The 128,088-nt window shown below is 36.5% G+C and overlaps 2 protein-coding genes across 7 annotated transcripts; one reads left to right on the top strand and one right to left on the bottom strand.

Annotated features, from left to right (window-relative positions):
• The first annotated feature begins 11,944 nt into the window (after positions 1-11,944).
• Positions 11,945-97,028, top strand: LOC149065459 (uncharacterized). 4 transcript variants are annotated; one of them, XM_089253563.1, is made up of 7 exons: positions 11,945-12,207; positions 40,947-41,163; positions 76,379-76,563; positions 85,732-85,794; positions 90,803-90,977; positions 93,205-93,380; positions 93,533-97,028. In XM_089253563.1, the coding sequence occupies exons 2-7, from the start codon at positions 40,977-40,979 to the stop codon at positions 95,645-95,647; spliced, it is 2,901 nt and encodes a 966-aa protein (XP_089109689.1). In that variant the 5' UTR covers positions 11,945-12,207; positions 40,947-40,976; the 3' UTR covers positions 95,648-97,028. The 4 variants fall into 4 exon arrangements, with proteins under 4 accessions (XP_089109689.1, XP_089109687.1, XP_089109688.1 ...); XM_089253561.1 differs by lacking the exon at positions 11,945-12,207 and adding an exon at positions 30,366-30,519 and having other exon boundaries at positions 93,533-95,796; XM_089253562.1 differs by lacking the exon at positions 11,945-12,207 and adding an exon at positions 36,440-36,578 and having other exon boundaries at positions 93,533-95,796.
• A 13,375-nt stretch (positions 97,029-110,403) lies between these two features.
• LOC149065458 (uncharacterized) lies at positions 110,404-121,015 on the bottom strand. Of its 3 annotated transcripts, none has more exons than XM_089253640.1 (5): positions 120,898-121,015; positions 120,667-120,721; positions 117,087-117,306; positions 116,551-116,878; positions 110,404-113,064 (listed from the first exon to the last, which is right to left on the bottom strand). In XM_089253640.1, the coding sequence occupies exons 3-5, from the start codon at positions 117,173-117,175 to the stop codon at positions 113,029-113,031; spliced, it is 453 nt and encodes a 150-aa protein (XP_089109766.1). In that variant the 5' UTR covers positions 117,176-117,306; positions 120,667-120,721; positions 120,898-121,015; the 3' UTR covers positions 110,404-113,028. The 3 variants fall into 3 exon arrangements, with proteins under 3 accessions (XP_089109766.1, XP_089109767.1, XP_089109768.1); XM_089253641.1 differs by having other exon boundaries at positions 120,858-121,002; XM_089253642.1 differs by lacking the exons at positions 120,667-120,721; positions 120,898-121,015 and adding an exon at positions 118,889-119,018.
• Between the last annotated feature and the right edge of the window lie 7,073 nt (positions 121,016-128,088).

Genomic DNA, 128,088 nt, shown 5'->3' with positions numbered 1-128,088 from the left:
TATTTTCCACGTATTTTAGAGAAGCAATCGAAATTCAAAAATACAATAACTGCTTCAACAGAAAGGAAGAGAGGATGAAAATCAAGTGCTTGGTTTCCCATTTTAAAAATGATGAGATTGAAACCCAAGCATTATCTAGAGCCCTTAGGAACAACTTCGGCCAATGGGGAAAACAGACTGGCTCAACAGACCAATCCCGACGAAGCAGGGAGAAGGCGTAAATAGTAGCCTTTTGCCCGCCGTTACGTAATGATTTCTTGAAAATGTTCGTCACTCGAGAGAACGAAACGTCGAAAGACGAAAACTACTTCACGTCGGCCAAAAAACCCTAAAACTTTTAAGCCTAATTGTAATTTACACGATGGCCACGAAAGCCTTTTTTGTTTCATTAAAGTTCCTTTTGTTTGTTATTCTATAGTAATTGTACGCAATGTTATTTTTGTGAATTATCCATCGTAAGCGGGTCTATCTAAAGACCGCTATACACTACTGTGACGTAATAGCCTTTAGACTTTACTGCAATGGTTCTCAAAGTGTGCGCCGTGGCTCTTAGGGGCGTCGCTTTGCGCTGGTGATATGCATGTGTGCTTTTTCGGTGCGTTGGAGGGTTCCTTGTTCGAGTTATTTTGGGGAGCCGCAGATGATACAAGTTCGAGAACTACTGCTTCATTGTGTTAAAATAAACGAGTGGTACAAAACATCCTCGTATAACAAAGGTTTCGTTTCGAAGTTTCACCTTCTGTTTTAAATGATATTACCGTTTTTCAATAGGAGTTCTCTGCAATTATCGTCTTTAAGACACGACTACTAACAATGTGATACTGTTGCTGTAAGAGATGGAGCGGCAAAGAGCCAATAGGTCGTCAGAAATGCGAAGGTACGCTTCAACATCGTCGCTGTGACGAGAGACAGCATTTCGTGGTACGAAAAATATTACTAATCTCTATCCAGTTTAAACACCTTCATCGGATTTAATGATCTCCCTGTCATGGGAGTATGAGCAAAAATTACGAGACTGGTCAATTCGAATTACTCGTTTCCTATCGCCCAGTTTTTTGCCCACCTTCCCTAGTAATCCGCTCTTGATATCCATCGCATGCAGTTCTCATGTTTGCAAAATTTTTCTGATATTGGTACATCGACGTCTCAACATTTGACAGTTCTATGTTGAGGTGGAATTTACAGTCTGCATCAAGAAACAGCGGTACTTCATTGTTACAACGGCCTTTTACGATAATAGGAAAGTGAATTCGGCTGCTTAGCAGAATCCATAAGTTATACAAAAACTGCAAAGGGTCAAACTTCCAGTTGCCTTACTTATTGGGGGGGGGGGGTGCTCTAAAGCAGTGTTTCTTAACCTTTTTCAGCTCATGGCCCCCTATGGATCACATGTTTTTCTCGTGGCCCCCTGTCTACCCTCATCCAAGAGTGAGATACGTTCTATTTTTTTTTTTTGAATGAAAATTTAATAAATCAGATCAATCTCTGGAATCCTGACTAGGCGCGGATTCAAATGGTGGATTATCATCTCTCTCAGGAGTCAAATTATATTGTAAAAACGGTCTGTGTGAAATACGGGACGATCCAACTAACATGCACGATAACCTCCCAACACATCAACCGTTGCTCTGGCGGCCCTCCATACTTAGCTGGAAGTAACAGCTTACATATGAAAATCATAGTGCAGTCCCCATCCCTTCATTATAGACATGAAGACCCGGGTCATGCCCACATTGACCCAAGGGTTAAGATGCCCCTGGTTCTATGGACGGATCTGATGAATTCTGAAAGTAGTAATATTTTTCAACCATGTTTCACTTTTAAAGCTTTTCTCTTCACAGCTCTCTATGACTCCTTTCACCACCTGTCGTGGATCACCTTTCTTCTGATTTTCTCCCGTGGCCCCCTAGAATATCCCAGGACCACAAGGGGGGGGGGGTCATATGACCCAAGTACGAACTGTATCAACGAAGTGCCGAAAAAACCTCTGGACCGAAAAGAGTTAAAAAATAATTTTTGCCTGGTTTGAAACGTAATGGAGGTCCCTGTTGGTGAAAATCGTTTTCGGCCAGTTAACGTCGACGATTTTTAGTTGACTGTGAACTATAAAATTTGTAAACTCGTTGTACATTACGCTTCGACACACTAATAAATTGATCGGCTTCATTCACTTTATGCCCTTGGGTCATATTTTTTGCCACTCCGTACGTCTGTCCTACGAGACAGCCCTAATTCAACACGTACGGCTGCTCTTCCACCATTTAAGCAGACGAAAATGATCCTGTAGACTACGCTCATGCTAATTATCTCTCAACAATGTGATTAAAGGTCCCTCTATGCAAACAGACTACTTCGCCGGTTATAAGAAAGATTTTTTTTTTTTTGTCTCTGCTGTGGTTAATAATACACACAACTGGCATTAGATAACGAAACCGCATGGTGAATTTAATTTTTATGAATTTTTTTTGTAGTGATATATGTGTTTAACTCTTATAGAGCGGCAATGACGAGGTATCTCGTGTAACTTGATTCGCTTTATTTCGGTAATCCTGAAATATCTCTGGTTCTTAAAACTGTCTCATTTCTGAGAGCCCGGCAACTGCGTTGAAGTTGTTTTTATTGTCAAAGATGTTTTCTATCCCCCATAATTTGTCAATCAACTGCCAGTGGGTGTAGTAAGCTTTTGTTCAAAGTCTGATAACAGAAGGAGAGATGTTTTACCTTTCCCGTCGAGGTAGTATACGACTATGTACTACATACAGTATAAATAGCAGAAAACAATAGTTTTTCCTTCATTCTTTTTTATTATTATTTTCGGTGTTGAGGGGAAGTATTGATCAGCTCAGCAATCAGAAAAAAAATATTCTCATTGGAAATAGGTGGCAATTTTTTTTCTAGAAGGTTTAATGATTTCCACTGTGGCAGTTATAATGCGGATCAGGAAAATTTCAAAAACCGCTTGAAGGGTTAAGGATATTCTGACATCTATGGCCCAAGCCATCACAAGTTTGTGTGCAATTTTCTGCTAAATTAAATAATCTGGTTGATAAACCTGTGGGGAGGGAGACGTTAATTGGTAAACGTCCCTTGATTATTTCTGAAAAAATCATCAAGTTAGACTAGCATAAGTGCCAATTTACCAGGAAGCATTATTGAAATCTTCCGGTCGGAAACTAGATTCTTCCGATTTTTCCTCTATCTTCATGAAAAATCCTCAAATTGTGCTTGGCAAAAATGAAAAATCCCTCCGTCCTTGCATTCCTACGCTGACTATGTTTCCTTGCGAAAACTATGGAAAATTGGGATTCTAAATAAGGAAAATTAAAAAATAGGGGAATGTCTCAGAAAAACAGGTCATTTGATCATACTATGCAATCCATCAAAACAATCCCTAATTTCTCCTTCTGTTTGTATGACATGTTTTCTTCTCCAGCGAAGTGCGTTGTCACCACTGAGCCAGAAGGAAACTGGGAGCGAGACGACTTCCTATACGATAACAAGAAAAGACGTGATCCACCGTGGTGGAATAGAAAAGTGGAAATACAAAAAACAGCATTAAACTAACGGAAAATGTTTTCCCCCTTATTTATGCTCTTTCCCTCCCCAATTTTTCTCCACGTTTTTTTTAATTCAAATATCTAGCGAATTTTGCACTTAGGAATGTGGAATTTATTTTGTTGGCCTCAGGAGAAACAACTTTCTAATTGGGTTTTCGAGCACAGGGTGTTCGTATAAAAGGTTATTTTTTTTTATTTTAATAACCAAACAACCCCTTGCAATATGAATGATGTATCCGAGGTCTACATGTTATTTGGAAACTTTTTTTAATTGGAAGTATGCCTCTCTAGGATCAACGTTTCGCAGGTAATTTGCGGTTCGACGAGTTTGCTATGCACCCTGTACAGGCTGTCTTAAATTGTTTAAACAGCTGATATCTCTGTAACCGTTGACTGTAAAAACATACTTTCAATTACAAAAAGTTTTCAAATGACGTGCAGTTACTTTAAATCTGAAAATTTATTTTAGTGGTCTTACACATAAGAAAATGAAGGAATTAAGTTCATACAGTCTCCGTGTGCTCTAAAACCCAATTAGAAAGTTGTTGCCCTATCTCTCCTGATGCCAACCAAACAAAATCCACGTTTCTAAGTGCAATATTTACTGAAATATTTGAATTCGAAAAACGGAGGAAAGAAGGGAAAAAACAGCGTTAAATGCGGATAAAACAGTTTTTCCACATTTAATAAGTTTTTTCCCAACCTTCCTCCGTTTTTGAATTTTAATATCTCAGCGAATATTGCTCCTAGAAACGTGGAATTTTTTGTTGTTGGCATCAGGAGAGACAGGGCAACAACTTTCTAATTGGGTTTTTGGGCACAAGGGGATTCTATAAAAATTATAATAATTTTTTATTTTAATAACTATACAATCAGTTGAAACATGAAATTTTTCTCCTTTTTTTTGGATTCAAATACACTGCTCAAAACAATTAGGGGAACAAGCAAAAAAGTGAAGAAAACCGTGCGAGACAGCCACGTATTGGCATACAATGGATAGTACACGCGTATCAATGCGCAATACAGAAAAAAGACGTAAAAAATTTGGAATTAAGCTTTAATTCTTTGAAAATATGGAAAAAACATGAAAAGATGATTTAGGGCAACAATTTTGTTACATGTAAACGATAAAAAAAAGTACTGTTTAGACATGATGCATGAGTTTTAATAGGGCGTGTGGTCTCCTCGAACAGCTAAGACTGCTGCACACCTGTTTGCCATGGATGCGATGAGGTTATCGATCAGACTTTGGGGAATACTGTTCCACTCCTCAAGAAGTGCAATCTGCAAGTGTCGGACAGTAACAGGCGGCCTTGGTCGCGCAGCAATGCGTCAGGTCCTAAGAGCACGCTGGCCATTCCATACGCTGTATTGTTTCAGCTTCAAGCATGTTCTCCACCAGACGAGCTCTATGCGGTCGGGCATTATCATCCTGGAAAACAAAGGAATCTCCAATGGCTCCAGCGTAAGGGATGACATGAGGTCGCAGTATCTCGTCTGCATACCTTCGGGCCGTCAAAGTGCCATTCCGAATGATATGCAGGTCCGTACGTCCGCCTATGCTGTACCATCCAACCAGCTCGTCTGTATTGTGACCTTTCACGAACGAATGCGGGGTTATTTCGAGTGCCCCTGTCCCTCCATACCAGAACACGTCGGGTGTCACACTCCAGACTGAATCGGGACTCGTCTGTAAACAGCACTTGGCTCCAATCATGTTGCTCCCAATCTCGATGTTCAGCAGCCCATCTTCTTCGGGCCGCACGGTGGCGTGGGGTCAACGGAATGCAGACCATTGGCCTACGTGCATAGAGCCCTCCCTCATGAAGCCGATTACGTACTGTTTGGCTGGACACCCTTCGTCCTGTTGCCAAGAGCAACCGTCTTTGCAGCTGCGTAGCATTCTCTGTTCTTTTTCGACGGGCTGTTAACCGTATATACCGGTCATCAGTTGCTGTAGTGGCGCGTGGCCGACCTTGCCCTGGTCGAAGTCTAACATTTCCTGTTTCTTGGAATCGATTCCACAGCCTTGCAACAACACTTCTGGCGACTCCAACAGCGTCCGCGACACTACGTTGTGTTTGCCCGGATTACAGTCTGCCTATAACACGCCATGCAATGGATTCCGGTAAATCACGTTGTTGAGACATCCTCAAGTCACCTTGTCTCAAAAAAAAAATACTGCGCAATCGAATTTCACAGTTACGGCAGTAAAACAGACGTTTCTGCAACATCCCGATTTCTGCCCTTATCTCCTTTTTCTAGTTTTTGACGTCATTAACTTTGATTTGCATATGAAGTTTTCTTCTTCCGTTTCGTGCTAGGCTTTAAATTATGGATGATTCATTTTATGTTACTTATCGGTATACATCTTTGCGTAATTTCGTTAAAACCATGTGCTCCCCTAATTGTTTTGAGCAGTGTATTTCTTTCACTTAGAAATATAGAATTTCTTTTGTTGGCCCCAGAAGAGACAGGGCAACCACGCTCCAATTGGTTTTTTGACCAGAGAGTGTTCGTATAAAAAGTTAATTTTTTTATTTCAATAACTATAAAAACCCTTTCACTATGAATGACGTATCTGAGGCTCAGGTCATATCTGAGGTTGGTTATCAAATAATAATATTATAATAATAATATTCCTTAAGCATAATTTCATTATGTGAGTGAATAACGAATTATGTGCGTGAATAATCCCGTTATACTGCCATACAGCAATTAGCACCGTTTCAAGGCCAGAGTTTTGCGTCGTAATCTTACAGCTTTGAAGTAGGCATATTTATATGTGGATACAGTCAAAACTCTCTATCTCGAAACTGACGGCACCGAAAAATTTTTGAAATATAGTCGTTTCCCGTTTGCACCCATACCATTTTCAACGAGTTCCAGCATTGAATGAAGAAGATTTTTCTCGTCGCGTAGACTTCGCCCGCTGGCTCCTACAGCAGAGTGTAGCACGCCCAGATTTTGCGGCAACTGTTCTTTTCTCCGATGAATGGACTTTTGCACGAGATGGTGCATTTTATACCCACAATAAAGATGTCTGGGCGTCTGTAAATCTACATGCATCAGCGACGCTTCTCCATCAATGTTTGGGCAGGAATCATCGGCGACCACCTAATAGGACCGTATCTTCTGCCGAAACGCCTTGACGAGGGCAAATACCGGACGTTTGTGCAAGAGGTGCTGCCAGACTTACTGGAGGATGTTCCAACTGCCCTCTGCCGGCGTATGTGGTTCGAGTACGATGGAGCTCTAGCCTATTTTGAGCGAGAGGTGCGGCACTATCTGGACGTCACTTTTCCAAACCAATGGATAGGGTGAGGTGGTCCTGTAGCTTGGCCACCACAATCGCCCTATCTGTCTCGTGTCTTGATTTCTTTTTGTGGGGACAGCTGAAGAGTCTGGTTATGAGATTCTTCTTGATTATGACGAGGACCTAATCGCAAGACTTTCGGCTTCTGCTGGGGAGGTTCACGATATGCCTGAAATATTTCAGAGCATTCGCCAATCTTTCCTTCGTCGCTGTTCTTCTTGCATCACTGTTGGCGGTCGCTCTTTTGAGCAATTATTATAAATTATTCATTAAAATTGTTTTTTTAACGTATACGTTATTCTTGTGTTTTCTCCTCGTATCTTCGGTTTTACAATGTTGTGCCCTATAGCACGTTTGCATTTCATTTTGGACTATGCATTCTTTGATGAAAATTGTTTGTTTTTGTGTGTGTTACCACCTGTTATAGTTTTTTCCATATCTTCTGATCACCCTGTATATGTAGCAAAAGTTGCAAATATTTCGGGCCGTATCTTCTCAGTTTGCTCCAGAAAATGGCACAGCATTTTTGCAGCATGTGTTTAGCTTTTTTCCACACTGTTACTTTTTTCTAATTCCTGAGCATCTTTTACAGTAGTTTTATCACTTGAGTGGGTCTTACATTCAGTAATAATTCCGGTATCAGTCAAGGTGCTGCAATTTTGTAGCGAACTTGGGGTCCGTTTCCACCAAATCAGAAAATGAAATTTATAGCTTTTTTTAGTAATGCCCAAATGTTTCAAACTTTTATCTTCAACATTGTTCTGAGAATCGTTGAAAAATTCTAGTGAACTACCAGATCTGATCCCTCATCACTGAGATGACCGGTTCCAAACCCGACTCTTTCTCGAAGCAATTTTAAATTGTCTGTTGGTTGACTTTTGATCGGAAGGGCACCGAATTCGATATTTACGTTCTTTAAACCGCTCACTCAACACCATCAGCAGAAATGCATGACCAAGCACATTTTAATATCAAATTTTGACTCTTAGTAGAAAGACTCTTGTCAGGTCTAAAACGCTGTGGAGTTCTCTTTTGAATAATTTTACATTTTCCCGCATTTTTACATCTTTTCTCGAAAAAATAAGAAACATCACTGAAGTTTTTTTTATATCTATTCCATAGATCTTAAGATTCGAAAGATATAAGAAAAAAAAAGAATTTCATAATGTATTATTTCACCGGTTTTTTGGTAATTCAAAAGTTTCGGGATTTTACTAAAAAAAAGTTACACACAATAATCTGCAAAAAAAGAGGATTATAAATGTTTTTATTCTTCGAGTTCATTTCATGATATTCTTTGGATCTTGTTCATATTTCATCTTACGTATAAAAGTCATGAGCATAAATACGGAACATATTATACTACGTTTTTAAAGTTCTTATTTAATATAATAGTTACACTGAGATGTCATTATACACTGAAGAAAAAAGAAAACATTGCAAAACCTTGAAGAAGGAATTTGCATTACTGCACCACATTATTATGAGCATGTGATATGTATTTTGGAACTTTTATATGCATAGAAAGCCCGAATGTACAGGATGATCATCAGTAAATAAGGGGATACAGGCGTTCAGCTAAATGTGGTGTTGAGTGACTAAGTAGTGCTAACCAGGGCTGTGTAACTAGGATTTTTGCCCCCTCCCTAACTTTGAAATTCGATAATTTTAAAACGGTGTTCTTTGTCTCCACCTAAAACTTCCGCCTCCCAAATTTTGCCACCCGGGGCAGTTGTTCCTCCCTTCCCCCATCTAGTTCCGGCCCTGGTGTTAACAATATTTCACAATTTGCCCTAATTTTACAGGCAAGAAAGAACATTTATTCGTGTCCAATTGTATCCTACAGGTTCTGGATTTGAGTGAGGTACAAGAATCGTGCTGTCCAAGAAAGTGTCTGGATACCTCGCAGAGCATGCCAGCTGATGTTTGTTGCATTTGGCATTATCTATTCGAAAAGAACTCTTCCGTAGGTGCGTCAAATGGTGCGATAGACTGTAGTGCGTCATCAATGTACAGACGTGCTGTCGTCGTAAACGTTATTTACAGCATACCAAAAGTGATCGACTTATGCTGCTAATGGCACCCCAAATCATATAATGCTACGTTCACGAGCTATATATCGTCTAACAATTGCACCCTCAATGATCAGCTCTATTCTCTCGATAAGAAGTTGTATGAGGTCAGAGGTACCCGGTACGGTAAGTGTACGCAAAACTCGATTCTGTGATAACAACAATAATAATCATCGATTTGAAGTACGTATGGAGACGAAGAGGAGTTTTAGCTGATTCTGGTGCTATTGCTGAAAGTTATACATCTCGTCAACGTTTTTTATGGTCTGGGGTTGCCATCAACATCAATACCCGGATAATTTCGGTACGAATAACGTATACAACGACAGCACGCCACTCCGGTACGTTGATGGCAAGCCATAGCTTGTCACACTACTCTATCTGAAGAGCGTACTTAAGGATGTATTAGACAAAAAAAAAAATGCGTACCACTGTGTCAAACATCACAAGGTAGAGGTACACAACGCAAGGTTCCAGACACTCCCCACAACTATCTCCGATCGAGAATCTCCGGGTTTTCTGAACCTGGAATCTCTGGAATACAATTAGACATCAAGTGGTCTTATCTGTCAAGAAAATGAGGATGAAATGGGGAATCTCGTTGACACTATTGTTGTGCTCGTTGTCATTATCTCAACATGCATTGCAAAGAGCTCATCAGTGCCACGCAAAGTAGCGGAATACACAGTAACTTATCCCTCATTAACTGATCGTGAAAAGGTTTCCTAATAAAGATCACATGGTAAAGCCATGCCCACACTCATATACAAAGTCGCGCAACAAATCACTCGATTTGGCATGCGACAAGTCGCAGAACACGTGTTGCACGATTTTGTATACGAGTGTGGAAGTGTTCTGCGATTGTTGCAGACAATTGCCGCGGAATCGCGGAACACGTGTTCTGAGACTTTGTATATGAGCGCGGACATGGCATTAGGGAACATGATATAGTGTGTTCCGGTGTTTTTGAAATTACATTTTATGTACCTCCTGCAGTACTTTAAAAATTTGGAATTTCGTTTTTCTCTCGGTATAGTTTGAAATCGAAACAATATGTACGGCACTGTTTTCTCTAAGCTGCACATGCGCCACAGCGCACAGTGAAATGATATTGCTCAAGCAAACTTACGAAATAAACCTCAGATATGAGTGGGCAGCTCCAGCTTACCTGCCACTCGAGTGGAATAAAAAAATGCCAAATTCAGTGGAAATATGTAAATTTTTTTTTAGACGGTTATAAGAGAACTTGCGCTCCTAATACACAATCAGTTCACCGTTGTAAACCGTGTATATGGACCTGCTCTGCCGTTGCTGGATTTGTGACTCACGTGCAATGTGTTATCCCCTGTGGTGGTGGTAGTGGTCATGTGGAACACATACTGCGGTAATAATGGATTTGGAGGCATTCTGTTCGTTATTTGCGTATCTTTTCTTTGACTTGTGTACGTCAACTGCACCTATCGGCTGTTTTTTTGAGTTTTTTTTCCCTGTCTTAAAAAAATTCCAGTGACCTAGCGATGCTAACCCTGCAAACCGTTTTTTATTTCGGTTATTTTTCCGGTTTTTTATGAATTTTTAAAGTTTCTACGGACTTTTTGCCCGCCCTGTATTTTAGCGTCCCACTCTCAGTACTTTTGAAAGAACAAAGAGTATACTGTCAAATCTCAATAAGTCGAATGTGCAGCGGCCGACAAAAAACTTCGAGTTATCGTTAGTTTGACTTATCGAAAAATCCGATTTCAGAGTAGGAGAAAGAAAGATGCATAAAAATAACAGCGCTATTTACGAATATCGTATTAGTAAAAACATGTCAAACTGCTGGAGATGAAGAAATTCGAAAAAGTAAGTTATTCTAATTTGATCATGTTTAATTATTGAGTGAGAATATTTAGAAATAATCTAGACGCATATATGTATACGGTATTATGAAAACGGACGCATACACGATACTTGTACAAATGAAAAGAATTATAAATAAACTGTATAAAAGATTATTTTCTGTCAAAAGATGCAGTAATCTTTTACTCTTTTTTTTGTCTTTTTTTCGAGAGAGTCATTCACTTTTTGCAAGTAGACGAATGAATACACTAAATAAATCTGCCAAATTGTGTTGCTAAATATACTAATGCTAATTCAATGCTGTCAAATGCTGAATTCTATTGCTAGATACTAAATTGTGTTGCTAAATGCTGAGTTCTGATACTGAATTGTGTTGCTAAATGCTGAGTTCTGATACTGAATTGTGTTGCTAAATGCTGAGTTCTGATACTGAATTGTGTTGCTAAATGCTGAGTTCTGATACTAAATTGTGTTGCTAAATGCTGAATTCTATTGCTAAATACTAAATTGTGTTGCGTTAAATGCTGAATTCTAATACTAAATTGTGTTGCGCTAAATGCTGAATTCTAATACTAAATTGTGTCGTTAATGCTGAAATGTAATTCTAAATTTTTTTTTGTGTTGCTAAATGCCAAATTCTATATTACTCTAACTGCTATTTTTTAAATTTCTATCATTCCCGAAAACTTCGACTTAAAGGAATAAAACTTCAAGTTAAGAGAAAATTTTAACACTAAAATACAGATAAAGTTCTGGGGTTGAGTGAAAACTAAACTTTGACTTGAACAGATATTCGAGTTATCGGAGTTCGACTTATCGCGAATTGACTGTATTTAGTGCCCTTCCCGGTCCAGCGCCCAGGGTACCAACCCCCACACCCTCCCTGGATATCAGCGGGTATGGGTATGAACGCTTTTGTGGTGTATGAGAAAGAATACTATCGTCGAATTCAGTCATCGTGGTTCTGTCTCAATTTGATGATCGTATACGATCTTTAAAAAAGAAATTTCATTTCCGTGACCCGTTAACCTTAAAAAAATAATAAATAAATAAAAAATAATAGCGACTTTTAGTTAAAGACTTTTCTAATAGATGGCGCGACAAACGGTTCAATTGTAGCGGACGAGGAGAGGAAAAAGGATTCTAGTAGTAGAGTAGGGGTGAAGTGTAAAAGAGAGAGGAAAGCGAGTGTGTGTGTTTTGTATAGATCTCAGTGAGCTCCAGAAAGCGGACATTTGCTCTTCAGGTGTCCTCGTGTTTTTGGTTGGCGCAGGATCGAACTCACAACCGTCTATCGTCGTTTATATACACACACTGTATATGCATCGTTACTCTTTCCAGTAGTATCAACGTTTGTTGTGTGAGAACTGTATCTTTTCTTCGTTTTTTTTGTAAGATAACGGGCTCAACAGGATTTTCCGAGGTAAGTTGTGGAACCGTCTCTTCATCATATGGTGTTTGTTTATGCAGTTCGCGTTCTTGCATTTGCAATGGATAGCCAACCTATGTGGGTGTGTATGCATGCATGCGGTGCGAAAGACCGTTTAAATCTGTTTGACAACAAACCACCTTTTTTTTTTCTCCTTTACCGTTCTTTGAACGAGTCTTGCCTATTTATGGTCTAAATTGGTTTTTATTGCAAAGATCCATTCACAATTCGAACAAAAGGTTTAAAATAATGTATTTTGAATTTGATTTTCATATATATCTGAAGCTATTAGTTGATGATTGTCCACGTGATTAAAATATTGATATTAATTTAACATACTCAAAATTTATCGATTTATAATTGTTTATTGCATGCGAAATCCATTAACGCTGCAAGTGTTGTTGTTATCGAAGAAGAATCTCCAAAAACCGATCAATTCGATTCCGCACTGGAATCGACTGATTCATTGTATTTTGCTGATTTTTAGTTGTGTTTGGTTGACAGTTGATGGAAAAAGAAGCGCGGTTGTTGTTGCTCGATTAATGGTGATCAATCCGTTGTAGGTAGATAACGGAGCGATTTTATTTTTTGGACTGGGTTCAGTTTTTGGTTTTAGAGAAAACGAAAGTTAACCCCCCTACATACCCTTCAGAGTCACTGCACAGGGCAATTCTTTTGTGGTTATATTTTTGGATGTCAAATTTTTCACGTAAGTGTTTATTTATCATTTTTCTTTTGTTTCGTGTCACGAAGTTTCTCCATTTTTATGTTCACAAAAAACACGTCGATTTTACTGACGTGGTTTTTTTTTCAAGTAAGTATGCAGATGGTTATGAAAACTCAAATTTATAGGGTAATGCTTGCCATAAACTCGCTGATGTATCGAGTTGCTGTACGGGGTTTTTGAGGTTAAAGGTTTCATTGGCCTTTTCTTCGACATAATCATGGCGATGTGGTTTGAACATCGAGGTATAGTTACATCTTCTAAGAAATGGAGGGTTTCAAGGTGTTTTTCTCATCTTATGGATTATGGATAACGGTTCGTATGTTTAGTTTTTTTTCCCGAATATGGAGTATCAGCAGTGATGGAATTCTCAACATATAAAGCTGAATAATTTATAGCTTAAATGCCGCAATATTATACCGCAATATGATACCGAATGTTTTCCCATTGCCAACAAAATAAATAGTTTGCCTACGCCAAAGGGTCTTCAACCTTCTCAAAGTCGTGAGCACCATTTATGCTCAGAAGAGTACTCATGACATTACATGGGCAACTCAGGCCCATACAATGTCTGAATTATTTACCGTAGCTCAGATGTGGTGGTTTAGTTCGGAATTGATAAATACATGGTGTTTGATGAAGGCATCAGGAGTACGAAATTGAGCCCAAGCATCGAACACTCCTTATTGCTTTAGGAGAAGCACCATGATCCTTGTGAGTAATAGGTTGAAGATGCCTGGTCTATGCAATGGGAGCCGTCACCATCAACTGTAGTATCAGAGCCTCCAAAGGGCCACATCTCCTTCATCGCTGGGATCAGAAGGATCTTATAAAACATATTTCATTTTTGGCTCTTTTTAAATTTAATAAAGTGTTCGCTGACCACAAATCATTAGAATTCTTAGTATCCGCATCTTTTATGCCAGGGGTGGGCAACATAACCCACTATTGAGCTACTTCATTGCCTTTTCGCTGATCAAACATCGACTCTGAAATAATATCAGAACTCTGCTGTTTCGTGTTCTTCATTACAGTATTATTGAAATTATTGTTACAACTATTCTCTAATCTCTACTCTTTCAACTGTCTCTAAATCTATCCAAAAACTACTTGGTATTTTAACTTTTGTGGGATGTTTGAAAATTCATTTTCAAAATGTCTTCATAGTGTGCTTGTTTTCATACAGAATCGGTATGTTTTTCCGAAGAAAAATTCTCAAAAAATGGGGTCTTGTGATCGACGGGTTGCCGACCTCTGGCTCCATGGTATTTTAGTTCACTGAATGATTGTAATCAGCTAGGTAGTTGGTTGGACAAATGATAATAGACGTGAAAAATTAATGTCAAACGTAAAGAGTTGAATCTGGACCAGAAAAATATTGTTATTTTTTGTCTGGTGCACTAAAAACCGGTATCGGCCAAACTGATCTTTAACAATCCCCAAGAGCTTTTAACATTCTGGGTCTTTCATAAATTCTTTTGGTCATTGGTCTTTTCACAGTGTTTCCATCAACTTAAACATTCTACAGAATGCTTCTTCAAATCTACATTTTTTCAAACTTTCTTCTCGAATGAATACAACACACGAAGAACTACATAAAACGAGGTAATATAAGTGTTTCCCAAAGTGTGGTCCGTGAGTTCTTTGTAAGGGGTTAGCGGGATAAAATTTTCATTTACTACCATTAACAATGAATGACACATTTTGTACTTTGGGAAATTTTAATCTATTCAATTTTTATGTTCTGCAAATTGTTAGTATATCTATATATATATATATTGCATTTTATGGGTGGGTGGTGTCGAAATTGACCTGACGCTACAGGGGGTTCGCGATATCAAAATGGTTGGGAAACATTGTAATATAGGAAGCTAGACACAATCAAGAGAACATCTTTCTCTCCGTTTCGTATCTCTGTGATCAAACTGTTCCTTAAGAACATTTCTTCGCTGAGAGAGAAAGCGGGAACATCGGAATTCAGATGGTGGAAGACGATATACGCATTCCTGTCATCCCATAAACCAAGTAAGAGGCTAATGATTGATCGTTAACCACTTCCAGCAAATTGAAGTTGTTGGTATGGCATAGTATTCCGTAGTGATCCGATCTCATTCCCTAAATTCTCACAATCACTTTCTTCTACGTTCCGGCAGAGGCAAAAAAAAAAAGTATAGAACTTTCGTCACTTTCTTTTGGTCTTTTACATCAGAATGGCCGTCATTATCTTACCGATAAGTTACGACAACTAACAAGGGAGGAAAAAAAAAGCCGCTACTGTCATGGCTCACGTTGTTAAACGAGCACTTACTTTTCTGGCAGAATCCATTACATATTCATGCGCGCGGGTTAATAATCGCAGAGGCGTGTGTGTGTGGTTGTGTATGTGCTATCGCCGCATAATTGGTGGTTTATCTTTATTGGCTCTTCTTATAATCGAAATCCATTTTGGTGCCGCTAAGATGTGACCTCGAGCGTATTAATTAACTTATACTGTGGGCGTTGTCCTCTGCTATGGTCAGTGTGTTTCTTTTTATTGTTTGAGTGCTTCTATCCCTTCAAAGAAAGAAATGTCCGGCTTTATTTTGGGCCGGTTGTTAAATTTCGAACAAATCCTCGAAAAAATCTCGTTTCTTATTTAAGGATAAAAATGGGTTTTTATTTTTGGTTGTGTAACGTTACTTATTTTTATCACAAAGCCCATAAAAGGTTTACTTTTCCTCTGTGGTATACAAGCATAAAGAGAAATAGACTAGTTCTTACGGGAAAAGAAATTCTTTGAAAATGTACGCTAATGTATCTACTGTAGAAAGAAGAGCATCTACGACCAGCACTTGACCTTACGGTCAATATCAGTTTTACCTTTGTATTATTATAGCCTCAGCTTCTGTCAGCTGGAGTTAAAGAAATTCGTATTTAGAGTGAGCCACCAACAGCAATCAACAAGAAAAAATTAATTACACGGTAAATTAAGCAGAAATTGATACTTTTTGGACCGTTTAATCTGGTTTAAACAGCCGTATTAAATACCATAGCATGCTTGAAAGCGATAATTAAAGAAATTTAGGACAAAGGTTACAGGAACAAGAATATAGTTTAGGTTAGTATTACTCCTAAGATATGTATTTATTATTATTATTTTTTTTTGCTTCTGGACCAATCGCGTAAACTTCACGATATGCAACGATTGTGAATTGATGCATTAATAACTGAAAGATTAATTTGAGAGAGAGAACGCTTATGAATCTCTCATGAAAACGGATGGTGGTTGGTTTCCTCGGTATGTGATGGTTCATTTCAATTTGCGTGCCAGCTAAGGAAAGAGGCATCACTCTTGATCTGATGTTTATGTATTTCGTATTGAAGTCTTTTCAGTGTATGTGTATTGCTACAGACACATTGCTCATTACTCCTCTTAAAACAGACGCATTCATGTTTGTGCTTACCATCTCCTTATGGTAAAAAGATATTGATTTTCCATTTGGGTGCAGTGACATAGCTTTATATGCGCACTCGTGTGTGTTGTGATTTATGAATAAATTCATTTTGATAAACCATGGACGACTCAAAGAAAATATTACGTAAGAGGAAACATCATTCATCATACACAAAAAAAAGTTCGTTCCTCTCTAAAAATATACACATAAGCTTCCATAGATAGATCGAATATTTTTTATGCTTAACAGTAGCTAGAGAAATCCAGATACTGTATATGTATGCGGAATTAGTTTCTTTTTCCGCCGCTTGTAAATTGATTCCAAATGTATATTTGGTACCACGAAATGAGGTACTTTTGTTTTTCCTGTAACAGCACGAGAGACTCTTAAATCACGCAGAATGAGTGATCCAAGGTCACTTACCTGAAAATTCTGCGATCAATGTCTGCCGCCTGACCGGAGTAGGACCCTTGTCGGCCTCGTTATACGTCGATATTGATTCTTCTGGGACAGGAGCCATGAAGAAAATTTTTATGGCTTGTTGAACCGATTGATTTCGCACAAAGAGAGTGGTATTGTTTTTAGATCCGATCGTAATTAAAATTAATGATTAATTTTTCGGAAGGCAAACGAGCGTGTATTTAGCATCAAATCGATATCGATTAGCGTATGATTCTTTCAATAGTTAGGAAAAAGAAGCTTAGATTTAATCCCACGAGGACCCCGAATATCCGATACGCATAGTTTTTGAAAAGTATCGCATTAATCTTCCTTGCCCTTGGGTCAGTGGGCTGCTAAGCTGACGCCGTTTAGAATCAGTACATCATCTTGCGAGTCGGTGTTTGTGTTTTTTTTTTTCCTGTTACCTTGCTGGAGGCTAAAGGTTGTACCATCATCCTCAACCCGTTGTTTGAGATGATCTCTTATGGAATACTGATTCGTTGTTCCATGTTTACTATTATCGGTGGTCCAATTTTACACTCCTACCGATAATAAACATGATGATGTTTGTTGTTTTTGTTTATTAACCCACTGAACTCGTTCAAGATCCAAAGAAAAATGAGGTTAAAATTTTCCGTTATAGCAAAATCTTAATCAATTATTTCCGTTAAACTTGTTTGTTTCTGCGTGTAAATCTTAATGTTATCCGCCATTAGTGTATGTATGATGCGTCTTTTTTTTCTGGAACGGATTAGTCTTTAGTTCACGCAAAAAAAAAAACAACTAATCTTTAGAATGTTAAATACATTCATGGGAATTGCTGATATTACACTAGAGGTCATAGGGGGAATGTGAGATAGTAGGAAGGACAAATATTGAGTAAGGCTTCATCAATGGCACGCTTTTTTCGATCCTTGTTATTTTTTGACTAAATGCAAATTTTTATTTAAAATTTAGAGTGATTCATTTCGAAAAATTCCATTATGAAGTGGAATCATATCGAGTGTGAATGGTTACCTCCGATGTGCGAGTCGTTAATGGATTCTCTCTTCACAAAATGCTTCCGAATTCTTCGACGACTATAAAATGCATAGTAAAAATGGCTTAGGAAACCTAATGTAGATTTTATTAGAACTTTTCTCGCCGATGGAATCGACTTTTATTACTGTTTGCATATCACGTTCCGTATACTTTTCCTCCATCGCAGGCTGATGCTTTCGACATCATCTCGCGCATTGAAAATTCACTGCCTAACATGATTGGAGTGGTTTGCTAGTACAGATAGTATTACACACTTTACTGGTTCGATTTCAGTGATCGTATCGATATTCTCTATGTATATAAAAAAAACCGGATGGGTGACTTATATATATAATATTGCCCGCAATAACCATGTACATTTGCTATATCGAGAATGATGTAAAAAGACCAAACTTTTATATAGTTGAGTAGTTTTGTGAAGGCCGATTTTCTACGGGAGGGTAGTTTCCCAAATTCTATAGTCTTCGTATATATTTCCGAGTTACAATTCTAACTTCTCGCTAAATTTAATGTTTTTTGACACATACAGGCGATGCCTCTAGCTTTTGGGAAAGGATACATCTACCAGTGCAGTTCAAAGTTCTAGTCTCAGTTTTGTTTTCCTTAGCACGAATTCACGAAATCGCAGTTAAAACCGATCAGATTATAGAATCTTTTCCCCACGACATAACGCCACATAAAAACTTTCAATTTTGTTATCTGTTATCTATCACCTTCAGCTGCAAACGAAGCGCATCGAACTTATTGATGCTTACTCCCATTCACGAATCTATCGGGATATATAGCGCCAAGAGACAAATACTCATGAATTGAAATTTCGATCTCGATATTATTTAAAAATTAATGGAAAATATATTGATAAATATTGAAATGAGATTCCAATTAAATTCGAGATTTTTTTCCTTTTTAAAAATCTTTTTCGAAACCTTCTGTGAAATCTCACAATAGAAAATACATAGTCATATACGAGTATACAAAATAAAATAAAAGAAGTCGAAGGCTCGTAATAATTCATGAGAGTTATCTCCTAAATTAATCTCATAGAAATGGCAGAAGGATAAAGCACATTTCAAAAGGAAATTAAACAAAAGCTTTGGAGAAAGAATAAATTTCCTTAGAAAATAAATCAAATGAGCACCAGAGAATATTTTTGACTCTAAATCTCAAATCTCATCTATTCCATTTCGCTTTTGTATATAAATTCCTTTTATCCATTATATATATAGATATATTAAAAAAAAAACTACGTTTAATTGTTTTCGTTTCTGAATATCGATTTATTTTACTAATTATAATTCATTTTGTTTCCTGGTCTCTTATTTTTTCCTTGTTTGATCAAGTATGGTCTTTAACTATTGATGAATTAAGCACTAGACCATGCTTTTTTTTTGTTTTGTTTTTGAAATACTTATAAGAGTTTGATAATCACAAAAATGCTCACATGTGCCAACCACAATAGTAGAAATGATTTCTCCACGTACTTAGTTGGAGAAAGATGGGAAAAAAGTATTGGCTTGGTTCCATCAGGAAGCCATAGAGTGGAAGCTGCATTATTATGGCATTAGGCTCTTTTGCTTTCACATAATTAATTTTTCTTTTTTAAATCTCAATAAGTAACGCAATGATGTGTGGTTTTGTGTTGTTTGAATATTTTATATCGCTGTGGATACTGTTTTTCCCCGATTTCCTCAGTTGTTCCCAACGGAAATAACGGTGGTATGGAAACTTTGTGTGATGTACCGGAATATACATATATAAACTAGAAGTATTAAGTTCGATTGGGCGAATTTGATCATGTGGTATGTTTCACGGAATAAATGCGCGCGTTTGTTTTGGTACATCTGCTAGATTTCATTCAACGGTTCGTCAAGTTATGCTTTGAGAGCGTGAAAATCCTTTCATCTTTGTTGTTTCGTAACAATATCAGGTATGACTTTCGTTGAAAGAGATCTATAAAATCTATCGATATAGAGAGTCTCACGAGAAACAGTTTAAATATTGGCGAAGATGAAATTCAGAGTGATATATCTCAAAATAATATCTTTGCTCACGTCTCAGTAGCACCAATCATGGGTGCCACGATTTGGGTTACTGAGATGAGCGAAACCTATCACATCTAGATATCTCAAGATACGATACTCTAAATTAGCCTACTGTTTGTCTTTACTGTTTCTCATCGAGGTTTCATCGATCAATGATTATGAATGAATGGATGGCGAAGAAACGGAAACTATCTATGATTGCGCAGGAGGAACAATTATAATAGTGTCGTAACATGAATATGGTGGTGGGTGTATTGTCTCGGCAACTGATTCAAGGTTCTCTGAAACATTGGTCAACAACGGAGATTGCCTCCGTATCTTGTTGATTTAAAAGACAATGGTATAAATGAAGGAATACGACATCCATCAAAAACGTTTACCGGTTGCGCTGAGTTGGGTTGATCAAGGCCTTGTACCGGTAGCACGGACAGTCGTGTAGCATTGTTCTCGTCATCAAACATTACAGTATCAATTGTTCGTTATTTTTTCTAAGTCCATTTTTTAGCTGATGATTTATTTTGATTACATAATTAATTGTTAACAACATTGATCATTATTTAATGCGAAGTGTATGATTGAAAAAAAAAACCGAAGTGCTTGTTTTGTTTCTTGACAGATATCCATACAGTATATCAGAAGTAAGCTTTTTTTTTTTTTAATTTTTTCTTTTCGCACGTGGCATTAGATTTTTTAACGTGTGAAAAGCTTTGAAAGGGGCCTCTTATCCTAGATCGAAGAATGTTTTCGGCACTTCATTTCGAAAAGAACATGTAAGACAAGTGTGATCTAGTTTTCTACGCGAGATTGATCAAGCTAAACGGTGATAGTTGACCGATCACGATTAGTAAAGTTACCTTCCTATTATGAAAGTTTTTATTGATTTCGCGTTAATAACTGTTAAAATATTTTCCCAACCAACTTTCTTTATATTTATTATTCTAGGTTGTCAGAGAAGACACATTAAAAAAAAAGGACTTGATATTTCCGTTTATAGCACTAAAAAAATCAAACCTAAATTCCTAGTATTGATGAAATGCATTTTTTGTTATTAGCGATTATATCTTGATCATTCTTATTTTTGTCCCCCCTTTTGTATAAAAATGAGATTTTTCCGGAGAACAAGCTCGCTGGTAGCTCATACTTGGATTTCAGGACTCATGTGGTACCTAGTTTAAAAGGACAGTTGATCATTTTTGTCGCTCCACGGTAATTTTCTGCATACTGACCAGGACATACAATTTATTGCCGATTCCGAACGGCAGCTTTTTATATACTCACCCAGAGATTGGTGTGTTAATTCCTCTGTGTGGGACTTCCTGCGTCAGGAAAGTTTCTGACAAAGGCAGTCCCCGGGTATCGAACTCGCGGCATCTCTAAACATCTCTTGTTACTTTAGGCGAGTATCTTATCGACCTGGGCTACCGCGCGCCCTCAAAAGTGCAGTAAAGTTTGGATTCATTGTGTGTGAATGATAATTCTTTCATTCCTTCACTCTTTTTATATGTATAGTTCTCGATCCTTCTTTTCCACGAACTGTATCAGTTGCGGGTGATGGGAAGATTCTATATAGAATCCGTTGTACGATCATTCTTTTACATGAGAAATACTTTTTCTTCATTTCTACATTCTCCGATATCGAATAAGTTTTCACTTTTTCCTGTTGAAATGTCTTTGGTATCAGTTTGAAGCTTTTGTTTTTAACAGTACCGTGATGAGACTATCGCGTGATCAGAAACCATTGTTTCAATCAGCAGATGGAATGATAATAACGATTCGTGTTCTTTGCTGATCGCTTCGTTTCCTGTACAGGAATGGCTGCTAGCGTGGAAATTATTTGCGATTACTCTGCTGCCCTATTTGCTATTTTTTTTATACATTGTTGTATCTAGAGTGAAAACTCTTTCTTCTGAATTCCTCCGTTAATGCTTGTTGTTATCAGGATTTTCCGATTATGTTAGAAGCAAATCTTTCGTTAGACTTCTGTGAAACGCACCATCTTCTTGTGTCGTGATCAATAAATTGTGCGCTCATGGTGGAATTTTTCGTTAAGAATATCTCATCTGAGACAACTTGGCTTTCAAAGAGAGAATAATATTGTATTGTCATGCGATTTTCAATTATTTACTTATTTGTTTGATGGCCATCTTTTATTTTTCATCTGCACAGGGTATGCTTTGACTCTCTCTCTTTCATCCGTACTTATATAAAATTAAATAAGATGATGTAGAAGGTAGGCGGTACTGGAAACATATTAGTCCATTAACTGAAATTGTTTCGGTTAAGTTTTTTTTTTGATGAATGGTGCTGAATTTTGTTTTTCAATTTTTATTTTTTGTATTCCACAGGGACTCTAATTTTTGTATTTGATTTGTTGTCAACTGGTTCTCTGTTTCGTTTGCATCTAATTTGGTCTTTTCCTATACGGGTTTCTGCTTTTTTGTAGGATTTCTTGTCGACATTAATGGTTTTGTTTTGCTTGAATTTATTTTTTTATCTAGGGGCCTCCGTTATGTACGTTGTGCCAATATCAACTAGACTTTCGTTTTTTATTCGATTTGGTCCCGTGAACTGATGGTGGGGGGGGGGGGGTCTCTATTGTATTTGTGTTCTTACGGCTTCAGCAAGGATTTCTAGGATTTCTACGTACTCTGGGCAAAATGATACATCAAAATCCCTACCAACTTACAATGTAAATGGTATGTAATCATGAGTGACTAGGGGCGCTCCCAATGCACCCCTAGATACCTCAGATACCTCAGATACCTCAGATGGAGTGAGCAACAGGCTTCCAAATTTTTTTATGGTCATTATATGCACACAACGGCTAATTAGACCGAGACCGTTTGTGGCCTATTAAAAACGGTTTCTTCTCTACGTCTCACACCAAGAGTGAGGAATTTTTAGGTAACTATATATATTTTTGGACGGTGCCATCTTTCTTCCACAAGCAGTTTTTTTTCCGCGTAAAATTATTCAATCGTTTGCAAAATAATTTGAATGAACATGTATGAAATATAACTGGTGTGTAATTGCAGAAAACAAATCGTTTCTATTCTTTTTGGGTGACATTCCTTTGGGAAAGAAAGAAAGAATAACACATCAGCGAAGATCCCAGTAGCTTTATAAGCCAGCGAACACAGTCAAAAATAATTGTTGAGTTTGGTTGCTGAGAAGATGTCGAAATTTCCGTCGATGTCTTAAATAATTACAAAATATAGTAAACGGTTCTTAAAAGACGGAAGGAAAGTGTAGGGCATGGGTCACGTGGTTTCTTGAATATCCAATCAGATAGCTAATGCATGCAGATAAAAAAACCCTGAAAGAAACCTGTGGCATTGCCTTTTCAAATAAAGTCGCGGTTATGAAATTTTAATTTATTCACCTGATGTGCACGACACAATAAGGTCATCGAAAAATTTCTGTAATCGAGTGGAACTTTTTCGAAAAAAAAATAACATATTGCCTGCGGAACTTTCTGAAGATATCTTCTTGTAAAAGACGAAAATTTCCCAATTTTTATTATTATCATTATTTATTCTTAAGATGCAGCTGTTCTTTTTTCGTGACTTGATGGCGGTGCATATGAAAGTTACTTCACGTCCGCTCATAGCCTTTTAATACAAAATATTAAAAAAATTTAATTTAATTTTTTCTGACGAATGACGCACATGGTAGAAACATAAGACCTTCCAATTTTTGTTTCTTGTTGTCTATCCTCTTTAACACCAACAGTATAAACACACTTCACTTTTATCTTCTCATTTTCCCATTCCGGGACTTACCACTTTTTTTTAACATCGTTTCTCGGGTCATAAAATTTTCATTCCTATCCCTTTTAAGACAACATGCCCTTAAATTTCTTCTGGAAATAAAATCCATCTACTTTATGGCTTAATTATGCTCATGGGTAAAACAAGAAAATTGAATTTCTTGTTACAACAAAGTAACCGAGATCTTTTCCTATGGTTTAACAGAGTTATTCTTCTGTTTGTGACAGTAATTGAGTGTGTAATAAAAATGGTGATGATTTTTTTGTTGTTCGGAATTGGATCCAAATCTTATGTTAATTGGAAAATCGACTGTAAAGCTTTTACTTTTTGTCACTTTCGGTGAATGTGTCGAGTCATAAAATGAGACGAAATAAGATTGTCTCGATGAAGGTTTCCAGACTTGGAGATGAGGTAATCAAAAGATGGTGCAGTGTGGTATTGTTTGTGCCGCAAAATTTTCATTGTTTATGCTGCAAGATCGGACGAAATCACGCGTCCATCATTTATTACAGCGAATGTACCATAACTTACCGTTGAGAAATAAAACGTGTTTTGGATCGTTAGGTGGTGTTTTTTTTTTCACCACTTTTGGTCAGGTCTGGTATTGTGTTATTGTATTTATTCTTGCACTGCCATCGGGTTTCGCGTGTCTTATGACTGTTGTAGCATTTCTAGAGACCGTTATGCTCTTCCCTTATTCATGTTAGGAATATATCTCGTTCTCGTTGGTCGCCGTAAATTTTTATGAGGTTCGTTACTCGTGGGTACTCATTTCTTATTTTTTCTTGGTTACATACTCGTGCAGTTGCTGTTGCGAAAGTTATGTATTTGAAGTTGCATTTTATATATTTTTTTTTCGAAATTTTCCATCGTTTTATGATGGCGGGAATCTTAGTTCTTACGATGTCAACTCAGTTTATCCTCTTTATTAGTCAAGGAGGATCCAAAATATACTCGAAAACATGGTTTTGATATCCCGAATCTACTTTAGATGCTCGATATGAGGTCAAAGATCCATTGACTGAGGCTGGAACGTAGATTATCACCCAGAGAAATCTCATTTTTTGGGGATCTTTTCTCTCATTTTCGACGGGATGAAAAATACGTGAACCAACTGAAAAGGTTGTATTCAATATTTAAGAGTTTCTTTTAATTTGACACGAGATTCTCTTGTAAATGTGGTACATGTATGAAAGCGTGGTATAAGTAACTAGGCGTTATTTTTTCAGAGCAACTGTTTCCTTAGAAAAGAGTTTATTTTTCGGCAGGACTTCCTATATCCGTTTGTACGTCCGCAAGTTCTCTTGTTCATTTTGTTGCGGAGTTTGACCAACTGTTTGAGGAGGATATCTGTATTTCTGACGCGATGGTGTGTTTCTGGTAAAAGGAGGGAGGGTTAGATTTCTGTCACCGTCAGGCCTTTACTTTGAGCGCCCGTTGCCTTCCGGTGCTCATTACTATTCCGTATGTTTACCTACTTTTCCCATATACTCGCTTGTTTTGGATCCTTTCGTTTGTCCGTTTCGGCATTCGATATTGATGTTTTCGACGCTGCTTCTGCCGGACTTTTCTTCTTGTTCATCTTCTTCTCCACCTCATGAATATGATAGCGATGCAGCTTTCGTCGTGGGAACATGACAGTCGAAAAGCCGTGAGTAAGAGTGAGGGATTGGTTGAGAAGAGAAGGTGGAGACTCTTTTCGTGAAAGCTGTTGTCGTGGCTCTCCTGTAGGGCAGAGTATGCATGCATGCATGCATGTATGTATGCATGCAAGTGTTGTTTTCTGCATCGGAGCTGTCCACCGTGGAAGAGCGAAAAAGGTGGTGGTGTTGTGCGAGGCTCCTCTTTGCTGACATGTGCTTAAAACTTTGCACAGTGGGACAGTATTAATATTTGTGTTGCGTGCTGCATTTCGTATGACGTCGTCCGTGAAGAAGAATATTTGACTGGTCTGGTGTACCTTATGTACGCCACACACTGTTTTCCTACCCTTCCTCTCTACCAAGTCTCGAACCATTTATCCAATTCAAAACAGATGACGCAGATTGGCGTTGCGGAAACGTTGGAAAGAGTTATTATGTAACTTGATGTACGTTTGACGTTTTTTCTGATGTTGCATGTAACATTAACAATGAGTTTCTGTGTGGAATCATTAAAATCAGTCCAATATTTTTGAAGTAGTGTATAGCAACGGGAATTCTGTTGCTTTGGTATTCGTTGCCAGTCGGGAGAATAGCATGTAACAGCTTTTTGAGGTTCCCATTTTTCATTCAACTTTTCCTTTACGTCCCTAACTGCATGAGTGAACTGTTTTTGACACTATGCCAACCAGGGAATTAATGTCAATGGTTGATCAACATATTTGTAATTCAGTTTTATGCTATTACTTTACATTATCCGGAGGAACATCAGAGATACCAGGCATTTCTTGCCTTTTGTGTGAAACATCTAAAACATTTCCGCCATATACAGCCATATAACAACGCAGTTATTCTCCATAACTTAATATTGAAATTGTGAGAGAGATTTTTCATCTCTCCTTTGCTATTACATTAATATTCTGTACATAGACACAACAAATGCCATTAGTATACGTACAATATAACATCAGACATTGCAAAAAACATTTACGTTTTCTTCGAAGTCTCTTTCTCGTATGTACTCTTCGTTCAATTCCGTTTGTGTTTGGTGAAAAGTGCCGCGTCTGCGATATCAAATTTGACGAAGAATAATTTTAAGCATATCACACCAACTGGTGATTATTTTGATAATTCAATCTAAATAAACAAGAAATTCGTTGATGGAGAACGACAATCAACACGTCTGAGCGGTGAAAATGTCTTGGAAGCTATATATCCAGTGATTTAATTTGTTGTTCGACTTTAACTTCGGTAACATTCCGGACCACCGGATAACATTTCAATAACCTCTAATCTCATTTATGATATCGGAATCATTATTAACGTAATGAACGTTACTTCGTGAACATATGCCCAAATGTATTGAACGGATCTTTATTTCAAGTATAATTTGAAAACCATAAACAAATAACTGCTTGTATTCACTAAAAATACCAGAATTACTTGAAAATTCAATGAACTGCGGTAACATCTTCATTGATTCCTTGTCTAAACAAAGCTTTCACTCTATCTGACTCTGCTTTTCGTGATAGGTACCGTAAATATGCAAATAACACAGGTTTGCCAATTTCAAGTAATCAAAAAGTATCTGGAATTTATTAACTGTTCCTGATGTATTTTTTGCCACTAATATCCAAATATAATTTTCATTTTCCTTTAATACGCAAATAGTTCTCCCAACAAATTGGTCTAAATATTACAGAAAATAGCTTAAAAATGAATTATTTTAACCCTTTGAATACTGAAAAATACTGATTTTCATACAATGTTCGATTCATTGGATATCTTTTGGCAAAAAATTGACGTCGAGAAAAGATAAATTAATTTTTATAGCGATTTTAGCTCGATTTTTATCGGTACCTAGACAGTAACTAATTTTTTGAATCATTAAAAAAATTATGTATGACTATATACAGTACATTCACATTATATTCATATTCTATATAGTATATTCGCATTAGATTCACGTCCTATATTCACATCCTATATTCACATTCTATATTCACATTCTATATTCACATTATTTGATGGCATATTATTAATGAACGTGGAGAACGTAAATAATAAAACTTACCCAACTTCCAACATATTCTCGTGCTGCGTAATTGTTATATTCTTCATATATTCAAAATATTCTTCAACTAAACATGTGTAGCCTTGTGGTGATTTGTGAATCGATGTGGCAATTTCGCAGTCATTTAGCATTGTTTTTGGCGGCAATTGGCAATATCTGGAATTTTCCCGTATTTCTGAACCTCAGAGGAATTTTTTCTGGATTTTTTAATTTTTCCTTGCATCCCAATCACTACCTTCATATCGAATTTCGTGTTTCTAGGGCTGCTTGAAGTGCCTGGGATTTTTGATGATCGGTGAGTGAGTCAGTGTCAAAATAACGAAACTTTGAATTCAAATTTCTTATTTCTGATGATAGAAATGTGAGAGAGAGAGAGAGAGAGAGAAATACAGAAAATTAATAAAGTTTATAGAAAGCTTTAGACATATGCTAAGTTTTAGATACCTGAATAATTCCAGTACGGAATTATAGGGGTCTCAAAGGTACCTCGAGTTGCTTCCAGAAAAGGATGTTACTGCCGTGCTTGTTTAGCTCGACTTGGCGGCGGCGATGCAAAATTGTCCAGAGGCATTTTTAGAATGGAAGTGATCAAAATATATTTAAATTATGATATTTTAAGAGTTATATGTAATGTATACGGATGGATATATATAAATATATCTGTATACATTACATATAACTCTTAAAATATCATAATTTAAATATATTTTGATCACTTCCATTCCTATATATATATATTATTGTTGCACTTTTTCTTGTTTTGTTTCTGCAAATCAAAAAAAAGTTATCACTTGCACGTTTATCTTCATTTTGGAGTCAGCATAAGCTATCTTGCGTTGTGTCTCGGGACAGTCTCATTGGTCATCTTATATATATATTTATCTCTCTCTAGCCCTCCCTTTCGTTCTTGAGAAAGAGAAATTTCGCAAGTATTTACTTTTTTGTTATAATAATGCATTTACACAACTAATTGGCTATAAATAATAGCGAATAAAAATAAATACCGATGTTCTCAATTTTTAAGTTGGCCTAGACAATATAAACGGGAGAGATAAAGCTAAAGATTAAAAACAAAAACCAGTGGGTGACGGAATTTTTTTAATGGTTTTGATCCTGGCCTCGCAGTACCCAAAAATCAACAGCAAAGCTTGATAAATTGGAAAACAATTTAGGCGTCCACCAGATTTTTTTAGGAGAAAAAAGCGTGGTTTTTTTCCCCCAAGAAAACTGTCTTGGATATTGTTTATTCGACTTTCCCGAGACTTATGATCCTTTCTATGCTGGAAGACAGACTGCCATAAGACTTGACTTTTACGTCTAGACAACTTTTTTTCATCACAGTCCAGTGCAATCAGTCCACGGCAGCTTGAAATTACCATGGTACGACAAAATGGACATAAATCACGTGCGAAATGATAGACATGACTTAGATCACCTTGACATGGTCTCCAAAAGTAAGGCTCAACTGGCAAAAAGCCTTCATTACTTTTGACAAGAGTCGTTGATACCGCCATCTTTTACCGACTTTTTTTGTAAAACTATTTTCTATAGTGTATTACTATTGGCCCGAGAATTGGGAATGCAAGATGACCTAGGCAGAGTTCGCGTGAGATCTACCATATGTAATAAATGTATTACACGTGATCTACTCATTTTCCATTGACCATTGACCATTTTTCTTTAAAAAGAGGATTTATTCCCAAACTTTCCCTTCTCATACATGCACTTTCACAACTACACATACATCACTCACTTGTCTGTCCCTTCACCGGGGGTCCCCAAGGGGCCCCAGCCTTTAAGATGGCTAATGGCCCGTTTTAAGGGCCAGTCACCACCGTAAAATTTTGAGTCTGGTCTGGTGATCTACTCATTCCTAAAAAATATAAGTACTATTCTTTTTATATCCGCGCTGGAAAATGTCACCATAATTTCGAAAAGCTCAGCGTTTTTGAGCCGTTGTCGTCTAGGCTTCGCTGTGTTTTTTCCTTGTCATTGATTGTTTCAGTGTTTTTGAACAGACTTGACTATATCTTGGAGATGTATTTCAAATGCAGATCGTGGTAATCTGGAATTATTTGTGGTTTGGAAGATAAACATCGTAGTCAGAATTTTGATGGGAACAAACTGTGGTCGCTTTCGAAATGAATGTTCTTTATTCTTATCGTATATACATTTTTTGAATAATTCATAGCCGTAAATGTATTTTTTTCCTCGTTTTTGTTGACCATCAGCGCAAAAGTAATCACTGGGTTATATGGACAGTGTTATGGTCGAAATTGAATATTCTACAAATAAAACAGCTGTAAATTAAGCCACTTGTCATACGAGAGACTTCACCCGAATATGCCAGATTACTAGAGGCTTGTTCAGGCTTGAAAATCTACAAGACAAAGATCGACAGCCACAGAAGAAACAACCTCTTTCATCTGTTTAACAGAGCAGCACGTTATGGAGATTGGAATCAGTGTTATCATCTATTGGATTCACTTTCGTGTGCCTTTTCTTTTCTATGCTTTATTGCCGTAATTTTTTATTTTTCCTTTTTTCGTTGATATACATTGCCCCTTAGCTATTTTCCAATTTTCAAACTAAAATTGGATGCTTGCATTATTTCCTTTTATTTCATAATTTGCCATTTTGGAAATTTCGGTTTTCTATTTTTCTCTTTATGTTTTCGAGTTTCCTTTTCCTTTTAAGCTTAATATCTGGTACCACTAGATCTCTCAGGTAAAAAGTTTTCTCTTTTCTTTACAACTTGAAAGCTATTTTTGGCATGCTTTTAGCTCCGGAAGATGGTGATATATTGCGTTGTCGTCATTATTATGTTTCCATGTCTTCAGTTTTGGAGGCGGAGTTGAAAATCTATTTTCTCTGTGTCAGTTGTTACTTCACTTTCTTCGGAATCTTTTGGGTCTCTCGATTTTTATGTCTTAACGGATTGAAAAATGTTCCAATCTGTTGCTCTTTGATGCAGTGCAGTGTTTGTCTCGTTATTTTCTTTGCGGGCATTAGTCGTCAATAGTGAACAGAGTGTGGTCAAACGGATTTTCGATAAAGTCATGCCTTCTGAATTCACAGCATATCGGCTTAGAGCTGTGAGACCTTTCAACGTTGCACAATTTCGTGCAAGACGACCACATGTGAGTAAAAATGACAATTTGTTCTGAGTTATTCATTTTATAAACAGGTCATATGTTATTTTGTTGATAATTTTGCGCACGTGATTGCGTACCATGTTTATAGATCTGGATGAAATAAGATTATTTTGTGAGGAATGTATCAAGTTGCACTGAACGTTGAAGCGATTAAAACGTTAAAAACTACCAATGTTGCGCTCAAAAAACATTTCGTAGCAACTCTTGGTCGATTAATTAATTATTATTTCTAATTTTTCACTTTTCGCTCGGTTGATTTTTTTTTAGATTTCTGTAGCAGTGACGTTGAATGAAATTTCAAACACAGTAACTTTAACAGGGGTGTCGGAATTGTTTTAGACTCGTGGGTGCTCTGCACACTCCACTTCGACGCCACTGAATTATACCTGACAGCATCGTCATCAATAGCCAACAAAGTTTTAAAAGAAGGTCCAGCCAATTCGCTTCCACTTACTACATACAACCAGGGCCGTCTTAAGAGGATCACGGGCCCCCTGGGCCAAGTGGTTTTTTTGAGGGAATACCAGGTAAGGTCTAGAACATTTCAATCAAATCTCAGTTTTGTGTGCCCCCTCTTTTCTTTAGGCCCCGGGCTATGCCCGAGTGGGCCCATGCGTTAAGACGACACTGTATACAACTTCACATGAATGTGAATACCAACGAACTTTGTGTGAATTCCTTTGAGTAAATAATACAGAGATCACCAAAGCAGTTTCCTTCTGGTCTTTGATTCAATCAGCCCACGTGCATGTCCCTATTGAAGGCAGGCAAAGGACGCATGGAGCATAGAATCTATCAGCAAGGTATCCTCTGAGATAAATAATGCTAATTTGGTTAAGGGAAGCGTGGTCCAAGTGATAGGGAAGAAGGGCCCTCTTCGACAATGAGGGAGAATTAGGCTGTCATTTAACCCGATAACGAGATTTGCCGGTTTCGGTAATTGTTGCCACATCGACGAAGGGAAGATGTTTCCTTTCTTCCACAAAGCAGTTAATCAAAGAGCTCTCGTCGTATATTTGCTGTTACATTTAAATATTCATTTGGTGCTACGGTAGTAAGGGAGTATAATTACTGGTAGGATACTACGCGAATTCCTTTTCCTTTGTCCTTTGTTTAGACTTTGGTCACTTTATTCTCTGCTTGGTAACCTCCCTCTAGACTACATTCTTTCTACAGAACCGCCGCACAAGTTAGAACAGCTGAACGATTTAAGAATACGAAAATGGATCATTCTGGAAGATGGATATTTGTTCGAAAAGTAAAACGTGAAAAAAAAGAGCAAAATGTTGCAGTTCACTTTCCAATGGGAAATACGGAATGTATAAAATGACGCACCATGAGAATATCAATCGATTTCACAATCAGAACTGCTCGCCAAAGAGAACATGACCGTACACTTGACTGCGAAGAAGATAAATTCATCCGTTATTTTTAGAATTTATTGCTACCTTTTTTTCATTTCCGAAATTGTTTATGACGACGGAATACGTTGGTTCCCTTGGTACGTAACCGAGCTTTTCCTGGTTCGAACTATTTTCTTCCAAAGTTATTAGAAGTTTGTAAGCGCACTTATCTTCTTCCTTCTCTCTCAGTGTTGCAATTGTCAATATCTGCTGCTTGGAAATCGATGTTTTAAACAAACCTGTTCTAAATGGGCAATTCAGAAGAATTATTGATAAAAGTTTTACAATTAAAAACTCCTGTGTGGGACATTCGAAACATCTTAAATGAAGTTCCAATTCAGACGATTACATTTTCAATAATAATTTTGTTCTGACAGTATCTGCAGGGAACTTCATTCTATATTACCTGAAAAGAGAACATTTCACAGTGCAATGCAATGTGGATAATGAAATATCGAGTTTATCATGGCTTTATACTCCATGCATTCAGATTCCAAGCATAAACAAAAGCAAGGAGTGAAAAGAAACAGATTGTAGTATAACTACAAAGTCTATGCATTAATTTCACTTTCACTGGATGACACAAGTGTTCTCAACTGAAGACAGCAAAATATGACGACATATTTGAATAAAAAAATTGAAGTGAAACGGAATTAAATTGTGTTAGAGTTATTCACATGAAACTGTAATCTCAATAATCAATTACAAAAGAATCCCTTGCATGAAATTAATATAACATGTCGGTAATATAAGGTGTAAAACAAAAGTATCCACGAGATAACAAAATACACCAAATTCAAGACTTCATTTCTAAACCAGAATGGCTTCTCGATCATTTTTTTTATGCCAATCTCTGATTAGAGTTGTCATCTATGCGTGCTATAATATACATCAAGCTGCAAGTCTAGATGTTGCTGGCATATTATACAAAGCCAAATCCTCGCTGTACTCAAAAGAGTAAATGAGAGCAGCGGGTAAAATGGGTTAAATGGGATTATGGAACATAAAAAAATTTTGAAACAATAGTTAATTTTTCATGAAATCCGTAGTATAAACGATATTTCTCTCCTTATGTGTGTATTTAATCACGAGTATATTCTAATACTGTACAGTGTTTCTTCAACCTTCCGGAAAACAAGTATCAGTAAAATGTGTGAAACAATTTGACGGACCACTTATGTCCTGTATTACGGGACATTTCTGTAATTTTCGTTGTTCCGATATTTCTCTTTCTCTCTCTCTCTCTGTCTCTGTCTGTCTCTCGCGTATTTTACGGATTATTAAAAACCCCAGTTTACCGAATTTTATTTTTCTCAATGAAAAATACGGTCATCAGAACATTTCAATATTTTTTTTCATGAAATACTGTGATTTGTAACAGCCATTTATTCCCCCACCATTCAGCAGTTTTAGCAGGGATTAGCAAATTGCATTTAAAGCAGTAAATTGAAGTTTTAGGCAAAATTTAGTGATATCCCGTATTTAGGGTCGCAATTTCCTGTGTTTTCCTCGATGATGTATGGCGAACCTAAGTATGTAGGTGTATAATTTTATTTCAACCGGATATTACAAAGGATTTTACTTATAAGAATATTACAACGGATGAATGATAACAATCAAGTCTGCCTGTGGACCACCTATGCAGAGCCGCTGTTAGGAGTGTGCGACAGTTAGGGGTCGTACCGGGCCCCGCACTTACGGTAAAAAAAATTTCTTTCATAAATTCTGAATTTTCATCAATTCTGGAAATCTGCATTTTCATCCAGAAAGAAATAATTCTGAAATTCTGCATTTTCATGTAAAAAGAAATAATTCTCTCTCTCTCTCTCTCTTTCTCTCTGGAATTATTGCTTTCATAAATTTCTACCATATCTGGAATTATTTTTTTCATAAATTTCCACCATATCTGGAATTATTTTTTTCATAAATTCTGAAAATATTTCTTTCATCCCTTCTGGAATTCTGTTAATTTTCATGAATTGTGAAACTATTTCTTTTATTTATTCTGAATTTTCCCAGATTCTGGATATGCGTGAATTTTCATCAATTCGAAAATTATCGCTATCATATATTCTGAGTTTCCATGGGAACTGGAATTATTTCTTGCATTCATTCTGAATTTACATGATTTTCATTTCCTGAATTTTAGATTCCCCTCTCTCACAGAAAAAGAGAAATCAAGGCTAAGGGCCCCCCGAAATGCTATTTTATTTCAAGACGCCTCTGTCCCCGCTATTATTTTCGTACCGGGACCCGCGTCTGGTAAGGTCGGCCCTGCGCCTATTCCATCTTCGCGGACCACCTCTGGTCCGGACCATAGGTTGAGAAACGCTGTCCTAATATATTCTATCAACTCCGTAGTTCCTCTCCATCCGCGAGCGAAAATATCAGAACGTGCTCAGAATAAAAGAGAAGTAAATCACGCGCTCAAAATAAACATGGCCGCTATTCCGTTATTTTACGGTCCATTTGGAAATATCATTTGATTTATACTTATATGCAAATTACCTTTTTTATTTTCTGCGTTCAGTAGGCAAGGAGAGAGCGAAGGAAAATATATATATTTTTCTTTATCATTGAATAAATTGCCATTCATATCATCAGACTTTAATGTATTCAAATTAGGAGAAATCTTAGTTTCTCGTTACCCCTATTTTATTCAAGGTAATGCTATACAATAGTCAGTATCAGAATGGACTTTGATGAGCGAAAATTTGGGAAACTTGGAGAGTCATTTGAAGACATTAAAATTGCGTTGCCGAGAGTCAAAGTCGGAATTTCTTTGCGGATTTTCTAGTCGGAATTCCGTTTTTTCTTTTACGCTCGGGTCCCCGGATGTTTCAGCGACGAGAGTTGTTTGCCGGTTGATTTCTTTGCTACAGTTGTTACAGATAATCACTCGTTGAGTTGTCTGTGAAATAGTATAAGTATCTAATTTTCCGCCTTTTCCCATCTAACGGTTAGTATTCGTCGTTAGTGATTGAAGAATAAGCAGTTTTCCTGTTACCGGAGGTCTTGAAAATTGCCTCAATTATTTCACCAGAAATGATTTATTACCGATGCCTCGGAGCGTCGTCGCTTCTCTTCTCGATCTAATTTAGCCATCCTCTCTGTAAAAGTTTTCCCGTTCGGAAATAACCTCTCCGCGGATAAAGAATTCCGTTCGGCACTAACGATTCTAATTATTACAAAAGACGTGAAAAGCTGTTCTTTTATTTAATTCTAATCATCTACCCAATCAGTGGAATGCTACATTGTAACGCATCGAGGGAATTCCATTCACACAAAAGCATAACATACATCATTCAGAAACTGAACCTGATTAAAAATAACTGCATGATGTTGACTTGGTATACACATGCTGTACTTCGATAACTCCCTGAAATGGAAGCGATGTTTTGTTTCTTATTTTTTCATCATATCGCTCAGTTAACAGCTAAAGAATGAATAACTTTCATTATTGGACATTCATAAACAACACAAAATATTTATTGGTATTAACAATCAAAGTTAAATCTGTTTTTTTTTAAATTTTTAATCACGATTTTTCAGTATTTTGAGAATACGATACAAAAAATATTTCAGATAGCCTAACTGTGAATTCAAAAGCCACGAAATCTTTCTTTGTGACACTTTCATAATGGATTCAAGATTAAACAGGTAGGAATTTTATGAATGAGTACAACTTTCAGTTCAAAAGATGGGTCTAATTTAGTTTCGAAGGATTTCAAGTGTTAATACTGATTATAAACAGCCCGGAAATTGCTAAACACGACGTTAAATTCAGAATTCCGCCATAACTTTACGCATGAACCATTATTCTTACGGTGTGTCATTGAGGTTTTTCTCGTCTATTATTTTCCATGCCACTAGATTAAGTTTTTTTGAAACCCTAATTCTATATTCCATTTATTGTTTAACCGTTGTTGTGAGGAGGGAGAAATAAAGAGTTTGTTCATGCGCACTGAGGCAGTTCGGCAACACTAATGTTGTGCCTGTCTGAAAGGCGTGTTGCAATCTATAATCGTTCAGTTATTTGGAGATAACGCACCTAAGCTGAATAAACGGTGCGTAAAATGGTCTTGGGATTTGATACAGTTTGCTTTTGTGTTGGTGCGGGGGAAGAGCAACCAACCCTCAGACGAAATGAATAGAGAAATTTTACGAGAACAATTTATATATGAAGGGAATGATGCTGTTCTGTTGTTATTGTTGTTACTATGTATCGTGACCTAGAGTTCTAGAATGGAATTAAGGCACTTCACCTTATGAATCCATGTCTTGTGAAGCTGTTTACTCATCCTGCAGCTGATGTCTTTCGATATAACAAGTGGATGGACTTGTTCACCTGTCCTCGTTCAGGGCAATTAGTTTTTTAGAGGATACGTAAGTGCTGTTATAGAAATGTCAGGAAAACTCGACAATGGAATCGGAAATGTGAATTATTGGCTTTTTACTGAAACAATCAATTGCCCGTCATTATTGGCGTCATCTAAGTCATTCAGAGGAAGTTAGTCTCCTTTGTTGTGCGAAAAATGTTCGTATTATTTTTCACGGTTGTTTGTCATTTTCCTCAAATACAATTGGATTAATAATATTTGGTGGAATTAAAAAAGATTATCTCGTTTCTGGCGAATGCAGGTAAGATAATATTATTTTCTTGTTTGACATTAATCATTTTAATTTGTGGTGATTATAAGAGGAAAATGTGATAAACACATCTATGTCACTTGAAATGGTTTTGAATTATGCTACTGTATTTACATATTTGATTCGAAAATTAACGGCATGCCACAGAGATATTTCTTTCTTTTTCAAATTGGGTCAGGGTCTATAAAGAATGTGAAACACCTACTTCACAACGTTTATTATTTATCTTATACCACTGAAAATTTCGTAACTCAATCTATAGGGAATCATCTCTGCCGTGAAATATATGTATTGATACTCTATAGTAATGTTTCCATGTGTTGTGAATACTGTAAAATAATCAACCTTTTCTTACAAATTATGTCACCCGCGTTGAAGTTACTTGATCAAATTTTCGTTGAAATGAAAAACACACACACGCGGTTAATATTTTGTATAGCTAGCTTGTGCGCAAATTTTGTTTTATAATTGGCATTTTTGCAAATCTGTATATTTCAGTAGTCATGTTTGAGAAACATTATTTCCCAATACCAATCTCGGATAGAAGTCTTTTATTATTCATAGTTGATGCAGTGTCATTCTGAAAACGATACTGATTCTATTTCAAAGCGCTTCTAAACAACAAATGAAAATGACCATGGCAATCAGCGGTTGCACAGAATACTCTGAAAGTAATATGAAAAGGGTTTATTGTATTACTATGAACGTGTACCATTATATTTGTATTCAAGCACAAGTTTCAGAATCTTTGAATAGCAATTCCCGATATCATCTTTGAGAAAAATATTTCTAAGCTCATACCATTGAAAAATTCCTCTCGAATTCGGCCGTGCTTTTGATACGGTTTCAAGCTGGATTGCCTACTCTATCCGTTTCAGTTCTGTCGAATGTGCAATTCAAGTGTTATCAATTGATGTATCTAAGAAATATATCAAGTAATATTCATATTTAATTTTCAAGTGTAAAATAACTTTCGAATTAATGTTGAAATTATCCGTAGTATGCCTCTGAGGTTCCACAGCTCGGCTGTAAATCTATAACTCGTTACATTTTCTGGGCTGAATCCATTCAAAAGCTATACTTGTGGTACTGATACCCAAGGACGGCTTTAAGGCTCTGCGACCCGTGTGGCTGTACGGGGTGCCGAAAAGAGAAAATAAATGCAGAAAAAATTTGGGAGAAAAAATGTTTTTGTCTGTAAAATTCAGACTACAAATATATAAGGTTTTTTGTAGACCATATCTAAGGAGAGACATGGACTTGGTTGAGGGGGTGAATAGGAGAGCTACGCGTGGAACATAAGGCTTGAGCTATAAAGAAAGGCTCAAGCGCGCGTATTAATTCAACTTCGTTTTGGTTTGCCAGCTATTAGACTAAGAGATAAATATTTCATAGATTAACCTCTCAAAATATGCAGTTTTTGTAATCTACGTAGAAGTGAAACTTGGGAGCATGTACTTTTCGAATGCCCAACTTACAGAACTTTTCGGGACAATTATTTGCTCAGGAATAGCATTTACAATTTCAAACTAGTATCAAGTGCGAGTAACTCCAAAATCAAACATATTTATTTTTTTATTAACTACTGTTTATTACAGGAAAAAAAGTAAACCCCCCAGAAGGAAAAAAAATCTGAAACCCCCACTCGAGAAAATTCTGCGTACGCCTATGTATACAAGTATATATCTCTCTATCACTATGTTCCGATTTGCTATGCCAAACTTGGGATACCGAATGAATTCGGAATCAGGTTTAATGGACAGTTGGTGGAGGTGGGAAGAAACCAGTTCTCTCTCTGGTTTTAATCGCAGAACAAACTCATACCGAAATTGTCTTTTCTCGCCTCCTCCGCCATTGTGCTATCATTCAAAACCCTATCATCATCTCTTCAAATGGGAATCATAAGAAGAAACTGAAAGACGAGAGACCTAAGAAGAGTCTCGTAGACAATACAGAGACCGGGATAAATTACGCCAAACTTGCGAGGTGAGTAACTTCATAATGGTACAGTGACCCAGTTCTTTAGTAGGCCTGGTCTGCTTATCATTGCGGAAGTGGTTTGGCAAGTGCCTTCTTTCTCTTACTTCCCCGTCGGGTTTTTTGCGAGTAACATGCCTCTCTTTTCTACCCATGGAAAGAAAGCTCTTTTACAGATTTAGTTCTTGTTTGGTATCGGCAACGGGGGAGAGAAACTAACTCATTATGTTAAAGCTGGCGTAACACGAAGTTTATCAGCTGCTAAAGGACAAAGAAAGAAAGAAAAAAAAAGTATTACTCTTGACTTTGAAAGTTTTATTCAGATACTATTTTACCAACCTCCTATTCTTACTACATCGAAAAGGAAAGTTAAAGCCGAAGGCTTGCGGTTCCATTGTTCTCTTTCTCTGTGAATTTATTACATAAGCTTGGATTACGTAAATCATTTCTAATGCCACCATTATATACGGGCATAACATGCGATTGCTTTTTCTGTGATTTTGGCGCTAGTAGATACATTGTACGGCTACGATCAAATGAAGTGAAGCCAGAAAATGATCGAATCGGCTTGATTCACACAGTATTATAAAAACAACCAATTGGACATTTCTCTGGCTTCGATGTGTTCGGTTGTGATGACGTAATCCTGACGTAATTATATAATACATGTCCGTTGATGACAAAAACGGCCGCTTTGAGTAACCGTTGTTTCTAACCAGTAACAGCACAGTGGTGGTTGATTTGACCGTTACGAAGAAAACATATCGCGAGAATACTTTTTTTCTACCTTTGTTTCTACGAAATACACTTTGGTAATTAAAAATTAGGAAGTCGGTTTTTGCTGTTCTCTTTCTCACTGATTATGTATATAATGAAGCTGGTATCAGACACGGATTGCTCCACCCCGCGGTTCAGAGGTAAGAAGTATGGAATCACTATGAACATAATGAAATCTTCATTTCCTAAAGACGAGGTTCCGTATAGTACCACGGTTCTCTCTTTCTCTCTCTTTTCCCACTTGAATTGGTGATGTCGGTTCGCTTCACCACCAGCACGCAGTAATTCACGTTATTTCTTCTCACTGTTTAGCATCATTTGTGGACCTTATTTTTAAAAGGGAACATTTCCACTCTTATTCAGAATGACCTTTTCTACGGTTTCCGAATGTTAGGGATGAGCTTTGTCGGATTATCTAGCATGGTTTATTCGAACGGGAATATTTTCGGTCGAAATTACAATGTAAAGTTAGTCGTTTCTATCAAAAGGGAACATATCCACCTTGTTCATTCATTTCAGTATTTTTCATTCAGAAAGGAACATAACAAAGTGGTTGTCCATGGGTGAAGATACGGGGGGGGGGGGGGGCCCAGCGTCAAAGCTGGAGTCGACTGATCTAATGTATATATGTATATATAAATTGACATCATCATCATCGTGCCCCCCCCCAGCAATAATGACCGTGCCCCTCTCAGACTTCAATGTCTATCACCGCCTATGCGGTTGTCCTATTGGCGTTAAGGGATTTTTTTCAAAACTGCACGTATTTCAGAAGCACTGTCAAAGTCGCATTCTACAGTAGAACCTCTCGATAACGGACCACCATGGGATCGAAGATTTTGTCCGCTAACGAGGAATGCCAATTAAATGATAGTAAAATACATTGAGTCCCGTCGACGTAATTCAAAAAACTGTCCGTTGGTGAAGGTGTCCGTTATGAGAGGTTCCACTGTAGAGTTATTGTGTTTTTTATGTTATTCTCTCTCTCTCTCTCTGACGAGAGAGAAGCATTGGCGTACGCAAAGGCAGGAGGGGGGTTGGGGTTCTAACCCCCTCTCAAGCCGCGATTATAATGTTATTTTACAGGAAAAAACGTAAATCCCGCGTACGCTTATGGAGAGAAATAAGGGTACCTGACTTGGCTAGGTAAAACCTTCTGAAAGGGTGGCGTAGAAATTTTTAATTTTTCAAACTTAACCAGCTCCAATTTTGATCATTTACACTAATATTCTTTCAAAACGGAACATTTCCAAAATTTGAATGTATATGTAGATAACTGCCCTGAATGTTGATCAAGAAACATAATATTTAAATATTCTTATACCACTGTCTTATGCTACCTGTTTAGCCGTTTTCTACTTTTGTAAAACAGTTCATTCTAGAGGAAAAGGGTGTTTTACTTCTACTGTAACTTTATCTAAAGTGGAAATGTTCCCTTTTGAAAATAAGCTTCTCATTTCAACTTACGTACACTTAATTTTACTTCCAGTTGGTTGGGCTATCATATGAGGTAGAATAACGTGTGCAAATGTTTTATTTTTTTTTTTCTGTTTGTTTGTCAATTTTGTTCTTGTTGAATGACTTCATATTTTTTAACCCGGACAGGTGATTCCACTATGGCCTGAAGTGAATTTTATGGAGAATTGCCGTGCCGATCCGAGAAGGAGAGGAGGTGCAGGTTCTGCTTACCTGCCTTCCCAAGCACAGCCGCCACCGGCACCTTTGCTTCCACTTTGCTCACATGGTCCTAACCCTACTCTGGTCCCATCTTCTAGTGGTGGTGGTGGATCCCGAAGGCAACAGCGGAACCCTTTCTCAAATGGTAAGGATATATATATTTCCGTTAGATTCTTTTTTCCCCATTTCCTGATGTTCCGAAGTAAAACAAAACAAAGAAACGTTTTTCACACACGAACACAAACATAGTTTCTCTTCAATTTTCGATCAGCCTACGCTGCTTTCCACTTTTCAATGTCTTGTTTTGAATCTGCGAAATTCCATTTTATTCAATAAGATACCTCTTTTTCTCTTCCTTTTTTATATTTTTACTTGTATCTACAATTTCACCTGAGGTAAGATTTTCAGCGACGTTTTCTGCGGATGGTGGAAAAAATGCAATTCCATCTCGTATCTCTACAGAAATTGAATTTGTTTTCACCTACACAAGATCGAAAAGACGTAGGGGGGGGGGGGGTGTACTGATCTATTACGGAGAATGATGAACAATTTGAAATGCAACTGGAAGAGAGAGAGAGAAAAAAACCATTTTCAATTTTCCTGTTTGACGTATACTTGAACGGATCGTACCGATTCGGATGCGTATTGAAGATTGTCACATACGGCCTTGTGTTCGGAGTTTGATATGAATCGGAAAAGATCAACGATACTTTATTTAAATAATAGACTGAGTTCATTCAAAAGAGATGCGTCTCACCAAGTAACGCATCTACCGATTCTTATCCGAAAACCAAATCACCAGACCCTTTTAAAAATGAGTTGCACGACAACAACCGCTTTTGGAAAAGTCTGGCCAATAGGAAGTTGTGTTGTTAAAAACCCATTTGAAAAAAAAAAAGCCCTACGACATCACGTTGTCATAGCAGCAGCAATTCGACCCAAACATTCGTGCCTGGATGATTTTGACGACCCTTCTGACATAAAACCGTACGACAAGCTGCGATTCGATTGTTGCCAATGCTTGTTAAAGACCCTTCTGATAAAAAAAAAATGGTACGATATGCATATATGCAACTCTATTTGGCGATAAGAAAAGAAGTTGATTTGTTAAAGACCCTGTTTTAACCCTTTATATCCGACATTGTGGAAAGTAGAATAAGAAGAAAATTATAATAAATTAAGATAAAAGTATGAATGTAACGATAATAACAAATAGTTATCATGTAAATTATTTGGTAGGTCATTTTAGTTCTAATTAAAGACAAAAAAAAACCAATGTTTTTGAAACAGTTAGTTCAAAACAAATCATCTAACCTTGTGCTTTAAAGTACCGTCAGGATATAAAGGGTTAAAAAATCTATTTAAGTTGTCATATCGACAGTAATCCAACCGATAATATTTACATGTGAATGTGAATTTTTTAATGACGACCCTTCTGACGTATAACGTGTTTGACAAGTTAGGATATGATATTCAAAAATACAGTCGAACTTGGTTAATTCAAAGTCCAAAGTCACTGGAAAAAAGTTCGAATTATCCAAATGATCAATCCTGGATTTGTAAAATGACTACAAATTGCAACTCTATCATCGACATTCACGTAGAGAGAGGATAATAATTATAAATTATTTAAATTTCATCATCAGTTACGAAACTGTTTCTCAAATTTTAAATCACTGCAGAATTTATTGACCATGATCAAAGCCTGATCTACGGAAACAATTCGTGATCATCCGTTTTGAAAGTTTCTCCCAAATTTTGCTTATCATTCTTATGCTATGAATTTAGAATATTTATACTCCGAACTTTCCATACTCTTAATGACGACAAAATGATTCAGATTTTGAATGTTACACGTTGGTACCTATAGGTTGAAAAGCATAAGTGGTATTAAGTAGTACACGTTCTCGATGCACTCCAGCTGAACAAAGTTAAAATGGACATTAATTTATCAAAGTAAGAGGGAAGAAAAACAGAATTTTCAATTTTTTTCCCGCCTTCAAAGATTTGTTTTTTAAAACCTTGGACGAGCAAAGCAGTGGCCGGCTTGTAGAATTTTTCAAGCTAAATTTCCTCAACAAAAACTATGATTTTTTTTTCTTCCACAACTTCGAATTGTCCAAAACATTAAAAAAAAAATTCGAATTTAACAAGAAATTTTAACATTAAATTACAAACTCAAGGGGAGCTCGTAATAGTACGAATTACCTAAAATTCGAATCGACTAAGTTCCACTGTAGATGCTTGTTAATGAAAGACTAACCAACTAAACAGTCGTACGGCACTGACTATCCGTATCCTCGAGAATAATTTGTGTTGAATCGTTGCGTATCACTTTGAACAATCTCGAATCTGTCTTGAGCGCTTTTCTAATTTATTCAAATCGACGTCTTCGTTTGCGTATGATTCGAGTCAGTTACTTATATATTTTAATACTCCTTTTTATTTTTACCACGAGAGGAAATCGGCGTTTCTTTCGTTGGCTTATTAAAATGCTTAGTTTTTGTTTTGTTTTTCCTCCCTCGTGATCTATTTCTATTATTTATATCTTTTCTAAACTAGATGTTTGAGCAACTTTGCGTGATCTAGTTGCAGCTGCTCGCAAATTGGTCGTCATGTAAAAGGTGATTAATGTATTGTCTGTAGGATTCGCCATCTTCCCATGTGTGTGTGAGAGAGAGAGAGACAGAGAGTGTAATTAATTTTTCTGTTTTGCGTATTCATTTGGTCTCTCCGCTTTTCCTCGTCCAATAACCAGTTTTCTCTCTCTGTTTCGATCCGTGCACTTTCTCCTCTATCTCCTAACCCTCGTCCGCAGCTTGTCGATATTGTTCGGTACTCTATCAAAAACTTGGAACACCAGAGACTCTTCTTGAAGAACTTGCTTTAATTAAAATCTTATTTGCTTTCCATGTTAGAGAAAAGGAATTAGCTCGAATTATAATAAGGAGAAGGATCTCCCAGAGAAAGAGTAGAGCAAATGCAAATGCATAGAGTTCGCGGAAAGGAATATATTTGGTGATGGAATTTGATTCAGTCCGTTTTGAAAATTGCTTTCTCTTTATTTTAAGATATAAGCTACATTTTAAGATTCTTATTTTGTAGAAGTTATTTCATATTAATGGAAAGACGAGATATTTAAAATTAAGATTCGTTTGATTTCGGGAATATAATTTTTTTTGATAGAGAGAGAGAGATTAAGTGAGCTTTTCTTAAAAAAAATGAAATCAGAATTTTTAAATGTGTAGTTTTTTCTCATGTAATTCTATACGTTCCATTCTTCCTACATGTAATATTTGACTAGCTAGCTTCAATAGTACGTAAGCCACCCCAGAGTGTTTGACGCTACGATTTTTGACTTCACTGATTCGTGTTCTGATCTCACTTACCATCACTACCTTCGTCTTCACCTTCTTTTGCGAGTGCAATGAGTTTTTTGACGTCAATGATTCAGAATATATTACTTGAAAGTGTTGCCATCTGCGTTGGCGTGAATTCTAGATATATACCTTAACCTTTTCCTTGGCGTCTTTTGCCATGAATAATTCTCTTCTTCTTTTATACATACCGTATTTATCTTTAGAATTTTTTATTTCCGGATGGAGACAGTGTTTCCATTTATTTATTAAATATTCATTTGTTTAACGATATTTCATTTTCGTTCTTTTCTCATTCATTCATTTGCCTCTCTCATTCGAATTTCCTATGTTAACTTTCTATGTTAACTATTCATGAGTCTTTTCATTCTTCTTATCTGTGCGTTCATCTAAAACCATTATTCTGCGTATATTGCAAGTTCTATAAATCGTGTCAAAACGAATATTTTGCAGTCTTGCGTTAATTATATAACGTCCGTGGAAAAAGTTCTCAGACTCAGTTTTTTTGCCGTTTTGTTTGTTGCGCCATTTATTAAACATCGATAGTATTATATATTATGAAATACCATCTGAGGCCCTCAATATTTCTATTCCGTGTTATAAATTACCGTTTACTGCACTTAAGAATTTTTGCCTTTTCACTTTTTTGATGTGAACGGATATGGGGAAAGTGCTCTCTCGAATATTATTCCAAAACGAAAAACTTTAAATTGAAATCTTGAAGATTAGTCTAACGTGGCAACTCCATCACTCATGAGTTTTCAATCTAGAATTTTCCCGTTTCGGAATAAAATACCATGACACTTTCGCTAAAAAAATATCAAGGGGCATAAATGACAATTGCTTGCCATTCTATAACTGATGGAAGGAATTTCGGACTTTCTTCAGTAGCCGCGGACCTCATCACTTCTTATTCTACTCGTGAGCAGAATGGTTAGGCGCATCCACACAGCCAAGTGAGGTTAGAATTCCGTTAAAGACATGTGTGAATGTTTAGAATTGACTTCAATCAGTTCTCCTTAGCCGTTACTAGTATAGGAGTTCACAATGTTTGTAGTGTGACTAATGAAAAATCGAAACTCGAACGGTGCTGTTGTACGGACAGTATGTCCTTACTCGACAAGGCATAAAAGCATCGAGAACAACCTCTTCTTCGTCTTGTATCATTGACGTTGTGTGAAAGTGCAGTTTCATTTTAGGAGTTAATTTTTCTTTTCTTTTTTTAATGTGTGAGAGCGTCGGTCTCTGGAAGAGAAGCGTTTTGCGATGAATGGCAACTGTTAGCGGTAATAAAGTGGAACGGCACCTAGAGAGTAGTTACGGGCTTCCATAGCATTTGGTCACTAATCTTCATTAATTCTCTCAAGAGGTTGTCGTTGCTGCTACTTTCAAAAGAAGGTTTTAGCAGGGGGGAGGAAAAAAAAGTAAGAATTTTGCTGTTGCAATGTTCTTCTTCTCCTCGAAGAGTTTTTGTCCCTTTCACGTAAAAGCTTTGTATCTCTTACGACACACGTTTTTGTTTCTCCTCGTTCATTTATTTTTTTTCTTAAATAGTTTATTAAACGATGGCTGTCCACAAAATATTCGATTACTTTTATTTAAGCCTAACGAGGGGGGAGGCATTTATTAGCTTTCCCCATAAAACACTCCCCGTAATATAGTAGTTGATGGTGTCTTCTTTTTTTTATTTAAATACGTGAGTGCCACTTTATTCCACTCAAATATTTATTCAGTATTTATGTAGTCTTAATTCTCTTTAAAGTTCGATCAAATGTGAAACTCGTTCGAGTGGGTTTATTAAGAGTATGGATCTCATACCTTTTAACATGGTCAAAAGCCTCAAAAACTATACTCTAGTGGGAATGTCATTGAGAAATAATATTTAACCATAGATTTATTTCAAATTTAATACCCTGTATATGCTAAAATCTTTGATTGTGTATGTTATGCTATACCAATACAATGTTTCACTTATCTCAAATGCTTTTTTTTCAGATTTTCAAGCATTAGGAAAAAAAATGTATTAAGTATATATTGTTAACATTTTGCAAGGATGATGAAATAGCACGACATCGATGTAATTGAATAAAAACCGATTCAAAATTAAGGAAACTGTCCAGTTCATAAAACGAGGCAAAATATTTGAGATCCATTCATACATACTTTGATTTACAAAATAGTTTTAATTTTTTTAAAAAAGGAACTTGAAATTTAATTTAAAAATTTTAAGAACTGAACAGTTTTCTTTAGTTAGGTTCAATTTTTATTGAATTATCTTGATGTCATGTTTGATCATGCGAGCAAGGGGTTAATAATGCTTATTTTTCCCTCAATGTCTAAAAATTTGCAAAAAATTGGTAATAGAGACATGTGAATTATTGTATTGGTATAGCTTAGCATATAAAATCGAAAATATGTGTGTATAGAAAATTTGAAATAAAAATCAATGGTTTAAATAATATTTTCAATAATGATATTTCTACTAGAGAGCTTAATTTTTTAGTCTTTTTGACCGTGTTAAAAGGTATGATAGCCTGATAGCCATATGATGGCTTTATGTAGACCAAATTTATTTTCCCAGATGGAATTGTACTTTTCCCTAAAAAAGTTGGATGCCTGTCTTAATCTTTACGTTGGCATCGTCTAATAAAAAGAATTGCATTCTGGCTTCCTTATGAATTGATTTGTTTCATTTTGCCGCACCATACCTAGCTCCGGACTTAAGGGTGCGAAAATGTTAAGGGCCGTAAAACTGAAAATTTTTAAACTATGATTGCTTTAAAATACCAGAACATGAAGTTCTATCGATCTACTGATGAACACTATGTCGAACAAACACACAAATAGACCCTATCACAGTGAATCCGTGTGTGTGTTTTTGGCCCCTACATCATCCTGGAATGGGGCCTTGGTTTTTTGACAATCCCCAGACTTTCAGTTGACACTCCTTATAATTATTGATTTTCAAGAAAATTTAAAGTTTTAAATATTGGAAAAATGTAAGACCAATACCCGAGACCTCAGAGCAGTGTCGACTTAACGTATGGGTCCATCTGATCACAGCCGGGGCCTCAAGAGAGCAGAGGGATTCTACAAAACTTCAGCCTGGTTAAAATTTTCAAGATTAAGAATGTAAATTGGTAGGTAAGCATTTTATCCAAGTAGGGGACCTAAAAAAATCACTTTGCTTGGGGGGCCCATAATGCTCTTGAGACAGATCTGAAGCAGGGCCACCAATCACCCAAATTGCTCGCCGTCCGTCTCTCCGATTTAATACAAATACAATTACAACGCCACAACAGGCAAAATGTCCAACGAGGTGGCTGAGAAAAAAATACCCATAACAAATATGGATGTCATATATTTTGTTAACATGATTACCTCTATCCACCGGAATAGCCCTGTATTCCGGAACCTCCTAGGAAAGGTTATTTGACGGACCCGAATTTGGAGTCATTTCAAGGCCCCCTAAAATTGAGTTTCGGTGAATGCGTAGAGCAAAAATGAGTAGAAATCTCTAAGCCTTTTCCCTATCATATCTCTCGTGGGCGGAGGAAAGCAGCATGCATATAATAAAGAGGGCCGCAAAACTATTCTCGCTTTTGATGTCTGCGGGTAGATCTCGTTCAGACAAATCCAATGAAGCTACTCTGGTTTTAATACCTTTCTGATCTGAGCACCAGGTTCGCGGCCGTCTTTTGTAAGGAAATTGTTCTACGCTATATCTCGAGAGGTTCGCAACGCAAATAAACGCCCAAGATGTCACCTAATAGGCATTCTTAAGACAAAACCAATGATTCTACTTTGGTTTTAATACCTTTTTTGGTCTTGGCACCAGATCCGTGTCCCGTATTCATAACGAAATTGTTTTACGCTATATCTCGGAAGTTTAGCAAATAAAAGACAATGGTATCGTCTGTTAGTTATTCTAAGGACAAATTCGATTATGCCAATTTCATTATGTCATTGGATCATTTTTGTCCACCACGTTCATGTTCTACACACGGGGACTAATCAGACCGGGACCTACAATTTATTGCCGAATCGAAACGTTAGCGTTCGGCATTTTGCCTTGTTTTATACTCTCCGAGGGGTTGGTGCACTAACCCCTCGGTGTGGGACTCCCTGCGGTAGCAATCTTTTTCATTTGTTAGAAATTGTGTCATGCGATTCAAGGCACAAAGAACGTATTCATGCCAAAACTTGCGCCCGTGTCTATGACACAGCCTACCCCAATTTTTTTTTCAGTCACATTTATCCTAGCTTAAATCACCCACAGATTGAGATAAGCATCAACAAAACTTCATCTGAAATTTAATAGTGAAAAATTAACAGCAACGAGATCAAGACAATCTTTCAGTCACTTCCTTTTCCATGTGATATTTACCAGTGGTTCTTAACATTTTTTACCGCGACCCAAAATAAACAACAAGATCAGCGACCCATGGAACTGTATGCTTTTTTGCAAAATTAGAGCAGCGAGTGACGCAATAAGTGCATTTATAACAGGACTGTAAGTGGATTTGAACGACCCATCTAGAAGGCCCCTGCGAATCAAGTTCGTGCTGTGACCCACACCTCGATAAACCCTGGCTGTAACTGTATATGTACGACCTTTCTGGGAAGCCCCTGCGAATCAAGTTTTGGTCGGGACTCGTAGTTAGTGGATTTGAACGACCCATCTCGGAAATCCCTGCGAATCTAGCTCGGGTCGTGACCCATAGCTCAAGAATTCCTAGCTATAAGAGGATTTGTACGACCCATCTCGGACGCCCTTGCGGATCAAGTTTGGTCGGGGTCCATAGCTCAAGAGCACCTGGCTGTTAACTGACGTGAACGACCCATCTCGGAAGTCCCATGACCCAAGTTTGGATAGCGACCCATAGGTTAAGAACCCCAGTGAAATACAATGCGTTATGTAATATGGGTAAGTGGACAGGTGTATGGTGTGTGAATGACAACAATTAAACGCACACACATCATTCGGAGTAAAGGTATGGGTAACTCTGGAAGATCGCAATGTCAACAATCTGTCCTTGAGCCGTAGGATAAACATGATATTAGTTGTAATCTAGAAATTAGGTGATTTAGTCCGGAATGATGGATAATGTATTTGCTGTGTTGGTGAAAGGTTGCGCATCACCATCTAAATCATTAACGCTGCCAAGCATCACTTGCACACATTTCCGGATGCAATGCGATAACTGCGCGCACGTGCTTTGGCTAATGCGGTTTCCTGTTCCAAGTATATCCTAATTTGTCTGTTAATCACACGTTTTCGCGAGTTGTGCTCATTAGCCGGGCAATTAAACAAGGCTTTGCTCTGAGCAAGATAAATTAGTGCTCATCCCTCACTCATTCCTGCTGGTGTATTACATACACACACCGTTAAAAAAATTACACGATTATATGTTTGAGCGTGGTTTGGGTGGTTTTTTTGTTGTCCATTGATGGTTATCGCAATTTTCCTTTTGTTTCCTATCAAAACTCTGCGTCAGAGGTTAATTAAAACGAAACTTTTTTTTTTTAGTTTTTGGGGTACGTAATTTGTTGCGTACCTCATGTATATTTTTAAAAACTTACGTTCTGCGAATGGAACCAGTTGACAATCACGTTGTTCAAAATTTGTCTCCTGACAACAACGACGAGAGTTCGGAGCAGGGCGTTTGGACGCAGCTATTTGGATGCCTTGTACAATTGTTATTGTAAAGAGCGTGTTCAAGTCCCTTTGAGCTAACAGTCCCTGTATAATTCAGTTAGTAGTTCTTTGTTACAGCAACGAGGCTGAGTTATAAATCCGATTTTTGGGCCGTGATAGAAAGAATTTTACCAAAAAAAAACAAAAAAAAAAAAAACAATTTGGGTAATATTGGTGATACTATATAATATATTTTATAAACATAAAAAATTTCAAATTCATTCAATGATTAGTTTAAAAGTTATAATTTTTTAACTAAACATCTGCATAAAATAAATCGATTCCATTCTAATCTCCTACGAGATGGGATACATTTAAATCTCCTCCGGGCTTGAGGGATTGATAAACATCTACGTTCAATTCGAGACTCAAAATACTCTTGAGGATTTTTTATGTAGCCATGTGCTGCATGGTTGTTACAGTGTCATTTTCCTTCCGCAGGTGGAAGCAGTACCTTATATAGAGCAGTGTTTCTCAACCTTTTCAGCTCGTGGGCCCCTTTAAACTATATTGCTTTTTCATGGCTTCCCTGTCTTATCCAGCGTCCCTACCCTTATCCAAGAGTAAGACCCTTTTTGCTTCTAGAATTGAATTTAATCGAAACTTAATTATTATGAACAAAATTTTTGAAGTGAAACTTCTTTAGCGAGCATAGCTGTGAAATTCTGTGAGGGAAAGAACGCCGTCACAAAAAGTGAAACTCTTTCTTTTTCCTCAAAACTGATCCCGTGTAATAACTGGTGTGTGGTTAAGTTCCTAGAAGCAGATGAGTTAGTTGGGGATGTTAATAGAGATTTGGTCGTGTAAGGTAAAGAAAATAAAGTTGGTTTGATGGAGGGGGAAGTGTATTTAAGTAATAGAGCTCTATTTACGCTAATCCACAGTTACGTGTACTCGGAGTTGCGTTTTTCTGTGAAAAGTACACATTGCTCGAATTCAAGTATAATCACGAGCTAATTGCTGAATTTGTAGCTATTTTATGTGACAAGCAACAGTTGGGAAGTTCAACGTTACTGCCATCCTTTAAAAAAAATCGGTTAATGCGATGCTCGTCAATGATAATTCACCAGGTCGGTTCCACCTATCGCTTAACTTCAGAATATCACTTTTCTTATACTTTTGTGAATATTTTTATCCTGCCGCGAGTGCGGAAGCGTTTACAATATATTGAATAGAATTGGGGATTATAGCTAGTGGCAATATAATGAAATTAGACGTCACGAAACGGGTAGCGCATCTGTTCCCGAGTTTACAGGAATTGTGAAAAATATGTAAACAAAGAGTTCAGAATGCTTCATTCCTCGGTCAAAGTGATGTTTCGGGGGCCCCCCATTTACTTAGCTGAAGAAGTAGCAGCTTACATATTTACATACATTTGAAAATCATAGTATCAGATCTCATCGTGTAGGCCCCCCCCCTTGAATATGAGGCCTTGGGTCGTGCTCAGAGGGGCTCCATGGATTGAGATGACCCTGGTTCCGTGGACAGCTCTGCTGGATTCTCAAAAGTAGTCGCATTTTTTTCCCACCAGATTTCACTGGAAAGTTTTATTTCTTCCATAGACACATCGATTAAATAATTTATTATTTGCATCGATTTCTTTACATCTCCCTGTGGCTCCCTTCACCTCTTGTCACGGTTCCCCTTTCATCTAATTTTCAGCCGTTTGGGCCCCAGTACCGCAAGGGAGCCATATGCATCTAGGTTGAGAACCACTGCCTTCGAGTACTTATGCAATACTTAGGGCACATAAAACACGCGAGTCGGTGCCGTAGTGGATTGGTTATAATTTATAACTTCTAAATCTGATTTTCAAGTTTTTTAACAAATCTGTAACGGCGTCGACTCGCAGAATCGGAAACCGGCGTGTCCTCATGTATGAAAGCATTCTGAAAAAAAAGCCGAGTCAGCTGAATAGCTTACCCCCGGAGGTAGTAAATTCAAACACAATTGACACGTTTAAAAAGAAATACGATAAACATATTGGGGTAACTCTAGAAGCTATCCATACTTAGATAAGACAACCACAAATATTTTTTACGTGGGCATTGTATTATATTTTATCATGTACACATCATTTTTAGTTTTTGTTATTGCATTTTTAATTGGGTTGCTGTATTTTATAAATATATGACATCCTTATTTGTTATGGGCACCTTTTCCTTAGCCACCTCGTTGGGCATTTTTGCCTGTTGTGGCCTTGTATTTGTTCGAAAAAAAACCCCACGAAATCACAAAATGTCTTTTGGTACATTAAGTGGTTCTTATTGATCTGAGCTATAAATATGACCATTCCACCTGAAATGAAGAGCCTCCAAACGAAAAAACAGTATTTAACGAAGGAGACGTTTTCAGTCCCTCTCTATTATTTAATTTTTCCTTATCATATAATGTAATTGATGGCAGAAATATATTGAAAATATATAGAAATATGGATAGTTAATTTTTCAATTCGGTCGATAATTTATCAATCTTTTAAAAGAAGCGCATATTGGAGAAAGATGTCGCTTGTGAAGTGTTTTTTTTTTAGTCAGTAAATGTAAAGGGATGACGATTTTTTGCCTTTTTTTGGTATTAACTTGCGTAAGGATCGTCAAGAGCCGGTCGTTTGACGATTATCTGTGTTTATATTCGAAAAAAAAATGGCTTCGTCTTAATGATTGGCCTGTATAGGAATTCATTGCCGATCCATCATCGTCCGTGGAACCTTATTTTCTATCTTCTTCTTCTTCTCTAGACATTGAAAAGGAACCTTATCAATCTTCATCAAATAGCTGTACTTCGACAAGTACTCACTTTGTGATGGTCATTTCCACGGTTACGTGGTTTTCGGGAACTACTTTCGGGTGTTTTTTTTGGACGGATATAGTCTGTACTACGTACATTATGCCATTCATATGGCTGTATATATTATTAAGTCTTTTATTATTTTATTTTTGTGTGAAACATTTGTTTATTGTTCTTATCATATGTATATGCTGTGTTTCATTATGTGATTCAATTGAATTGCGGAAACCTTTCGTATTCATCTAGCCATCGACTGAAATATTTACTGGCGTCGGTCTTGTTTTTTTGGCTATGTGTTCGCTTGGTATAATTTTCTCCAACACCTAGATTTGACTTCGGTGCCCAACTTGGAAAAAAGTTGTAAAGGGGAATTTAATTGTGCGGAGATACGGGAGAGAATTCTGAATTCTTCGGGGTTGCTAGTGTGTTGTCTTGGCGCCAATCGGTTTTTATCATCAATTTTTTTTCCATGTCCTTAGTCGTTCCTTTAGTTCCGTTCTTCTTTGGCGCTTGCAAGTCAATATTATAAATGCCAAAAAAGCGCTGCGAGAGAAATCTATACAAATTCGCTAAACTGGTTATTAAAACCAGTTTGCTATTCTCGTTCAAGTGTATTCTTTTCTTGAAAGATTATGAACAACCATTCGATAACCTATCGACAATTTATTTTCTTGTTAGGCTATATATTTCTTGCTTTTTAGGAAGGAATTCTTATTTTTGAAAGATTACTGTATACCAACCATCTTCAATCTGTTGCTCGTGAACACTATGGTGCTCCTCGAAGCACCAAATATGCTCAGTGCTGGTGCTCGCGAGTACTCGATCACGCTCCAATCGAATACTCTGTAAAAATTGTATTCAAGGATTACAATTAAATGCATACTTCAGGAATTAGTATGCCAAAATTACCGTGAGGTGCTCTTAGTTTATATAGATAGGCAGTGCTAGCAACTTGAGAAAGGTTGAAAACCCCCTGCTGTACACCCTCGTTATAATGCGCATTCTGATATTTCACATCTTTCAACAGTGCCACTGTTTAAAATTCAACTAACGTTAGTATGGAAGTATAATGCTAGTACCTATATAAAGCAGTCGGTTATATTGCGACTTTTTTCTTGTCTCTCGACATGTTAGATTCTAATGAAAAATTTTCGTAAGAAAAAAAAAGCAAAACGTTTGCGTGTTACGCCATCGTGTTTTCCAACTGATTCAGTATTAAAGCTTGCAATGCTAACAAAAACAACTTGAGAAAGATGCCGTCGAGCCATTTTCGAAATTTTCCGCTATTTTCCAAAAGTCCATTTGGATTTGAGCAACTGCGAGGTTTATTTGCAATATATAAGATGGCCAATTTGGTAGATTAAAAACTTCTTCTTCATCTTCGAGTTTGTTTCTTAAACTACTATTTATAGTAAGGATTTTGGGTAATGGGCGAATAAGGAATTGCAGACGCAACAAAATGACTTTCTCGTCGGTCATTAAAGCTGCAGAAATCCAAGAGTTTTCTCTCTTTCCATAACCAACAAGACTTACTTCTATTGCAAATTAGCCAAACTGAAATTTTCTTTTGTAAATCTTTATTCGTTTTTCTTTTCTTTTTGATGAAGTAATTTGCTAATGACTCTTCATTCGAATTCGAATCATTCCAATGTTCATCATTTCAGCTCCTGCACATGAATAAATCATTGCTATTGATTCGTTTTCTCATACTAGGCCAAATGGAACTCTGATAACATTCAACAACAGTATAATGGTGAAATCTTCAATTTTTTTTTTTGAAAAATTCCTCCCAAGTTTTAATGATGCATAATTAGATAATTTCTTGCAGGATGCGATGTTGAATTACCTATCAACTGCTTTTAGTGCTTGAATTTAGTGTTTCACAACCGATTTTTTTTTTGCTTCTTTATCGTATTGCGTTAAATTGGGATAGAGCTGAAACCATAATTATGTTCTGAAATTAACGCCTGTGGCCGAAGTGATGAAATATGAAGGAAGCCGAAGTTGTGTGGTGTATTCACCAATGTGGACGCTTGTAATTCAGTGGCTCTTGCTGACAACACGCTTCTTTAACATGAGTGGAAGATTTCTTAGATTCGAAAAAATTATCTCCTCGGCTCTGATGTTGTTTTTTCATCAGCTGTTTTCATTAGCAAATCGAAAAAACCGACGTGCCCGGTAGAAAAAAGGTTAGACGGTGTCGGACACTGCTGCAGTTATTTTCGTGAAAACGTCAATCGTTTATAGTAAATTTCAATTATATGTGTTTTTAATCGTTTAATTCATTTGCAACTTACATTTAAACTCTTACATTAGATGAAAATTTATAACTCTTACGTGCATACCTTCAGAAATTATTTAAACTTGAACTAGTGAATGATTTAGAAAAACCAACCAGGCAAGGGAAAACTTGTATAGATTTGATATTTTCAAGAGGTATTCAAATATTTTCAAAGCCATATGTATCCAACTTCTTATACCACCACCCGGTATTCAATAAATGTAATTTGACAATTAATTAAACGATCAAAAAAAATTATAATTGAAATTTATTATAAACAATTGACGTTTTCACGAAATTAACTGCGGCAGTGTGTGTCCGACACTACCTAACATTTTTTCAAAGTAGTTGTCGGCCTCTGTGAAAGTACAATTTTGGGCCCCCGCCGCCGCATTGGGAATACCAAGTGGGTCCAATGGGTCTGGGTCGACCACCATTACACTGTTCATTTCATCAGTAACGAAATACACAGCCATACTTGATCCAGACCCGTCAGATGCCATCAGTGTTACCCGACCGCGCTGGCGTTTCCTATATTAGCGACAGTACTGCGCGTTGGTTTTGGGTTCGGACCCGGCGTTTTTGTGGTCATTCTCTTCGTCATTTTGTGGTCATTCTCTTCGTCATTTTGTGGTCATTCTCTTCGTCATTTTGTGGTCATTCTCTTCGTCATTTTGTGTTCTACGTATTCGTACCCGATTGTTCTTATTTTGGTTGTACTTTGCATTGATGTATCGCGATATTTTGAAAAATCCGGAAATTTTCACACTTTTTTAAATTTATAGACTTGTATCTTTTTAAGTGTTTAAGATGCAAACTCAAACCGAGTTATAGCACATATAATTCTCTTCAAACCAACATTTGATTCACTGGAATCGGACAGCAGTTTCTGGGATATGATCCCGTTTATAGACGCGTGTCGAATTCGAAAACTCGAAAATGGTTGGTTCACTTCGCACGTGCGCAGTTCCTGACATTAGGCCGCCACAAATATCAAAATAGTATTAACAGAAATGTTCATTTTTCCTCTTTAAAATGAAATCAAGATGGTAGCGCTATGTCTTTTTTTGATGGAGTTATTGAAGTTTAAAATTAGAAATTAGTTCGACAAACTGGCTCATTTGGTCGCGATTGCCTCCCCACACTCGGCATCTATATTAAAGACGTTTTCATGCCAAAAAGAGACAGTATCTATTGACTATTTAAATAGACAATGTTATGCAGTTTTATTTATTAATGGGAATAAATATATACGTCTTATCTTATATATAAATGTGAAAGTACAGTATATATGTATGTATGTATGTTCTTCATACAAATCTACAGTTTTAGGCCGATCGTCGCCAGATTTTGCATATATACCAAACAGAACCGGGATTGAACCGTAGGCTACTTTAAAAGTTCGTCAGAGCTGGGCAAATGCCCGAAATAGGCGAAAAACTGTCGGACAACAATGGTTTTGGGCCTCAACAATCACTTTCGGAAAGTTTACTTTGGTTACCATGGTTCCCAATAATGCGTTTCATACGTGTATATGTCTTTATAATGGTTTGTCATATCTTTAATGCTGCCATTATAACAGTTTATTCCTTTATAATGTTTGGCTCTTTTCTAATACTCCCAGTAATTGAAGAAAACACTGGAAGCGCCGGGTATTTTTGCTAACTTATATACAGGGTGGCCTGTAAGTGCTAATGTGGCCTTTATCTCATCAACCGCCCATCGTAGAGGTACAGTTTCAATTTAAAAAATGCTTAAAAGGCGTTTGAATAATATTCGCTGCACAAGCTGGACATACTTCACTAACAACAGAGAACAACAACTACGACGACAAAACTGAGAACAAAACTTTTCAACGCCAGCTGATGAACTCAATGCTTGCCTCAAATCATCAGCACTCTGACACGAAGTTAAAAAAATATTATTATCCACCAACATATGCGAGTTTCAACTGCAAAATTACTCAGCACTGCTATCGTTTTCACATCAAATGTGGCAATGGAAGAATTCCCGTAGATCCAAGCACTGGACTGATTACGCTCCCAAATAGATTTTGCCAGTTGTTAAACTCAGTTCCAGAACTTGCAGACAAAGTCTTCACCAACATTCAACAAAATCACCGAAACCATGAGTGGCTTTGTGAGAGAGCGATTCTGGCACCGAAAAATGACAATGTGAACAAGATCAACGAAAAAATCCTAAAACTTATTCCAGGAGACTCCACATCTTACAAATCGGTTTACACTGTCACAGACTCAGCGCAGACAGTTCTGTATCCTGCAGAATTTCTGAACTCTTTGGATATTCCGGGTGTGCCACCGCATAACTTGACCCTCAAATTCGGAGCACCTATAATTCTTTTAAGAAATTTGGAGACACCAAGACTCTGCGTGAAGAAATTGCACAATTACATCGTTGAAGCTATGATTCTAACCGGATTTGTGCCGAAGGAGAAGACGCGTCTTCATTACACGTATCCCAATTATCACAAATGCCATTCAGTTTATTCAGTTTCAAGCGATTGCAGTTTCCGAATCGTTTAGCTTTTGCCATGACAAATAAGCTATACATTTACAAGTTGTATAAATTTTTTACGGGCGAGCAACGTTGCCGGGTATCAGCTAGTAATAGATAAATCAAAGTAAATTTATTGCTAAGTACATAGATTTTCTGAAATGAATCCTTGTCTAATATGTTTTTTAGCGTTTTCTTTCGTGTTCGGAAAAACCACAGAAACGGAGTCTGTTCCCGATACGGACTTTTTAATTTTATGAGGATATAGCCTCTTCAATGGCTTCATTTCAATCCTTTCAGGGAAGTGTGTCAAAGAAGTTAACGACTGCATCAGTCACAATATTGAGTTGTAGAAAATTTTAATTTTAGCACAGTGTAGTTCATTCATTTTACAATTTCTCGACAGCAAATTTATTGATTTGAGTTATAATGTAACAATGCAGAGAGAGAGGTGTTCATCTCTTATGATCATCCAGCATTCATATATCATCTCATCATTCCAGCAATGCTTTGACCTTGATTTAAAAAAAAACAAACAGGTATTCTAATCGATTCAATATTTTAAAATAAAGTTGCTACACTACGGCAAAACAAGCCAATTGTTTTTTTTAGACACTTAGACTCAAGTTCGTAGTGCACAGTATATATGGGTCACGAATCCACCTGAGAGTTAGTTCTCTTCGGACTTATTCCGGTTCTGTCCCAATCACTTCCTGAAACAGCCATGCATCTAGAGGTTAAAGTGAAGTTCATCGTCAGTTTATTATTATTATTCGTATTTTTATTACTTTTAAGAAAAAATGACCCTTTTTGACCCTGATCCACACCCACGAGATTTTCAAAAAAACAAAAATGCGGCAGGAAAGCATGTCGGAGTGCGTGTGTGTGGTGTTCGTGTGAAGTACATTGCCTCTCTCTCTCTCTCTCTCTCAAAAGAACATATCCCTATATTCTCTTTCTCTTCCAGATGTTATCTTATACATTTATAAAGTTTTTCTCTTATAGCTAAGCCCACAGTCTTGCTTCTCACTTTAGTATGTTTCGTAACCACTCAACGAGTTGAAAGCTTTTCTGCGTTGCTGATGTAACTTGAATCTCGCATCTGCAGTCTGACAATAGAGAGCATAGATCTCTGTCCATCTGAAAAAAAGGACAAAAAAAGAAAAAGCACTCACTTTCTCAGGGGTCTAGTGATGTGCAAAGCGCTTCCCTGCCCAATCTTCAACAAAGAACTTATCGAACCAAGGCGTAAAGGCTATTGTATATCTCTGTTTTTATTCTCTCTTTATTTCCTTTGAAGTGTCTGGTGAATCAAACTGTGACAGAAGTCATCTTTCTAGTTATTACAAATGCTCATACGATGTTACAGTTCCATTGCAGAATTAATGCATTGTCCAAAGATGCTCCTTTATCTTATCGATCGAAATCAATTATTTCGTTTCGTTTAGGTATTTAAGAATATACAGGGTGAGTACCATCGACCGCCCACTAATTACACAACTTCTTGTGAAAACTCATGTGGAAAAGTGTTTTGCGTTTTAGGATCGGACGAATATTTAGGAGTTATAATGTTTTGAATTTTTGTGATGTGTCATTTCATGATGTTACGCGTCAAACACCGAACGAAAGAAAATTTGTACCCCTGTAAGTGTGTTGCAGCTTTTGAAAATGAACTGAAATATTAAATACCTTTAGAAGCCAAGTATTTTCGGCCTTCGTCCTTTACTATTGGTGCTTTTCTCTCCATACAGTGTGATGTTATAACCTTGTTATTACGTGTTAGCTTTGCCCATATATTGGCAAATTTATCATCAGATTTGTAAAGTGTTAACCAATTGAGATCTATTTGATAAGTTACTTAACCAAATCAACACTTTTTGCCAAAATATAGTAATTTGCTCTCCCTCACTATTAAGTGAAATATTTTAAAGAAAGGTGCATACAGTGCATAGTGTTTACTGCGCGATCGTTTTTTTACCCTTTCTTTAGAATTAAATCACATGTTGGTCAATAAAACAGGGCAATATCTTTTGAGTTATTTTAAAATTTCTCGAAACTGTTACGCGTAAAAAAGCTTCAATGACGGATGTGAAAATTATAACTTGAAAAGAAAGAGAGATGACTGTGTATGTGTGGTGGGGAAACAGTAAAATAATAACAACGATTGAATCAGAAACTTTCAATCAAACTAAATATTTTATGAATAGCCATATTCAAAATAATTAGTGGTTTCTCAGATTTTTTCTATTGATTACACTGTTCGACAACAAAATTGTAAATTAAACAAAAGTAGCCGATTCGTATGGATTTGATGCTGCTAAAAACGAAAATGACAGACAAAATTGATAATTAGCTGTAGTTTTTATTTTACAAGTGTCAATTGTGGTGAATTGTAATGCAGTAAATGTAATGGAAAGGAAAATCCACTATCACTAGTTATAGCTGGAAGAAGAAAGGCAATGAATGTACATATATTAGAATGAAGGATATTTTAGAAGAAGGTAACAGGTGTTGTATGTTTTGTTGCTATAAGTGAATATTTCCACTTTATTTAAATTTTCATTGTGTGTGTTTTTTATGGCTTGGTGATCTCATTTTCTCGTGTTAACTGTCTTGACAGCTTTTGTTGTGTGTATTGGCTTACGCAAGGTGAGGGAGGAGGTATCCTCAGAGCCGAGATTATGGTGTGTTTCTGCATTAAAAAATGAACCGCCCCTCATGGGAAGAGAAGAAAAAAGTTGAAATCTCTCCCCATTGGCAAAATCTTGCGTACGCTACTGACTATGTGTGTGTGGTGAGGTAACCTTTTCTAGTCAGAAACAAGTGATCAGGCCACTAATTGAAATGGCACATCACCGTTATTTTGGATGTCGAATCAGAGGCCAAGGAAAAATAGACAAATTTTCATTCTCGATTCGTGCGCGCGCAATAAGCGCAACAAAAAAGGTTATTGTGAACTAGTGATTTAACGTAAGTACAGTCACGGTGTTTCACAGCGAAACTGAATAAAACTGAAATGTGGGAGAGGTTGTGCAGCACAGCTGAATGAATGAAAGCCAAAACTTTGCCGCTGAACTTATCCCGTTGCCGAGATCTCTTCCAGCCTAGCTTCGTTTCAGAGTCTGGAACACTTTGCTTACAGTCAAAAAAGAAAGAAAAATAACAAACATACAATAACATATTTTCCCCGGAAAATTAAGTACTGTCGCGATTAACAAAATTTTGTGGTGATAACAAACGAAATGGGGTTGGGAGTTGGAGAAAAGTTCCGGGGTTTCTTTAAGAAGGATGTATGTACATATATTGGAATGAAGGTACATTTTAGAAGCAATTGGAAGGGGCTCATGCCATCTCATCTGTTATCGTACACTTATCATATTATATACATAGGATACAACAAACAAACAAAACTAGTATCTTATTGTGTAATATAAAATATTCATCGAGCGAGTCATCTCGCTTAACATCTTGTTGGTGAGCAAATGGGTTTGATAACTTGTGGGCCAGCATCGGTTTTATTGGGTCGAGTTCACTCACTCCAATGGGTCTGATGAAAGTATACAAAATAAGAATATTGTGTGGGGGGAATATTTACAATTAGGGATCACCCGTGCCATCTCGCTTAGCAACTTATTCGGTGAGCAACATGAATATGACAATATGAGTACGCACGTGTGTTGTGAACATGAAATGCTTGAAGAACTTAAATAGAGGGAAGAAAAAGAGAAATGCACATATATATACATATATATATAATGTGCAGCACAGCTGTGTTATTAAGCAAAGTAGTAGCAAAATTTGTAAAATTCTCCATTGAAGGATGCTCAAGAACAGTAGAGTGCATGCAGTACAACCTATATTTGATTTTTACAATGGCTGGGGTTGAGAAATTCTTTACCATCCGCTATTGAAGTCCGCTATTGCATTTGAAGTCCTCGCAATACTGTACTTACTTCAAGCACTCTTAATACGATTTACCTAAGACGAAGACCTCGCGGCATTCGCTTCAGAATGGTTGCAGTTATTTTTCAGGCAGTAACTCATTTTGCACCATCAACAGAACAGTGCGATTGGCATCTTACAGTTTTTATAACACTGAAACCACATTTTACGCAATGCTTGTGACTACATCGAAAGCCTGCAAAACTTAGAACCATATATGCATTTTGCGTATCTAGTAAGTAAATATATATAGCTCTCTCTCTCTCTCTCTGCCACTGTTAAAAAAAAAACTAATCCTTATATCATTTCGAATATTGAGCCTGGTTTCAAGGTTTTCATTGTAAATGCTTGTCGTTTATCAAAAGAATATCGTCGTCGTCGTTACCGATAATTATTATGGTTTGTAGTTGTTGTTATGTTTGTTTTGGGCATCGGTCATCGTCGTTATCCATAAAAGCCTTTGGTCTGCGTGTCTCATTAATTCCGACTCGTTCGCTAGAATTGATTGCCCTCAGTGTTTGCAAACTTATAACAGACGTTTCTGAAGTTACCGCGGTGACGGGTGACACAGTCCTTGTTCGATGACAATTACTGGATGCACGTCGACAATGTCTGAAATATCTCCTCCGTCTAGCAGCCCGAATAGCATCCATCTATCTATCTGTTCTAACAACGTCTCTGCGCAAGAACTTCCAATTATCGTAACTCTAATATTATGTATGTCTTTCTCTCTTTCTGTTACGTTTCGGGTTGTTATTATTAGGAAATTCTGTTGTATAGTAGATGTCTTGTCCTCTAACTTGCCCAAGACATTGTTTGAAAAAAAAGGTGTCACGACAACAATAACAAGATGGGATTTTCCAATATCGTGATTATTTTACATTAAGACTAATAATTGGTTTGAGCAAGTTAGTTTCGGTTTTGAAATCGGCAAACCAATGACTTCTTGTTGGTAATAATAATAATAATAACAATAACAATGACGGAAACACACACACACACAAACAAAATTGATGACGCTTCCCTTGTTCTTTTTAGAATAAATAATTAGGTCATGTTCCTCATAATGAGCGTCGGTCATTTCATGTCTCAAAATGTGTTTCATTGTGTTTGGACAACAACAACAAAAAATATATTCATGTTTTACACTATTTCCTCGTCGTCACCAATATTTCTGTGTTCATATTGACGTGTCATTTTATTTGCTGTTTTTTTCTGGACGGACGCTGACCAACGTTCTCTATGGTAGGTCAGTAACCTCTTTGGACTGAGAATCGCTATTAGATTTTTACCCATAACGTTCCTCGCTCTAAATCAACTCGTTCTATTCAAATGAAAGTAATTAGTTTTTCCTTTTCCATTCTTTTGAATTTAAACTATGTAAGGATATGAAGACATGCGTGGATTGTAACTTTTTCATTTATAAATGTCATTTTACTTAAAGAAAGAAAAATACATTTACGTGATACTATTTTAGGTAATTAGTAGGGTGTTTAGATAATGTATGTATAGTGGCCATTTTTTAAAGAAAGGAAACGCAGCTTAATTTACCATTCGACGTCAGATTTGGGTCTGGATCATAACACGTGACTTAAATAACCCAATCATATTAAAATGCGCCAGTGGTCAGGTTGTATTCTTTGTTGCATTTCAACTAATGCCGATGACGTTTCTGAGCCCTCTTTCCTGCTGGAAACTCACGCGGTTATCGAACACGCGAACTTAAAGTTTAAACTCATCAAGACCGCATACGATCCAGTACGCTCATAAAATATGCCCCGTACTTTTTTCACTTTTTATCGATAAACTCGATCAGGGTATCGATGGGATCGCTAGCAAATTCACAGATGACGTAAAGCTAATGGGGGTAGTCGGGAATCAAAGCGATAGGGAGTTGCTCCAGACCCACTTAAACAGGATTGGAGCATGGGCAAATGAATGTAGCATGAAGTTTAGCGTTGACAAGTGCATGGTCACTGGCTGGGCCATTCTGGAAAAAAGAAAAAGCCCCGTCAGCCACCAAAGATCACAGGCCGAACGCCGGCCGGCATCGCTATATTGGATCTCCGACCCACGCAAAGGACCACAAACACTAACACCAAACATGGCCCCCGCTCTGAAGCAGATTACCTTGCGGCTGGGCCATAATGTAAAAACTGCAATCCCCGGCCCGTAAGCCACAGGAACCAACTCCGCCAAGGCCCCTATCGCCTCCGACTCGCGGCAATCACACCCCCCCAAAGCCCCCGGAAACCCCGCCGGCCTCCTCCAAGGAGCACGGGCGGATCGCCCGCCGGCACCTCGCCATCGAGCCCCCAACCCACGCAAGAGACCAACGAAAACTTCCCGAGCCATCTGCCTTCATCACTGTACTCTGTCCCCAACCATCAGCCAGATGACTGATCTGCAACACCAACTCCTCTCATCTTGTCCTCTGTTGGAAGGGTTTTTTCAACCCGAATCTCTGAAAATCAGATCTAAAATTTTTACATAGTTCCGTGTCAGTCGGGTCTTTAGATATTTGTCTATCATCAGGATATTCTGCCGGGTGTCTCGTTCATTCGGTGATTATCCTCACGATATATCTCTTAGTGAAGGCAGACCAGCCAGGATTTGCAGGGTGTTTGTTGGTGACGTCGAGTAAGCTTTGAGGATGTACAATAAGCAACCACGTTGGGTAGAATCAAGACGTCTACCCTGTTCGTCCGTTATTGTGATACCCCCAGGCTGGGGTGCCATACGCGATGATCCTCTCAGCCACTGTCATATATAGGATTCTTCGCATTGACGTGCTGATGCCCCATTCCTTTCCGGTAGAGCACCGTAATCGTGGCATGAGGGCATTAATTTTGGTCGAAATTGTGGCGATATGGCTGTACCAATTCAGCTAGTCATCAAATGTCACCCCGAGAATCTTGATCGCTTTTTGATGAATTTGTCGCCAATTTTTACTGATGGTGGTCTTCTGGAAGAGAGCCACAAAAAGTTGGTTTTATCCATAGCGATGCTGGGGGGGGGGGGGGGGGGGCTCGGGGATCCATGATGTTCTTAAGTCAGCCACCTCGTTGGGCAATTTGCCTGTTGTGGCGTTGTATTTGTATATTTTGTTATATATTTTTGAAGTTATGAATTAAAATCTAAGTTCTATCACATATTATCTAATTACAGTGTTTTATGTACGATATGTAAAATGAAATTTCAAAAAATTCACTCGCACATTAACAGATTTGAATGTAACTTATGAGCATACCATACAATCCTTTAAATTTTGGTTCATAACCTGCACCATCACCAGCTAACTTTACTGTGAAAGTAAAAAAAACATTCCATTCATAGAATTTTTTGCAATTGTGTTTCGAATATTACATGAATTTTGCCTAAAATTTGACATAAAAATGAATTTTCCATTCAAAATTATATTAGGTAGTGCAGAATTTATTATTGTTTTCATCGTTTTGATAGACTTCCTATCAAAATTTTTTTTTAAAGTTCACTCCTGTACCATTTTATACAAAAGTGAGAAGAAATGTGGTCTTATACCTTGAGTTCATTGTTTATAAACCACCATTGCCGAAAATACTGAATGAACTTAAAGAACGCATCAGAACCATTAACAGTTGAGAAACGAAAGAATTAAGAACCGTTCACAAAACACAGTGTAAAACTGCAAAGTGTGTGGAATGAACTTGATTACAGATTAGATATTTGTCGTGCTACGGAAGGTTCACACATTGAACACACTGGAAAAAAAGTTTGGAATATTTTTGTTTATTTTCTTATGTATCACTGATTATATTATGTGTAATTAGTTTTGAAAACATAAAATTTTAAAATCCGGCCATTCATTTATGCTAACCCTCATAGGCGGAGATAAACTTGGAAGTCTGGGGGCACGATGATGATGATGTCAATTCTTATATACATATATACATTAGATCAGTCGACTCCACCTTTGACGCTGGGGGGAATGCCCCCCCCCTCCACCCATGCTAACCCTGTATTTTATTAAGGCGCGACTGCCATTAAAGATCCTAGTGGTAACTTTCGAGTGTGACGAGTATTATTCATAACCAACACAAAACTTTATGCAACGTCTGTAAATAAACCAGAGGATCCACAGACACTGTTAAATTCAAACAATTATATTGTCTGAAACCATAATGACTAGTTTTCTTGAGTTTTGGCATCATACAGTATAAGAACGTGATTTTCTTCAATACATGTTATCTTCGTTTCGTGGATTCTCATTTAATGTACTGAATGTCAAGAATGGATTTATTGCAGAGATATTTGGCATTAGGTTTGTTAGCGTGCACGAAAGCCCAGAGATTAATGATACATGACAGCTGAACGCGTGTATGAAATTATGAAAGCCACGAGAAAACGTGAGGAAACAACAACAATCTCTCAAGTGCGTTTTATTTCCTCCATTAGCTTGTTAAGTTTTTCAGTCTGGGCTTTGCTTTTCTCTCTTTATTATTTACTTGATGGTTTTTAGTTGGTACATGTGTGTAATGTTACGTAATGATTGGCATTTATACGGCCGAAGGTCACGCGGTTGCCTCTTTTCTCGCTTTCTTCCGCTTTTACTTATTTCATTGTTATATAAAATGGAACCTTTTATTTTTTCCTCTTCCCAAAAATTGCCATCAAGTAATTTGGAACTGACAATGGATACAGTTTCCATAAACCCAAATGAATTCTCAGAATTTGAGGCTTAACTAATCGCTGCAAATAGCATCGAAGATTCAACCCTTTGGCTGTCGATGCATATGTATATATACAGTAGTTGGTATTATTCTGCTCAGAGTGAAGTCTGAAATTTAGTGAATAGCGACGAGATTTTGATGACTATGCGACAATAGAGAGACAGAGAAAACGATGTCATTATGACATTCGATCAGATAATTCTTGTAGGGATTTGGGTGGTCTAAAGTTTCACTTTAATTGAATACCGAGAGCAGAAAATAGCACAAATCGAGAGGGAGAAGCCGTTGATAACGAGAAATGTCTCGCCAAGCTGCATCTGGGTAATGTGATATTTTTGATCTGATTCTCTGGTAGAGAAACAGGAGCATGGGCACGTGGATTACAATGAATACGTACTACCACGAATTCCAATCGCAAGGCACAAAAGAAGAGACTGAAGCACACGTTTAGAATTACTCCACGTGATTCATCTGATTACTTTGAATTCTGAGAAATTCCTATCGAGCCATGACATTATTTTCACCGAATAACTAGGAGTATTTGCAGTTCTGAGGGACAAATCCCAGATAAAAGTTATCTTCGCAAAAAAAGACCAACGAAAAGGCAAATACACCGAAAAAATATGGAATTCCTATTGCATTTCGACACACTATGGGTGTGGTCTTCAGAGGATGAATATAATACAACCACTATCACGCTGACCAGGGATCCCACGTGGATTAGATATCAAATCTTAACTCCCGATTGCTCAGCGGAAAAATATACGTCTGTACAAGTCAGACGTCGTGGTCAGAATGACTTGTACAGACGTATATTTTTCCTCTGAGAAACCGAAAGTTAAGATTCGGTATCCAATCCAAGTGGTATCCCCGGTCATTGTGATAGTGGTTATATTATATTTATCCTCTAAAGACGACACCCGCAGAATGTCGAAATGCATTAGGGATTTCGTTTTTTTTTTTGGTGTATTTACCTTTCCGTTTGTATTCTTTTGTTATTATATTAGGCAAAGGATTATTTACTTTTACAAAAGTTATCCTGTCGTATACACATCACCTAGATCAGCGGTTCTCACCCTTTTTTGACTTGCGGAGCCCTTTCTGGTGTATGATGTCTATGGCGGAGCCCCGTAGGCATATTTTTTTATTTATTTATCAAAGTTATTGATTTACTTTTAGTATTCAAAAACATTTATATATGTTTTTTTCTAATTTAGTTTTTTTATATTTTTCTCGAGCGGCCGGGGGATCCGCGGCAAGCCTTTTTTTTACATGTTAACTGGTGGGGATTTTGCCCCACTAGCCTTTCTATTTGCCCTACCAGTGAAGATAAAAATTGACTACCGGTGGGGCAAAGCCCTTTTCTTGTTTTCCTGAAGCAGTTTCCACTTCAAACTCTACCAATACGAAAGGAGTCGAAAAAAAAAGATTTCGCCATTCGTGAGACAGATATTTTATGACTGATCTTTTTTTCCAAGAATTAAAAGGAAAGTTCAACTGAAAAGATAAGTTTTCCAGGGACCGACTTCTCTGGAATAGGTCTTTTGCTCTCATAAAAAGTCAGACAAAGAGCAGGAGAAGGATGGCCGAGGCGAAGGATATGTATAATTGATCGGGGTTTTTTTTTTGATGCTCATTAAAGTGAAAACGATTTAGTTATATAATCCTGGGAGTAGAAAGGATCTCAAGTTACTGGGTTGTCGTCAGATGTCGAGGTTAAAACATTCTATTTTAGATTAATATAGATAGATCAGTGTAGTAGCTCAAAACCATTCAAATTCGGACATTGGGTTGTGGGATATAAGCCTACGGGAAATGAAACCGCCGTGTAATTGATGTTGTGCGTCTAATAAATTAAATATTTTAACATTAATATGTATAGGAATAAACTGCGACTGGAGCCAAATGTGTATAATGAATGAATAAAAGCTGTATAAATGAGAGTCGTATTAACAAGTGTTCTAACTGTATTGTGGTAACTTATTAAGTGTATTGTGATTTTATGAGTGTTCCTGTGTATACTGAACCCCATTATGTGAGTATACAATACTTAAAGAGTGATTCCGTCACTATTGAATCTTAAATGTTTGTAATAATTAAAGAGGTGGTCTGTCTTTGGGGGATGTGTTGGTGACAGTATCTCTTTGTGATGAAGTTAGCCAATGGCTACTCTCAAGCGGGGCCATACAGTAATAACAAACCATACAAAAAAATACTAATCAATACCTGGGGTATCATATGTCAACGCCTTTTTAGGAGAAGCTGTATAACGTAAGATGAAATTTGAGATGATTATAACCGGGAATTTCATGTTCAGAATTTTTGTTATTCGCAATTTTTTTTTTAATTGAATATTTGTTTTTTTGTCTCTGGTTGTGTTCTTTTTGGTTTGTTTTTGTTATAATTGGAAAAAGATAGGAATCAACATCTACAATTTCCATTCTAAAGTTTAAGTGTTTGCATGTGTTTCTTTAGAGTCTGCTCAAGCTAGAACAGTGTTGACAACTTAGTTATTTTCCAACTAGATCAGGTCTTTTTCTTGGCCACTTGGATGGACAAAATACCCATCTAGTTGTTTGTCTTTTTCAAAAAAATTTCCTGTTTACTAGTAGTCTGTTATTAAATCACGTGAAAATACAAGAATGTTTTGGAAAATACGAGACATGGTCATCCAAATACTGATTAAAATTCATTCTTGTGAAGTCCGGTTTCTAGTTGTTTTCGATAAGAGATGAACCTCTTTTTTGAAAAACGCTATAATTTTTCTGCATATGCTATACAATGTCATCTTGCTTCCTTTTGTACTTGCAGTAATTTTCTACCTCGAGTATGTTTTTTATATTGTTTTGAATCGATGCCAACACAATGTGTCATTATCCCCGTTGTGCACAATTTTTGATTGTAGCTCGCTCTGTAAACTGATAGATTTTCTTGGCATGCTTTTTTTTTTCAAATTTGTACATCGTCGCCCTCCCTGTTTTGCATTAGCACAGAGATAGAGTTATAATTAATTAATGAGTTTAATAATTTCATTAGTTGATACTTTTATTAATTAATATTTTTATTCATTAATAATTTTATTAAAATTTTAAATTTTCGCTTGCTATGTCATTTGTACGAACACACTGGAGCTTTACTCTGCTTCGAGTGCCCCACCAGTTTAAATTTCTTATAAAATGGCCTGCTCCGCTGAGCACCGGTTCAGAACCGCTGACCTAGATTAATTGAATCTACAGATACAAAAAACATTCTTACTAAAACTTACAGAATCGGAAAGTATTCGGAAAATATAATCAACTGTAGTTTCTTTGATGAGAGGGAATGATTAGTTCGTATATATATAAATATATATAATTTTTATTCCAAAAAATATTTGCATTAAAATGAAGTTCGAGATTTGATTTCATGGCTACCTGAACATATTGAGTTTGTGTTTTTTTATTGGACTGGAAGCGAAAAGCATGCTAAAAATTGATCGATAAGATTCATAGTGTCCTGAATTTAATAGGTTCTTTCGGTGCGGGTAATGATTCTCCAAAGAACCACAGTGTGTTTGCTTCTGTCTGTCTCTTTTGTAAGTAGTTTGTCTTTCCTCGTGGTGGTTTTTTCCTGCAGTGCTCTTGTTGTCACATCTTCCGCTCTAGCGGATACGATATCTCCTCTTTCCTCCCAATTTCATGCCTCATGATCTTTTTCATCTCTTGATTCAAGTTCTGCTTATCCACGGATAAACACGCAATTACTACAGTATAGGAGAGAGAGTCTTTGAGAGAGATTTTTCCCAAGGATTTCTGTTTTTTTTACCAATAAGGTAGAGAGAGTTGTTTGCTCTGTCGCGTACGCTGAGATGCGGTTTACGGGCACGGGCCCCCCCTTCATTTCTGTTTCCTTTCGTATTGCTTTCGTTACAAGAAATAAAAATATCTTTGGTTATGGGAAATAATTGTATACTGTCTAGACATTTCGATTTGGATGCATATAGAACATTATTGATGTATAATTCGATCTAATAGGACTCCTACACCCGCAACTGGATTCCGTTTTTAGAGGCTTCGTTTCTATTTGAGTCATTATGGTTTTTCTTCGGCATGAGATAAAATCATTTTGATTTTCGATTTATAAGTACATTTACAGAGGTCTTTCTAAAAGTTTCGAGATACAAAAACTAGCATTTGATATATGACTGTTTTTATTCCATCTTGTCGACGTTGTGATATTCGATGCAGATTTTCATCTTAAAAGCAAAGAATTAAAGCCGTTTGCCATTAATTTTTCCTTCAAAGTTGGTGACCAGAGCAGTATAGTTGGTGACAACATCTTGTGCAATAGAAAAATGCTGGATTTTCAAAGATTCTTTCATTTCAATAACAGAAAAGAGTCTCACAAGGCCAAGTGTGAACTGTTAACACCAACTATACAAATAACGAACTCGAAGGAAACAATAGGCGAATTATCCAATGAAGGAGCTAAAACTCCAACTCTAACTGATGTTGGAGCTGTAGGCTGGACACCACATATTATTTTCGGCCTGTAAGGTAACTAGAAAGAAGAGGGGGGGGGGATGTCCACAGATCCCAAGAGCTTTGTTTTTAAGATGTTATAAGAAATTATATCAAAAGCTACTGAGAGTAGATGCTACAGCAGTCCAATGCTGACTCTTTCAGAAACTTCATTGCTCTTCGTGCAAGTTGAGCTGCGTTATTCTCAAGATGGAGTCTGTCCCTTGTATTTGGACGTCTTTTACAGATCTGAAAAAAGCACTATTGGTGAAGAAACTAATGTGCACTATACGGCATTGATCACCTTCATTTTAGTAGAATAGAGACCAAATGGCAATTTTTTCTAGTGAAAAAAAGAAACATTTGATGGAATTTCTCTACACTTCTAAAGCACTTGACTTTCTTCGGCGTCTCTTCATTTGCAAAGAGCCAAACTTGAGGCTACTTTTTTGCAAGTAGATCTTATTGATGGATCCAAGTTTCATAACCTGTTACATTCTAGACACATTTCGAAGCACCATTCTCAGAACTTTCCATCATAAATTTTCCATCATCAAATATGGCCGTGGAAATGCCACAACTGCCAATGAAACTCTCCGTTTATTTAGTAAATCATTTAGTTTTCCTCCCTCACCATGGCTTTTGTAAAAAGGAAATTTTGGAGACTCGCAGCTAAAGGGGGCTTTTTTGATTCTTCATCTTCTAGACATGCTCTATCATAACGAAATCCAGCTTATCAATCAAAAACACTTATTCGTGATGGAAAAAAAATTAGTAATGTATAGGGAAGGTTCGAGGCACCGCAATTCCGACAAACGAGGTTTAAAATCATGGAACACAATTGCTCGAAAATGTTCACTTTAAAGCTCAATTTTACAGAAAAATATGCAAACGTATCAGGGAAATGCATGTCTTGAATAAAGTAATGTCTTTGTTACAGGCTACCGGGCTCAATACTCAAGAAAGATGGATAAATAAAATTGATTAATATATTGGGTTCCCATTAGTTTGTTCATATCCCGGAACTTTCAGAGATGTATAAACAAAATCTGCGTACGTCCCTCGAATTTCTCCACCATGTTTGAAATCGTAGTGGAATATGATGTCGAGAAGATTCTATACCAATCGATTTCGTTGTCATCATGTGAGAATAAGAATCACTGACCTCTGGTATGAATCATTCTCTTTGATTTCGTTGCAACGGATGATGTGACGTATCTTTCTCTACTACACGCTTAACAGGTCGCACAATCATCGTAAATTTTTCAATTTCAAACCGAGCATTTCAACACGGTAGATAGATAAAGAGAATAATATTTTTTTCATCTCACCATAGATATCACGTTTCATCTCCACGCTTCCCTTCCTTCTAAAGATACTATACTTGAGTATTCTCGGCGAAGTTACTTTTGTGTATAAGGCTTTCAGTACGGATTTATAGTCTCCGAAAGAGAACTCGTGTTTCTCTTGTGTATGTCCAATCTTCCACTCCGCTATATACCCACACACGTGTATTATATGTACGTATAAATTCGTGGAAATTTATGTCTACAATTTCGTAATTGGATGTTAAGGTGTTACAAAAAAAAAGCGTGACTGGAGGTAGAAAAAGGCGAAAAGAATACAATTTCTGTCAAAACCACCCCGCCCTTAATAAACTCTGGATTGACGCATGCGTGGTCCCCATGATATTCCAGTTTTTTTTTTTTTTGGTTGGTTCCCATTTCCTGCTATCCTCTCGGAAATTGATCGAGGAGCTCATTGCTATGACGACCAGAGTCGCAGGAGCAGCTACATACATACAACACGAATTGGCGGCAGATGAAGATATAACGTGCCTATAGATGTTGGTATTTTGGAGGGCTGGAAATTGTTCTTCCCGTAGGACATCCAATAACCGATCATTGAGGATTGAAGGTACGGCATTTGTAATATTCGTTCCTATGCTCTTATTTGTTTTCTCTGTGTTCCTACAAGTTTAAAGAGATCATGTACGCTCGATGATATTTCTCGTTCGTTGATGTGTACTCTTGCTTTAATAATTGCATTGAGTTTCCTATATAAGTAATCAGACTTCCAAATTAGAAACTCAACCTCTAGCATCTTATTCGTTGGTGGTTTTGAAGAATTGATGCCATTTTCATTATTATGTTTTGCTTGTATTAACAATATCCAGGCTATATACGAATTCATCTGATGTGTCAGACTATCGAATAAATGATCGAGCGCGCAGTATTTCTCGTTCGTAGATGTGTCGTTGTTTCATGAATCCACCGATTTTCTTATATTTAGTGTAAAACTTCTAATTTAGTAGCTGAATTGCTAGGTTCTATGTCGTTGGTAATTTTGGGCAGTTGATGCCATACATTTATGTGATCGTGAAAAAAGCGCGCGCGCGCACACACGCACACAGTTCGTTGCATAAAATTATTAGTTTTTGTTATTTTTACATTTTCTATGGTTGACTTCGTGATTGCAACCTCATATACGTGCTCTGAAACGTTCACTGGGCTGCTTAAATGCATCGAATACCTTCCAGTATTATCCAACGTCCCCATGAAATGCTAATATTAATTATCTAATATTTTCCGATTGGAAATTTTTTGTTCTGCGAAATTTACCTTTGCAACTGAATTGTCTATTTTCACTGATAATACTACTATCTTAGTTTTAATTCTAAGGTAAATAGTACTAGTTGATTTGAAAATTTTAAAGTTTTTCAACCCGTCGGAATAACACTCTGTCAGGAATGTAAATTTTTAATTTCAAAAGTTAAAAAATTCTCAAACTAATAATGCAAATTTTTAAATGATTTCATTCATTTGTATGCTCTGAAATTGGGAGTTTATAGGAAATTCAACAATTAAATATTACATTTAATGGAAAAAAAACCACCTCAATCATTCTCTTAATATCCGTACCGGCGCTAAGATGATTGCTAAGTACATTGCTACCGCCGAAGGTCCTCACACAGAGCGGTTAGAACACCAACTTCTGGGTGAAAAGAGATACGGAAAAAATTGTAGAACGTTTTTGTTTGGAATTAAAAAGACTGGTTTCTAGTTAGACCTCGAGTGCAGAAAATCATCGGGATGTAATAAAAAAGATGATTCTCTGAATATTTTCCTTTTGAAAGTACTCGTGTTGTTATTACGAGTAATATATTATCAGGTGAGTCAAAAATCATGTTGATTAAAAGAATTACTCCACCTTATTTTCCCCATTTATCACGAACTTTATGAAAATTAGGGATTCTTGTGCGTCCGTAGCCAAGAAAATTTTCCTTAATCACGTGCCTGCAAATACAGTCAATTCGCTATGAGTCTAACTCCGATAACTCGAATAATCTGTTTCAGTCGAAGTTTCCATTCGGCCCCCAGAACTTTTTCTCGTATTGTTAGTATTAAAATTTCCCCTTAACTCAAAGTTTTCGGAAATGAGAGGAATTTAAAAAATAACACTTAGCCTTCCAGTGAAAGAGAGGAACAACGGTGTGGTTTTCATGATGCAAACGATTTTCAATTATTTAAAAATGTGTGGAATTTTTTCTTAGGTGATCAAAATGTACCAACTATGGATCGTTTGCCGGAATTGGATGATTCCATCAGGATGAAGAATACATTAGGTTCGATGCAGACGTAAATGTAGATGCGTTCCTTAACACAGATGAATGGTACTGATTTGTGATGACATGCCTAATGTGGACATTGTTAATTCGTTTCACGAGAAAGATGATAATTCAGATGATTCACAGGACGAAGATGTGTGTGTGATTCTTGTTTTCTTCCTCCTACTTCGAACAAAGAAGCGACTTTGGCCATTGGTAAATGCAAATATCTGATGAGGCGGAGATTATGTTTTGGTCTTGCGGTGGTGGTATACAGTGTAACGTTTCATGGAGAGTGTTGTGAGATTCAACGTTTCAATGTCGACGCGAATTTACTTGTCTGCTTGCAGAAAGTGAATAACTTTCTCGCGAAAGAATGAAACAGCAGAGAGAGAGAGGAGTCCAAAATCACTGATTTTTCGACAGAAAATGATCTTGTTTACACTTTTTTTATTTAAAACTCCTTTCATTTATACGAGTATGAAGTAGACGTCCTTTTCCACAATACAGTATGTACGTCTAGTTTATTTCTGAATATTCGAACTCAATAATTAAATATAATTACATTAAAATAATTTATCTTTGCGAATTTCTTCATCTCTAGTAGTTTGACATGCTTTATTAATGTGATATTCGTAAATAGCACTGTAATTTTAATAGATCTTCCTTTCCCCCCTCCGAAATTGGAATTTCCGATACTGTAAATCGAAATAACGATAACTCTAAGTTTTGTCGACGGCTATACACATTCGACTTATCGAGATTTGTCTGTACAGCACTTACTTCTTGCCCTGTTATTTAATTTCAACCACATTTTGCGTAGAGGGAAAAGAAAACTCTTTCCCCGAAAGAATTAAAAACAGTAAAAGCTTTCTGGTATTTCTTGGGTCCCTAAGAACCATTCCGCGAGCTGAAAAAAATGCTTGAAAATTTAAAAAAAATGTATAGTATATGAATGAAAGCTCTCTCTCTCTCTCTCTCTCTCTCTCTCACACGACTCACGTATTTCTCTCTCTGTTTGTTCACGATATCTTAACCATTGAATGTAATTTTTGCGCTGCACATCAGCCTCCCGTGTAGGGACAGCAAGTACATAAGGAAGGTCTCACGTCCATAAGATCAAAAATGTAAAAAAAAAACATGTTCAGTACAGCATACAAGGATACAAAATTGTGTTACTAGTATTTAAAGTCTGGTAGGGGTTGCCCACCGGGGCGTCTCTTTGCCCGACAGCTCACGACGTTGTTATGGCAGCGGCCCTAGGTTACTGTACGCGACTAAAAACTCAAGCTTAAGAACGTACTAAGTTGGAATTCATGCCACTATTGCTCATTTTAATACAACTGTTGTTAGAAACTCATTGCCCGTAGTAGAGATTCATTTCATACTAGCATCTCATGAATAATCTAAATTTATTACATAGTATATCAGGCAAGTTCTCTTTGCTTTCGCTTGAAAAAAAAGAGTAAATTTTACCTTGAAATTGAAATTGTAAAAACTGAATATTTCTAGTGATTCTAGTGATGTTTACTATCGTTTAATTTAGTCACCTATTCAAGAAGTTTTCACTTCATAACATACATCAATGTTTCCCAACCTTTTGATGTCAGGGATCCACTGCAGTGAAATTCAATGCACCGCAAACCTCTTGTAGCGAAGGTAAATTTGAGCAGTTCCCCCCCCCCCCCATAATACAGCAGTGTTTCTCAACCGCCTGGCCGCGGCCCGAAATCGGGCCCTGACATTAGTCAAACCGGGCTGTGAAAGATTTACCGTTTCATTTTTACCCATTTATTTCACATTAGTCGTGTGCATCTTGAGTACATGTTTAATTATTAATAATCGTTTTATATTGATACTCCGGATAGAACACTCATACATATAATACAATTTTATCATTAGTTTTAAAATACAAATGCTGATTTTTTTTTTTTTGTTTCTTTTAGGCAACAGGAACAATGTTCCTTGGTGGAAAGCCTGGATGAAGAAATATGTCATTTTGTGTCTCATCTGTGGTGGATTGTCTGTTATACTTGGCATAGTACTGATTGTAATATATCTGCTTCTGCGTTCCTATACATCATCCTTACAGTTCTTTGAAACCATTCCAACCTATGTCCCAGGAGTGGTGGTAAGTGTAGTTTTTGTGATATAAATGTAGTTGTTATAATCAAGAGGCCCAGATGTTGCTGACCTAAAAGATTCTGAAAAATGACCATAAAAAATGGCCTAGAAACTCGAAAAAATGCCTTAAAATCTGAAAGAAAAATTCCCAAAAATGATTAAAAATGATGTTAAAATAACAAAAGAAATTTCTTTAGAAACTAAACAAGTATATAGTATATATATAGTATATATATATATATATATATATATATATATATGTATATATATATATACTATATATATATATATATATATATAGTAAACAGTTATATTGACTGGAGGTAAAATAAAAAAAAATTCTTATAGCATCTATTGAAAATCACATTCATTTTCACCATGAGATTTCATCAATTGCCAATGGAGTTTCTTAAATAAACAATTCATCATTTATCAGTGGGTTAGGGAATCTAAAAGACAAAATAGAAATTTATTAAAAAGACATGATGAACTTTTCTCAACATCAAAAGATGCTATTGGGGATATTTGGAGGGTGGAGGGTCTGATCTACTCACAGTGTTAATTTCTCTTCAATTTCAAAATTTAGGCGTTCCCGAAAGCCATCACAAATTTTTCTGCAGGCAATAAGTCCGCTTTTTCCCATTATTTTTTCGAATTTCATGATAGCAAATTGGCCTACCCCACTTTTAGTGCTCTGACTTTATCGATAGTATCAATAAATTGCATACTTTTCTGCAAGACTAAGGGCCGTATTCATCGACATGGTTTATTCTCTAACACCACACTATGAGAAGATTCATTTTTTGGAATCGATCTGATGCGCAAATTTGAATAAGACTATAAAGCCCCACCGTCGCCACAGTGGTGGTCGACTGAAGTTGGTTTTCTGTGGTTCCCAACTTCGAGGCGCAAATGCGAGCCGATCTTCCCGTTAAAAAGTCTCGCCACAGAGAGCAACAGGCCTACAAACAGTACAAATATTCAGTCACTACACATCACTCACTTCACTTCTGAGATATAGATGGCAGCACTGAAAAATCATACACAACACTAGATACGCACTCAGACTGTTAGGTACACACACTTACAATTCCGGCACAACTCACTAGGTAGTAAATTGCCTGTGGCGATAGACCTGAGTTGTGCTCGGTTTGAAAAAAAAAAAAAAGACTATAAAGGATAAAAAAAAGTAACCTCTTCTGAGAACTTTTTCTAGTTCTTACCTGTTAGTCTCTCTATTCAGAGACAATTTCGGTCAACCTTGTGTATTTCGACAGAAAACAGTGGTAAAGGCATATTGTTGGACAAAGTGAGAGAACAAGAAAAAAAATGTTAAAACTGTTATTGTGTCTAATCCTTCAAAAGAAAAGAAAAGAAATGTAATTTTCAGTCGATTCTATATACGGAAAAATAATTACTCCAAATAGCTATAAAAAAGCCCCAATCTCTCGTTTTCACGCAATAGTTAATCGGTAGCACAGTCATATAATCATCATTTTTGTTTCTTTACATGAAAAAAAGGTGAAAAAGTACGCCGATTTCAAGAGAGAAAAAAGCCCGATGTGAATTTTCTCCGAACGTTGTTAGCGGGAGTAGCGAAAAATTTAAACGTTGTATCCGAGAAAAGTTAATATTATCAATATAGGAAAAAACAAGTTAAATTCACGAAAATTAGTCGTACTAAGCGGGAAAACGTTCAAAGTGGGAATGTTATAAGCGGGATCGACTGTACACTGATGCATACGTAATGTACGCTCACACCCTTTTTTGCACACAATTTGTATAATAAAGGTTAATTTATTAAACAACTTAATCAAATATAGTCGACGCTCAATGTATATAACGACCCCTAGAACCCTTGTGCGGATAGAAACATATTTTTTTTCGAATAATCCTCATCCCGCAATTCCTCATATGAATTTCCCTTAATAAAGCTGCGGCTTACATACAGTAGATACAAAAGTTAATTTTTAGCTCTTTCGACTAATTTGAAAAGTTCGGCCTTATTCAATAAATTTTTTTTTCAATTTTTATAAACAAATTTTCATGTTCCTATTTTTTATTTTGGTTAAAGAGTTCAGCCAACTCTCGGTTTACGAAACGCTCGTTTTACGAACGATTCGGTCCACGAACAACAAAAAATGATTCTGTTTACTAATTTGTCTTGGTTTACGAACAGGCAAGTTAGCGAAAAGATAGCGTTACGAACAAGCGACTCCTGAGGGAATCATATTTCAGAAGTCCACGGACACATGGCGATTGTTTTGCCTTAATAGTTTGTTGAAGAATTTGATTTTATCAGAGAGAGAGAGTAACTTTCCAGCAAATACTATTCTGATCCAGTGCCATCTTAATGCACGGCCCGGGGCCTCAAGAGAAGAGGGGGTGGGGGCTCACAAAAAAAAGATCTGGTTGAAATTTTCGAGAATTTGCCTGGTAGGGCCTCAAAAAAATCACTTGGCCTTGTGGGCCCATGATACTCTTGAGATGACCCTGCTCTGATCCAGTCTATGGATCAACAACCATTTCAAATTTTATGAAGCTGTACAGTCTACAAGAAAAGAACTTTTCAGAGATTTGTTGCAATAATATCATGCTCCTTATTTTTGTTTCTGGGTAGTCTGCCTCATTCCCCAGACTTACGACTGATAAGAGCAGAAAATAATAATTTTATGTTGTAAATTTCGCTTTCGAAATCAGGAGAGCAAATTTTTTTGGGTCTAATATCTGTAGAGTTAGGTGCAAGGAACTGTCACAGCAGTATAAATCTACGGATTATACGCAAGGAAATACGACACATTTCATCTCTTCCGTATTAAAGTTGTTTTTTATGTGTTAGTTTAGTGATTTGTACGTTATGCTTTTCAGACATTTTACGTTAAACTCATGAGTATAAAGTACTGTAGTAAAAGTTCACACTAGAAACCTTCAGGGTCACTGAAACGAATAAATTCATTTTACATTAATTCCTAAAAAAGAAATTGTTTCGGTTTACGAACAGACTTCAGGAACGAATTAAGTTCGTATAAATCAGGGTTAACTTCATTTTTTTCTTCAGGACAATGTCTAATTTATAATCAGTCTCGAGGAAAACTTAAACGAGTTAAATCTACAAAGTTAAGTTTTTAACCTAATCGCTGGTGCTTTATCTGACCTCGTATAAAATACTACGGCTCTGGGTGACAATACGTCCCGTATTTGCTGGTACAGTCCATGTTTTTCTGTTCGACTTTTTTGTAAAAATGCCCTGGTTTTTCACGTATTTTCAACAAAGCGAACATGACTTTTATTCTTCAAATTAACGATTAAAATTATCTTCCCAACTCAGAAATTACATTACGATAATTACGATTACAAATAAAAATATTTATATCACATATTTGTCGTTTTTTTATAATTAACTGCTATTTAAAGTGGTTCTTCATTTCCCTCGGTTAGCGACTTTTCGGCGATTTTAGCACGAGTTGGCAACTTTGCTCACTTTTGGCATCATTTTTGGCGATAACTGGCAATGTCCCGTATTTTCCTGTATTTCGCGAAGCCGAATTTCACGTATGTTTCTCAAGTAAATATGGTCAGCCTACCACGTCTTATATGAATGTGTCACCGTCGATGTTTCACCGAAAATTTCTCAGGCAATTTTCCTGGTTGCAGCTTCTACCTTTGTTGTTAAGGTATCCGACTACGTTGAAAACGTCATTTTGGAAGAAAATATATATTTTAATTTTTTTTTTTATTAAAGCCCTATTTGTTGTGATTCCAAAACAGGCCTTGTTTTGTTTAAATGATGCTTAGAATCAAAGTTACGTTCACTTTAGTGTTGCGTTTTTACATACAAGTAATACGCGAATAAAGATTTTAAACGTGTTTTACGAAGAATGCTATTTTTGACATTTTACTTGACTTTGTGACATGATTTGTAAAAATTGATCCATTGCATCCTTACGAAATTTTAATGTGATATTTTGCTATATATTGTTGAGGTTATAAACCAAAATCTAAGGTGTATCACATATATTTTGTAAATTACAGTGTTTTATAGACAAAATGTAGGATGAAATTTCAAAAAATTCACACGTACTTAAACATATTATGGTGTAACTTATGAGCATATCATGCAATCCTTTAAATTTTGGTTAAATTTTTAACAAAATTATTAAGGCAACATTACTAGCTAAATGCACTGTGAAAATCACAAAGCATTTCATTAATAAAAGTTTTTGCGATCGTGTTTTGAATATCACATGAGTTTTGCCTAAAATTTGACATAAAAACGACTTTTTCATAGTAAATATAATAGGTAGACCAAAATTTGTCACTATTTTCACCATTTCGAGACACTCTCTATCAAAAAATGTAATTGAAGTTCATTCCAGAACCATTTTAAAGAAAAGTGACAAGAAAGGTAGTCGGATACCTTAAAACTAGGTTTATTTAAAAACGAATTATTTTAAAAGCTTCAATAGGAACTTTTGTTTTACGGTGGAATTTTTTTGCCCCGCCGATGTCCGCAAAAGATGGGTCTTACTGTATTATGAAAACCAATCATTTTTTATTGAAGCAAATACAGTGATACCTCAACTTTAGCCGAAATTCGATTCCTATAAGTTTCTGTGGAAAATCGTCTAATTTTTCCTAGGTAATTGCCCAACATTTAAATAAAAGTTTTATAAAGCACTAAGAAACTCTATAAAGAAAGTAAATAAAAACTGAAAGGCTGAGATGAACATCTTTGCAATTGGATGAAGGAGAACTTACAGGAAAGAAACTGAAGATCTTTTTATTTTACGCCTTGTACGTTAGAAAGTCTGGAAATTCTAAGCGGCCTCATCATTAAGAGTGGCAACCCGCGTGAGCGCGGTAATGGCCGATGATACCTCGGAAATAGTAAAAGAAATCGTTAAAATTTCACTTACTTCACAAAGACGAGAATATACAAATACAACGCCACAGAAGGCAAAATGCCCAACGAGGTGGCTGAGAAAAAGATGCCCATAAAAATATGGATGTCATATACTTCAAAAATTAGATGTCATATATTTCAAAAATTAGATGTCATATATTTCAAAAATTAGATGTCATATATTTCAAAAATTATAGATTTTATACTAGATATTATAAATATCTAGTATGCATCCACCTACTTATATTAAAAACAGAAAATAATAAATCGAAAACTTTTTAAGAAATAATTATTTAGAACAGTGGTTCTCAAGTGGTGCTCCGTGTGAACTCCCAGGGGCTCCGCGGCCGCTCGAAGAAAATAAAAAACAATAAATTTCAAAAAAAAAAATTATTAATATTTTTTAATAATAAAAATAAGTCAGAAACTTCGATAAATAAATAAAAAGTGGGCCTCCGGGGCTCCGCCATAGAAATTACATAGCGGAAAGGGCTCCGGGGATCAAAAAGGCTGAGAACCGCTGGTTTAGAATATAGCTTATGTATAACAACAGCGCCATCATAGAGCACAGTGACGTCAGCATTATCACTTGATGAGCCCGCCCGTATCTTTGGACACTATATAAGTTCGTGCACATAGTGCGGCGACAAAGAGGTACGGGAGTGCATAATAGAGACTAGTTGACGAAAACAATTCCATTGCTTTCTTCTACACTGCACACACTCGAGAAGAGACGTGAAAGAGAGAAAGGCTACGCTCATAGTGAAGCAAAGAGGTACGACTTATACATATCTTCGCAACAGCCAGTTGTTGAAAACCTTCGAGGTACGACTTACAAGAATTGTGACTAAGAAAAAAATGCATAGTGGTGGAGGAAGAGATGTTAGTACATAGTAAAAAGGGGGGAGGATAGAAAAAATGGCTGGAGGTGTTCCGAAATGTAAGCGTGTGATAACTGTAACACAACTGTAACACTGTGGTAAATTGTAACACATTTGACACATTTAAAAAGAAATACGATAAACATGTTGGGGTAAATCGAGAAGCTATCCATTCTTAGAATAAGACAACCATAAGTATTCTTTATGGGCGTTGTATAATATTTTATCATGTGTATAAATTGTTTATAATTTGTGTTAATTGCATTTTTAATTGGGTTGCTGTATTTTTGAAATATATGACAACCATATTTTTATGGGCATCTTTTTATCAGCTACCTCGTTGAGCATTTTGTCTGTTGTGGCGTTGTATTTGTATTTGTAATGACCCCAGCAAAAGAGGGAAAGAAAAAATAAGGGAGAAACGGACCAATCAATAGATAACGAAAATCAGCAGATCGAGGGGAAAACAAATATGTTCGTTCAAATCGCTCACCTCGTTGAGTGGCCTCCTTCTCTCTTTCGCCTCGCTTCTCGAGTATGTGCGGTGTAGAACAAAACAATAAAATTGTTTTCGTCGTTAGTCTCTATTATGAACTCTCGTACCTCTTGCTCGACGCACTATGTGCACGGCCTTAGTCAGGTTTTTAGGTGTCCACATGCAGCTAGAAATGAAGCTCCAGGAATGTACAGCAGCCATCTCCAATTGTTGCTCACGAGCACCATGGTGCTCATTGCTCGTGTCTAGGGTCGCAACTAGGGAGGGAGCAGACGGGTCTCGTGCCCCGGGCGCTAGATTCGAGGGAGCGCAAATTTCATTCTGAAACCTCTCCTTCAACATTACAAGGGGGCGTCAAAATGCGCGCTTGCCCCCGGTGACCAAGCATCTAGTTGCGGCCCTGCTCGGGTCTGATTTAGTTCTCGCCAGCACTCGATCAACGCTTCAATTGAACACGTTGTAAAAATTGCATTCAAAGATTACAATTTAACGCACATTTCAGGTATTAGTATGTCAAAGTTGCGTAAGGGACGCCCTTTGTTTGATGGTGGGCATAGGCAGTGCTCGTGACTGCAGAAAGATTTGAAAATCCCTGATGTACAAAGTATTCAGTTTAATGCCAAGCGTTTTACCGCGTGCATTGAAAACTTTCAAGTCTAGCTTTTTTACTCATCTTTTCTCATACAAGCTTAATCTTTCATTTTATATGAAATTGCTCAAAAGCTGTGTGAAAGAGAAATACGAGGGTCGTTTGATAAGTAAGGTAAATAAGTGTCGATGACATAGTAGTATGATTTCTTTCAGATTATTACAATTATCAATCTTCAAAGCATGTCACAACAAGTTTGAGCACAAAGAAATTTTTGTCACAAAGCTTTTGTGGTTTATTTTTTGGCGTTGTTCTAAGTTCGGATTGCAGTAGTTACTTCGGAAATGGTTCGGATAAGTACCTTGCAGTGAAAATTTTTTTTTAATCTAAAAAAAGTTGAAAGCTACCCAGATCAAAGCTGAATTGGAATAAGTTCACGGAAGCTCTGCACCATCATTAAAGACCATTTATTTCTTTATCAACGAATTTAAACGGGCCGCACATCCACCGAAGAAGAAGAGCCTTCTGGGCTTCCGGTTTTGGCCACCCCCATGGAAATCATCGGAGAAGTCCATGGCATCGTCATGGAAGATCTCAGATTGAAGGTAGTGAGATAGTTGATGTTGTGGGCATTTCAATAGAATGGGTTTGTAATATTTTCTCGACGAGAAATTGTAAATGAAAATGCGAAATAAGTGTCGCGATTGCTGAAGATTGATCAAAAGCGAATGCAAAAGACATTTAAACGAACATTTACCGACATTGGCTCATATTCGTTAAGACTTTCGGCGTTCATTTTTGACAGTTTAGGCGAAAAAAAGATTCATCACTACATCACTATACCTAGTGGCGTCGGAGCTGTTGGTGTTCGAGCACCCACAGTCACCTCCTGACTGTACACTTGAGTCAAAACAACAGTCAAAGCAGTGGATGGAGCTTAGCGAAACGGCTGGTTTTTTGCAAATCGGACAAGTTTTTTTTTTCTAATTTGACCAGTTGGAGCTAGAAGGGTATTTGCAGAATTGGCGATTAAAATTTTTTTCGACTATTCGATTTCGAACTTTGCCAATCTTTTAGTGCTTGTAGTTCGCCATTAAAACCAGATATTTCGATGGAATTGATGTCACCTTATAGCAGTTTTTCTGTTCTTTTCTGTGTGCTTATTTTTAGTATAGGCCTTCCAGAAACGTCACAAATTCTTGTTTTTTAAGAGATTTGACACATTTTTTTTCCTTAATCGATTATCCACTATAACTCGAAAACGGTTTGAGATAGGACAGGGTTGGGGGAGGGGTGTTTCATGATTCACTTGGGCTCGTCTACCACCCCGTTTCATTTGGCAGAATAGGTCGGATTCACCCTGCATACATAGGCTCCGGAACCTAGAGGCTGAGGCCATTTGAGCCCCATAAATTTTGTATGGGGGCTGACCCCCCAATAATTTCTGAAAAACAATGTAATGCAGCTTCTCTCTCCTGCGTACCCGCTTGAATCCTGTATATACGGGACGACTAGCAACTTTCAGCAGCCTAATGTTTTCTTCAAGTCGACGCCTCTGCCTGTATGTCTATAAATGCTGTGCTATCCAAATTAAATATATATATACCAATATATATACATAAATGAATAAATACAATCTAAATAGAGATTCTATTCTAGAAGCACTGCATATTTTTTATTTTAATCCATACTTATCAAAAAGATTTCTCATTTTACTAACAAATATTGGAAACATTATTTTTTTTAGCTCAATGTTTTGAAAGCAGTTTTGTAGAGAAGGGCATATCAATAGATTTACTTAAGTGTTACATTTTTAACATATCACCATTTTTTCCCTTGTATATATTTGCTCATAGGAAAATTGTACCACAAGGGATTGATTGCATTTTAAAAATGTAATTTTGTTATTCCACAAATATTTAACATAATATCTAGAAAGAATATCACACATATTTCTCATCAATTTTATTTTCTTTACTCGATATTGACAGAAATTTATTTTTGACTCAAAATGTCTCATAAAATTAGTTTTCAGTTAATCAATTTAGGATGAATAGAAATTCATAGGACTGAAACATAATAAAAGAAATTGAGATTTATATAAATCTTTTGCATAATTGTTTGACATTGAAAACTTTCTGCATTTAACATATAATAAATAGCTGATTTCATATGAAAATTACTTAATGTTGTTATTTTAAAACATTATTGAAATCATAGTTTCATAGAAAGAAAATTAATAAAAATATATGTAAAAAAATTGTCTCTTATATATCAAGATTTAAAGACATTGTTTCTTTTTCCAGCTAATCATTTCAGGTTTGATAGTTGTATGTTTTGCGCAAAGGAGGAACAGATATGCATATCTGGTAGGATTTATCTTTCTCTGCTCATTGTATATACAATATATATATATATATATATATATTCACACACATAAAATAGTAAATATATGCATTTTGTTCTTTTTTTTATAAATTATCTATTGAATCTCACGTTCATTAGAATCATTAAACAAGGTATATATTTTTACAAATTTTTGATTGCCGTAAAATAAAAAATTAAAACTATATAGCATGTATGAGTAAACATTTAATGGGCCATAATAATAATGTTTATCATATAATAGGTCTATTCATTCATTGTTATTAAAGTTTCTCAAATTTGTATTCTGAAAAATTATAATTGAGGATGCATTAGTTTTTTCCTTGCATTCCAAAAAGCAGTACACAGAACCTTACATCTATTCCTCGCATGTCAATTAGAACTGTGTATTTAGTACATAATACAGGATCATCTTGAGAGCATCATGGGCCCCCCTACCTGGCTGGAAATATCAGCCTACCAATTTACGTTCTTGCATGGTCAGTATGGAAAAATGGTTATACTTTGTGGTTAGTGTAATCAAAGTGCATGAGTAGTCACAAGACAATATTCTATCGCATTTCTAAAAAAAATGACCAGCATTCCAGTGCATAAAACTATTTCAAATGTTGTAAAATGGCTGGGAAAATCTGATAGTGTGCAAAATTGTTCTTGATTAGGAAGACCTAAGTGCTATGATGGATAAGTAAGTGACAAGGAAGTTATATAATGGTTTTTCAACAGATTCTTTTGCCATTTGCATCATCATCTTTATTGAAACAATTGTATAATGATAAGAATTTTCAAGCAGCTGACATATCAATGTTCATCACTCAATCAGGCCTGTTTGAAACTGATATTTAATTTTCAGTTATGCAGAAATTTGAATAGTTTGCTGTTCAATTTGCATGCAATCCCTGAATTTTCAAGATAAATTGTCTCAAAATATAAAATTAAACAACTTAATTTTAATTATAGGGTGATTAAACTTATTTAATTTCACACATTACACATTCATAAAGACAAACATTTACAAGATATTGATTAGGGAACAATTAGGAAAAACATGCAAGTTAGATTTAGAAATTTCTACAAAAAATAATTTGTTTATATAAAAATGCTATAACATGAATATCTCTATCTCATTTAAAATATTTCACAATTTGAAGCATATGTCTACGATCAACAGTTGAGAAAATAAAAGCCAGGAACTTTTATGGACATGTTGTACATGAGATACAAAGCGTATATACAATTGAACCCTGTTATAGCATCACAAATTTTTAGTGAACAAATCTTTCATATAAGGATTGTAATGTAAAAACCCTGTTTTAGCACCAACTGATTATAATGTTAACTATTGTTTGGGTGTATATATAGCCTATGTGTCATTTTCCAAAAAATTTCATTACCACTCTTCTCCCATTTTTTTTTTGCAAAAGGAGTTGTGAGGATTTATTATCCTTTCACTCCCCTAAGGCCATGGGGGGACCAGAGGGCCTGGTCTCCCCGAAATGTTGGAAAATGGCAGATTTTTATGAAATAACCTGATTAAGTTTATTGTTCTGTCTTTCCCCTGAAACATTGATTGCCCCCTCTGAAAGAAGTTTCTGGCTACGGTCCTGCATTCCACTGTTATTATCGGTCAACATTTAAAAGTTGAGAGCAAATGACTTAAAGAAAAAAAATGGCATAGTCAAGAGTTTTTTTTTTTTCGGTGTCTTCTGAGAGTACATTTCTAAAGGCAATTTCTATGGCAAATAAGAAAACTCAAACAAGCATTACAAAATATTTTTCCAGAAAAATTATGGACTAAAAAAAATGCCCCCCATTTTATTTTCCTTTGCTTATTTTGCTTTTGTACTTATAAAATGCATAGATAAATTTATGCAGAATTAAAATAATTTTAAAGGTAAGTAAGTTAAGTGTTTCTGTTAAAAGTTTTATATTAAAAAAATGCAAGTAATTGTGTACTGAACAATTGTACTCTGAACAAACCCACTTTTTATGAACAAAGGGTATGACATCATGCAAAACAGAAGAGCGTTTTATTCTGAATTCTTCGCACTCACTACACCCACTGATACCAACCAGTCTTTGAAAATTGACCTTAACCTTTCCCTCAAAAGTTTGAAGTTGGTTCTTCAAAAACAAGGAACCATTCTTTTATTGTTTGGTTTATTCATATAAAAGCTACAAAAAAGTTAATAACCTGATGATCACTAGAGGAAAACTCATCGCCTGCCGAACAGGGTCATATTAAGAATATCATGGGTTCTCGGACCAAGTGATTTTTCTGAGGCCCTACCTGGAAAATTCAACTACTTATCGTTTTTCTGAGGCCCTTCTGCTCATGAGGCCCCCAGGCCGTACCCGGGTGGGCCCATACATTAAGACGGCACTGCTGCTGAAACATGTTCAACAAGATTGTCGGAACTAGTGAGAATCAAATCCAAAATGGAACTGCCCCTAGTAGTTTCTGATACAAGAAATTAACGAGCACCATTGGCGCATGTAAAGGGGGGTGTGGGGTTCTACCCTCCCCTCAAGCCAAGATTATAGTTATTTTGCAGGAAAAAATTCCTTTGAGAAAATTCTGCATACGTCTATGACGAGCACCATTTTAACAAAATCTTGCTCATATTGGTCCCTACCCAATAGATTCTCCCAATCGATACCCGGATATAATTAAAATCCTATAATATATTACTACCTTTTTATGTTTACACGTGTACAAAATTTCTTCATGAATCTTGGAGATGTACTTTGGATCCCGATTCGGTGGTTATAGCAAATTCCTACAATAAACTTATGACACTTTTTCTTTTCAAGCCCAACCCATGTAGTTTCAATATCCCTTTTCTATACCTTACACTCTCTAGCTTTCAAACATGATTCAACGTAAATCAAAAGACTCCAACCTTTTTCCTATCCTATCCATTTTTCAAAAATGTATCATATTCTGAGATGTGTAACATAGATTCATCCCCATCATTTGCCCATGATTTTGTAATGACTACAAGGTCTCGGCCCTCCACAACTATATAACATAGTTTCCAAAAAATCTTTCTTATTACCCAAGCTCCTGGCATTTATTAGCACACATTTTAATTTGCCCCGTGATTTAGTGTCAATTGAGAAGCTATCCAAGCTAGAATTGAATAATTCTTCATCTACATTGTTATTATTATCATTAACTAACCCACATTCCCATCTACCTGGTTTGGAATAAAAAAATCTGACCTATATAAGCCTATCGTAAACCTCCCAGACCCCCCCTCCCATTCAGGTAAATCCCATCCCAATGAAGCCACCTATAGCAGAATGCCAGAAATTCCAAGAACATGACCCCAAAAGAGAAGCAAATGACCTTCAGGCCCGAGTTGAAATACTGGATCCTACTCCTAAATGCCCTACTACCCTATTGGCACTACTGGAATCACTGCCACATCTGAACCCCCCCCCCCCCGAGTGGATAATAGTAAGTCTCAGCCCTCTGACAGAGACTCACTAATATTCGCTCCTACCTGATTCGTTCCCACCTACATGACTACTTACCCAGGTAGTTGTCACCTATGAAAAATGTCTTGATTGAGACAAAAGTTTCCTGGGGGAAGATTAGCAACATAAACCCCTATACACCTTGTTCAAGATATTGCATTGCACACAAACTATCTTATCTACTAAGAACAATAGTATTAGGCCTAAAGAAATAAATACCAATTACCAAGAATACCAGAAAAACAAAACTGTTCTGTTTGATACACTACGCTGAAAAAACCCAAAACAAAAAGTACAGAAAATTTTTTGTATCAAAAAAAAGGGGGAGGGGAACAACAAAATGGCCGAAACACAGAACAAGATTTTCACAATTGGTATGAGCAAATAGGCAACCCATAGATTATCAACTACAAACAAATGAACTGAAAATCTGACAAGAGTTCAAATAAAAGCGAAAGAGAGAAAAAAATTAAAGCAATCCAAATATATGCAAATGAAAATTTAAAAAATGAAATAATAAACATTTATTTCAAAATCCAAGATGGCTGACCTTCACGGGAACATGGAAATTCTTCAAAATAAAATTTGTTGGCGAATACTATCTAACACTTAAAAAAATTGAACACTATTCAACACAAATACAATAAAAACACTGAGAATTAAATCCAAAAAGCAAAGACAAAATCGATGTGAATGCAGAAAAATCTAGAACTAAACACAAGAACAAAGAAAAACTTCAAAATGGCACACCAAGGGTGCACTAAACTTAACCGCCAGCCCCTAATCGGCATGGTCCCACTACCCAATTTGCCAATTGCCAGCAAATTGAGCGAGATCAGAAGCGTGTTATCACAGTGATGTCCGAGACGAGAATGAAAAGGAAAGTTTGAGTAAGAGACACTTCTATTTGAAAAGCAGTTTTATCCTAATCTATGTTCCTTTGACTGAGACACCTCTACTTTAAGGGACAAAAAGTCTAGTCCCATGGGTGTCTCTTATTGAGACTTTTCACTGCATAGTGACAGTGACGTTCTAAAAGGAAATTGCATTTTTGAGTTATGCATATCGTAAGAATGGTGAAAAATGCTTCTACATATTTCAAAACAGCAACAACTCTTAACTCTGATTATATACTCTCTGCTGTAATTAAATCTGAGTTGATTCACATTCAGTTCCATACAAAAAGTGAATCTTTAAAATGCAGAATATTCTCAAAATAGAATTTTGATTTGCTGCATTTTTCATCTGGACCATTGATATGTACTTATATTATTATGAATGAAATGAAATATTTCTATACTTTTGAAGTACCAATAACTCAATCAGTGTGTATAAAATGTTATGGTTGTTTGAAAAAGAATTTAAAATCATATAACAAGATTTTCATCAAATTTAATGAAAACACATGCCTATGGTTGATCGGTGGTCAAAATTCTTGTTAGCAATAAACATTTAGCCTTTTCCTGCGTTTGTGTATTTAAGTGTTTAACATATTCTCTTTTTATATTTTAGATGAAAATAGCTGGTGGTTGCTGCCTTATTTGTGCTCTACTCTGTGTTGTGATAACTGTAACTACCACCGTTGTTCATATGAACAGATTGCAAACTCTGCATGAGTGTGTGTATACACCCCAAGCTAAAACATGCATGTGTGTCTCTGCTATTGCAGATCATGGTGCACAGGATGGTTTGTATTTCATCTTTATTTAATTTTATTCAAGACTTGAATAATAAAATATACTGCATCCCCCCTTCTGAAGGAATAGGACTCTAAATAGTTTTCAACAAGTAATATGACATTGCTGATGTCTATACACATTGACATTTCTTTTATGATCAAAAACAACACTAGCTGTAGTTGATGCATATGTATTATTAAAAATAACTACAGCCAGTGCAGTTTTTATGTGGGAGGAATCTTTATTTGATGTGTCATATTGGATGAATATGTATTTATATATTTTTTGGTTTTTACACACTGCAACATAGCTCCAAAATTATTTAGAGATTTAGATTTCCTTATATAAATAATTCTATATTATATAATATAGAATATTATCTATTAATATAATCTTCATATTATATAATCATTTTTTTTCATGCTAGTATTGTTCTAAAATTCTTTTTCCTCTCCTTCATCTTGTCAACAACACATTAATTTTTAACAACTGATTGGTCCACAGCAAAATTCCTAGGGAGAAAAATTTTTTGGCCTGTCCATCATCACATAACCTTAAGCATCAGGTTTAAGAATCACATCATGGTTGCATTTGAAGCTTGATTATTAATGTTCTCCTTACGAACAGATTCTTACACATAGATGAGCGGTTGTTAAGAGACAGAAAGTGACACCCCCTAGCTAAAAATACCTGCCTACCATTTTACATATTTATACCCCAAAATTGTAAACAGATTTTGTCAAAATGATGCTCCATGTATTAAGGTGGCTCTGGATGCGATGTGCACATTTGAGATACATACCCATATTCAGTTTGATAACCTTGCAGTACAAAGGCCATTTTGTTATTATTTAATTTAAATTTTACATGTAAGTAATATAGTAATTTTCATCTTTATCATAAAACAATTTGTGTAAATTAACCTCCTAACGTACAGGGATGAGATATCATGGCCCCGTGTAGATGGAAGAAATGGGTACAAGAATTCTCTCTCTTTTTCCAGACTCTTCATTGGTAACACTGTAAAAGAAAACCGTTTTATTTTTATATTTTCCTTTACCTCAACACATTATCTTTTCTTTTTTCTCCCTGTTTACTATTTGATGAGTAAAAGAAAATATAGCATTAACATACATAGAGAGAAGGTGGCTGGAGAAAGAGAAAGAATGAAAAACCTGCTCGCTCCTCCAAAATATTTTTTACTTCCCTGGAATATTTTTCCCCTTCATTCTATGCATTAATAATAGTAATACCAAGTTTTGAGACTTATCTCTGCTAGTTTAATTGCACATCATCCAAATTTGTTGCTAGAAGTCTGTATGTAGAGAGGTTAAAGTAAAATACAATACAATAAAACCGAGACACAACAGGCCATAGGCTCTGCTAGGTGGTTGCAAAAAAAGTAAAATTTGATTTTTTTAATATTGATTTTATTCAAAATGCTGATAGCTCAGAGATTAAGCAATTCCAGATGGGGTGCAAGATTTTCACATGTCTAGCAATGTTCCTTTTAAGCTGCACACGCAAATCCCAAAATCCACCATTGATGTATAAAATGAATTGTCTTGCCACGCATAGAAAAACAGGTCACTTACATAAAATTATAGGGAAAGTTAATGTCTAGTGGTACTTTTGTGCCTCATAGCTGAAGTTAGGATTTCAAATAATTTTTTGTATACTGTTTAGATGGCAGGACTTACCTGTAGTATCTCGGAACATCATCTATTTGCCCTGAAAGGGAAATATGATCTTTATAGTTACCTCAGATTTGAGAAGAAAAGATTGAATTGTGGACATATTCGCGGTGCTCTATAACGACAAATAAAATATCCCCACAAATTATTACATTTCCTTTCTGATTAATAACATCCAAGAAAAAAGAACAAAATATTATACCCTAACTCGTTCTTGATTGTTGGCCATATACCTTACATGAGCACCACATATATTGTTTTAATAAAAAGAGACATTAGACTCAAATTTTTTCAACCCAGATAGCAAGTAAATACACGTGAAATAAAAATTAAAAATATATATTATGCAATATTACAATTATATCAACTGCACATCATTGTCCGCCATGGTTGAATGAACCAAGTATTCTGCAAAAAAAAAATTTAATTTACTAGAACATGGTTTTCATTGATTCATAACATTTTATACTGCATTCTTACATATCTAATGTATAGTGCTGGTTTTTATGAGACATTGTAATTTTTTTTCAATATTTTTCAGCCCATCGTTTTATTTTCAACAATACACCAAACTGTGAAGTTGTTCATGGGAGCCTATACTCTTGCTTACGGGCCTTATTTAGTTTCTCTGTCATTGGAATACTTGTATGCATATTTTCGTCCATGCTTGTATATCAACTGCTAAGTCATGAAAAGAAAAAGCTGTACTGGGAACAGGTATTGCTGCTTTGCAGTTTTTTCTTATTATTTAAGAGCGTTTTGTAAAAAAAAGACTGCTTCTATCTATTTTGAGATTTTAATACGATTTTTATAAGAATGATTATGCGTTTTATGCTACGTTTTTATAACTTTATTTATTTTTGTTTTAGCTGGAGCTTAGGCGTCGTTTTTTGTATCAGCGTCACCCACATCAGAACATTTGTGGTTGTTATGAAGATCTTTATCCATGGCAATTCTGGGACATGTTTGATTACAGAGTGTTAGCTTCTCATGCTCTCATGCCAGATCGATGTCCTGGGTTACCTTCGGAAGAAGAACCTGCTGCTCAGCCAATTTCAATGTCTCGGAATATGAGCACTACTAGAGGAGGTCATAGAACTTCCAGTTGGAACTGGTTTCCCTGGCCAAGGCAAAATGTCACTCAGCAAAGTGGGTGCAATAGCAGTAGTATTGAGACCAACAATACCAGACATCAGAGCTTTGTTAGACGTCTCATGTCACGTGACTGTTGGAATCAGCATGTGAGTGGTCAAGGAAACAATACCTCAGAAGATCTTGCGACATTAAGTGATGCCACAGGAACATTACCATGGAGGAGTGAATGTATTCATATATTTCGACCTAGTCCTCGTAATAATAATTGTGCACCTCCTGTTAGATTTGGGATTCGCTCAAGAAATTCACCTTACAATAGACATTACAGTGGGCATAGACGAACAAGGTCTAATGATGGGGTTTTCCATCATCTTCACATGAATTCTGCTCCTCGATATGCTCATCCCTATTCTCTCACAGATGCTAATGGAGGGATTTCTTGTCATTTTTCTGCATGTGAAATACCTCGATACATGTGGGGACCACCTCCACCATATTCTCAACCACCATCTGTTGAAAATATACCTGCATATGAAGAAGGAAATACTCATACATCTCATAGGTCTACTTCTGGCCTTCCTCAGAGCAATAGGAACATGGAAATTTCTTCTCTAGAAATACAGCCTGCTGGTACAAACTCTGTTTCATCAAAAGTCAGCACTCCTTTGTCTGAGCGCAGGTTTCTATGTCATAATTTCTCTTCAGAAGGAATAACATTGACTATTGGCAGTAATTTTTCTGATTTGCAGACACAAAATCATGTGAATCATGAGTCTAAGCAAGAGGAAACATGCATTGTTGAAGTACATGTGCCATATATACTTCACAAGAGTAATATTGTATTCAACACACTGCCTACAAGAAGTTGTCGAAAAAAAGAGACAAATCCATTTAAGTCCTTGTCGAATATACCTCTTGGACTTTCTCGTAAACTAAGTAGTCTAAAGCAAGAAAAAAATAATAAGGAAAACCTTTCTGTGATTGAAGCTTGCTGTGAAACAAAAGAAGATATAGGTTGTACTTTATCACATGTTTCTGAAATAAATGATATGGAACCATCATTATGTGATGCTCTTACTCTGCATACAATATCACGACAGCATGAAAATCACAGTGCTAATACTTCACCAGCTAGTAATACATCATTGAGCTTTGTAAGCTACCAACCAACACTGATAGAAATCCCATCCGATTTCAAATCTAGCCTTTTGATAGCAACCAGCCCATCTACTCCAGTTACTGAGAATATAAAATTTTCCAATAAAATGTATGCCCAGTCTATGCCAAATCTTAGTATTTCTAATTCTCCTCTCATCTGCCACATACGTAGAGTTCCTTCTAGCGGAAATACTTCTACATCCCAAGATTTTGCTGATTTTGAGTTTGAAGAAGATAGCTCACCATTGGTCATGTGCAGTCCAGTATCAGACATTCAAACATTGCCTGATGATAATATCTCAGATAATTCATGCATATTATTGCCTTGTCCTCAGCGCTTTAGGAGTGTGAAAAATTCTGAAGTGCCATTTTCTAGTTATTCTAGTGCAAGCTCTTGTGAAGCTTCTAGTGCTGTTGCAGATAAGCGCTGTGTCTCTCCTTCAGCAAGTACTTGTAGTGCAAAATCAGGTGATGCGTTGGTGCAAGATTCAGAACAAGAGCTTGAAAATCAATTCATGCATCATAAACCTCCACCATCATCCTCTATAATACTTTCAGAACGACCATTGGTGAATTGTTCTGTGAATTGCAATATTCATCATCTTCACAGATATCACCCTCCAAGGAAAACTGTTCAAAGCAGTGAGCAGATGAGAGATGGCCATTTGCGAAGTGCTTCACATGAACGAACAAAAAATTTCATTGTAACTATCAAAAGTGTGAATGTGTAAAGGATATATGTATATGCTGTTCTACTTTCACCTACAAAGTATGGTAGGTACTAAAGATTTCTTATTCAAAAAGAGATGGAAGTTGTATAAATGAGATCATATCTAGTAAACCAAAGCATGTGTTCTCCCCTGCAATGGGAAGGTTTTACCTTTCTGTGCATAATGGAAAGTTGTGATTTTTCACACAATAAAAATAAAGTTTGAATTTTTTTTCAATCTGAACTGGGGTAGGGAGTAAACATATTTTTCCATTAAATCAAAGAGGATAGGTTATTTATTGCAGAAGATTTTGGGAGAAACACCTACTTATGAACATGGCTTCTTCCATCTGTCAAGTGCGTTAAATAATTATGAAATCATGTGTGCCTGCCACAAGATGGATATGTCAGACAGTAAAAAAAACAGCATATTTAAACTTAGTCAGATACCTTTCTTTTTTTAATAAATCATTGAATCGGTTCTATCCAGTCTTTCTTAAGAGTATCAGTAACAGCATATGAGAATTATAAGGGACCATGTAATTTTTTGAAGAAACATGCCACACCTCCATATTGGAAGGTAAAAAATATATTATTGTGAATATATTTTTTATAGAAATTATGGATATAGAACAACCAGTGTGAATGGGCATATTTATCATATGTTCTTTTAGCTCATCTAAAAAAAATAAATATAACTAATTTTTTTATGGCCAAAGATACAATTTTATTGAATTTGTCTCTTGAGGGAACAGTTATTTCTTTAATTTAAAAATTCTGCCATAAGTTGGAAAAATTACTCCCCTTCCTTTTAAGTTAATAAATGTGATTGTGTATAACAATATGTTTAAGGATAAGAAACTAATCTTAATGAAAAGTTCTACGCTATGAAAAATCAGTGAATGAGATTGATAAGAATAATTGTCTATATAATGTATTTCTGTACTTTGTAATTTTGAATAAATATTCTCTTGTGAATGTTTTATAGTGCACTCACAGTTTCATCAAGCGATCTTTCGTTTTAGTACCGATAATTAATAAAAAAAATTTGCATTTTATAAAACTTTTAAAAAATGAATTATAATATAAAGGTAATGTAATAATAAGTATATGCTTTTATCTCTCTCTTGGATATCACTGGAATGCTATATGTTCAAGTTTTATTCTATTTAAAGTTTATTCCCATTGTGATAAATACCACATTTTATTGCAATACTATAATCATATAAATCACCATTTTTTATCCAGTCATAATCACCAGCAAAATTTATGTTGTGTATAAGTTTGTTTTGTTTTTGAATGTTTTTGATTATGTTGTTTGTTGTAAATTTTCATTCTGCTTTGTCACCAAAACAAAAGCACTGTTATGTTTTCTAAGTCACTTGAATAAATTTTTTCCACTAAATCCTAGTATTCAGTGAGTTTTGTGCAGATTGTATTGTGTTAAAAGTTTTATTAAGTTTATTTTAAACATGGAAAAAAAGTTGATTTTTTCAAAGAAAATCCCAGATATTTAATATGTATCTAATCCATAAAATCAGAGTAATCTTAATGCATAAGCTCACCTGAGTAGTCTGGAGAGCCTTGAGTGCCTAGGGAAACCTATAATAATTAGCTTTGGATATATAATTTTCAAGAGATTTTCGAGAGTAGGTGAATTGGTATATATTTAGGTGGTATACTGACCAGCAGACTAACTTCCACCTTTGCATTGCAAATGCAAGCCAGTCTCCCCCTCTAAAAAAAAGTCTTGCCACAGTGGGCAAGAGTGCCTCAAGATGTTATTCCAAAGATGTTACATTTAGCTATAGAGAATGATGTGAACAGGATGCAATTCCTGTTTTAAAGCACACTGAACATGAACTTTGAAGTCTAGAATAGAAGCTGATGTTTTGATGACACCCTGTAAAATATGAATGGGAATTTCCCCCTACTTGTTTCAATTTTTATGGCTGAATAATGAATCTAAACTGTGCATTAATAATTAGGATACTCATAAAAATGAAGCCATTTTTAAGCACAAAAATTCTGGTTCATAATAATAGAGCATCACAATGACCCTTCTCATACATTAAGACCGATTAAAAGAGTTTTGAAGAAGATTGAACTCAAAGTGGTCAAATAGCTGTGTTTCTATGCCTTTCTTTATGCCAAGGGTTCATGAAGCCCTTGCGTGTTTCTCTGAGAGCTGTCAAGAGGTCTTAGAGCTTAGATAAAGAAAAAATTAACTGGTTGTTTTCAAATTGTTAAATATTGAATATTAGTTTGTTGGTACAAGGGGTCAGTGACCATCATCTAATAGGTACAAAATGTCAGTAGAACACAAAATGTTAAGAACCCCCTGAACTTTTTTCTGTCACCATCAACTGCATTCTCATGTTTAGGCCTCGGCCAACATTATTGTATAAATAAATAAATCTATATGGGATGTAACGACTAAAAACTAGATAATGTTTAAAGATGGTTGGTGATGGTTGAACATAGAGAAATATGTGGACAATGATCCAGCAAACTGAGCGAGAAGTTGTAATAAAGGATGCCACAGATGGGGGGCATTATTCCTCCTCCTTGCATTTACTTCAGACAGTGGAGAGACATTTGCTTTTGTTTTCAATTATATTATCTGTTATCTACCCAATAAGTCTTAGTCATCTTGGGATATAAAGTTGAGCCTGGATAAGTCACACAGGAATGTGAAAAGATTCGTAATATCCAATATTTGTTATGATCGATACATGATAAATACTCCAGTTTAATGAGAAAAATATATTTGAAACAGTATTTCTCAACTTATGGTTCGTGGACTTGAGAATTTAATGATGATTAAAATGAAAATTATTCATGTGTGTCATAAATATTAACAATATTCACACAAGTGTGAAATAAAAGACCCATATACTGTAAGTCAGTAGTTCTCATAGTGTGCATCACCGCCTTTAGAGCCATCGCCAACCTATGTCAGAGGCAAGCTGTTGATATTGGTGTGCCTGTTCAGTACTTTGCAGTGACTTTATTAGACTATTCTAGGGAGCCACAAATAAATGTTGATTGCAAGGGAGCTTTGGGTGACAGAAACTTCAAGAACCGCTACTGTAATTGTCCATTGAATTGTTATCAACATTTTAATGGTCCTGAGGTTTACAAAAACTAAGTAATGCTGACATAAACAAAACAGATTATGCCAATTCTTCTTTATTTCAGTGGTTCTGAGAATTAACAGAACCATCACTATCTGTGTCTAGAGACATCATCTAGTTATAGATGGCACTGACTTAAAACATGCCCATATGGTTTTCGGAGCAATGTAGTAGTACTTCAGAATCTGATTTTGTTTCTGAAAGAAAATTTCTGATTTTATATAGAACTTAATCTAATAAAAAAAATTCCATTCTTGTCAAAAACTTTGTTACATCTGATATTGATAAATATGGCAAATTTGTTATAAGTAATATTTTTTCTGTATTGCAAGTTTACTAGGATGGGAAAAAAATCGTGTGTCCCCCCGCTCTTTTCTGAATTACTGCCATTCATTTTTTTTTTTAAATGCTACCCCACACTGACATTTTCTTATAATTTCTGCCCTTCCAATCTATTTAGCTGATTTTTGCCTTTTCTGCTTCTGGTATCCTGGTAATATGCATTAGTTGCACAGGCATTTCCAATATCTATTCTTATCAATGTGATGCCACTCACACATTTCTCATGACTTCAATGAAGCTCTCTTTCCTTGATATACTTTTCTTTCCTCCTCCTTTTGTCATGTTGCCGGTCATTTCATTTTGACTCTTGAACAGTGAGTAACTTCAGCTATATGGAGTCATCCTAATATGCGTACGTTGTCCTAACGAAACCCCAAAACTTTTCTCTAACTCCCAACCCCATCTCGTCTATAATCACCACAAAATTTGTTAATCATGACAGTACCCAATTGTCTGGGGAAAACATGTTGTAAAAATTTTTGTTTGTTCCTTTTTCTTTTTTGACACAAAATAAAGTATTCCAGACTCTGAAAAAAGCTGGGATGAAAGAGATCTTGGCAACGGGATAAGTCAGTGGCAAAGTTCTGGCGTTCATTCATTCAGCTATATGGAGTATATGCCTTTTCACTACCTTTAAATTTTTCTTCGTTACTGAAGAAGGAACTTCATACAATTTTAAAACACGCATCTAGCTTTCTCTTCGTATTTTGGGTTTACCAACATTGTTTTCCCAGTATGTTGTCTCACCCAAAAGGTTATTTATTTATTTCCAAAGAGATGTGGTTAATTCTTCACTCTTTGCAGAATTGGAAAGCAAAACCACAGATTATCTTGTCATCTATCATTTTTTCTTCTAATGAGAATCATGTAATTCCTACAGTTAAACCAAAAGACAACCTCAAATGGCATTCAGCTGTGTCATATGAAGTCAGCTCTTGATTTATGTATGGGAATGAATCTCAAACTTCTCAGCCCTTTTAAGTGTGGGCGAATAACAATGGCTTCTGAAAGTGTCAATAGTGAACATGGGCGGAGATATGGGGGGGGGGCATCAAAGGTGAAGTCGACTGATTTAATGTATATATAAATTGACATCATTCATCGTGCCCCCCAGCAATAATGACCATGCCCCCCCCCCCCAGACTTCCAAGTCTATCTCCGCCTATGTAAGTGAAAGCCAATCACCACGAGCAACTTATGCAGATAACAAATAAAAACAGAAAGGCCCCAACAGGCAAATTGCTCAATGAGGTGGCTGAAAAAACCACGAGGTGGTTGAAAAGCTCAATGAGGTGGCTGGTCACGAAAGAAAAACTAATAATTAATGCACTGTGCCCATCAAAAAATTATGGTTGTCTTTTATCTAAGTATGTATAGCTTCTCAATTTATCCCAATATGTTTATCCTACTTTTTTTTAAACGTGTTAATTGTGTGGGCATTCACGGCCCCGGAGAGAAGCATTCCATTTATTAAAAACTCTAATAGGGGAAAAACTCTCTGCGACACCAAAAACAGTAATTGTTCTTTACTAAATAATACTGGTGTCCCCTTGTCGAAGCAGTTGATTGACAGTGCATTAATAACTCGTGTGGTCCATCCTATCCATATCATTGAAAATTTTAAACATCTTGATCATATCCCAGACACTTGCATTCTTCCAATGTAAAGATATTCAAGAAATCTAGTCTTTTCTTTTAGCTCAAGCCTTGTGTGCCAACAACAACAACAGCACGCGTAGCTCTCCTCTACATCCCTCAACCAAGTTATGTCTCTCTGTAGGTCAGGGGTGTATCTAGAACTAGCTGTTGGGGGGGGGGGGGTGATTTTGCAAATAGATAAAAAGTTAGTCTCAGCATAGGTTGACCATATGTCCTGCATTGTTTCGCGACAGTCAGGTTTTTAATTTGATCATTTTTGTTGCACCACGGTCATTTTCTGCACACAAGGACTAATTAGACCGGGACCTACAATTTATTGCCGATTCCGAACGGCAGGCTTGTTTTTCATACTCATCGAGAGGTTGGTGGGCTAACCCCTCGATGGGGGACTCCCTGCGGTAGGTCAAGTTTTTATGTTTGTTTTCCTCTATCCCAACTTTTTTGTCCCGTTTTTACCCATTTTTTAGTCGAAATTTTCTTGAATAGGTTGTTGAAATATTATATAGACGTTCCGAAAATTTCATGAATTATAACATTTTGCTTGGGGTGGGGGGGGGGTGATCACCATAGATCCGCCTTGCTGCCGGTATGATCACCAAAACCTTACGGCATACTTCAGTCCAGGACAAACTAAGCGTCGGAAGAGCTTAATAGCACTGACTGAGTGACAGCAACTAACTTTAGTTAGTAACACTAATTGAAGTTAGCTTAATAAGCTAACATCAATTAGCATTGGATAATAACAATGGATCTTATTGGTGCTTTGATGACCAGTCTCATCACTATAGAGCTTTTCAGATGTTATTGAACAATATTTCTTTTGACTGCTAGTTAATCTTAGTGACTTGCGCACAAGTTATTGATCAAATGGATGGAGCTGAAAAATTTTGTAGAAGTTGTTGAGGTACATGAGCATATCTGCCAAGATATCTTAACCCAGTCTACCATATATTTTGTGTTTAATAGATCTGTAACTTTTTTCCTAGTACAACCAAAAACACTTGTTATCTATATTTTTATTCTAAGAATTTTTAAAGAAAAATTGTCTAAAAATTGTTTTTCTATTGACTGTAGATTACTATTGAAAGTATGGCCAAAGCTAGTTTAAACTATTTAGTTGACCATGATGTGTTTCACTTGAGTGAAGGCATGTGCAAGATAAAAAACCCCTTTCTTCAGTTCTTGGGCAGTTCCACGGCTAGAAGACTTTCATAAGTGAATCTATTGAACGTACCATACATTATGAAAAGTATCATAATTCATGATACATATTAGACAGTTCCATTCTAACTCGTTACAATTTCTGGATAAAGAAAGAATTTTAGCATAAAAGAGGAAAAAGTCCTGCTTTAGAACAAATTTACAAAATTGCATGATTTATCATTTTGAAACCTGTTTAGGTGGGGAAAAAACAGTTGTTCCATTTCCATACATCCTTTTTGGCCAAAGAGGATATATATGGACATCATGCTATCAACCGGGATTATTTATAATATAGTTATCGATCGGTTATTATGAAGGGTTCGACAGCTGGCTGATGCGAATATAAATCCAGGAAAGCAAATTCAACTGGCCTCGTGGGGAATCAAACCCATGTCCTTTCACTTGCCGGGTGAGTGCAGTAGCTCACCCAGCCAGCTTTCACAATTGGTCAACTGTCGAAACCTTCATAGTAATAGCGGAGAGTAACACCATTTTTGGATAAATCGGTTATTTTATCAGAAACCCAGAAAATCTCCATATGATCACATCAAGAGGTGTGCAGTGTATTTTAAATCTTGTCTCTTACACTCTCATCAGATATTTTGATGGATAACCAATATTTTCATTTATGGGACAAAATCAGATATTTTCAAGCTTTTTATTGAATAAAAAAAATATTTTGATCATTTTCACATTCAACTAGAAAATTGATAAAAAAAAATGAAGATTGTGAACATAAAACAATTCTCTAAAAACTAAAAAGTCTAATTTGCTCTTTTGTACTCATTAAAAAAAAAAAAAAAAATTGTAATATCCTATCTTAAAGACAAATTTATTTGATTGAATAACAAAATTTAAATACAAATTTATTTGATTGAATAACAAAATTTAAATACAAATTTATTTGATTGAATAACAAAATTTAAATACAAATTCACATTTTATTTCCTTTTATGAAAATATTTAAACATGAAATTCAGCCTATCTGCCTTTCCAGTTCCTAATCTATTGTGTAGTTTGGACTGAACTAATCCAAATTAAAAAAATTCTTTCTTGTGCAGCTGTTGACAGAGAAGCAATAAATAATTGATTTTCTAAGTTAGACATTTTGCCTTTCACTGGCTGCTCTAACTGAATATTTTCCTTAGAGGAAAAATAAAGTAAATCCTTATATTTCTTCTCGATGATATTTTGCCATCAAGTATATTACTAGTTAGACATGAAATTCTTCAAACATAAAGGATGGGGAAAAATGATTTTCTGTGCAAGAATACCATGACTATCAATGAGTGTTTTATCAATAGAATGCAAGAAATTAAGTTTTTTGCTTTTGTGTTTCTTTTAATTTTTTCTGAAATATCTGTGGTCTAACACAGTGGTTCCTACCGGGGGTGCGGGAGAGCATTTTTGGGGGTGCGAGCTGGAAAAAAAGTTACAAAATATTGACCGATTACTTAGGAAAATTAAAATGATAAAAATTGAATTTTCCAATTCCTAAAAATATATGAATTATAACAATATCTATATTTTGATATATTATTTTCTGATTTCTGCTTGCAGATGTCATGCAAATTTTGCATTACAAAAGTTTTTTTTTGATTAGCGATCATACTTGTTTTCTATTTTGGTTGAGAAAAAAATACCATTATTTACCCGAACTATTTTGTGGTCTGTTTACATTGGTACCTTATGTTGTTAGCATGTTGTGCTTAGATTCGATACTGTCATGAACACACAACTCAAGAAAAACATCAAAAAATTCAGTCAAGTATCAAAGTAAAAAAAAATAATTCATAGTTTTTGCCGCTGGAATCAATAAGTTAAGAACTATTCAATGCATCTTTCTTTCCAAATCCCAAAAAAAAAGTTGAAAAACAGTAAGTTTTTTTTTTAGTTTCTATTAAAAAAAAAAATAGAAGCTAAAATCAAATATTAGCCATACCCGAAAAGACATTAAACAATAAGTAAAAGAATTCATAGAAATTAATTATTGCATAAGTAATGCAACCAATTACAGAAAAAACTGAATTTTCTAACAGATAAAAAACGTATTATCCAAGGGGGTGCGGGAAGGAAAAAGATTGGGAACCACAGGTCTAACATATTCCTTAAAAGATAAAACTAGGAATATATTTATACAAGATATACAGGAACTGGATGTTGTGGAGATACTATCCACAACATCCAGTTCCTGTATATCTTGTATTAACAAGTGGAGAGCGACATTCATGTCATGAATATATTTATATTTAAAATATTTATGTGTTATATATTTATTTATATTTATATTTAAAATATTTATGTGTTATATATTTATTTATATATATGGAAAATATTTATTATATTAAAATATATTATGTGTAAATATTTATTACAAAACTATAAATATTCTATTTATAGTTTTGTGCCGCATTATAATATAATGCAGCAAAAAACATTAGTAAGTTTTTAAGATTAAAATGTTTTTATTATTAATCATCGTCTTTCTTATTGGCGATGATGGATTTTTTCTTTTGCAGAGAAAACACGTTATTTGTTTGCCATTCAGACATTTGGCAATTTTTGGCAATTCACGTCCTTTAATGTATGCCTTACGCTTTAGATTGGATACAACAGAGACAATAAAACAAATAAATAATTCAAGTATCTCAATTGTTTTTACGATTTCAATATAATTTGACAGAGAGGGCTTCGTCACGTGTATGTAAGATAGCTGTAAACATGAAGATATAAAAAAAAACCAAAAAAAAAATGTTTGTTTGAGTGTTCTTCTTTGATTATACAAGGCTTTATGACTGAGGGCTATTCCCTGTTTCCGTCATAGAGGTATTAACAGTCTGACCATATTTTTCGATAGAAATACGAAAATGAAGATTCCAAATATGGGAAAATACGGGACATTACCAATTATCGCCAGAAATGACGCCAAAAGTGAACAAAAGCTTCTAAACATTGCCTAAATTACGGAAAAAAATCAGAATGGCAGGAAATGATGCATTACTGCAAATTGCAGTGGAATAAAATGAATCCCAGGAAATGAAACGTTCACCAAGACAAATGTGAGACATTAATATTATTATTTATAGTTGTAATTATCTTGATATAATTTATGAATTGAAAAATAATTTTAGTCGTTGACTTCAATAAAGAATAAAAATTCAAGTGGGCTTCGTGGAAAAACCGGGTGGAAAGTGAGTTTCGAGTGGGAAAAACAGGGGAACTTTTCCCAAAAAGTCGAGCCGATCGAAAAAAACGGGCTCGCTCATCACGGCTCGCGAATTAGCGCAAATAATGATATTGACATGTAATAAGTGTGGCTTGTCGCAACGCAAATGTTACATATTTTTTCACAGTGGATTTATTTTCATTATAAACTATTTTATTATTCGCCAAGAAATGGGTCACCTCCATAGTGCCACCTCCCTCCCCCACCTTACCACGTTAGCGGTTTGGAAATAACCCCCTAAACCCGTACCTATCACGATTGGTGGTGAAATTTAATATAACTGAATGTATTATACTAGCTTTTTTTTACCCACGGCTTCACTAGCGTGAATTTGGTAATCTGAAAATTGCTACGCGATGATATCCCCCATGTAACATTAGTTGTTAGATCGGTTACTGCTGCTACAATGGCAGGTTATCGAGATTTAAGTGAGTTTGAACGTGGTATAGTCGGCGCACGAGAGATGGGACATAGCATCTCCGAGGTAGCGATGAAATTTGGATTTTCACGTACGACCATTTCACGAGTGTACCGTGAATATCGGGAATCCGGTAAAAAATTAAATCTACGACATCGCTGCGGCCGGAAAAAGATCATGCAAGTACGGGATCAACGACGACTGACGAGAATCATTAAACGTGGCAGACGTGCAACCCTTCCGCAAATTGCTGCAGATTTCAATGCTGGGCCATCAACAAGTGTCAGCGTGCGAACCATTCAACGAAACATCATCGATATGGGCTTTCGGAGCCGAAGGCCCACTCGTGTACCCTTGATGACTGCACGACACAAAGCTTTACGCCTCGCCTGGGCCCGACAACACTGACATTGGACTGTTGAGGAGTGGAAACACGTTGCCTGGTCTGACGAGTCTCGGTTCCAATTGCTTCGAGCTGATGGACGTGTGCGGGTATGGAGACAACCTCATGAATCCATGGACCCTACATGTCAACAGGGGACTGTTCAAGCTGGTGGAGGCTCTGTGATGGTATGGGGCGTGTGCAGTTGGCGTGATATGGGACTCCTGATACGTCTAGATACGACTCTGACAGGTGACAGGTACGTAAGCATCCTGTCTGATCACCTGCACCTATTCATGTCCATTGTTCATTCCGACGGACTTGGACAATTTCAGCAGGATAATGCGACACCCCACACGTCCAGAATTGCTACAAAGTGGCTCCAGGAACACTCTTCTGACTTTAGACACTTCCGCTGGCCACCAAAATCCCCAGACATAAACGTTATTGAACATATCTGGGATGCCTTGCAACGTGCTGTTCAGAAGAGATCTCCACCCCGTCTTACTCCTACGGATTTATGGACAGCCCTGCAGGATTCATGGTGTCAATTACCTGCAGCAATACTTCAGACATTAGTCAAGTCCATGCCACGTCGTGTTGCGGCACTTCTGCGGGCTCGCGGGGGGCCCTACACGATATTAGGCAGGTGTACCAGCTTTTTTGGCTCTTCAGTGTATAATGTAAGTAAAGGCCCGGAATCCGAATCAAAATGAAGAGTAATCTGAAGTTAGCTTCTCGGCAACTAAGGAGATGGATGGTGGAGGAGAGACAAAGTTACAACGGACATTGTACGAACTTTGAAACTAATTATGGGGGCAGAATGTCAATAAGTTGGTGAGAGCTCGTGAAATTGCCGCTGAAGGATTTGATGTTGTTGATTGCATTGTTGTAGATTAGTATATATAGCCACTGTTAGACTTGCACTAACAATGTGCGTACTGAAGTGCAATCCCAGCACTTCCAAGAATGAAATTGGTCGTACAGACCAACATTCAAGAGCAAAAGTGCCCAACCATTCCTGAGAACGATATTAGTTGTCTAGGCCCGCGGGCATGTGGTAGCCCAAGTCGATAAGATACTCGCCTAAAGTACCAAAGAATGTTTGGAGGTGTCGCGAGTTCGATACCCGGTTCGTCCTTGTCAGAAAACTTTCCTGACACAGGGGTGCAACAGAAACGGCGACATGACCGCAGAAAAAGATTGCAACCGCAGGGAGTCCCCCATCAAGGGGTTAGAGCACCAACCTCTCGATGAGTATAAAAAACAAGCCCGCCGTTTGGACTCGGCAATAAATTGTAGATCGCGGTCTAATTAGCCCTCGCGTGCAGAAAATGACCGTGGTGCGACAAAAATGATCAAATGATCTAGGCCCGCAAACAAGAACGGAAGTTACCGTCCAGGCCCTTCAAATTAGAATGCTGTTTTTTGGAACCTAACTACTATACCACACGCCAATTCCCGTCACATGCAAGCCCAACACTTCTAAGATTAAGAATGAAAGTGGCCGCGTCCAAAAGGCCCGCAAACAAGAACGAAAGTGGTTACCCAGACCCTTCAAATTAAAATTCTGTGATCGAAAGGTGCAAACAATCGGGAAAACCTCTGCCGCTACAAATTATTGGTTACCACGTGGCTTTGTTTCTTTAAATTTAAACGAATATGCCTTAAAATCGTTTCAAGAAACTCTACGCGAATAAAAAAAATGTTTTGAGCAACTGAGATAGCACACACCTCCATAATGCCCACTTGACTAGATCGACAAGTTTTAAGAGAACATTCACTTCTTAGCTTGAATTCCAAAGCCCCACGGATGCAAAATATTATTTCGGTTCCTGTGGGGTTTCGTATTATCGAGTTTTTCAAGATATGTTCGTGAAAAAGTAAAAGGTGATCAACTGACCAATCGCAAAACAATAGTGTATGTCAAGCCACTCATGTACGTAAATACAACCTGAGACTCCGGAAAACTTGACTTTTGATCCAGTTTTATCAATTCTCCTGGTGATGCCAACCACTAGTGTTGGGAAAACGTTGAGATCTAACTCAAACGGACGACGGTCTTCGAACCCGAACAAACAATTTTCATTAAAAGGCGACTGTTGGTTATACCAATTTTTACTTATTTTCTTTATATTTACATGACTAGCTGTTACCCGCGGCTTCGCTCGCGTGGATTTTGTAATCTGAAAATTACTTTGCGATGATTCCCCCATATAATATTTTAACGCCTCGTGATCTTCTTGGGGTGGGGGATCCCTTGAGGAGGTTGAATTTTCAGAAATCTCATCTTAGGGATATCTACATTATAAAATATAATAATGATCAAATTTCGTATTTACAGCTTCAGCGGTTTCGGCTCGGCATGATTATAACATTTAGAACCCCTTTAGGGGTGGAATTTCGAAAAGTGAGTCTTTGCACCATGAAATGGAGCTACTTACCAAATTTTATATTTGTAGCTTCATTGATTTCGGCTCGGCGTGATTTCTCTATGCAACCTTTGAACCCTCTTATGACCGCCGAAGGTGTTGAATTTCGAAAAACCCCTTCTTAGTGTGTTTACGTCATGGAAATAAAACTATTGCGCAAATTTCATATTTAAACTTTGCGGTATCCCTGCCCGATGTCAAGACACTTTGGTGGCACCGTAATGTACCGTGAGATACTGTTTGAGGAAAATCACAGCTCTATAAATAATTTCAATATACAGTCGATTCTCGTTATAACGACTCCCTCGTTCAGTTGAAGAAAGACGTTATATCGTGTGGGCATTATATCGTTAGGAAAACGTATGTGGATCGTTATATGAAAACATTTGGTACTCCTACCTGTCGCCGTAATGGAATGGTCCCTATAACGTGGGTTCATTATAACGAGCGTTGACTGCAATTTTATTCTCAGATATCTCGTGGCAACCGATTGATCTCCGGCACAATAGGGTGTCACGGCATGCCCTTTGGTAATCATTGTCTCAGAAGAAAAGAGGGAGGAAAAAACGTAACTTTATATCTAAAGCTGTAAAACGTATATATTTAGAGTTTTCTCTGATAAAATCATTAATAATATCGACAGTTATCGAAAAATTGGGGGGGGGGGGGGCATATCTCATGAATGAAAATAGAATGAATGAGGAAAATAAACGAATTTCCATAATGAAAATTTTCATAGAAAATATGAAATATCGCCAATATTGTCGCCAGAACAATTACCAATACAGTTTTCCTGAAATTGTCAAATTTAGCTGACCGGCATTAAGAAAATAGCCAATGAATGGGAATCAAAGGGACAAAATTCAATATTCAATTCAAGCTTTTCTGCAGCCAAATCACGACCAAATCTGCATTGAATACGAGTTCATTTCATAAAAAAGAATTTTATATATATAGTTTTCAAATTATCTGTATCCACAATTTCAGTGAAGTCGATAAATGTTAATGTCGTTGAAAAAAAAACGGGTCATTTTTTATACACAAATTCGGGTACGAAAAAATTTCATTACAATAAACCAATTGGTTAAGATATCACGGTCGTTGTCTATTACCTTAATTTTGGGCACCCCAGTGTATGTTAAATGCTTTTTTTAAGTTGTCATCACGTTTACACTTGAGCTGAAATAAAAGGCAACAAAGAATTATACTGTACTATAAATTGCATTGTTCCTGAATACATTCGTGTACAAAATTAAGAGAATTTGCACATTGTGTCTATTTGAGGCATCATGCTGGAGAACCGATACCCCTAAATGTGTTTGACAGAGGGTCCCCGACTGCTAGGAGGTATAGAGAGGAGATCTTAGAGCCCTACGTTCGACTTTTCAGGGGTGCAGTTGGCCCTCGGTTCCTGTTCATGGACGACAACGCTCGTCCACATCGAACTCATCTAGTCAACGATTATCTGGAAAGTGCAGATATTCGGCGTATGGATGGGCCATCCAGATCTCCTGACCTAAACCCTATAGAACATGTCTGGGACGCTCTTGGGAGGGCAATTGCATCTCGCCATCCCCCTCCGAGAACCATCCCGGAGCTGAAAACTACATTGCTGCAGGAGTGGGACCGATTGCCTTAGGGACACCTCAACTGCCTCGTGTCCAATATGCCGTCGCGCTGTGCGGCTTGTCTGACTGTGAGAGGGGACCATACCCCATATTATACTCATTTTCAGTTCGATCTCGACGTGGATTTTGGACATTCCTGCAATGATGAGCTTTACTGACAATCACGGGTGTGCGTACTACGACTTTTGTATGGTATATCTCTTTTCTGTCATAACTGTGTATTCGCATCACACTTCATTAAAATCTGTCCATTAGTTTTTCAGAAATTAGACATAATGTGCTAATTCTCTTAATTTTTCACACGAGTGTATTTATAATATAGGAACATTTTCTTAAATAATGACCGATACATCTTTATAAAAAAATTAATTTATTTACAGACTAAAAAATTTGAACTATTATTTTCAGGTTTATCACCAACAAATAATATTTCACATAAAAAATAAAAGGGGCGAGCCCACACTGCGATGCAATATGCATTATGTTTCTTAATTAACGATACTCGATAATAATTGGTGATACTCTAATTTACATATCAAATAATTTATAAAGACTCAGCTCAGAACATTCAGATCTTTCAAGGTAGTTTAAAACAAGACTGATTAAATAAAAAAGTGTTACAGATATTGAATAGCACTATTTATAATTCATTATTGAACTTCTGATGAATAATAAAATCCGTAAAATTAATTTTACCGTAAGAAATCATAAAAATATTGACACCGTTATTTAAAGGATTGAGTATTAACCCTCTAGCCACGGGCAACGCGAATATCATTCATGTATTATAAAGGGTGTCCTGTAAATGCTAATGCGGCATATATCTCATCAACTGTGCGTCGTAGAGAGAGGTATAATTTCATTTTAAAAACTACTCAAAAGGCATTCAAAAATTACCCTGCACCAGTTTTGAGAGTGAAAATACAGTGTTTCACAAAATAAAAAAAAATCTAAATTTTTCTATGGTTCTCCCTTGTCCAATTGGAAAGCAGTTGCCCTATATCTCCTGAGGCCAACAGGAAAAATTCCATGTTTCTAAGTGCAATATTTGTTGCTTCTTTCTCTGATTTATGCTGTCCTTTCCCAATTTTTCTCCGATTTTTGAATTCGAATATTTCAGTGAATATTGCGCTTACAAACTTGGAATTTTTTTTGTAGGCCTTAGGAGAGATAGAAAACAACTTTCTCTTATTGGAAGTTGGAGGACAGGGGGGACCGTATAAAAATTAACATTTTTTTATTTCGTTATATACTGTAGTTTCACTCTTAAAACTGGCGCAGAGTAATTTTTGAACGACTTTTGACCAGTTTTTAAATTGAAACCATACCTCTACGACGGGCAGTTGATGAGATGAAGGCCGCATTAGCATTTACAGGACATCCTGTATGAAATTCTCGGGGTAAAGCCGGATTTTCCTACCTGCACCGTGAAAACGCTGATTGGTTATATATACATAAAAAACGTGAATTTCAGGTTTTTAACCCATGAGCAATTTCACGCTGAACGCACCGTAGAAAACCTTTTCCTTGGAAAACCCGGCTTAAGCCATTATCGCGTTCTATATACGTGGCGGATAAAAAATACTCGCGATTTCGTACAGAAAAATTAAAAAAAAACAAACCCCGGAGGCGGAGGTTTAGCCATTTATTGTTACAGTCGACCCTCGGTATTCGCGGGGGTTACGTTCAGGGGGTTACCGCGAATACGGAAAATCCTCGAATAACCAAAACCGTAAACATTAGTTTTTTAGGCATTTATATCTGCTTTGTGTGGCAGAAGTAGAAGGGGGCGTCTAGTGATTCTCGACGATGTTTTCTGAAATAACAACATAATGCCTGTGTTAGCTGCTCTTCTTCATTTTGTTAATACAAATCTTTGTCGATGTTTCGAATTTTCCATAGCAAGTTTTTGCACTTTCAGAAACATTTTCAGAATCACTAGAAAAAGTTTTAGGAGGGGGATTTTAACACTTTAAGCGGCACTGTAGTAGATATCTTGCCTCCTGGAAAGTCTCTTATTTTAGCATTGACAAGCCCAGATATATTTTGTAAAATCGATTTATCAATGGAACACCCTATACTGTTTTAAGTCCTATACTGTTAACTATGCACTTACTGAAAATCGGAAGAAAGGATGCTTCATTAAAAAAAAGATATGAAATTCTATAGAGGATTCACTGATTTCTGCTGTACCGCTCTCTTGAAAGGTTAAAACGTTTATTTAACACGTACAACTTATATTTTGGTTCGATATACGAGAATTATCACTGCAACAGTGTTTCCTAAAAACTGGGAAAGAAATAGCGAATAATAAACCTCGAATATGAAATTCGCGAATACCCAGGGTCGACTGTATTCATTTACTGTTTGCTTGAGATTTGGTGCAATAGTTCCGAACTCAACATGGTCAAGAATTAATACGGGTTAAATGAAATATCGTTTCGTGATTTATGTTTAACATTAATTTAGATTTACTCAAAAAGTAAAGGATTGGCTATTGGATAACTGTTCCATCTCCTGTCCAAAAATTCGGATTTTTAGCGTTTGGAACAAGGACGAAGCGAGGGGGTGGGGGAGACTTGGAATGTGAGAAAATGTCTAAAAAGATGGCCAAATCTATAGTTCTATCACTTAGGTTCCCCCCCCCCCCGAAATACAAGTAGTCCCCGTCCGAAATAAATTTCTGGCTACGGGCCTTGGTTTGGAACTAAGTTCAAGCTCTAATTTCAACACTTCTAAGCATAAATACATATTTATATACATGGTAACAGATAAATATGTACATATTTTTTACTGCAAATGTTACGCATTTTTTCTAACTGGCAACGTTTTGGTCTTCTATGTAATCGCAGCAAATGCCTATCTCCCTCAGGAGGTACTCGTACTAAGCAGTGTAATATTTTTTAACATCTTTATAATACAAATTTGTATCACATCTTCTTTCCTTTGTAGATCTTAAAACAATCTTGACCAATGTCACGTTCCTTCGTATGGCGGAGGAGGTTCGGTTCCCTGGAAAATATAAAATACTCGTTAGTGTAGTATGTTTCTAAGGTGTTTGTAATCAATTATAATATTTGGATCCACGACAGTTCAGCGCGAGACAATTCAGCGCAGGCAATGCAGCGCCGCGACCATTCACCGCAGTGATTTGTGTTTTGTAAATAAAAATTCCTTTCCCATTTTTTCCAGACTGGCATACTTATTGATACATTACTGATCTGTTAGATAGCGAGTTACTACTAAGCGTCGTAAAAGAGCTATGGACACTGAAAAAATAATTTTTGAAATAGTTTAAAATTACACGAATCGCATCAGATGAATTTCTACGAGTAAAACTTTAAGTAAAATGTAAAATAATTTTCAGCTGCAAGCGTTTCAACTACTTTTTATGACATGATAATACATTTCTCATGACGACGACATATTTGTGTCAAAAATAAAAAAAAAATTCTAACCACACCTTATTTTCAAAATCATTTCAAAGCATTTTGAAAGTATGCCAGTCCTAAGTCTGGGAAAAGTGGGAAGGGAATTTTATTTACAAAACACAATCACTGAATTGTCGCTGCGCTGAATTATCGCGGCCTTGAATTGTCTGTGCTGAACTGTCGTGACACTATAACATTTCAATTAACAGAAAATATTTTCAATCAGTTACCATGAGAGATCAAAAGAAGTTACGATGAATATGAAAAAGTATCATCCTTGAATAATATTTATAATACGTATTTTAAAAGCCTAGAAAAATGCAAGTTCACTTAGTCTGTAGAATTATATACTTTTATTATTTAAAAATTGCTTTTTATGTTATATAATCTCGATTTGAACTAAAAGTAAAGATGTAAAAGTCTCATATTAATTATGGTACGTGGGTTACGTAGTTTAGACGTTGTCCTCTATTCTTATTGCAATTACCCGATTACCGGTTTAGGCTCATTGGCACTTCCATTCACATGATTACAACCGAGTACGATAACCAACAAGAAATAATCACTATATCAATTACGAACGCTCTATATTGCCACCTGTCTCATCGGATACCTATAGCGGCTATTAGAATGATGTGCCGCCTCCGTCTAGATCCGGAAACATTGCTTGTGTGTTGCACACCTATGTTCCTTATTCTTCGACTACAGGAAGAAAGTTGTTCCTTCTGCCCGGATTCCCAAGCTATTAACCCCTCAAGCTCGGAGATTTAAGTGGAATATCGCCGGTTTTCGCAGATGTTTAGTAAAAAAACTATAACTTTTAAATTAATCATTGAATTAATTTGAAATTTTTTATGTTTATAAAATAAGGTCTTGTCTATAGTATTTATATATACAGGGTGTTTCAAAAAGAATCATCTGATTTAAAAAAATCATAACTATTCAGCTTTTAATCCGTTTTGATCGAATAATGTATAGGTAGAAAGAGGGAAAGCTCGAATTTCACGCAGTTGCCGACAGGTAGCGTTAACGCTCTTCCTTCGGCCGCCACTTCAGTGTTTGTCAAGATGGCGACTGCACAACAGAAATCGCTTGTGTTCTATGCTTCGCGGAGTGTGAGTCCGTAACAACTGTTCATCGTGCTTTTCGGCGACAATACCTTGGTGTTGAACTTCCTACAGCTCAGAGCATTAGGCGATGGTATAAACAATTCCGAGACATGATTTTTCTGTGTAAAGGGAAATCCCCTGGCCGTCCCCGCATGTCAGACGAAAATGCGGAGCGCATCCGACAGAGTTTCGCACGTAGTCCACAGAAATCCACTTGCAGAGTATGCAAACATGCTCGTAAAAGTTTGGGACGAATTTGACACTACCGTATAGACATATGCCGTGCATCCCAAGGTGGACATATTGAGCACCTTTAATTTGGTTTGTCAAAAAACTTTAAGATTAGCCATGTAATATAAAATTTATCTTAAGTGTCTATGTGTGTGTTCAATATTTTTCTTAATATAAGCATTTGAAATCGGGTGATTATTTTTGAAACGCCGTGTATATAGTAACATTTTTATTACTTAAAAATTTATATGATATTTTCTTTGGTAAATTTTTTTTTCACCTCTGCTGCCAAAAATCGGATTTATAACACATCCTCCTGGATGTAACGAAGATTTATTAACTTAATTATGCAGGGTATTTTAGCTCAAAGAGACTTAAACACGCTCTTTACAATAATATCTCGCATCCTCACGTGTTAAGCAGCAAACGTTCATCACTCAAAATAAAATATGATAAATGAAAATAATATAATTGTTATACGATTGTAAAAAGCCACATTATTCTCCTCTTTCGAACTTTACCGAACATGCGGAGATCGTGAAATAATATCATTGATTAAAAAATTAAGATATACAGTTGGCCGCCGCGACGTACTGGGTCCGTCGCTCGACGTTTAGTGGCTAACGCCCTTTTCCATATTTTATTTGAATGCAAATTTTTTGCCGAGCAAAGGAATGGATTCCTAAAATACTTTGTTAACTGTTGAACACAGACACAGAAACAACTGTTCTTTCATTTCTAACTGTCCCACGTCTGAAGTCTGTAATCGTCTTTTTAAGGTATACGACTACATTTCTCGTCACGTTTCTTTCAAATGGTACTGGAGTGAACTTTAATAACATTTTTTGATAGAAAGTGTCCCAAAATGATGACTACCTATGTCATTGTTATATATATGTAATATTTTAAGTAAAATTCATGTGATATTCCAAATACGATTGCAAAAAATTCTATGAATGGAATATTTTGTTATTTCCACAGTACATTCAGCTAGTAATATGGTGCAGGTTATGAACTAAAATCTAAAATATTTTATGATATGCTCATAAAATTACACTCAAATCTGTTGATGTACGTGTGAATTTTCGGAAATTTCATTCTACATTTCGTCTATAAAACACTGTAATTAGACAAGTATATGAATAGACCTTAGATTTTGGTTCATACCTTCGACAATATACAGCAAAATATAATATTAAAATTTCGTAATGATACAATGAATAGATTTTTAGAAATTGGGTTTCAAACTTAAGTAAAATGTCAAAAATAGCATTCTTCGTTAAGCGCGTTTTTATTCACGGATTACTTGTATGTAAAAACGCAACACTAAAGTGAACGTAACTTCGGTTCTAAGCATCATATAAACAAAATAAGGTCTGTTTTGGAATCACAAAGAATAGGACTTTCATAAAAAATAAATAAAAATCGATATTTTCCCTCCAAAATGACATTTTAAACGTAGTCGGATACCTTAAATACACAAAATCCATTGCAAAAATTATACATTTTATTGATCTTATCGATTAAATAGGCTGTTGGTCTATCTAGCCAGTTTGGATAGAATAATTTACGTATTATATTTACAGTTCTTGTTCCCACATAAAATTATCAATATACTATTTGGGTCTGATATTGGTATGTCATCTCTTGTAGGACACAATGTGTCACACAATAAAGATTGATTGAAAAGCTTTGATTAAAAGATTCCTGGATTTATTTTAACTTACGTCTAAAACAATCATCTCAGGTTGATTGCTCGAAGGGTTTGTTTGTTTCTTTTGTTTTTGTCCTCCACTAGGTCTTTTACTACGAGTCATTCGGAAACTTCTTTCGTCCACCATCAATTCACTTCCTCTAGTTATTTCAATAGATGGGTCATTATAGTGATTGCTTGTGAGACGTTCGGTACATTCGGCATCATTGGCGCAGTTCTGCGAGCTACCGGGAGGTAGGATGATAGCGAATCCTGGCAAGTGAGAAGCTCTCCGGTTCCAGTTCATTGTCAATCGATTGTTAGCCAGAACACAGCGTCGATCTTCTAATATTAAGCGCCAACTGAAAAAGAATACAAAAGAAAACAAATATTTTTGAAATGTCCAAAAGATTTTGAAAAACTCCATTCCTCATGAAGCCGCCGTATACATCACGTTAGTCTTACTTGTGTAATGATAGAAATAAATTGTTCTATCATTTATAAATCCCTCTAAATTCTGTAGTTATTTGAAATTATATATATATATATAATGATACATTAAATACTTACAGCCGGTATATTGCAAGAGCAATCGCCGTAAGTACAGTGAAGCTAACCACCACAATCACAATGATTACTGTTTCGAAGGCGACGGACATCGAGCTTCTTCGTCCTATATTTTTCAATTTGATGTTTCGAACATATCAGTCTGACCATCACCGGAAGATGGAGGGTTTGCACTTTATGATCTTCAAAACTGGTCACATCATCCAAATGGAATCAAACACACCTTAAAATAGTATATGTGACTTGTGTGAGAAAATTTAAGTTATCATACCAGCTAGTATCGAAATCAAACGATAAAATAAATGATTTCAAACGTGATAGTACACGTCAAGATAAACAATATTGGTTATGCAATCTGGGGTCATATTCCATTTATTCAGTCAGAAAAATAGTACTGCAGCATACGTGCACTCGGATACTGCAGAGAGCATCTTGATGTTGAGAGGCCTCGGGTGAGTTTGCATAGCAATTCGCATCAATTGTGTCAGAATCGTAGGACATTGCTCGGAGAGCCCATGGTGATGTTTTGATTCACTGTTTACGAGAGAGTACGATAATTATTCGTTCACCGGTGTTACTGTACTTGTACACCCTCAGACTCGGACGTCACTCTGAGCAGCTACTTTGACTCCTGGAGAATTACTTTTTAAATTTCTTTTTTCTTTTTTTCTTGTTAAAGTATCGACCGGCGTTTGTTACTGCCTATCTTCTACTAGGGCAGTAGTCTCTTCAATCTTTCATGAATTGCAAGCTTTAAACTTCGCGCGTGGGTGCTCGCACACGGTGAAAGTGGTTCCATTCACGCATAATCCCAAAATTTACCATTAATGAATATGATGATATATACTTGGATTAGTATAACATGAATTATTGAATGAGTAGTTCAATTCAGGTGTTGACTAATAACTCGCAAGTACGAAATCATGTATCAACCATCAGACATTCTTCGGGCGGTGCTCGCGAGCAATAGATTTGAAAATATTTGTTCTAAGGAGTGGGAGCGAAAATATTTGTACATAATGTGACTTGGGTTGTCCCTGGTTTATCGATAATGATTCGTATATACTGGGATACAATTCGTTGTATTACTGGGATTGGATTATCTTAACGTATACTATCATCCCTTTTATTTCATAGAATTGTGGACCATAACATTCAGACTACATTCAGACTGTCTTTAAGACAGTCTAGAATACCATTGCGAATACCATAAAATAGAAGCAAAAACGATAAATTTTCTTGAGAATCTAGAAATATTGTCACAGGTGGATAAGCAATGAAAGCAACGTGGTCTTCGCGTGCTTGAGATAGCCAGTGAGACAAAAAATCACCGTAAGTAACCAACCATACTACACAATCGGTTACGCTAGATTTATCTTTGATATTATTGTTCGGCTAAACTGGAAAATTATAGTCCATTTCAAGCACTTTGGATATCATAACAGTTGAATAATATTATAATGTAGTAAGTGAAGTGAAACGAATTTACTTAGAATCTATACATCATGGTATATTGAGCTCGTCTCTCATTATCGGAGTATTCACCAGCGAATGATTCAACAATGGAATGCAAATGTTTCAAAGGTAAGCAAACTATAATCATACAAATCTCCCTTCCTACACAATATACAGGAAATACCTAAGGAGTTTATTGCTTAATTTCCAAAGCTACAGTTCCTGTCAATACAGAGTTAATGGAATTGGTGTTGTCCATAGATCATATCAATAAATCATCTCCCTGGTTACCGATCAATACTGTATTATATAAGTGGCTAATCTATATTATATCGTCAATGCAATCTTACTTATTGTCTCCTAGTAAACAGCATCATTCAACTATGGTACTAAAGTGCTTATAATCTCTCGTTATTTGAACATAATCCGTTTCGGAACATGGCATTTCACAGTTTGTGAAGTTGAGAAGTTATGTGTGTTCAATCATTTCACATGCCTTAATTGAATAAGAATTGCTAACATCTTATAAAATGAAATCTTATAAAAAGAAAATTATCTTAAAAAAAGAAACACCCAATACTTCCTAATCATCTTACATCCTATAAATCGTGTACAAAGAATCGAAGACACGGCTAATAGTTCAATCGCAAATAAGTAAAAACGTACATTTTAAACGTGGGATTAACAAATGACAAAATACTGATAATTAGATTAAAATTTGTAACTGTTAAACGTGGTGTGATATTAACAACAAAAGCGGATGAAACGCCAGCGACTGCGGCCGAATTCTTCAGTGGATAGAATTGATCTTTTATCATAATCGTAAGATAAAGAAAGGTGTACGATGTCCTGTATAATGAACAAGACCCCGCAACCAGGAGGAGCAGTCGGGTCTGGTGCCCGGGCGCCGAAACCAAAGGGAGCACAAATTTCACCCTTTAGCCTCTCTTTCATTATTACGGGGGGGGGGGTGCCAAAATGCGTGCTTGAACTAGCTGACCGAGCATCTAGTTGCGGCCCTGATAATGAATAAGATAATTTACAGCGGCCTAATTATTGAAACTATTGAAAATCTTCCATTGATAATTAATTTTTTGAACGTTCAACGAATATAAAGTTATTCAGTGGTACACCTCTAGTTATAAAATTGATTCGTTTCTGTGAGAGTTACTTGAATCATGAAAACTCTCACATCGAAGCAAACATTACAAATTTTAAAACTTTAAAAACACTTAATTTAAAACAATATTATTGTGTATATATTGTGTTATATTGTGTATATATTGTGTTATATTGTGTATATATTGTGTTATATTGTGTATATATTGTGTTATATTGTGTATATATTGTTTGTAATTTGTGTTAATTGCATTTTTAATTGGGTTGCTGTATTTTTGAATCATATGACATCCATATTTTTATGGGCATCTTTTTATCAGCCACCTCGTTGGGCATTTTGCCTGTTGTGGCGTTGTATTTGTATTTGTATTTGTATTTGTAATATAAAATATTTGCATAAAAATGAATTAGCATGAAACAGCAGCCTACAGCGTATTCCTTGCAAAATAAAAGTAATTTGTTACGAAGACAAATACAGTACAAATTGCTCAATGAAATCACTGAGCTTCCATGTGACAAACGAGTATATTCGAGTCCGTAAGTCAAATTTTAGATAATATTTTTGCTTGTAGCATTTATTATCCGCAGTTGAGATACCAATAACTTATAGTACTACTGAATAAATAATATAAAATACCTATTTTTTAAACAAATCTCCTATTAGACAATCATTTTCAGTATCATAAACAATGAATTTTAGCTCGATAATGCATCTATTTAATTAAATAAAACAAATCCCGTGTAACAAATATTTCCAGTTTTATAAACAATAAATTTAAACTCGATAATATATAATATTCAATTTGATAAAATTCATTGCCGCGTTTAAAAGATACGTACTACTAAAAGATTTAAATTACAAAATTAACTTATAACAAACAAAGCGTTAAAAGCATCAAAGAATAAAAGCGTTATTTACAAAAAATAAGGATACATTACAGTCATTCAACGTTAACAAATAGCATACAACGAAACGCTTACAAAGCAAACAAATAACGAAATTGCTTACCTCAATAATAACTCAAGCTTGGACAAAACAACTATCTTGTATGCTTTTTTGGCACCTGCAAAACAAAAAGACACTCTTCAACTACGCAGCAATGTTGTTTCAATGACAGTAAATAAATTTCTACGTAATAACACGAAGAAAAAACTAATTTTTTCTCTCTCTCTTTTTCATCTAAAGAATTGAAGATTCACCTGTAGAAGCGTTTTTTTATATGTATGTATAAACACTCACTTTTCTGTTGCCATCTGAATGAAAGTAATAAAAAAGAAAAGAAGCTATAGAAAGCTTAAAAAAAGCCTCTCGATCATTGCAGCGGCAACGGCAGACTGACTGAATATGTGGGATAGGTTGTCGGTCAACTCAACTTACCCGAGGCGAAACCTGTAGCGTCCTTGAATGAGTCACTATTGCGTAATGGCTGAACCGACTTTTAGGGTTTAAAACAGAGGGAGACACTGCCTATTGTGTGTGTGAGTGTGAGGCGTGATGTTCGTTCTTCCAGCTGGCTTTGCTTTTGCTACATTTGGAACTTAACAATTTTACGGACGTTGATTACATTGTTGTGACGACGCTACAGGTATCCGTCCGTCTAATGAAATATCCTTGAATTATTAATTACAGTCAGTGGCGGTCTGAGGGTGTGCAAATGCACAGGGCGCCAAATAATAGGAGGCACCGCAACAAGTTGAAAAAGTTAGATATGCATTACTAGAAAATAATTTTCACGGTATTTAAAAAAAAAACTACCGTACAAAATGTGCATGAAAATATGACCGAGATGGAAAAAAATTGAAAGTTCGAGTATATCCAGTTGGTTTTTCAGGAAAAGAATCTATGTGAGCAGTTCACCTATATACATACAGTAGGTCATAGGCGTACGCAGAATTTTCTCAAGGGGGGGGGGGGTTCAGTTTTTTTCCTTCTCAAGGGGGGTTACGTTTTTTCATGCGAAATAACACTATAATCTCGGCTTGGGGGGGGGGTTAGAACCCCAAAACCCCCCTTTGCATACGCCAATGCAGTACAGGGCCGCAACTAGATGCTTGGCCACCCGGAGCAAGAGCGCATTTTGACGCCCCCTTGTAATGTTGAAGGAGAGGGTTCAGAATGAAATTTGCGCCCCCTCGGGTCCACGCCCACGGCACGAGACCCGTCTGCTCCCCCCCCCCCTAATTGTGGCCCTGGGTATAGAATGATTTCGGCCAGATTAAAATAAACATACACTTGAACTCTTTTACACATACAAAGGCCACAACAGACAAAATGCACAACGAGGTGACTGAAAAAAGATGCCCATAAAAATATGGATGTCGAATACATATTTAAATTATATCAAAATTGCAGCAACTCAACAAGAGCGATTAAAAACTAATAAATATGATAAAACATATACATACAGCTCAAAACATTTATGGTTCTAACTATAGATAGCTTCTCCATTTATCCTAATATTCTTATCGTATTTTTTTAAACGTGTCAATTGTTTTAGACTTCACGATCCCAAGAGGTAAGCTATTCCATTGATTCACAACTCTATTAGAGGAAAAAATCCCTGCGACACCAAAACCTAGAATTATCCCTTATTAATCGATACTGGTGTCCCTTTGTCGAAGTAGTTTATTGACGATGTATTAGTAACTTATGGTCCATTTTAAACACTTCAATCATATGTGTGCCACCAAGAGCACGCGTGGCTCTTCCCTGCACCCCCCCCCCCGACCAAGTCTATGTCCCTCTGTAAGAATGGTCTCCAAAACCTGACGGCATACTCTAATCCAGGACGAACTAAGCCCTAGAAATATGTAAAGATCACTTTAGGAGAACGCGAAGAGACCTTTTCGAGAATCAAACCAAGCATTTTTTTGTTTACTCCTCCAGGAGATATTGTGTGTGTGGACATAGCTTCCTTTTTCTTTAGTTGTTCTGTGAAAAATAAAAGGAATGAAGAAGAAATCTCCCTCCGTCGCCCCATTTTCCCCTTGTGTTTCCCTGTGTTCCATGCACTTCGGCACCAAAGACCTCTGATCCGTCTCCCGGCTCGCCAGACTTCCTTAGTTGTGCAACCAAAGGCAGCTCGGTCACACTGGCAGCGTTGTAGAAGTGCGTCAAATCGGAGGTTAAAGGGCGAAAAACAAGAGGAAAAATTATTTCTGTGTCCACTCGAAGAAGGGCGTCAAATCCGAGGTAGAAGGACGAAAAGAAATTGAAATGATGTGACAATAAAATCTCGCTGTTCGTTTGAACGCATCAAAACGAAGCGAATAAAACATTTTTTTATAATTGGAGAATGTCAAGGGTACCTAAAATAGGTCCCGCACGGGTAGCAATTTTGTCTCGAGCCGCCCCTGAGTGCAACGTATTCGTGTAGATTGAAAAATTCTAAAAAATCTCGCATACACACACCTTTTCGGAGTTTCTTGGACCTACGTTTTGGATACCCAGTCCCAGAATGAAGCAGGTGCGTAAGTTCAAAGCCTCCAAGACACTTTCTATGTGGGTACCTCATAGACTATCTAGAAGGCTTTGGTGAGGTGCGGCCACACAGGGCCGCATGAAGGAAACCCTTTATTTTTCGTTTTAAGAAACTAATTTCTTCGTCTCTTTAAAGCCAACTTGGAAGAAGGGACGTGGAACACGCAGAACCAGAGGAGGGCGATGGGGAAGACCACCCAACATCCAAGAGCCTCCTCCTCCCGCCACTCTGATCAGAGCTGACTAATATAGGAGAATGAGTTTGTCCCGTATTTTATGGGGCAGTAGTGACTAACAATAAATCGTTCCCTCCAACACATCATTCTGGATCCACGCCTTGGGGAGGGGTGCCGACTGCTGGTTTTTCACAGGACGCCACGTGATCTAAGATAGATTCTGATTACAGTAGCGTCTCGAAAATTCGAGGTTCCGGATAATTCGAGGTGCTGGAGTTTTTCAAAATTATTTTCCCAAGCGCTTTACGTATTTCTTTTATTTGATTCTTTCATCGAATGCGAGCAATTCCAATTTTAAGGAGGTTGTGATTCCTAGGACGGGAACCTTCACACAGTGGACCTCCCGCCATGCCAGAATTTTCAACAGACCCTTCTATAGTAAATTTATACTGTAAAAAAATATAATCATTATTCATATCAGGCCCCAGGGCTCCCCTTACTTATACAGATGCCATCGGTCTAATCTTAATGAACTAATGCAGTGGTTTTCAAAGAGTGCGTCGAAGCTCCCAGGAAAGTCACCAACCTCTTTCAGGGGCATCACGAGGAGTTGGTATAGTGCAGGGGATCTTCAACCTCTGACTCACCGTAGGCCACATTTGACGTTTTAGCCAGGACCGCGGATCACTAAGCTATAGGCCTACTATACACACATGTTATGAAAGAGTTCGGGGGCTGCAATAATCCTGCGGGACATGCGTTGAAGATCCTGGTGTAATGATTTGTGCCTATTTAACGAGTTGATGAGATTCCTTTCTAGACTATTCTGGTTAGCCGTGGATAAATAATTATAAGGTTAAGGGAGCTGTGGGTGAAAAAAGTTTGAGAACCACTGAAACAAAGAATCGGGTCACTGAACTTAGGCCGCAACTAGATACTTTGTCAGCCAGGTCAAGCAGGCATTTTGGTACCCCCGTATGATGTAGAAGGAGCAGTTAAATATGAATTCAGTGCTTCATCTAGTCCAGTGCCCGGGACTGCTCCCAGCACCAGACCCGCCTGCTCCCCCCCTAGTTGCGGCCCTGCACTGAACCATTGAATTAATAACGAAATAGGTGAGAGTAAAAAGCAAGTACGAATACATAAGTCTAAGGGGCTCTCCATTATTCGATGCAGAAACTGGAATAAAACGATTAACGTTTCCCAAAACTTTAAATTAAAATATTTTCAGAATTTACATCAACCCTTTCAGACCCTGCATGAACAAATGTGGTGCGGTTGCTTTTCCCACTGTAGAAAATTTTTTTAACCTCAGGGAGTTAAGCCCTGACATGAAGGATTGTGTAAGTGTTGAGTTAGAAATATGGTGAATATGAACTTGGGGGGGGGGGGGCTTTTATCAGAGGGCAGCACACATCTTTTTTAAGATGGCTTCCACAAGAGAAAGTGCCTTCGAGAAAAGTGTGATTTATTACATAAAATTGAGCAATGAAATTCTGGAAAAGATTACACGTGAAGATGAATATATCCCGCATCATCTTGGCTGAAAAACTTTGAACGAAGGGAATTATTTCTTCCAAAAAAATTGAAAAAAAATATTGAAAATTTGAAAAAAAAAAAAGATTTTCTGACATTTATGTTTTTAATGTATTTTCTGAGTATCAAAAACGCAAAAACATCGTGAAAATTCCAAAAAAAAAAACAAAAAAAAATGCATGTTGGATTCTAAAAGTTTATTGGATTTCGTATTTCATGTCATCATCTTGAAGACAAAAAAAGTAAATTCCCAATTATTGAGAAAATTCCTTCTCTTCTTTCGACTTCGTTATGTTGATCTCAGTTTGTTAATATTTCCTCTGTTTACGCTCTAAAGTAGTGGTTTTCAATTTGTAGTATGCGTACTCTCGGTGGGGGAAGGGGGTATGTGACGAACTACTCAGGAATACTCGAAGAATAGTCAATAATGGGCTGAAAAACTAGTAAATTAATAAAGAAAAAGTTTTAAACACACACACATTATGACATAATATACTAGGGCAGTGGTTCTCAAGGTTGCGAAGTGTTGGTATACTGGCATGTGCTCTTTTAGTGCTTTGTAATGATTCTTTTGCAGACTATTGTGGGGGAGCCGTGGCCGAACGATGACAAAGCCAAGGGAGTCGCGAGTGGGAAAAGTTTGGGAACCCCTGTACTGGGGGTATCAGGAGTGTACAAGCCTTTCAACTAATTTTTAAGGTGCGAAAACTTCCCACGTATTCCAAGGAGCACGTGCCACACGCCTTCTATGCATTTCTTATGTGCACAAAAACTTCATATGCAAGGCCGTAACTAGGTATTTTGTCACCCAGGGCACAAACATGATTTTGCCGCCCCACCACTTAAAAATTCGATAGTTTTATAACGGTGTTCTTTGTTCTCACCTAAAATTTGCAGCCTCCTAAATTTTTCCTCCTTGGCCAGTTGCTCTCCCCCCCCCCCCTAGTTCCCCCTCTAGTTCCGGCCCTGCTCATACGTATTTCTTATGATACGCAAACCTTCGTTGCATATCTCGGGATATGCCACAAGTTCCAAGGGGGTTCGCACCGCACGTTTCTTATGCATCTCAAGGTATACGCAAGCTCTTAAGCATTTCTTGGGATATTCCAGCCTGCTAAACATTTCAAGGGTTCGAGGGGTACGCACCCCACGACTCTTAAGGCCAAAACACACTACACTGATGGGACGTGATTTCCCACGTCACAGAATTTACACGAAACACGATTCACAATGTCTCGCAGTCAATGTAGCGTGTTACGGCCTTTATTCATATCTCTTTTTAGGCAAAGCTCTATTAAGACAAGTTTTTCTTGCCCCGCATTTCAAGGGGTGCACATCACACGACTCCTTATGTATCTCTAGGTGTAAGTAAAGTTCCTTCCCAAGATGCAAGTCTCCTATGCATTTAAAGGGGTTACGCACCACATGCCTCTTATGCATTTATAGGTGTATACGCAAATCTCCTAAAAATTTCAAAGGGTACGCACGCCTTCTACGTATTGCTTAAGGTGCGAAAATTTTACGCGCATATCCAGGGGTTACTCAAATTATAAAAGGATGGGAGCACCCCCTGCTTCAAAATCCGGATTATGGTCAAGACCCCTTCATTCGAAACGCACTCCTTAGGCTGGAATCATTGATGAGTCCCTGGGCCAGGATTTGGCTAGCTAGAACATTGTCAGCCTTATTTTGCTTGCAGTCGTCATAACGCCATCTCTCTTCCACAAGCGGAAAGTTTACTGAAGAGCCGGTAAGATTCTGATAAGAACCGAGTCAGTTTAGAATTTGCGAAGTCTTAGAAAGTCTTTTAGGAAATATCGTGTTTTATAGACCTCGATTTCGTTAAAAAAAGCCATGTTTTAGATGTTTAAGCTCACAACCGATATGGTATGGTTATTGAAATGGAAATAAATTAGAAATAGAAGAAAAGAGTGCAGATACTGGATACTTGCACCTGTTTAGGCGTCATCTTCTAAAATAATAGCCACCCTGACCGATGTTTTCTAAACTATCAGCTGAGTGATCATATTTCATCGAGACAAATATTCAAGATTGTCATTTCGATAAAGTCAACAGTTATCACCAGAAATGTTGCCGACAGTACACAAAATCGCCAATTATTACTAAGGCCACTTAAAAGTTACCATTTAACAGGAAATAAAGGGTCACCGCGAATCGGCAGTGAATTAAAATGTAGTTTACTGAAAAAACGTTGAACATGGCAAAATACGTGTGATAAATATTTTTATTTGTCCCAATGTAATTTTGATGGAGCCGATCAACTCGACTTAAACTTTTATTAGTGATTAACGACTGATTAATCGGTTGATCAAACCAGCATAAATTAGGATGACCACTTGACCCGTATTTTCATGTAATTTAAATTTTTTTCGTTTTTTCATTGTAGCATACTTGAATACTGTATTTATTCTTCATTGAAGTCATTTTCGCAACAACTAATAAATTATATGAGAATAATATAATAATGAAATATATATTTTTAAAACAGACAGAAATATAAATATTCATATTACACATTTGCGTTATATGTATTTTAATACACTGCTATTTGCAGTAGCCTTCTATTTACCACGTATTCTTTTAGCAATTTTGGTCATAATGGCAATTTTTCTCACTTTCCTCAACTTATTTTGTGAAGACTTGGCGATGTCCCGTATTTCGGATTCTTATTTATCGAATGAAATAAGGACAGCCTTCTTATAATCTCAGTATGTTGGATATTGAAGATGCCTTTTGTGTTTGAATGAGCCATTGATTTATTGTCATCCTATACGTTTCATTGAAAGAAGTTTCTTGGCGATTTCTCACGGAAAATACGGCACTCATCTTTCACTTCACTTTTAATTATTCACAATGCTTAACGGAGTCCCAAAACGATTGGAAGTTTTGCATCCCACTTCATTCTACGATCACACGAAGTGTCAAGTGCTCTTGAGCTTTTGTCAAACATCAATTTTACCTTCCTCTCGTTCTTAAAGACATTTTAGTAGGCACTTATTTTTTAATCACAAAAAAAAGCAATTAAAATTTTTCGAAATCTCTTCAGAGCTGAACGAAAGAGGATAACCTACACTACATGAAAAGCGATTTAAGAAAAAAAAATTGATATCATTAATTTAAACTTCCCCAAAATTAATTAGTTTTTATAATTTTCACGGGCACTAATTTCTTGCATTAATAAATGGTTGATATAATATACAGGGTGGGAAAACTTTAA

This window comes from Pholcus phalangioides, unplaced genomic scaffold (genome assembly GCF_987345545.1).
Source record: "Pholcus phalangioides strain wild (caught in Gottingen) unplaced genomic scaffold, Ppha-v1.0 ptg000039l_1, whole genome shotgun sequence".
Classification (NCBI taxonomy): Eukaryota; Metazoa; Arthropoda; class Arachnida; order Araneae; family Pholcidae; genus Pholcus; species Pholcus phalangioides.
This window is presented reverse-complemented; position numbering and strand designations above follow the sequence as displayed.

Excerpts from the sequence above, each read along its gene's own strand:
- LOC149065459 (XM_089253561.1), top strand. The coding sequence starts at position 30,439 with ATGCCTTCTGAATTCACAGCATATCGGCTTAGAGCTGTGAGACCTTTC. Across the intron at positions 30,520-40,946 it reads TTCGTGCAAGACGACCACAT|GTGATTCCACTATGGCCTGA; the intron begins GTGAGTAAAAAT and ends TAACCCGGACAG. Across the intron at positions 41,164-76,378 it reads GCGGAACCCTTTCTCAAATG|GCAACAGGAACAATGTTCCT; the intron begins GTAAGGATATAT and ends TGTTTCTTTTAG.
- LOC149065458 (XM_089253640.1), bottom strand. The coding sequence starts at position 117,175 with ATGTCCGTCGCCTTCGAAACAGTAATCATTGTGATTGTGGTGGTTAGC. Across the intron at positions 116,879-117,086 it reads GCTCTTGCAATATACCGGCT|TTGGCGCTTAATATTAGAAG; the intron begins GTAAGTATTTAA and ends ATTCTTTTTCAG. Across the intron at positions 113,065-116,550 it reads CTGAGATGATTGTTTTAGAC|GGAACCGAACCTCCTCCGCC; the intron begins GTAAGTTAAAAT and ends TATATTTTCCAG.